This window comes from Loxodonta africana, chromosome 21 (assembly GCF_030014295.1).
Source record: "Loxodonta africana isolate mLoxAfr1 chromosome 21, mLoxAfr1.hap2, whole genome shotgun sequence".
Lineage (NCBI taxonomy): Eukaryota > Metazoa > Chordata > Mammalia > Proboscidea > Elephantidae > Loxodonta > Loxodonta africana.
In genome coordinates, this window is record NC_087362.1 from 69,521,133 (window position 1) to 69,625,574 (window position 104,442).

General features: G+C 39.6%; 1 protein-coding gene across 8 annotated transcripts; it reads right to left on the reverse strand.

Moving 5' to 3' along the window:
* Positions 1 to 14,326: 14,326 nt before the first annotated feature.
* On the reverse strand, positions 14,327 to 89,992 carry DPY19L3 (dpy-19 like C-mannosyltransferase 3). Of its 8 annotated transcripts, none has more exons than XM_064274108.1 (20): positions 87,215 to 87,328; positions 85,355 to 85,489; positions 82,314 to 82,447; positions 66,582 to 66,771; positions 62,100 to 62,190; positions 54,629 to 54,750; positions 53,883 to 54,028; positions 52,150 to 52,273; positions 51,472 to 51,606; positions 42,542 to 42,673; positions 40,702 to 40,803; positions 39,261 to 39,334; positions 38,927 to 39,085; positions 35,312 to 35,434; positions 34,811 to 34,922; positions 34,180 to 34,236; positions 29,917 to 29,999; positions 21,677 to 21,809; positions 17,490 to 17,648; positions 14,327 to 15,701 (listed from the first exon to the last, which is right to left on the reverse strand). In XM_064274108.1, exons 5-20 carry the CDS (start codon positions 62,125 to 62,127, stop codon positions 15,540 to 15,542), a joined length of 1,851 nt encoding a protein of 616 aa, XP_064130178.1. In that variant the 5' UTR covers positions 62,128 to 62,190; positions 66,582 to 66,771; positions 82,314 to 82,447; positions 85,355 to 85,489; positions 87,215 to 87,328; the 3' UTR covers positions 14,327 to 15,539. The 8 variants fall into 8 exon arrangements, 7 of the variants coding, with proteins under 7 accessions (XP_064130178.1, XP_023411427.1, XP_064130176.1 ...); XM_023555659.2 differs by having other exon boundaries at positions 66,557 to 66,771; XM_064274106.1 differs by lacking the exons at positions 66,582 to 66,771; positions 85,355 to 85,489 and adding an exon at positions 89,747 to 89,992 and having other exon boundaries at positions 87,215 to 87,353.
* Positions 89,993 to 104,442: the final 14,450 nt, after the last annotated feature.

Here is a 104,442-nt window from a genome sequence, read left to right on the forward strand (position 1 = left end):
TGTCTGCTGGCTTTTCATATATGCTCTGAATAATATTGAGGATTTTCCCTTCTATTCAAATCATCTTGAGGGTTTTCATCAAGAAAAGGTGTTGATCTTATCAAATGCTTTTCCTGCATCCTTAGAGATGATCATGTAGTTCTTTTCCTTTGTTTTATTGATATGGGGAGGAGGTGTCACACTCCAATCAGATCCCTATGGAGACCTGCCTTGTTGCTATCAGAGCCCCCTTGGTACACTCTTGGCTGTGAGTACAGTCTCCACTCAAGACGCCTGCTTCCTAACGCAGCTGCCTCAGTCAGCAGTCCTCAGAGCTGACCAGAAGCGGGGTCACTGCAAGGCTGCAACCCATGACACACCCCACACCAATCCTGCCTCATCAACATGTAGAGGTCGGGATCCACGACACATAAAATGGAGGACAACCACACAATACTGGGAATCATGGCCTAGCCAAGTTGACACAAATCCTGACCCTCACAGGTTCCATATACTTATTTGCATAGTTCCATCCAATCACTGTGTGTGAGTCACAAAAACCACGGCTGGAAGGGCCATATTAAGTAATTCATTGTACTGCAGTGTCCCATTTTCAATAATGGATAAAACAAATAGCCAGCATATCAACAAAGAAATAGAAGACTCGAACAACAACAAACCCACAGACCTAACATATATCTATCTGTAGAACACTCCATTCAACAGCAGCATTCTTCTCAAGTGTGTATGGAACATTCTCTAAGACAGACTATATGCTAGGCCTTAAAACAAACCTCATTAAGTTTAAACCCCTTGCTGTCGAGTCGATTTCAACTCATAGCAACCCTATAGGACAGTGTAGAACTGTCTCATAGGGTTTCCAAGGAGTGGGTGGTGGATTTGAACTGCTGACCTTTTAATTAGCAGCCAAGCTCTTAACCATTGTGCCACCAGGGCTCCATCAGTAAGTTTAGGAGGATTAAAATTATACAAAATGTGTTTTCTAACCAAAATGAAATGAAATTGGAAATTAACAGAATGAAATTTGGGATTTATAAATACTTATTTATAAATATTTGAAAATTGAGCAACATACTCCTAAATAATCTGTTGGTCAAAGAAGAAATCACAAAGGAAATTAGAAAATACTTTGAGATGAATGAAAATGAACACACAACATACTAACACATATGCTATACAGTGAAAATAGTGTTCAGTGGAAAACTTATAACTGTAAATGCATATATTAAAAAAAGAGAAAGACCTCAAATCAGTAACCTAAACTTCCAGTTTAAGACACTACAAAAACAAGAGCAAATTAAATCCAAAACAAGCAGAAGGAAGAGCAAAAATATATGAAATGGACAATAGGAAAACAATAAAGAAAATCAATGAAACCAAAGTTGGTTTTTAAAAAAAGATCAACAAAATTGACAAGCCTTTAGCTAAACTGATCAAGAAAAAGCCTAAAATTACTAAAACCAGGAATAAAAAAAGGAATATCACTACCAATTATGCAGAGATATAAAAGATTACCGTAAGTCAAGAAATTTGATAACTTAGATGAATTGGACAAATTCCTCAAAAGATGCAAATTACTGAAGCTGACACAAGAAGAAATAGAAAATCTGAATAGGCCTATAACAAGTATGGTGACCAAACCTATAATTTAAAAACTTCCCACTGAGAAAAGTCTTAAGTGCAAATAGCTTCACTGGTGAATTTTACCAAACATCCCAACAAGAATTAATACTAATCCTTCACAAACTCTTCCAAAAAATAGAAGCGCTGGGAACACTCATTCTGTGAGGTGAGGATTACTCTAATACCTAAACCAAAGACATCACAAGAAAACTATAGATCATATCACTTATGAATATAGATGCAAAAATTCTCAACAAAATACTAGCAAACCAAATCCAGCAGCATATAAAAAGACTTTATACCAGAATTTCAAGGCTGCCTATCTGGAAATTGATTAATGTAATAGACCATATTAATAAAATAAAGAACAAAAATCACATGATCATTTCAATAGACACAAAAAACATTTGACAAAATCTAACACTATTTCAGGTTAAAAATGCTCAGCATTCTAGGAATAGAAGAAAATTTCTCAACTTGATATAATGCCTTTATTAAAAACCCACAGCTAATATCATACATAAGGAGCCCTGGTGGTGCAGTGGTTAAGTGCCTGGCTGCTAACTGAAAGTTTGGCGGTTCAAACTCACCCAGTTGCTCTGTGTGAAAAAGACTTGGTGATCTGCTTTCGTAAAAATTACAGCCAATAGAACCCTATAGGGGCAGTTCTACTCTGACACATGGGGTCGCCATGAGTTGCAGAAAACTTGACAGCACCCAGCAACAATCATATCATACTTAATGGTGAAAGACTGAATGCTTTTCCCTTAAGATCAAGACCAAGGCAAGGATATTTGCTTTCGCTACTGTATTTAACATTGTCCTGGAGGTTTTAGCTTGGAAGATTAATGAAAAGAATTAAAAGGCATCCAGATTGGAAAGGAAGAAATAAAACTAATTTTTTTTTTTTTCCTTTTGAGATAGTTTTCTATATAACACAATCTTCTATATAAAAAATCCTAAGGAATTCACTAAAAAACAAACAGCAGCAACAACAAAAAGTACTAGAATAAATGAGTTCAGCAAGGTAGAAGGGTACAAGATCAATATACAAAAATAATTTATATTTCTATACACAAGCAATAAAGTTTCTGAAAGTGAAATTAGATTCTATTTACAATAGCACAAAAAGGATAAAATATATATATTTAAAATTATTGCTTTATAAATTGTCTTTTAAATCAGATAGAAGAAAAAGTTACTAACAAAAAATATGTTTATACTGTCTTTTATATTTACCTATGTAGTTACATTTACCAGCAGTCTTTATTTCTTCATGTGGATTTGAGTCATTGTCTAGTGTCTTTTCATTTCAGCCTGAAAAATTCCCTTTAGCATTTCTTGTAGGGCAGGTCTGCTAGTGATGTATTCTCTCAGTTTTTGTTTATCTGGTCTTAGTTTCTCCTTCATTTTTTGAAAGGTAGTTTTGCTGAGTATAAAATTCTTGTCTGACAGTCTTTTAGCACTTTGAATTCATTCTTTCAACTGCCTGTAGCTTTCACTGTTTTTTACTGGTTTTCCCTAATACATGACTAGTTGTTTTTCTCTGCTGTTTTCAACACTTTTTATCTTTCAAATTTTGACGGTGATGTGTCTATGTGTGGTTCTCTTTATATTTATCCTGCTTGGAATCTGTTGATATTGGATGTGTAGATTGACGTTTTTCATCAAGTTGGGAGCTTTCCACCATTATTTCTTAGAATATATTTTTTCTGCTCTGTTCTGTCTTTTCTTCTGCTACTCCAATTATGCTGTCATGGATTGAATTGTGTCCCCCAAAAACGTGTGCATCAATTTGGCTAGGCCATGATTCCCAGTATTGTATGATTGTCCACCATTTTGTCATTTGATGTGATTTTCCTATGTGTTGTAAATCCTGTCTCTATGATGTTAATGAGATGGGATTAGTGGCAGTTATGTTAATGAGGCAGGACTCAATCTACACGATTAGATTGTGTCTTAAACTGATCTCTTTTGAGATATAAAAGAGAGAAGCAAGCAGTGAGACAGAGGAACCTCACACCACCATGGACGCAGCAACAGGAGCATAGTGCATCCTTTGGACTCAGGGTCTCTGTGCTGAGAATCTCGTCAACTAGGGGAAGATTGGTGACAAAGACCTTCTTCCAGAGCTGATGGAGACAGAAAGCCTTCCCCTGGAGCTGGTGTCCTGAATTTGGACTTCTAGCCTCCTAGACTGTGAGAGAATAAATTTCTGTTTGTTAAAGCCATCCACTTGTGGCATTTTTGTTATAGCAGCACTAGATAACATATATGCATATGTCATTATTCCTGATGGTGTATTACAGGTTTCTGAGGCCCTGTTCATTTTTCTATATTTTTTTCTTCCTGCTCTTCTGATCACATAATCTCTATCAATCTATCTTCAGGTTCACTGATTCTTTTTTCTGCCAGTTCAAATCTACTGTTGAGCCCACCTTCATTTCAGCTATTGTACTTTCCAATCCCAAATTTTCCATTTGGTTTTTAAATATAATCTTTATCTTTTTTTTTTTTTTAATGAGACATTGTATCCATATCTTCTTTTAAGATGGTTTCCTTTAGTTTTTTTTAACATCTATTTTATAATGGTTGTTTTGAAGTGTTTGTTTATTAAATCTGACATCTAGGCCCTCTCACAGGAAGTTTCTGTTGCTTGTCCTTCTCTCTGCCCCTGGTCTAGGGGTCACAATTTCCTGTCTCATTTTTGTTGTTGTTGAAAATTGGACATTTTAGATCATCTTGATACTGATCTCCCCTGGGGTTGTTGTTTATTTCTTCAGTGACTGGCTGGACTATTTTAGTGAAGTCTATTTCCCTCCACAATGTGAAGCTTCTGATGTTGTTCTTAAAGGGACACAGAGGTTTTAGCAGGACTCTCTTTGACTGTTTCCCTGATAACACTGAATTGTTAGACTCCATCATTGTCAGCTGATTGCTCTACTGTTTTTAACAATATCCTGGGGCATAAAATTGCTCCACAGTCTGATTCTATTAAATTTGTGCCTCTTTGCAGGAGTAGTTTTTGAGGCCAGTACTTGAGGCTTGTTTTGATCACAGGAGGCCTTTCTTTAGCATCTCTTTCCCTGGTTTTCAGTGGTAAACTAGTTGGCCAAGGGTTTAGCTTGTTGCTCTCATTAAACTACCAGTCTCTGTCTAACTGCTTACCACAACAGTCTTCATTGTTTTTGAGAGGAGTCTTAGGTTTGAACTTTCCTACACTGTTTCAAATAAAGTCAGTTCCTTTGGGAAAAGCTTTAGAGCTGTTTTTTACGGCTGCCTTTCACCCTGGGCAAAATCTCTGAGCCATTACTGCAGACCCAAGGGTGGGAACAGTGGTCCACTTCTCAGTGATGCCTTGCTGTAGGAGCAGGGCATTAGGTGGGAGTGGTAGCCTCTGGTCTCCCTGACTCGCCTTTCCTGGTATAGAACCTCTGCCCTACAAGTAGGCTGGGGTGAGGGCATCAGGCCCTAGTATGCTAGAGTAGCATACTAGAATGCCTGAGGTAGAGTTTCTACCTTATAAAGGAGGCTGGATGTAAGAAGGGCATTCCCAACTTCTTGGCCATACTTCCCTAGAGTTTAGCTTCTGCAACGTATAGCTGGGAGCCTGTCCCTCCTGGAAAGTTACCATAGGCATTGACTGGGAGGTGGGAGAGAGGTACCCCTGTGTTTTTGGCTGCCCTTGCCTGGAGTGAAGTTTCTATCATGCTGAACTGAGGGGTGGGTGTTAAGGAACAGGGCAAAGAGGAACAGTTCTTGGGCACACCATTTATTAAGCACCTCAAATTTAACATGGCCAATTTATAACTATGTCAGTTAGGATAGGCTAGCTTCTGGTTCAGTAACAAACTACCCCCAAATCTCAATGGCTTTAAAACAAAATCTTATTTCTTACACTACACATTGAATGCAAGTTTGCAGACAGCTGTGTTCCACACCATCCTTATCCTAGAACCCAAGATGATGGAGCAGCAGCTATTATCTGGGAGAAAGAGAGCTCTTGAGGATTGGCATTAGTAGTTAGATGTTCTGACCTAGAAATGACACATCTTATTGCCCAGAAACAGTGACAAGGCCCCACCCAACCGAAAGGGGGGTGGCAAGAGGGAAGAACAGAAATATTTGTTGAGCAGCAATAATGACTACATACCAATTTTTTCCAGTTTTAGAAAAGGCACCCAGTTACCAAAGCCAAAAAAGAATCTACATGTTACCTTTGATCCCTCTTTCTCTTACTCCCAACATTTAATTTGCCAGCGAGTCCTATCAATCCTACTCCTCTTCCTTTTCTATCACTACCATTCTGTTCCCAAACACCATAACCTCTTACTTGCACTATTGAAATACCCATATAGCTGGTATCCCTGCTTCCAATCTTACTCCCTGCCCACTCAAGGCTAATTTCCACACAGCATCTATGGTAGGCTGAATAATGCTCCCACCCAGACCCAAGATGTCCCTTTCCTAATCTTTAGAACCTGTTACTATGTTATGTTACAGGACAAAAGAGTCTGCCAATGTGGTGAAGGTTACGTACCTCGAGATGGGAAGATTATCCTGTATTATCTGGTGCATCCAATCTAATCAATGCAATCAATTTAATCCCTTAAACGTGAAGAAAATTTACAGGCTGAAATCAAACTTTCAGCAGTGTAAGAAGGATTTGGCACCGTGTTGCTGGTTCTGAGATGTAGAAGGCTATGAGCAAGGACCCAAGAGAGGCCTCTTGTGAGCTAAGGGCGGTCCTAAAGTAACAACCAGCAAAGAAATGACAACCTTTGTTCTACAGCCTCATGGAACTGAATTCTGCCAATAATTCGAATGAGTCTGGAATTCTTTCCTAGATCCTCCAGAAAGGAACCTAGATTTCATCCTTGAGACTTTAAGCAGAAGAAATAGCTGAGACTTATATTTAAGCCTCTAAGTTTTGGTAATTTGATACGGCAGCAATAGAAAACTAATACACAGCATCTGTAGACATCTTCTCTGAAACATAAATTAGATCATCGCTGTTGTTGTTAGGTGTTGTCAATTTTCTACTTATACTGACCTCATGTGACAGAATAGAACTGCCCCATATGGTTTTCTTTGTTGTAATCTTTATGGAAGCAGATGGCCAGGCCTTTCTCCTGCAGAGCCACTGGATGGGTTCCAACCGCCAATATTTCAGTTAGCACCCAAGCTCCTCAAAATCTTCCAGCGTTTTTCTATCACATTTGGAATAAAATTCAGTCTCTTTACTGTGATCTGACTTCTGCATACTTCAACTAGTCTCTCCTTTTCCCATTTGTCTTATTTCTGATCCTCAGTCACATCAAGCTCCTTCTGGACTTTGGGCCTTTGTAATAACTGGTCCATCTGTCTGGGACCTTCTTCCCTTTTCTTATGGAAGGCTCCTTCTTGTCATTCAAATTTTAGTTTAGATGTCATCTCTTCAGAGACACCTTTTGAGCATTTAAATTCAAGTAGCCAACCAATCACACTTGATTAGCAGCTTTAAGCACTTGGCAGTTTCTTATTTGTTGTCTGTGTCTTCCAACTAGAATGTAAACTCAATGAGAATATAGAATGTGTCTGTCTTGTGCATCTAATGTGTTCCCAGTGCCTAAAGGTCTCAACTGAGACATTATATTAAAACTTCACCTGAAGGCCTAAAATACAACTAAGTGTGCTAATAAGTTCCCTTTATGGGTTAAGGGGGTTTGGGTTAGGTTTTCTGTAACATGCAACATGAAACTTCCTCATAGTACACCCTTTGTTCCCCCCTTAAGAGTTTTTGTAGCTCTATCTAAAGCATGTCATTGTAACCATTTTTATTCATGCAATGCTAGGATCTTATTTATTCATGTTTGTATACATAAGACCCTCCTTATCCTCAGGTTTTCTCCCAGCATCGAGTAGGTACTCAGTAAGTTTCCACTGAAAGAATCAGTGAGCTGAATGATGGCACCGGGAAGGTTATGTTTATAATGTTCATAAACCACCAAGCTCTTACAGATCAAAGACTGTGAAACATTTTCTTCTGTTAAATAAAAATGCTACCCACAAAGACAAAGCATAACAGTACAGTAAGTCCTCTAACAACTGTCTATAAAAGTATTCTCCTAGCCATACAGAGTAAATCTAGTGTAACATCAGGTGTTGCAGAGAAGTCATTAAGAGCAGTGACTGCTAAATGAGTACAACTTATGTAAATAATCTTAATAGCAATAATAAGAGATAATTGTTCACAGGTGTCATTTCCTGGGAAAAAACATCTACCTTTTCTTGCAAGAGAAAATGCTAATAGTTTCATTAAATTTATGATCCTTAATTAGCACGCTGCTGTTCTAATTACTGTGCTAGTCCTGAAATCACTTCTTTCACTCATAAGCAGATTCATACACAATCAGCTACTTCTACTTCTTTATGAATATCTGCATCTTGGCAAGGCTCTGCTATTTATCTTCAACAATGATGATGTCTCTTTCAAAAACATTCAATTAGTCTCTCAGTCTTTGTCTATGGCTCTTTCTCTCCCACATATATCAGACATCAGCACACCTCTCCTTGTAATACAAAGACGGATTACTAAGAAGTTGGTTTCCTCACAAACTGTTAATCTCCTAAATGCCTCAGGGTTTCTTTTAAGAAAGATATTTTCTACAGCAAAAATATTTCACGTAAAATTTCTGAGAACTTTTAGTATCTTCGTTCTCCATAATTTTCTCCTTGACATTCTAACATTGACAATGATGATGATGGTAACTTGCAGCTCCATTTATTGCATTTACCATGTGCTAGGTATTGGGCCTAGTGCTTTACATATATCGTTTAATCTATCCAACAACCCCATGGATAGATATTTACACCTCCACTTACAGAAGACGAAACCGAAGCTAAAAGTAGCTTGCCCAAAGCCATATAGGCCCATTCTTTTTCCTTGTGAGATTCTAGTTACAATAATAAAGTGAAAAGTTCTAAAATATCTCTTATTCTATTTTCCATCTTTTTCCCCTGTGTTTTAGTCTGGATATTTTCTTCCTATATGTCTTCCATTTGGCCAATTCTCTCTTCACCTGTGTCTAATTTGCTATTTAATCTATCATTGAAAACTTAATTTATTACATTTTTCAGTTCTTTGCCTAAATTCTCCATTTTGTCATTTAATTTCTTGACTATATGTATAATTACTTAAAAGTCTATGTGTTAAACTTCAATATCTGAATCTGTGGTTCTGTTTCTATGTCAATTTTGTTTCAGTCTTTTTATTATTCCTAGTTATTTTTCATTGGGTTCTAGATATTGTGTATAAAACATAGTAGAGATAATTTGAGGTCATGGATGAGGTTATCATTCTTCATGGCAGATTTACATTTGCTTCTGTCAGGCAGTTAGGATAACAGCCTCTACTCTCAGGGTAAGGTGTGGCCTTTCTGGGGTATCATTCAAATGCCTAGGGGTTTCACTATGGTCTCTCCACCCTGGTTGGGCCCTAATTCCAGAGTCTCCCTAGCATTATGGAACCTCTAAAATCTTTGTTCAGCTCTCACCAGAAGTTTCATGCTAAGCCACACGTGTACAGATTAGGGATTGGCCAAGGACCGAGGGGAAACTTTTACAGATTTTTTTTGGTTTTCTTTTCTGCAACTCCCTTCTCTTCACTGTCCTGCTCCTCTGACCCCTACCTACTCCCAGACATTTTAGCAGCCATGGAACTGCTATTCTCTTGGGCTTCATTTGCCTGTGCTAGAGTTTGGAAAAGATCCTAGAGAACCAGGGTGAAATTGGGGCTCACCTCATGTGCTTTCCTTCTCTAAAGACTGTAGCCCTGTGTGTTAGTTACTGTCAAATACTCAGTGATTACCAGATCCTAGTTTTCTTTTTAAACTATCTGTGGTAGGCAGAATTCTAAGTGGTCCCCAAGATTCTCACCATGTATTCTAGAATATGGTATCACTTCTATGATAGGTTATGCTATATGATAAAGATGAAGAGATTTTTCAGATATAATTAAGGGCCCAAGTCAGCTGATTTTGAATAATAAAAATGGAGATTATACTCAGTGGGACCGACTTAATCAGATGAAAACTCTTAAAAAGAGGAACTTAATCCTTCTTCAAGAGAGATGCTCTCCTGTTCCCTTTTAGAAACGAACAGTCACACTGTGAACACGCCTAAAGAGGTGGCCTCTAGGAGCCAAGGGCTTGGTTCTGCAATAAGTAACTGAATTCCGTCAACCTGAATGATCTTGGAAGAGTCCCAAACTCCAGATAAGAAAGTCACCTTGATTGAATTTTTGTGAGACTCACCAGAGGACCCAGCTAAGCTGTGCTTTTATTCCTGACACACAAAAACTGTGAATAATATATGTTGTTTTAGACTGCAAAGTTTGTTGGAATTTATTATTCTGCAGTAGAAAACTAATACACTGTGTTGAGTTTTAGTATTAAAATTGGGTAACTTCTAAACAAACTTGAGAGCTTTCCTTACTTTTCTATGGCCTAGAGTAGTTATTAATAACCTTGGAATTATAGCTTCTTTAAAAATTAGAAAGAACTTTGCTGTGTACCCCTCTGGTCCAAGTGCCATTTGAAACCTCTGAACCCCTTTCCAGAGTTTCTGTGGTTCTTCTCTATTCAAATTTTCAGCTTCTTTTTGGGGCAATTTTGATAATTTCCATTTTGTTAAGAAATCGCTCATTTCCTCTAGGTTTTCAATTTATTTTTGCCACAGAATTGCATACGATATTCTTGTATAATTCCTTCTCTCATTTCAGATTTTGCTATTGTATCTTCTTTCATGTTTCCAATCTTACACATTCTTGTTCTTTTTCTTAATTACATTTACCAGGTGTTTATCTATTTCATTATTCTTTTCAAAGAATCAGTTTTTGGATCCATTTATCCTTTCTACTATTTTTCTAATTGATTAATTTCAGTTTTTCCTTTTATCTTCTAGTTTTCTGGTTTATTTTGATGGTTCTTTTCTAATTTCTTTTTTGATTATGAAAAATTACAAACTAGTTAAATGATATCAACTCATAGTCAGTCTTGTTTCATCTGTATGCCTCCCAAAGTTATTGTGATACAAATCCTGGACATATAATTTTGTCTGTAAATATTTCAATATATATTCTAAAAGATACAAACTCTTTAAAAAACAGAACCACAATGCCCATATCACACCTAAAAATGATTATTTCATATCATCAGTGTTCAGAGCACTCTACTAGAGTTGGGGGACAAAGACAGAGACATATCTATCTTCCCAGCATCTCCCCTGCTGGAAGGGTGTAGCTTTCCAACGTTGAGTGTAACCCACAGTAAGAAATAAAAACATTTTATATTGCAATATGATACCTACATAAATAACTGAAACAAATGTTTCACAAAGCAATACTTATACTTAAGTGGGGCCTCTGTCCACTCACTCTCTCTTACACACACACACTCTATTTTCTTATTTCTTTGCTCTTCCTTTCCTTTTCTTTAAATGTTGACTGTAATCCACTAAGCTGATTTCACATTCCACTACACTTCCATTATTCACATTTTGAAAGACAATCCTATAAAGCAAACTTCTAAATACTAAATTAACTGAAAAGGTTTATGAAATGAGTTTCCAATACCTCCTCTGAAAGGAAGGACAGAGAATAAAGCATTTCATCTGCCAAGTACCTGGTGTCACGTGCAAAACCACTTACATGTTCAGTTCACTCATATCCTGAATCTCTCACTTAACTGTACTGTTTGTAATTCTCCTTTGCTAGAAAGCACTTATCAGTACAGAATAGTTGAGATCTTAATACCTGTTTCTTCTATGTGAAAGCATATCCCGTCTCTCCAACAATGTCTGTTTGGGATTTCAGCATCTGCTTTAAACAAATAATAGTCAAGTACATCTGTTATCTATATACTCTAACCAAAAACGTGGACTGCCACCCACCTTCCTGAACTACTAAAGATTAAGAATTTAATCAAAAAGTAGAAACCATTCCAAAGGTCAAAACAAAGAGCATTTATCTCCTCCAAGATAAATTCTGCTGATAACAGCCTTCTCTTTAGAAATCTAAATTACAACCTTGAGATTCAAGGGAAACAGGCAAGCAGCTATCAAAACAAATTGCTGTAAAAAAATAAACTCCTTCAAATCAACAAGCACAATTAAGGCCTCGCCACATCCATCTATGTGATTATTTTCTATTTGGTGCATGTTTAATGCACCTCAATAGGCTAGTTTCTTGGTTTTTGACCTTCAGAAAAATGAAAGATACTTCTCTTTTGTGATTTAAAAGAGCTTTATTTAGTATTTAATCTTCATACAATTCAGTACAACAAATTATAAAAGCTCTTTGTAAGATTTAACCCATAGGATGTTAAAAACAAAATCAATTACCACAAGTAAGCAAGCCACTCTCTCATCTTAAAAGCCTTCTTCCATGAACACAGAAGCACTCTCTCCTAGGCCAAAAGGTTGTCGTGTATAAAGCATTTGGGAGCATATCAAACAAGATATATGATCTGAGAACATTTTAATATCTTCATATGGGGTCATTATGAGTCGGAATTGACTCAATGGAACCCAATAGCAACAATAATTCCAAAGTTTCGATTAAATTTTAAAAATAGAATATTTCTATGTTAATTCTGGTAGATTTTGGCCAAAGATGAGTTACATTTTCTACAAATTGGACTAACTGTGAAATACAGCTGCAGGCCTGATTTAATACCTATATATATGCCCTTGCCACCTGGTAGCACCCCCCCAAAAACACAAACACACACCCAAAAAAACTTCAGTAGATTTCACAAAGGTCAGGAAAACCATCTTTCAGTGGACAATAAATGGCCTAGATAACACCTCATTATGTTCCTGGCTAATATATCTGAAATGAATCCTCGTTCTTTAAAAGCCTGTAGTAAAAGTGACTGGGACCTATCTAGTATAGTAGAATCTGTATTAGTCACTGTGATCAGTGTCAGCAGTTGGTCATTTAATGAAGTAAGTAGGTTCAAGTAAGGAATTAAAATATATAATTGTACATTCATTTGCAAATATTTTGATGTAAAGCCAAGTCTCTTCCTTTGCATAAGGGTCCGACAATTGTAGTTCTACTTCTTGCAAACGTCGAACCAATAACATGATTTGGGTACAATCCTATCAGTTTAGATTTTTAAAAAGTAGAATGAGTACTTAAGTAAACCTACGAAGCCCTCTAAGTTCAGAACTTTTCTTGATTTTTATTTCCTCAATATTTTATAATTTCTCCAACCACACCTAATTCAAAGCAATTTTATTAGCAAATAAATTGATATCAAATCTTACCACCGAAATAACTCTTTCTTTTCATGCCCACATTTCTAGGTTTATGCAAATATTAATTCAGTTCCGTGCTTGTAGTAAGTACAACTTGCACAGGGAAGTTTGGTATGGGCACACAACTCAATCAGGGAGTAAGAGCCTATGAGAAGAGCTGGAAGTGGCTCCCAGATGGGCTGGGGCTAGTAGTTTACAAGTGGGATGGAGAGGCCAGGTAATCTGGTGAGTCACATAAGTAGAGGCCAGTTAAGAGCACTTCTATTGGACTTAGAGGTTCTTCTGATGGCTAAATCTGAGGCAAAATCAAGTGGTTTTGCTATCGAGAGAAAACACAGCCATACCTTGAGGTTGTTACCAAATGCTAACACAGTCGCCAAGGTCTGTGTGGTGTGGAGCTGAAGCCACAAGTCTGTCTCTTGCTTTGGCTTGGCAGAGGGACTGGAAACCAGACCCAGGCCTCTGATGGTTCTTCTCTCTTCCTGTGTACTCCAAGGAAAAGGCCTTAAAGAGAATATGGATGAGCACTAAAAATGTCTAACATAATTTGCTAAGAGATATGGTCATCAGGGAAAAAAAAAAAAACTGGTACTGTACATGGTCACAGTGTCTTGGAAAGAGTGTATGGATTTTGTCTTGCAAGATTTTTTGGCCCTTTATATTTTTCACTAAAGACTGAACACTCAATGTTTTGGCAACAATGGCACCTAAGCTACAGGGAAAAAAAAATCACTGTATGCCACTGATGTAGTAATGATTAACATAAAAATTTAAGTACATTTTCATGTGTATTAATACTCCAAATACTTTCATGTGTATTAATACTCCAAATACCCAAAGTTCTTAGACTAACACATATAGGAATATTTAAATCAAATTTAAATATATATGAAAAGGTAACAAAGAATTTTAAAATGAAAACACACAGTCGGACATAATGTACCTTACATGTGCTTGGTTTCAAATAGAGCAAGGCACTCTCTGAAGGATGTACTGACCCATGCTGTCAGCTACAACAGGCATGCATCATTACTGGCTTAATTAAAGTTTCAGTACTGATTAAAATGCTTTATTACTGTATTCTCCTAAACCACAGTGGTCTCCAACCTTATTAAGGAATACAAGAAAGGTATAATTCAGGAGTTTCAGTTGTATAATTTAATAACCCAGCTACTGTCAATTTTTTATTTAAATAAGTTTTGATAAAAGTCAAATATCCTTGTGTTCAAAATGACAGTGTAGAAAAAATTTTTGAATGCTGCTTATTAAATAGTAACTGAATATAAAATTATTTGAGCATGAGATATGTCCATCTCAATGCATATGTTAATTTACTTCAATACAATTGCAAGGAGAAGCATTTAAATCATTTCCAACTGGCAAGAACAGAGGAGAAAGTGAATTTCATTAGCCATCTTGATTTAATTAAATGCACAGCATACTTTTATCAGCAACTTTTACATGTCCCCATCATTAGCAATTAATTATAAAAGCAATTATCAAAAAATTTTTGAGCAGGTACACATAATCCTCTTTCTTGCTGATAAGCTGTCATGACTTAGAGGCACTTGGTTACCTTTTTGTAAGGAAAAGAACAACACCAGCAGGACCTCACGGTAAGATTGGAGACACAAATCAAACCTGGTATGAAAATGCGGTCTGCTACAAATATCGTTATCAGCGAATTAGTTAAGACACGACATTTTAAAAATAGTCAGGCTTTCTGCAAGGTTCTAGGCTGTAAAAAATACAAAGGCTAAAAACACAAAATTTTACAAAATTTTGCAAACCCAGTAGATTTAAATGAGTAAGAAATAAAGCAAAACTCTCTTACTTGAAGGGGAGGTTAAATAGTATCCATAGGTTTTAAAATAAAAACACTAAGCAGTAACAAATTCTACTTGGCTACATATATTTCTGCCCCTTTAAGGACTTAAAATATGGAACTTGTAATACTTTTCTGTGTCCAGCATTAAAAAACACACAGACACATTTAATATGTGACACATATTACTGAAGTCTACGCACTACATTTCGGACACAGCTCGATCAAAAAATTTCAGATATGTACAAAGACCTAACATGATTTTTTTTTTCCAATGTTAAGAGCATGAAAACTGAAAACACTTCATAAAATTTTCAGGTAAAACAGGACAATAAAGAGCTTTTTAAAAAGCCACTGATTGGTCTTCACAAGTGGAATAAAATTCAATAATTATGCATCTCCTCAATTCAATTCAACCACTGCTGTCTTAAGACAATTGAAGATTAAACGTATTTCAAATCCTGAACAGGTTCTTGATTCCCAACATGATATGTGGCTGTTCAGGCTGCCATGGAACACAGACTGATCTCCCCAACAAAGTTCTAGGCCACTCTGGGAAAGCTGTGAACAGTTACACTAAACAACGTTGAACAGATAGAGACAAGATGACAAACACTTGAACTTGTGTAAGATACTTTCAGAGATAGTAATGCTTGTGTAAACATCTGTAGACCTTACTCAGATCACAGCTTTAAGGTGCAGGCTACCTAATTACATAGGAAACTATCAATTGGGCTTCATTATGATGGAATTTGTATCAAAAATAGAGGCTGAACAGACAACTGTGTTGTTACTTGTTTCTGGTTAGCTTGTAAACATGGAATGTTTTGTTCTGAAACACTCTAGTGAAATGTGCCATGTAAGGGGGTAGGTTTCTTTTTATCTCTTCACAGAAGCGAGGGTGGCCTGCAGGTTTCAAATCGGGCTCATTCTCTCCTGGGCCATCCATCACCTGAAACCAAAACAGATCCAAATACAGTTTGAAAAAAAATCATATTTATAAAAGAAGTAGGAATAGGTATTTGATTCCTTTAAGAAGGATGTATTGGTGAAATTAAATTATTTAAATTTCAATGGCTACTTGGAGATCACCTGGTACATCCCTTCTACCCTTAAGAAGCACAAGTTAAGGTTGAGAAGGAAAGTTCAGTGTCATACGATGATCACATCAATGGCAAAGCTAGATCTACAGCTCAGGTCTCTTTGTCCTTAGGCATGTACTACACTGTCCCTCTGATGGTAATGAAAAAAGAGAAGAGTTACTATGACCAGACAAAGTTCTTGAACTCATTAAATAGCCTAGTCAGAAAAAGCTATACACAAAGCCATTATCTTCCTTGGGTAAAAATCTGAATCTCACTATAGAAGAATGCAGATCAAAAGGGGTATAATGCAGAACAGAATTTCAAATTCTCATGGAATCCAGATTTTCTGGAGCCATGGAGACCGGATGAACCCCTAAAACTACTGCCCCAAGATAATCTTTAAACCGAAAATATCCCTGAGTCTTGTTAAAACCAACAATAGTAAAGAATGCCTGTCTTGAACATTATGCTCTTTTAAGATCCATCTATATGAGATTGAATTGACAACAGCAACTTGAAAGATCAGATAAAGAAGCAGTGAGTTTGTGTTAATGGTGGAGGAACAACTCAGAAAAGGAAGGTAAGAATGGCTGGACAACTTGAAGAATGTATAATAAATGTCACTGAATTGTACATGTAGAAACTTGAAATGGTATATGTTTTTGCTGTGTATATTCTCAACAACAAAAAATATCACAAATTATTTAAAAAAATCTGAATATCAAATTCTGTAGACTAGTTTTTTTCAGATTTAGGCTAAGTTTATCATTTTTGTCCCACTCATTTTACAAATATCTGTCCAATTTTCTACCAAATTGCGGCACTTGTACCCACTGCTGTCCAGCTGTTTCCGACTCATGGTGATCTCCTGTGTTACAGCATAGAACTGCTCCATAGGGTTTTCTTGGCTGTAATCTTTATGGAAGCAGACTGCCAAGCCTTTCTCCTGCGGTGCCACTGGGTGGGTTCTAACCACCAACCTTTAGGTTAGCAGTTAAGCGAAAACCTAGGGACCTTAGTTACAGCACACACACCCCTGAAAAGAGTGAACAGTTTCTGTTTGTTCTATTTGAGACCTGGCATAGCTCCAAGAATATTTTCCTCAGGAAGGAGAGGAACATCTAATCTAGGTACAAGCTTGGCCATAGAAAACCATCTGTGGATGTGTGCCATGGGGCAAAAGGGGCCACCCAATGAGAGGGCAGGGAGAGCAGCACCCATCTACCACCGCAGCTGGGAGAGGAGAGATGGAGCACTGCTGTCAGTCAGTCATGTACTGAGCCATGTGACGGGTTTTATTGAGAGGTGGTTTAAGGCTGAGTTTTTATTTCCTTGTTTTTTTTTTTAGCAGTGAAATTCTTACAAAACAGATTTTATGCAGTGCTCTGTGGCACCCAACAGTAAAGACAGTGCTGCTCTGTGTGATGCGGAGCTGGGGACCTAGAGTTCCTTTCCCACTGTCCCCTTGCCCAGCCCCTGTGGCTGCCACTCAAGTGCCAAGGTGAGGATTTCTACAGAACGCGGGCAAAAAACTAATACTTGACTCGTACTGTGACATATAAAACGATTTACAATACTTAGGGTACTTAGGACTCAAATTGGAATCCCACCTCTTCCAGGAAGTTCCCTCACACGGCCAGATTGGATATGCTTACGTGTCCGTTGGCGATGTCCAGCAGGTCCCGCAGCCGGCAGCCGCGGCGGTGCCTTCGTTCGTAGCAGATGCTGTCTTCCAGGATGACGTAGTCGGTGCCAAAGGACCTTAGCAAGGCATACACTTCCTCTGGAGACCGCTTTGCGTATATCTGATAGACCTTCAAAACGAGATGACAACAGAATACGGGCAAAATATCACTCAGCTGCCAGGGGGTCAGTGAAAAATGTCTAATGAAGTGACCTCCCAGAGGTGTTGACTCTGTGTGGCATGGTGTCCCCTCCCCACCCTCCCAGGCCAGTCATCAGCAGTCCTGCAGTGCGTGGGGGAAGTTTCCAAACGAACACTAATTACTGAGTCTTGGGAAGAGGGAAAGTGAGTCATGCTGAATACATACAGATTTAGACACCAAATGCATTTGGATTTAGACTGTATTATTTTGAGTTATGAACACATTCATTGGTAGGTGCCAATTCTAAGAATGTTTCACCAAAGTAAATAACACAGTATAGTAAATAAGACAGTCTCTACCTTGAAAACGGAACTTACAGATTAAAAAGAGCCCATCAGGGGTGATGGTTCAGTTTTAGGGGAACATGTAAGGAGGGGACTCAACTGCTGATGATACAAGTTGGGGAAAAGGGCCGTGACGGGAGTGCGTGGTCATAGGCTGGGCAGCACCATTGCTTTACTGCTGCTATGCTACATGCTGCTAGATCAGAATGAGATGTAACAGTCATCTTTACCTCTCAGCCTTGCCCGGAGCCGAAGCAACCGGCAGGAGCCAGAGCCAGCGCAACCTGCAGCAGCTGGAGCCAGAGCAACCTGCAGTAGCCGGAGCTGGAGCAAACGGCAGCAGCCGGAGCCAAAGTAACGTGCAGCAGCTGCAGCCAGAGTAACTTACAGTACCTGGAACCAGGGCAATGTGCAGTAGCCAGAGCTAGAGCAATGTGCAACAGCCAGAGCCAGAACAATGTGCAGCAGCTGGAGCCAGAGCAATGTGCAGCAACCAGAGCCGTAGCAACCGGCAGCAGCTGGAGCCAGGGTAACCTGTAGCACCCGGAGCCAGAGCAAAGTACAGCAGCCGGAGCCAGAGCAATGTGTAGCAGCCGGAGCCAGAGCAATGTGCAGCAGCCAGAGCCGTAGGAACTGGCAGCAACTGGAGCCAGGGTAACCTGCAGCACCCGGAGCCAGAGCAAACTACAGCAGCCAGAGCCAGAGCAATGTGCAGCAGCCGGAGCCGGAGCAACGTGCAGCCGCCGGAGCCAGAGCAACGTGCAGCAGCCGGAGCCAGCGCAACGTGCAGCAGCCGGAGCCGGAGCAACGTGCAGCAGCCGGAGCCGGAGCAACGTGCAGCAACCAGAGCCGTAGCAACCGGCAGCAGCTGGAGCCAGGGTAACCTGCAGCACCCGGAGCCAGACCAAAGTACAGCAGCCATAGCCACAGCAACGTGCAGCAGCCGGAGCCGGAGCAACGTGCAGCAGCCGGAGCCAGAGCAACGTGCAACAGCCAGAGCCGTAGCAACCAACAGCAGCTGGAGCCAGGGTAACCTGTAGCACCCAGAGCCAGACCAAAGTACAGCAGCCGGAGCCGGAGCAACGTGCAGCAGCCGGAGCCGGAGCAACGTGCAGCAGCCGGAGCCGGAGCAACGTGCAGCAGCCGGAGCCGGAGCAACCGGCAGCAGCCGGAGCCGGAGCAACCGGCAGCAGCCGGAGCCGGAGCAACCGGCAGCAGCCGGAGCCGGAGCAACCGGCAGCAGCCGGAGCCGGAGCAACCGGCAGCAGCCGGAGCCGGAGCAACCGGCAGCAGCCGGAGCCGGAGCAACCGGCAGCAGCCGGAGCCGGAGCAACCGGCAGCAGCCGGAGCCGGAGCAACCGGCAGCAGCCGGAGCCGGAGCAACCGGCAGCAGCCGGAGCCGGAGCAACCGGCAGCAGCCAGCAGCAGTTCAAGGGGAGGCACCACCTGCACATTCATCACTAGCTTCATACACCTTCAAGGAACTGACCCAGCCTGTGAGTGTGCTGTTCTAGGAGTTGTTGGAATTGGGAAACTTGGGGAGAAGAGAAGGAATCGTGAAGAGAAGTGTTGCTTCCTCTGTTGCCCAAAGCTTTCTAATGACAGGCTTCTGGCTTAAAAGACTGGGTGCTGAGGGCCAAGTACAGAGTGTCTGCACAGATGGATGAGATGGCAGGGAACTGAGCTGCTTCTAATGCTAAAAGGTGAGTCCATCATACAGCTCAGCCCCAGGCCTCAGGGGAAAGGCATTCCAAGGATTTGAAGGTCCCGAATAAAGAAGAGCCCTAGGACTTGCAGGATGTTAGTTTTTAGGGTATACAGCTTGGTTACCTGGACAGGGACCGGACCTCAGAAAGGGCGGAGCACAGGACTCCCTGAGCATCCTTCGTGCCTTTGCTACATCTCTCTTGTGTCTAAGCTGCACAGGCCACCTCCTGACTGAACCTCTTATTTGCTGAGTCAGGCACCCCTCGGTCCCCTAGTTAACCTGGGGCTATCTGGAACACTTGGGCCAATGGAAAATTTCCATTTAGCAGGAACCCTGGTGGCCCACTGGTTAAGAGCTCAGCTGCTAACCAAAAGGTTGGCAGTTCAAATCCACCACCTGCTCCTTGGAAACCTATGGGGCAGTTCTCTCTGTCCTATAGGGTTGTCATGAGTTGGAATCAACTCGATGGCAAGGGTAAGTTAAGACAATTTCTGACAAAAAACAGAAGATTTAGTATAAATCATTTGCTTAGGCTAGTCGAAATATCACCCCAAAATGAGACTTTTTAGTAGTCTTTTAACTACCAAGATTAAGTAGTAACCAATATAAAACATCAAAGAAGTCTGACACCACTGCTGACGACCGCTAGGGAAACAGGTGCTCTCCTGCACTGCTGACCTAAATTGCCAGTGCCTGTGCCCTCTATCCCAGCAATTCCATGCCTAGAAATTGGAAGTACAGATACGTATTTGTACTGTACAAATGGATGCATATACAAGTTTATTTGGAGTACTGTTTATAATTGCAAAATACAGGGAAACAACCTAAATGGTTAAATAAAACATGGTACAGCTACATAATATTATGCAGCTTTAAGGTAACAAGGAAGTTATAATATACTGATATGCAATGATTTCTAAAATATAAAAAGTACCCAAAAAGCATGATGTGGGCTGCTTTTTCTTGTGTAAAAGCAGTAAAAGAATAAGAGTGTGTGTGTACATACACATTTGTATGTGTGTAAAATACCTGTAGGAGGAGACACAAGAAACCGGTAACATTATCTGCCTCCTGGGAGGGCAACCAGTAGCTGGGACACAGGGGTGGGAGGGGGTCGTTTCACTATATTCCCTTTTGCATGTCCTCGGTTTTTAACTATGTGGCTGTATTACCTATTTAAGACAAATCAAAACCAAAACACCGTTAGAAATAACAAATGGGCCATAAAAAATGTGACTGGTATTTCTCTACTCCTTTCCTTCCCCTCTGCAATTCAAAGGCTTTCAGGCCTTGCTCTCAAACGCTATATTCTGTACATCCCAAGGTGTTTACCTTCTCAGTTACTCCCCTACCGAGATGAACGTGTGGCCTAACAGCATGCCTTTAACTGACGCAGGCAGGCCAAAGTCCAGGATGGCAAGACACAGAAGCCCTGTGCCCTGAAGTTTTCCTGATTTCCCCTTAAAACCCACAAGCTGTAGGTGCACAGCAGTAGCCCTGGTGGTGCAATGGTTAAGTGCTTGGCTGCAAACCGAAAGGTTGGCGGTCTGAACCCACCAGCTGCTCCTCAGGAGAAAGATGTGGCAGTCTGCTTCCGTAAAGATTGTTGTCGTTAGGTGCCATAGAGTCAGTTCCGACTCATAGCAACCCTTATGTACAAACACAATGCAACACTGCCTGGTCCTGCACCATCCTCACAAGAGTTGTTAAACTTGAGCCCATTCTTGCAGCCACTGTGTAAATCCATCTCGTTGAGGGTCTTCCTCTTTTTCACTGACCCTCTACTTTACCGAAGATGACAGTCTTGGAAAACCCATGGGGCAGTTCTGCTTTGTCCTGTAGGGTTGCTATGAGTTGAGATTCTACTCAAAGACAATGGGTTTGGTTTTTGGCTTTTACCAAACATAGGGAAGCCCACTGCTAGCCCACAAGCAGCGAGGAAAGCAGCAAGATGAGGTCCTTACAGCTTTGGTTCGCTCTCTTAGGCTTTTGTCTTCATAGTGCGGGTGGTTGGTTAAGGTCCTTCCTGTGCACAGCTTGACTCCAGCCAGCAACTGCATGCTTCCAGCAAACACAGCATTCCTTGGAGTGTTAGAGCTGAAAGATTTTAGAGCCTGAATTAACCCCACAGCTAAGATTTCCTCAAAGACAACAGAAAAGACAACATGATAATCTTTCAGAACCACCAGCTTTGTTAGAAAGTGTTGAGAGTTGGGAAAACAGGAGGCTGCTTGGGCCTCTGGTTTGCACTCCAAACATCTTAGGGAACTTTTCACACTTGTTCTTGACTGTTCACTACTACAACGGTTAAAAAGCTTCTAGCTTACTGTTTTGATGGCTTTGTTTTTACAATGAATTGTCTTAGGGAGCAGGCGGCTCCTGAGTCTAAGGCTTCTAGGCTAGCAATCCATAATCCTTTCCGCTGTTGCTCCAGAGTTGTGGATACTAACAAGAAGTCAAAAGACTGCCATTGCTTTTTGCTCTAAGCTTAACATGTTAAACTCAAAATGTAACAAATTATAAATCCAGAAGCTGCAACTGATTATGAGTTAATTAGGAGGGTTTTTGTTTAAAACAAAAGCAAAAAAGATCACAGATATTAGTATAAATTACTTTTAAGGAAAACAGAATTAACAAAAACAAAAGAACAGAAAGAAGATTCTGAAGTAGCAAGTATCTTATTAAACATGGGAATGTACAATATTTCTAACGTGGAAACACAAGTATTTTCCCTTTTAGTCCTGATTAAGGAAAACTATAGAATTTTTTTTTTTTATAGGCGTCTTAGGGAGGCCTGGTGGCACAGTGGTTAAAGTGCTCAGCTGCGAACCAAAAGGTCGGTGGCTCAAACCCACCAGCCGCTCTGTGGGAGAAAGATGTGGCAGTCTGTTTCTGTAAAGATCACTGCCTGGGAGACCCTATGGGGCAGTTCTACTCTGTCCTATAGGGTCGTTATGAGTCAGAATTGACTCGATGGCAGTGGTGTTAGGTTACAGGCATCTTAAAGAACACAGGGCACCCTAATGTTAAATGATGATCTCACTTTCCAATTACCACAAGCCACTCTCTGAATCCCTGTGGGGTGTGAGGAGCAATGAAGAAAAACCAACGAGAGATTCCCTGAACATGGGAAAGCATCTTTCCTTCTCCCCACTTTCCCCAGGAAAAAGAATTTTAGTAAATGATTTAATTCTCTTCCATTTTTGAAAACCTAGCCTGTCACTCGCAAACCAGTGATGTGTGTGTGTGTTTTATTAGGAAGAACACAACGTCTCTTCTGTGGATTCTCAAGGCAGCAATGAGACTTTACTGTAGAGCTCACTAGGAATACTGAAAGACACACTTACCCCTCTGGTGTTAAGGAAGAGGAGTCTGCTAGACTGAGTTAACATGGAGTTAGTTTTAAGGAGTCTAACTGAAATTAGTAAAGCTCAACATCCTTTGCAGAAACCTCTCTCGTAGGCGGTTCTCCATGTTTTCAGAGGGCAGGGCCTGAAACCTGCTCTGGTGCTGAAGTTCCCGAGAGAAGCTCCACCACATTTATGTATCTCACAAGTATGTTGCATTTATTACAATTCAATGTTAAGATTGCAGCATGAATGCCATCCAACTAAAGGCTTACAGTGTCTAAGAAGTGACCATTCAAGTTGTGACATTTACAAATAATTTACTTTTGAAAAACTTCCGATTTTCTTCCTAGCAGTAAGTAACATTCTCATTCACTCGCATTCCAGTAAGCTTTCTTAAGCGATGGAATGAATGACAGTGTGCACACCAGGAGTGATGCATATCTGCATTTTGGGTGAACTTGGGCCTGAGAGGTTGTTGTCGTTCTGACAACTGGACTCTTGCCACCAGTTCACTGGGAAACTGACATCTGTCCCACATGATCAGAGGAATATGAGGTTTTAAATAAAAACACGTGAAGGTATTTCGAGTTCTTTAGTGAAAGGTTTTACAGAAATTCCGTTTTATTCAATTAACACTTACTAAAATTAAACACTTATTCGGTGCCATATATGTTGTTCTACCTTCATTTATAGTGTATCAAAATTGCTAGAGAATAGAGATGGACAAATATGAATTAAACGTCATCGTTTTTCCAAACAAGTCGTCTCTCCTTTTGTAAACTCTCAAATGGCTTTAACCTTTGCATGACAGTAACTGTTACAGTAACGTCACCAATGCCAGCAAGTGGCTGTCTTTGGGGCCTATGAACTAAACAGATTTAGAGTGCAGGAAGAAAATTAGTCTGGTCCCCATGTCTGGCAGGGCATGAGGCTGAAGTGAGAGCTAACGGGGGTGAGCTATCCTGGTTGGTAGTCTTACTGCCTACATAGCGGGAAGCTGGTCTTTCTATAAAAAAAAAAAAAAAATTTTTTTTTTTTAAAGGACGAATCCAGTAGCTGAGCTTATAAAAAATCGTACTCATTAATATAGTAAGATTGTTTTCACATCATTGTTCTGAATATAAAACAGGAATCAGCACCAAGGAAATACACAGAGCTGTTTATACTATATGTTCTGTGATTATGATCCCTGTTAGGATGTGATATTTTTCTTAAGGGGAAAAGTGTACTTGGCAGAGATAGACGGCTGACCTTGCTATCTATTCATGGCTAAGGACCAAGGTTTCACCAGCTTCCTGGATTGTCATAATAATGCTTCAATGAATCACACGGTTCACAAAGGTTTAAATGTCAAAAGTTCTCAGCTTCTTAGTGGGGAGTTACAGTTACTCTTTATTCATTCAGCAAGTACTACTGAGGGCCTATTATGTGCTGGGCTGGCAAACATGGTGTGCCTGTCCTCAAGAAGCTGACAAGCTAACAGAGCCAGACTCAGCTCCCATTACAGGCAGACACTTCAAACAAACCAGTGGTCTATCACAGATCTGTTAGTATTTCCTGTAGACCTCTAGCTGTGCTGTAAACCAAACACAGCAGACATGAAACCTGCCTGTCTATGGAAAGTGTAGGAACACCTGAGTCACTCCATCCCCACCTACCCAGAGCTGGTGCAGCCCCCAAGGCAAAGAAGAGCCACCACCAGGAAGTATAAGGTGACATGCCACGTACCTGCTCGGGGGAGTTGAAAAAAAATGGAATAAAGTTCATTAAGTTGTAACATGTCTTTTTGGCCTTCTTAGCAAAGAGAGAGTTTAAAAAAGATGAAATCTGTTTAAACTGTTGGTGCCACATACTCTGGCTTGTTAACATATGTTCACTAAACTCCCTGGTTTTATTTTAAAGTGGCAAAATGCAAGTTGTCAAGTACCCTAATGCCTATAAAATAAATTAGAGACAACAACTCTTTGACGAGTACTGACTTCTGAGGACAGAGGAGATGAGGTTGATTCACTTTGTTCTGTTTGACTTAATTCACTTTGTTCCGTTTGCTAGCTCCACAGAAAACCTGGCGTATTTCACCTCCGTTGTAAGTATTTAATTTTATCCTTAAAGCAAATACCAAAGTGAGAGCAACAAGCTAAACAGGACAAAATGAAAAACACATATTTTCTAAACTTTCAATACCTATATTCCTGCTGTTTTCTAGTTCCTGTGGTAAAGCAGACAAAGGGAGGAGGGAGTCTTTGCCCTTTACTTGAGCTATGCGGTAGGAGAGAGAAGGCTGGGCGTTCTGCCTTCACAGACACTCTGCCTGGTGCAGTCTGTGGTCTGTATCTTACACAGCCAATGTGCTTTTAACCACTGACTGACACTTCTCTATTAGAGAAAAACAAAGCAATTTTTACAAATGTTTGAACAAATGATGTATAAAATGAAAGGATAATTTATTTTTATAGCTCTCTGCCAAGCTCCATAGCAGGCTGCCCAACCTGCAGACAATTTATTCTGTAAGAAATGTCACTAAATAATCACAAGGACTCACAGGTCAAATGGATTTACATTATATAATTTAAATGTCATTCCAGGAAGACCTGATGGCATTTTGAACAAATAACCTCATCTATTGTTGAAGCTCTAGGCTTCAACAAGTTAATCATTGTTGAGCAAATGGGTAAACTGAGCATTATAATGTAGTGTGTGAGCATTTGCTCTATCTGCACTTCAAAGATTTACAGAATATGCAAATACTACAAAATGATTCATTAAATATAAAAGAGATTTATAGGCATTTAAGGTCTGAACTTAACCTACATCATATTTAAAACATGCAGTAATTACTGCTGCTTTGATTAAATGTGAAGGAAATCTGGAACCTTTTTTTCAGTCCCATTGAGAAAATACTGTATGTAGGCTTCATCACTAGAAAGAGACTATTTCTGGTGAAATTCTCCTAAAGCCAAGTAGTTAAAATGGCACACCTCAAAACGTTCAAATCTACCAATCCATCTATCCTAATTCCACAACGTCAAAGAGAAATTTCAGGATCCCAAAATGAAACATTCAAGGACACAAAGGAATGAATGCAGTGGCATTCAGCCTTACTGAAATGAATGTGCTTTCTAATCATACATTACTAGAAAAAAACCAAACCCAGTGCCGTCGAGTTGATTCTGACTCATAGCGACCCTATAGGACAGAGTAGAACCGCCCCATAGAGTTTCCAAGGAGCGCCTGGCAGATTCGAACTGTGGACCCTTTGGTTAGCGGCTGTAGCACTTATCTGCTACACCACCAGAGTTTCCAATCATACATTAAACCTATAAAAATATGGCCTGGTGTTTGTTGAAACAGATACCAGAAGGTGAAAAAACCCAGGAAACACTATCAATAAAGAGAGGGAAATATGGATGTGTTTAAATCTGAGTGAAAACAAGGCACGAAACACACCTCAGCATAACATAGAAGGCGGGCAACCAGGTGAGCACATACAGCCCTGGGGTGTGGAAGGCAAAGGAGTGACCTGACCTCTGGGTCCATCACAGGAAAAGCAGCAGGGGCTGTCACACCTTGGGGACCTGATTTCAACAAAATGTCCTTGCAGGGTAATGAGAAATTTAATTCCTAAGTATTCTTGGTTTTACACTTCAACTTAAATCTCTCCTCCTCTAAGAAACTATAGACCATTTTCCATTATTAAAAATTAGAACTCTAAAGAAAATTCTTCCACTGAAGCCTCTGACATTTCAAAATTGAGCCTTTGGTAGAAATGAAGTCCCTAGGTAGTGCAAATGGTTAGTGCTCTTGGCTGCTAACTAAAAGGCTGGAAGCTGGAATTTACCCAGAGGTGCCTGGGAAGGCCTGGTGATCTACCTCTGAAAAATCAGTCACTCAAAACCCTGTGGAGCACCGTTCTAATCTGACACACACAGGGTTACCATGAGCTGGAACTGACTCAGCGGCAGCTGGTTTTGGGTTTTACAGTAAGAATGTGGAAGAAAAGAATGAAGGCAATAATACTGAGATGAGGCTCAACATTTACCCTACCAAAGAGGCAATTAGAATGGATTGCTACACAGTGTTTAAATGTTTCATGCAGTATCCTATATATACATAGTTGGTGCTCAGTAAACATTTGCTGAATTATATTAATAACTTCAGACATGAGATGACTTTATATATTAAGGCTTTAAAGGCTTTCACATACATCCAACCCCTTTAGTATGATCCCTTTCATAATAATAAATGTTATCCTAAAGTGATGTCCTTTATTTTCCCTTTAGGCTATAAAAGGGATGTTCTAGAGCTATCTCTTCTGTGAAAGATCTTTAGCCTCTTAAAAACAAAAGAAAGTAACTAACTCCTGCTTGAGGGGGTGGAATCTCTCAGTTTACCTCTGAGTAGAGAAGCCCTTAGGAAATACTTGGAAAGACCTCATCTCCAAAAGGAAGCTCAGCACCCCTGAGCACAACTGTGATGCCTACTGTGTGGTTTACTACCGCATCAACCACACGATGCAGAGACTGGAGATGACGGATGGTCTTCTTCTCAACACTTCACATAAGAATGACCCCAAAAGAAGGGTCACTTGCAGTGTCCCCTAGTGCTTCTGCAGGCCACGATTTCTCTAGACCCGACTCAGCAATGGCAGCTGTGCCCCTCCCGTCCTCCCCCCATAAATGCTGTCATGACCACACTGATGAAGGACAGACATCTGAGTGTTTCTGCTTAGACTGTCTGAGAACAAGCCTGGTGGCTGCTTTCAGATAATTTCAAACAGGCTTTCAGATATACCCCAGGTATCCTTAGACCACAGCCTTTCTCCAGTACATCTCATACCTACCAGTGTCATGGACCCAGCAGCAAAGTGATGGTTGAAGGTCCTATTTTATGTTTCAAAACCAGATGAAATCACTTGTGTTTGGAATCTAAGCCTACAGGCCAGAGCTGATTTAAATGTTGATTTAAACAAACATACTTTGTGTCTAAATAGACCCTGTTTTGGCATACATTCATTATCACTTAAGCTTATTTCACAAACATGCCTAGCAGCTATTTTTACAAAAATGATAATTTAGATCTGAAGAATTTTAAGGGAAACCAGGCAGGATTAGATCACAATGGAAACAATTTTTGTGAACAAATCCTTCAGTTGCTAACAATTAAAAAAAAAAAAAAAAAAGTCAAGGGAGTATGTCTACAAAGGCTTTGCCCAGGGCTGTCAGTGAAAGAACCTAAGGAAGGAAGAACACGTCCCCAGATGAAAGAAATCTGCAACAGACTGACACACTGTCTCCTTTACTCCTAGAATAATCTTACCTATAAGTTTTCAGAGTCAGAAATGTTACTTTGACTTTAAGGAATTTTCTGTGAAAAAAGGCATTAAAATAAAGGCACCACAAACAAATATATCCAGCCTCCAACAACCAAAGTCAACCTGGGGCTCTGTGAGGAGAAATTTTGACAGAATCTTTAAGAATTCCTGAAGGGGAGAATGTTGATTAGGCTAATCCAGGTAGGTCCCGAAGACCCACTATCTTTGGGGCACTACAACAGAGGGGGTGCCCTATAGCATTAATTTCAACGGAATAACTTTAAAAATAGAAAGTATCAGCCTCACCTTCAGATGCACAAGATGTAAATTTCCAGTTGACTACAGTTAATGCAAAAGTAATTAGCTTTTCTTTATATGAATAATCCTCTTTTCCTATCTACAATAAATACTGAAGGAATTATTTACTCTATAATTATCTGCCATGATTTAAAATTAAATAAATAAACAGACAAAGCACTGCTTAGCTCTCTCAGCCCTGGAGACAGGTGAAAAACTACACTCACTGCATCTAGTCAGACCCAGGCCGACATTGGGACCAAAGCCACATATATATTTTAGACATAAATCTCTATAAAATCTGTGTATTGCACTCAGGAGACCCAAGCTAGCAAGCATTTACCATCTCTTAATACACAAGCAGTGCTAAACTGTACTGGTTAGTAAACATTAGTCACGAGCAAGTGCCAATAGGGCTTACTAACATTCTAAGTGATGGAAGTAACACAGCCAATGCTTTCAGAGTATGCTTTGCGACATCTATTTCCATGTGAATAAGTATACTGCTGCTTTTTGTTTATAAAGTAGGGAAAGAGAGTATCACAGGGCACTGAAACGAGGCTGGGGTGGAAGAGCTTATTTTTGCGCGTGGGAGGTAGGTTTCATTAACAAAGCTTTGAAACACACGAATTTCATTCTGAGGCTGAAGGCTGAAGCAAAGTAACCAAGGGCAGGCAAAAACAAGCACCAGTAGAGGAAAAGCTCTAATTTCCGTATTTTAAATTTTCCTGGACGATAGGGTTGGCAATCATATTGCTTGGACAGTACAATTAGTTCAAATGAAATCTGAACTGAGCCATTATGTCTCCCATTAACAGTTGCTTACACTACAATTTTTAAATGATTGACAAGGAAAACTTTCAAATGTCAGAATAGAGACTGAATGGTAGTAAAGTGAAAGAAAATGATAAAGATAAAAGTGGCAGAAAAATAGTATAAAACTTGAAGTTTTAACAAAGACGAAAACTAAAATTTTGTTTCCATTTCTGTTGGTGGTTTGAAATTTATCCCCCTAGTCTGTTCTTCTCTCCAAACAGTATCTTCCCTTCTTGCTGAAACTGTGGTTGGAAGAGAATATTTCTTGAATGGATAGAAATTACTTCCAAATACAGACTTTTAAAGAAAAACATATTAGGAATGAATGTTTCTTCACAAGGAAATTCAGAAGGAAAAAAAAAAAAATGAGGTCTGTAGTGACTCTTAAAAAGCACTTAAAATTTTAAAAGGTTAAAAAAAGTCTCCTTACATAATCCAGTTCATCAGCTCCACCGTATCTGGATCATAGAATTCTCTCAGCTCGGAGAGTTCATCCATCATTCCTGGCCAGAACTGAAATTCAGAACAAAACAAAAGCAAAAATCCACCCCATGCCCACAACTATCACTAAGATTAAACGAAAAAAGGAGAGACTGCATATGATTTATTATCTACAATGGTATTGTTAACATTTCCACAAAGATGTGTGGGAGATAACACCATTTTATAGCTGCAAAAACACTTCCAAATAAAGAATTCCATTTTCTCCCCACAATAACCTGTTGAGGCAGATGATGCAGCAGGCATCATGGTCACTGCTATTTATTTTTCATTCTACAAACGAGGAAATGGTGGCTCACAGAGGTAACCTGACTTGTCCAGATCACAAAGTGGCAGACTTGGAACCTAACTCCAAATCCAGCCCCCTTTTCGCTGTGTAACACGGTGATCATATTTTCTCAACTAGAAATTCAGTTCAAATCTAGACAGATAGTTCGATGTATACTGATTACAGGCACAGCGGGAGGGAAGGATATTTGAAAGTAGGACTCTGCAGGAAAATCAGGTACATTTGAAAGTTATATCTATACCACTGGGAAACCCTGGTGCCGTAGTGGTTAAGTGCTCCTGCTGTTAACCAAGAGGTCGGCAGTTCAAATCTGCCAGGCGCTCCTTGGAAACCCTATGGGGCAGTTCTACTCTGTCCTATAGGGTCGCTTATGTGTCGGAATCAACTCAACGGCACTGGGTTTGGTTTTGGTTATCTACACCACTGGCGTCTGTTGGGTAGCTTGAGTTACATAAGGTTATGCAGATAAAATGTGAAAGTACACTCTGAATTCACCATCTGCCTAATATAACTATGTATGTTTAATCCAACAATTCAGTCATAATTGTTTTATCAACTGAAAAGACTCGATCATCTATATACCTCCTCAGGTTAACTGCAGAATTCACTCCATATGTTGGCATACTATACCAGAAGACCACTGATAATGTATTTATGTTTCAGTGATGTTGAAAAGATGATAAGTTTTATTTAAGAACCACTAACCAGAACCAAGAATTGACTCAATGGCAAAACTAACAACTAGAACCAAGGTAGCACTTGACTGACCAATGGCTGTGCTTTAGACCTATCACTTTCTTACTCTGTCTTCTCATTTTTGGTCATTTTTACTGCCCTTTCACATCTTGTCTCCTGGGTGAGTGAACAAAGAAAACTGCTGGAAATGGGAAACCAGATGTCAACACATCTGGTTCCAGTTTTCAGAAGAGATGTAGTAAAAACTATTGATTAGATGATACTCTTGTAATATTTCAGCTACCCGTTATTAATTCTGATAATCAACAGAATATCTGATTTTAATGGTATGTTCTAAATCTTTTGGTATAAAACATATTTTGAAATCTGTGACCTCAATGGCTATTAGATATTTTTCTAGTGTGAAAGCTGCTAGAATTAATTCTGAAAATGTAAAAATCTAGTAACATTCTCATAGTAAACTCCTTAATGTGAAAGTCAGTGTTAAATTAACTAAAGACTGTTTTTAAACTATCAGCCATAGCTTACATGAGATTTCAGCAACCTAAATAGGTTATTGAAAACTAGAGTAGTAATTTTATTAAAACTCTTGACTTCAATGTGGAGGCTAGTACATGTTTTTCCCTTTTAAATAGGATTATCCAAAAGAAAGATATAGCAAAATGGGTACTGTGTTCAAGCAATTCTGAGACAGACATTAAAATTGCTATGTAAAACTCCAATCAGGCTTTGAAAGACACGAATTCACATTACTTACAGAAAAATCAATAGTTGAAAAACAGATTCGGATTCACAGTAACCCTATTATACAGATAAATGGGGCCCTGGTGGCACAGTGTTTCAGGTTTAAAGCTGCTGACCGGAAGGCTGGCAATTTGAACCCACCAGCTACTCAGCAGGAGAAAGATGTGACAGTCTGCTACCATAAAGATTACAGCCTTGGAAACTGTATGGGGCAGTTCTACTCTGTCCTATAGAGTCGTTATGAGTTGGAATTGTATCAACAACAATGGGTTTAAAATATATATATATACATATAAAATATTTTCTCTGTAATTTCATATTTTACAAATTTTGAGAAACTGGATCATCGGAACTATTTTATATAAGGAAAGATGGACGTGTCAGGATTCCTTCTTAAGTCCTGTACTGAAAGAGACCTGCCCAACAGTTTTTTGGAGGATTCTTTAGAGTACTAACTCTCTTTTTCAGGGGAAATCAACAAAGATTTCTTGGCAATAATGGCTTTTTCAGTGCTATCATTGGTTTTTACACAACAGTGGTTCTCACTGCAGGGGGTGGGAGGGGTGACCCCCATCCCCCAGGGGATGTTTTGGAGCCTTTTTTGGTTGTCACATGGGAAGGGGGATGCTATCTAGTAGCTCTACAGAGATGCTAGGGATGCTGCTAAACATCCTACAATGCACAGCACAGTCCACTACAACAAAGCATTACCCGCCCAAATGTCAACAGTCATTGCTGAGAAACCCTGCTCTATAGTTGGTATTTCTCAAGCTTGACAGTGGTATCAGCATCACTTGGAGAACTGGCTAAAATGTACATTTGTGGACCTCACTCCCAGAGTTCTTGGTTCAGTGGGTCTGGAGGGGGCCCCAAGAATCTCAATTTCTAACAAGTTCCAGGTGGTTGGTACTGCTGGTCTGGGGAACACACTCTGAAAACCAATTGCTCTCTAGCATAGTTTATTTCTCCTATAATAAGCTTCCTTATTTTTATCAAGAACAAGAGACCTCAAATACCTTTAAAAAAAAACAGCAAAATTTTAAATTAATTGTTGAGATATAAAACAGCTTAGCCTACACATACAAAGACATTGGGAAAGATAGTGACAGTTTGCCTACATTTTTAGTGGTGAAACAAGAACCTTGCAAAGCTGCATCTCTCTTGTGAGGAGAGTGTTTTACCACAGGATCAATGTGTAAAGGTAAATTCATCTGATTCATTATTAAACATATACTCTAATTCCTTAATTGTTACTTTCCAGATGTTCTGAATAACTTACTTCTTTACATTAAAAAAAAAAAAAAATTAGAGTAATAAAATTTGCAGAGGCAGGGGCCAGAAATGTATTTCTAGGAGTTAGCACAGCATTCTGCCCGTAACAGTAAATGTTTCTGACAAATTGGAACGAGAAAGAACATAATTTTTAAAAATACACACACAAAAAAAATTACCATAGAATCATCCAAAATAGTGATTACCAACCTTTTTTTTTTTTTTTCCCTTAGCCTAAAACCTCTGATTGAAATAAAATCTTACATGAAAACATATGCAAATTAAAACCAAAAGCTGGAGCTGCTATGGTTGATCCTCTCTGTGGGTGACTTGCCCTCGACCCTCAAGATCTCCCAAACCAGGGGCTCTACATGGTAGAGTTTGAAATCTATTATTCTAACTACAAAAAAAAAAAATTGAAAAAGAATCTGAACTTAAAAAACATGTAAGATTTTTTAAAAAGAGAGGGCTAGAGCTCAGTTTGATAAAATAATCTGTGCTACCTTCCCAGGTGGAAAATTCAAGCCTCTGAATCTTGATGATGTGACAAGAGTCACCAAGTGGTCAACCTGATCCATGACTCACTTTTATATTCTCAGACTTGAACCACGGTTAACATTGTTTCAGAAATTAGTCAACTGAGAATAGGAAGAATTTCATATTTCCTATTGAAACCAAAGAACAGATAAAAGGCTAATCTTAGACTGTACTTATTCATAAGTGCCCAGCTCTGCTGCAAAGACGATTTTAACCATTTAATAAAATACGCACATTAAAGTAAGATTTAAAAATCATTTTTAAAAAAACATTTAAAAATCACTTACATTTAATCTCTTAAAAATCAGGCAACAGGGGAAAATACATCTTCTTTCTTCACCTCAAAATAGGTTTGAAAACATCTTTATTTTCAAAGTTTAAGAATATTAAGATTTACATACCAGAACTAATTTAGAACAGCTAAATCCTAGTAGTTTTTGCTATAATTTTTTTACTTGTTAAGAGGTATTTGAGAAATATCAGTTTTCCTGTAATGCCAATTGCTATGGGAAGCTAAGGAGACATTTATACCTCCACGAACCTACTATAATCTCCATAGCTACTCTGCTTGCCAAGTCACACACAAAGACATTGAGCCAAAGCATATATTCAGTTGAATGGATTAACGACAAGAATGAGGAAAGTCAGTCTTACCTTATGGCAAAGATACATCAGTATTAATATCGGTACTGAATATCGAATTACACGTATCTACACATGAGAGAGACACTATTTAGATTACAAGTATTTTGAATACTTTTGCATTATGGCTTTGTTTTGTAAACATATGGTTGTTTTCTTTTTAAGCAATAGAAATGTCATTTAATAAAGCCTGAGTCTCCAATACACAAAACAACTAGGTCAATGAAAGGGTTCCAATCATTTACAAGATATTTATAGCTTCTACCATATTGCCACCTAGTGAGTTTATAGGGCAGAACAACTCAAAATTGCATTTGTAGGCTATTAATCATTACCATACTCTTATTAATGATTATTTTTAGGAAAATACATTAGCATAATAACAGTGATAACTCTGGGTAATAGAATTATTGGGTGATTTTTAATTTTCTTTTTTGTGCTTTTTAGTATAGTCAAATGAACACAGCTGACTTAAGACCTGAGAAAAAATGATACATTTAAAATAGAATTCTTTATAAAATCATAATGTATCAATTACCTATTTCAGCTCCAAACCTGAGTGTCCATTTTATCAGACTGAGGTAGAGGCAACTACTGAAAAACAATGAACTGGTGTGAAATGGAAAACAAGGACAACACTGACCCTCTTTGGGCTGTAAAGATGGACCAACTTCAGAAGTAACTCCCATATTTCAGGGCTGCACAAGCCAAATGATGCAAACACACACATGTGTGATGTCCACAGGTATTTCATTCTGTAAGAGCAGAAATATGCAAAAATCAGCAAGTACCGGCTGTGTGTAAGCGTGGAGTCTCAGACCACTGTAAAGGCAGCGTTACAGTCCGTGACAGTAGAATCTTACTGACATATGCAGAACCCATCTGCTGAAGAGCCAGCTATTGGTTTCAGTGTCCTTTGTGAACTATCACATAAGTAAGCTATAGGGGACTGCTTCTGATTAAGAAAAAATGGGTCAAAGATAATATTTCATACTGGGAAAAGACATTAGTAAGCAAAAGCAATTTTAAGGGAATAATATTCATTAATGAAGATGACTGTCAGCTTCCAAATTATATTTCTAAATTATGTCAAGTAAAGAATGGCTGAGTAAAAAAATCGAACAAATAGACAAGACAAAAATACCTCATTGTACTCAATGCCAAGAATCCAAACAGAATAGTATGTATTAGGTTGTAGGCAGTTTCTGGTTTCAGCTCAATTGTGCATTTTCCCATTTTACCCATGGATTGTTGATCTGTTGAATCACTAAATAAAATAGCAAACACACCAAATTAAGCTGGGTATGTAACTTTAGATAAATCTTTTTAAAAGAATATACAAGAAACTTCTGCTTTCATACATTTTTAAAAATGTATTACTTTCCTAAGATGAAATAAACAAACACTGATCAATTTTGAATTTATGAGGCTAAAAGTACCATAATATAAATGCATTAATAATCAGAACGAGAATTTCACAGATTTCATTTTAAGTAAAAATTTAAAGTACTTCAATTCTTTATAAGAGGAAAAAATCATCAAAACTAGGAGATCTCTAGAGATGTTTTACAAATCATTACTAGTATTTTCCAAGTTTTCACAAATAAGTAAAAGCAAAATGTATCCATAAACTTGACACTCAGCCCTTGTATGAATCAATAACTATATTTTTAACCTACAAATATGTATGTCTAACAAAAAAAGACTTTTATCAAATATCAAACCAACAACCAATCCCACTGCAGCTGAGTCAATTCCGATTCATAGCAACCAGCAATCCTATAAGACAGAGCAGAACTGCCTCATAGTGTTTCCAAGGCAGTAATCTTTATGGAAGCAGACTTCCTCACGTGGAGTGTCTGCTGGGTTCAAACCACAGACATATTGGTTAGCAACCAAGTGTTTAACCACTGTGCAACCAGGGCTCCTTTTATCAAATATAGCTTTATCAAAATTATTACACCCAATAAAATTAGCAATAATTCCGTAACATTATCTAACATTCAGTTAATATTCTATTTTCCCTGTTTACTGCAATTGTTTTTTTTTCAGGTAGTTTCTTTGATTCAGGATCCAAAGCCTGCACACTGGATTTCATTGATAAACCAAAATACCAAACCCACTGCCGTCGAGTTGATTCCAACTCATAGTGACCCTATAGGACAGAGCAGAACTGCCCCATAGGGTTTTCAAGGAGCACCTGGTGGATTCGAACTGCTGACCATTCAGTTAGCAGCGAAGCTCTTAATCACTGTGCCACCAAGGCTCCCTTTCATTGATATGTCTTTTTAAATATCTTTGAATGTATAATAGTATCTCTCCATTTTTTTTTTTTAAGGCCATATATTTGCTGAAGAAAATGTATCATTTGTCCTTAACTCTCTGCACCTCTGGGTTTAACTGTCTCCCTGTAATGGCGTTTCACACATCTCTACATTCCCATGTTTCCTATAAACCTGTAATCAGACCTAGAGGTTGACTAAACTCAAGTGCTTTTTTTGGCAAGGATGTGTGCTGTGTGGGGATATGGCGTACTTTGAATTGTGTAACACTGGGAAGCAGTCTGGTTGTCTCCACTTGAGTGATGTTAACCATGCGTGGGTTCAGATGTTACACAATTTGTTGTTGAGGGAAAAAGAAAACAGCAGTAGTGCCACTAGCTTCAGATAAAAGCAATACTTTCTAAAGGCCCTACTGATCCTTCATATAACCCAATAGGCTTGGATAGGTACCGTGCTTCTGTGTGTAACTAGAGAACATTTATTTCCAAAAATCTTCTTCCCACCATCCTAGATTCTTAAGAAAATTAAAATGATGCTATAAGGCAGTTTTCACCATTGATAGTAATCTTTTACTTAATATGTTACATATTACACCCAAGCCCTGGCTTCTCTATTGATACTGAGAGGCTACTCCAGACAAACGAACGGCATGTGCTCTCATCTTCTGGTGATAGCTGGGAGAATTCTGCAAGTCCCTCCCACCTCTCCACCAAGTTGAAAGGCTCTCATTAATCCCTTGAGTACAGAACACAAGGCCTCTTTCAGTTGTATCCTTCGTGCTAATGCAGATATGTTGTACAAACGTAATAGTGTCACCCTTCCTAGTACAAAAAAGGTAGAAATACTTTAAATACTTGGCATTGATAAAATATCCTCCAAATTACTTAAAAGTAAATTCATATTACCAAACCAAAAAAAAAAAAAAAAGAAAAAACCCACTGCGGTTGACTTGGTTGCGACTCATAGTGACCCTGTAGGACAGAGTAGAACTGCCTCATAGGGTTTCCAAGGCTGTAATCCTTACAGAAGTAGACTGCCACATCTTTGGCCCAAGGAGCAGCTTGTGGGTTCGAAACGGTGACCTTTCAATTAGTAGCCTAGGGCTTAACCACTGCGCCACAGGGCTCCTTTAATTCATAGGACGACACTGTAATTCTTAAATTAATTAATGTAGTGCTTTTTCTCTAATAAAAGTCCTAATGTCCCTACCTGGTAGATGAGGATGCTCTAAACTCTGTTTCTATAATCATATGCCAATCAGCTTGCAGAGACGGCTCACAGATTCACACTGCACATGGCAGACACTTCACAGAGATGCTGCGGGCCCACTCAACCTCCTGATCTGTATGCAGTCTAGTGTCCTATTGACACCTGGTGTGTCTGGAAGAATATTAAATCACACTGTCTAGAATAATTGCCATCTATTTTCATAGGGCTAAATTTTATCTTGGGCTAGGTATAAAAAGAACACTTCTGAAAGATACTAAAACTAGTTTATAGTCAATGAAATACTTTCACGGTTCAATGTTGCTTCATTCTTAAATAACCATAAAACACCTCAACAGATCTGGCCTCATTCTAATGACTTTTTCTCATCATGACTCTCTCGTGGCTGTGAATCACAGTTCACTAGCACCTTAATTGGCAAGGTAACTATATAGAAAAAGGCCTTCCTTGTGAGCTTCATTAAGTTTTCATAAATGACAGTAGCTTCAACTTCTTACACTGAAGTTTCTTTCCATTTAACATGGATAGTAATGCAAAAACCTCCATCAGTTTGAGAGGAAGGTAGTCTGACAAGTTTTTTAAAAGCCTTAATATTCTTTCAATAGATTAGTAGAGATGCTAAGTTTTTTAAAAAGGGCAATTATTACTTATTACTTAAGACTTTTAGTAGATGCTAATAATTATGGTCCACTCCAACTTTATGAGCCCTGAGACAAGATGCAACAAAATTAATGAACAGTAGTTAACTCTTCATATTTCATGAGAAATTTAAAAAAAAAGGGGGAGGAGGGTAATTACAGAAAGAGGCAGATACACATACGAAACTAATAATGAAACAAAATAGAGACTTAAGAGTCAATAATAATGACAGCTAACATCTACAAAATATTCTAGATACTTTATGTTTTTTCGACTTATTTCTCACAAAACCCTGTAAATATTCTTAGTATTACTTGAACAGATAAGGAAGTGGAAATACTGAAAGGTTCCATAAGTGGCTCAAAGATCCTATCGTTCCCATGTGTACACAGCCAGGACTTAAAGCCAGGTCAGCCTGGATTCGTATCCACTACTCTTCACACAGACATCCGAGAGCAGAGTCTTCTGGAAACTGAAAATGTTCCTCCTATGAGCTGAACAATACTGCCCTGTTCTGTGTCTGATATTTTGATTTTCAACTTAGTAGTTTTTCTGCCACACAGAACAAATTTATTAGAAAAAGAGCGTTAGATGTCTGAAATATACCATACCTGAGATTATGAAAGGCAACCGCTATAGCTGCAATCACTGTGATGGACAGAACAAATACATAAGCATAAAAAAGCAGAGTACCAGAAAGCCTTTCAAATGTATTAAAAGGCAGGAGACCAAAAGCTTCTTCACACAGATACAGATTTGCATCAAAATCTCTAGGGAACAAATGGAAAGCAAAGTATTAAATTCAATCCAAGGCAAGTAAACTACATTATATTTTTCCTCAAAAAGAGCCTGCAATTAAGTTGAGGGTACAATGATGGCTCAAGTTTTAAAGTCCTTGCTGATTTAATGTAAAACAGCAAACACAGATTGTCGATTCAGACATACCTTGTTGCTCCAAACCCAAATTTTGCCTTCAGGAATTTAAATATGTGTTCATCTGACTTCAGGTTTAAAATTTTCTATTGGGGAGGGAGAAAACAAGAATTGTTATTAGTGCCTTAGTATGGCTTCCTGATAATTTCCAATTGGGAAAAAAAAAAAAAAATTAATAAATGTTCATGATAGTTCATGAAACTGGGGATGTCTTAAGCAGGAACTTTCAAATTTCCTTCTCCCTCTCCTCCCTCCCCTTTTTTTCAAACAGAATCCTCTTTTCACACAAACTTCTGTGTGTAAGTTCAATACGTAAAACAGATTTATAAATACACTGTCTGGTTTTGGGGTGAGGGAGAAGGCTGAGGCACAGGAAGTATGATCTTCTTCACCAGAGAGCAACAGCATGATGATCTGAAACTCCAGACTTTGTACCAGGTACGTAATAGCCACAGAGCCTGTTGGCTCTGACGTTTGTGGCTGCAGATGTAAGTGATGTGAGACTCATTCACCCAAAGACAACTCAAGACACAGCAGTGATCCTCAAGGGGGGGAATGGAAAAATGCTGGTGTCCATCATTAGTGATTATAATTTTAATTCACATAATTTTATTTTAATCTATGGCTTAGAAAAATCCATACGGCATAAATGGGAGAAGAAGCTGAACTGGAAGAAAAATGAAGATACAAAAAATAAGCCAGAACTGAGGTTAGTACACAAAATGTATTCATTACAGTACCATTATTATTATCATTAGTATTAGGGTTTCCAAGGAGCGTCTGGTGAATTCAAACTGCCGACATTTTGGTTAGCAGCTGATCTTAACCCTTAATCAGGGCTTCGTTTTGCTGTACAAGATCGTTAATTTTAGGTTTTAATGTTGGAGAATATCGACCAGAAGTCAGTTCTACTGTTCTTTCTAGCCAAGACGATACAGTATGGCCAGTTTATTCACTCAACCCAATAAGAATCATGTTTATCTTTTTTTTTTTTTAAGTACCATAGTGTAGAAAATTCTCTCTCAAAATCAGATTTTAAATTTAGAGAAATACTTATTTAATGGTTTTAAAGTTGAGTTTTTTAAAAGTTTAACAACTCAAAAGGTAAGTTCAATGCAGACCATGTTAAAGAGGAGTGAAAAGAAATCAATGACTAAAATCAAGAAAATAATCCCTGTCACTGAAACAAAGCTAAAACTGAGCTTTTCTTTAAAGTAAAAGTAACTCTTCAGTAATGCTGATACACTTCGTAAAGCAAGAACTAAATACATGAAATTGAAAGTTTAAAGAATTCCCTCCATATCACTGAATAATTTGTGTAGATATTATTAAACAGGAACCTAATTTTCTCTGTAAACTTTCACCTTAAACACAATAAAACATTAATAAAAAAATTCTCTCCAACGGCATGAGTAAATTAAGAAATATATTAAATGGCATTTTATTAACCTACCTTAATAATGTTGTTGAGAAAAAGTGTCAAACATAAAACCAAGAATAAATGTAATAAAAGTTTCCCAAGCCTATTAAAGAAGCTTCCAGTTTTCAGATTTTTCTAGAAATTAAAAGAGTTGAATTTTAATTCTTAAATTTTAACATAACTTCATAAACACTTAAGATGAGTTTACTTAAGGATTAAAACACTGAATCATGCAACATATATGTGCAAATTTATGTGTAATATATTTTTTTATATAACCTACTAATCTTCATGACTCACTCAGTGGAGCTGTGGAAGAAAGACCCGGTGACTAGCTTTTGTAAAGATTAAAAAAACAAAAAACTAAACCTGTTGCCATCAAGTTGATTCCAACTCATGGCAGCCCTATGTGTTATAGAGTAGAACTGCTCCACAGGGTTTTCTTGGCTGTAATCTTTATGGTAACAGATCACCAGGCCTTTCTTCCGTGGTGCCATTGGGTAGGTTTGAACCACCAACCTTTAGGTTGTAAACTGCTTGCACCACTCAGGGACCTTCCATAAAGATTACAGCCAAGAAAATCCTATGGAGCAGTTCTACTCTTGAACACATGGTATCGTCATGAGTCGGAACTGACTCGATGGCAATCGGTGGGTTAATCTTCTTGATATTACACCGTCTTAATATTTGCAATAGTAAACAGGTACCTTAACGATGAGATCCGTTAGATGAGAAACTATGTCCTAGTCATTTTTTTTTTCCTTATAAATTCACAGCCAGAGTATGGGGTCTATACTTGGAAGGTGCTTGGGATATGTTTACTCAACAAATCTTTACGTAACTTATCCATTAATTCATTTATCATAGACATAGCTGTAATGCAATTAAATGAAAAAGCTAACAACACAAAAAAAGTAAACTTTGCTCTTTGACATATAATAGTCTTCTCACAATTCTTAATGTTAGAGATTGTCAAATATAATTAGTATCTGAAGAGTTTAAATATGCACAACACTTAATTATAACTGAAGTTAAAAGGATAAACTATTGTATTTAGACAGTCAACTCATTATTTTTGTGGCAGTTTTCCCATAGCATCTCTTACTCATAAGACAAACAGGAAAAGGGATTTATTTTTCCAAAAGCAGAGAATAAAATGATTTCTTGATATAGAAATAGTCATAGGATGAGAAAAAAAAACAGCTTTGTCACAATATTAAGGAAAAACAATGACTCATAAACCTCATGTAAATTTAAGAAACTTTAATTATATGATAATTTCAAAAGATCAGGTCAGTGCTTCAAATACGATTTTATTATACTAGGGGGTATCCCCTTATTTGTAAAGGAATTTATTTAAATCCTCAAAAGTTTCTCAAAACAGTTAATTTTACCTCACTTAAAAATTACTAACATGGTATGAAAGGAGAACAGAGAGAGTGGTGACCACGTCAAGCCACCAAGTGTCTGCCAGGCTGAAAGATTGTGGGGAATACATTCCCACAAGTAACAAATTCTTCCGATTCTTGAGTTCACACACACGCACACACACACACACAAACACAAATTAGTTTAAAAATTTTTTCTTTTATTTCAATTTTAAATCAATGGCATTTAACTAAGCATCTCTGGCTAATCCCTTAATGAATTAAGCTTTCAATTCTCTTAAAAAAAAAAAAAAGGAATTGCGCACAACCCCAGGAAGATTCAAAACAGAAACATTACACCATGCACGTCACTAAAAGGCAAGTTAATACCACCAGTGCTTTTTAGGGGGAATTTCCTCCTAAATTTTTCTCCACATGCTCTACAAAATAAGGTTCAACCAACCGATTTTCCAAGAAAGTTTAATTAAGGTCAGAAAAAGTCCTACCTGAAGTTTTCTTGCAATTAATACTGAAAGATTAAAGCTTATAAGCAATGATCCAAGAATCATGGAATTGAAAAACTGAAGAACGCAGACCAGGAATAAACTTGTTATCTGTATGCCGTACAGCCATGTCACCTGCAAGGATCAAAGATTAGCTGGTCAAGCAGATTTTATCAAGCGACAACCATGTGCTGACATTTTGGTCACTGACTGGATACGTCTCAGGTTACACATGATGCAAAATACACGATCTAACGCAAGAAACCAAATCATATACGTTCCAGTTGTTTCCTTACGTTTTAATACCAGAATAGTTTCAATTTGATAATGACAGTAATTAAAGGGAAAACCAACAGGGATAATACAAAATGCAGGAAGCAAACCGCGGTGTAAATGGAGTCTCAGAATCGGCAAACGCAGCTTGTAATCTTTGGTTCTCTCCTAAATTCCTGTACAATTACTATCTAAAGCCAATAATCAGTACTATTTGTATTCTGTTATTTCCTAATTTTCCACACTATATGCTTCAGGGCTGTATCATATATTGTTTCCTTTTATATGTATGTGGGCCTGATCCACCTGACTAGACCGTAAGGTCTTCCTGCAAGGCCGTTTGCTCTTTCACCTCATAGGTTTGTAGCAGACAGCAGAGTGTATGGTCAAGAATATGGGCCATACAGTCAAAAGCCCTGCAATGTGGTCCTGATTCTGCCATGTACCAGCTGTGGGACCTCGGTGTGCTGGAGCTGGTTCATTTTTCAACTGGAGGTGATTATGCCTTCCTCACAGAGTTGCTGTAAGGGTCTGGTGTAAAAACAGAATGTGCTCCAGTATGAAAATGCCTGGGCAGAATAAGCACTCATTAAAGACAACTTAGGTAATAAAAATTGTTGACAGTCTGACATTGAAAGAAACAAAACCAAATTGAATATAAAAATAAAAGTCTCAAAGAAAAAAGACAGTCCTTAATAAAGAGTTGATACTTTCTGCTAGTTTTCCTCTTCTCTTTCAAATCAGCCAATTCTATACTCACCTTGGCATATAAAAGATAACAGTTTTATTCAGCAGAATATCAGATTTTCCCATGATTTTATTTTCTTGATCTCAAAGGAAACAAACTACATTGAGCATTTAAAGTGAGGCCAGCAACAGTTCGGTGCTACTGTTTGGTGTTAATGGAAATGCAGGGAAACAAACTCATAGTTCTTATGGTTATAAAGACAATGTATCTTACTGTAGAAGATTCAGAAAATTCTGAAAACATAAGAAACAGTAATCAATAGAAAGGTGGGCTCTAAACTTAAAACTGAACACCACTGCCTACAGAAATATTACTGATTTGATTCTGACTCACAGCACCCCTAAAGGACAGAGTAGAACTGCCCCATAGGGTTTCCAAGGAGCGTCTGGTGGATTTGAACTGCTGACTTTTTAGTTAGCAGCCGTACCTCTTAACCACTATGCCATCAGGGTTTCTGATTTAATAACGGTGTACAATATTTCATATAACACTTTACTTATTTCACATTATACTGTATAATTTTCTCACATCATCGCCTAGTCTGTGAAAACTTAAACAACTACATACATCCCAGAGTCCCTGGGTGATACAAATGGTGAATGTGCTTGCTCGGCTGCAAAGGTTGGAGGTCTGAGCTCACCCAGAGGCACGTGGGAAGAGAGGTCACTGAAAACCCCACAGAGCAGAGTTTTACTCTGTAACACACGAGGTCGTCATGAGTCACAACTGACTCAAAGGCAGCTGATGGCTGGTACCTACATCCCACCACATGGACGTGCCACAAATTTTAAACACAACATTTAAAAGAATGTTGTAAACATTCTTTTAAAAACATCCTCAGGTCATTTTATCTGATTACTTCCTTATCTTGTTAATTGCTGTATCCTTGGCACTTGAAGCACGGCACACTAGAGCATAGTGGTCACTCAACAAATACTGAAGAAATGAATGAATGCACTTCCTTATACATGTATCTGTGTGTGTGTGTATACGTATCCACACACACATATATCTATTCATACATATATACATATTCTGAAAGCCTCTTATCGCATACATAATTTACAAATACTTCCTCCTATTCTGTAGATTGTCTTTTCTAAGAGTTTTATGGTTTTACCTCTTATATTTAGGTCTACAATCCATTATGAGTTTATTTTTATGTATGGTGTGAGGAAGGGGTCCAACTTTATTCTTTTGCACATGGATATTCAGTTGTCCCAGGCCCATGTGTTGAAAAGGCTGTTCTTTCTCTTTAATTGTCATGGCATTCTTGTTGAAAATCGACTGGCCACAAGTGTTGGGGTTTACTTCTGGACTCTCCATTCTATTCCATTGACCTGTATGTCTATCCTTATGCCAGTACCACATGGTCTTGACTATTGTAGGTTTACAGTAAGTTTTAAAATCAGGAAGTATGACTTTTCTGTATCCTTCTTTTTCAAGGTTATTCTGGCTACTTTGGGTCCCTTGAGTTTCCATGTGAATTTTAGGATCAGCTTGGCATTTTCTGCAAAAAAATCCACCTGAGATTCTGAAATAAATTGCATTGAATGTGTAGATATATTTGGGATGTATTACCATCTTAACAGTAAGTCTTCTGATCCACAAATATGGGATACTTTTCATTATTTTAGGTTTTCTTTCAGCAAAGTTTTATAGTTTTCAGAGTACAAGTTTTGTACTTCTTTTGTTAGATTTACACCTACATATTTTATCCTTTTTGATGCTTTTCATTTTAAGAAGTGTTTGTATCCTCTGTCCTCTTTTGTTCGGTTGTGAATGTTTCTCTCATTGATTTGCAGAAAATCTTTAAGGATAACAACTCCTTCTTAAACAATTTTTTTCACATAAATGTTTTTGCCTTTATTTAGGCTGCAGTGTTTTTTGATACTGGCAGTTCTTTTTATATCAAGTGGACGTGTTTTACTACTAGAAAAAGTACAGCTTATGTGACAAGTTCGCATAGTTTTAAAATGTAATGATTTCGTAGGTTCAAGTGAAAACACTGCTGGTGAGCAGCCAAAAATGTGTAACCAAGCAGTATCGTATACTGGAAAGCCCTGGATTGTCAGTGGTATACCTGATGTTTCTTCTCAGGGGCTATTAGTATAGTTTAGAAGCAAGGCAGCAATAATACATATTCTTTCTGTGTGAAAATTAGAATCCTCTTCAATGGGTCATGCTATTGATCTTCATCATCATTCATACTTACTGTAGGGAATGTTTATTTAGCATTTACAAAATACCTGGCACTGCTCTTAGTGAATCACATGTATTAACTCATCCAAACCCAGGCAGTTTGGCTTTAGACTCTGTGTCTTCACTAGGTACACTGACTAGAACATAAGCAGTGCCTTTGGTATCCAAGTCTGTTAAGGTTCAAAAGTTTTTAGGTTCCAAGGTGTCCATGGAGTCTTGCTAGATGCTACTCAGTTTTATTACCTTTTTAAAGAACTAAATTTTTATTTCACAGAGTCTCTTTATTGGTTTTTTTCAATTTCATTTGGTTTTGCTCTTAACTTTATTATTTTTTTCCTCTGCTTCCTTTAGGTTTACTTTGCTCTTCTTTTTCTAGTGTCTTAGAGTGGGAGCTTAAACAATTATTTCAGACTTACTGTCTTTTCTAATGTAAACATAGTGCTTAAATTCCCTTCAGCAATTCTTTAACCACATCTCACAAATTCTGATATGGTGTATTTTTATTTTCACTGAATTCAATGCTCCTTAAAGTTTCCTCTTTGATCCATGGCTTATTTAGAAGTGTCTTGTTTTTTGTTTAGTTCCTAAAAGTTGGAGGTTTTCCTATTATCTTTCTGTTACTGATTTCTAGTTTGAATCCACTGTGGTCAGAGAATACATTCTGACGTCAATTCTTCTAAATTTGTTAAGAAAACAGCGTGCCTTCCGTTGGGTGGAGAGTTCTATAAATGTCGATTAGGTCCTGTTGACTGATGGTGCTGCTGAGTTCTATATCCTTGCTGATTTTCTGTTTGGTTGCTCTATCAAGGTTGACAGACGGATGCTGAAGTCAACAATTGTGGATTTGTCTATTTCTCCTTTCAATTCTGTCAGTTTTTGCTTCACGTATTTTGCAGTTCTACTGTTTGGTGCTTACACATTTAGGATTGCTATCCTTACACAGTTAGGTCCTTCTTCTTGGGAGACTGACCCTTTCAGTGTTATACAATGTCCCTGGTAATTTTCTTTGCTCTAATGTACACTTCATCTGATATTAATACAGCTATTCCTGCACGGCATCTCTTTTTCCATCCCCTTCGTTCCAACCTGCCTAGACTGTTATATCTGAAGTAAGTTTCTTGTGTTATTGTTAGGTGTTGTTGAGTCGATTTCTCTCTCTGTCTTTAGTTTTCAGAAGTTTGACTATGATGTGTCTTGGTGTGAATTTATTTGTGTATATCCTGTTTAAGGTTAGCTCAGCTTCTTGAATCTGTATGTTTATGCTGTCTTGCCAAATTTGGGAAAATCTCAGCTATAATTTCTTTGAATATTTTTTTCAGCTCCACAGTACTCATCTTCTCCTTCTGTGACTTCAATGACATGAATGTGAAGAGTTTTTGTTATACTCCCACAGGTCCTTGAAAGCTCTGCTCATTTTTTCCCCCAGTTGATTTTCTCCTGTTGTTCAGATTAGGTACTTTCTATTGTTCTACCTTCAGGTTGTCTGGTTCTCTTCCCTGGCTTCTCTATTCTGCTGCTGAGTCTATGCAGTGAATTTTAAATTTTGGTTATTGAAATTTATCACTTCTAAAATTTCCATTTGGTTTTTCATATCTTCCATTTCTTTGATGAGAATTTGTGTATTTTCATTTGTTTTCAAGCCTGTCTGTAATTGCTTGATGAAGCTTTTTTTTAATGATGGCTGTTTTACATTCTGAGTCAGATAATTCAATTCTGTATATCTCCATGTTGGCACCTGCTGGTGTCTTCTCATTCGAGAAGATTTTCCTGGTTCTTTGTACAACGAGTGATTTTCAGGTACACGCTGTTCATTCTGAGTACCATCTATGAGATCTGGATCAGTCCTCTGTGTCAGGAAGTCTCCTTTGATACTATGCCAGTGGGGGAAGAAGAGTACTGCTTCACTGTTTCCAGATGGGAGTGGAGGTCTCAGCTCCTCATGTGCCTTCCGTTAATACCCCAGGATGGGGTGGGAGGGATACCTTTCACTGCTGGGTGATGGTTCACATTCTTTACTAAGTCCCCACTGACTCCACCTTGGCTGGGAAGGGGAGATACATCTAGTTACTGCTCCTCATGTGGCCTTCAATAACACCACGGGGTGGGGCTGGGGGTTGTCACCCCTAAGTGGTGGTGAAAGCCCCCATTTCCCTTCTGGCATCTTCTAACACCGTCTTGGCAGGGAAGGGAACGGGTGTCGTATTACTACTGGATGGGGATGGAGAGCCAGGCTCCCCATGGCCTTCACTGACACCTCTGGACAAAGTCCTGGCTCCCCACTAGACTTCTTCTGAAACTACCCTGGCAGGAAGTGAGGACCACCTTGTTACAGCTAGGTGAAACTGGAAGTCTAGGCTCCCCACTCCGTCTTTACTGATGGAGGTGGGAGTGGAGCTGCAGTTTTTTCTGTGGTATGTGGTTGGAGTAGCGTAGCTAATGTCTCAACAGTCATCTGTCTTGCTAGGCTTCTTCTTTTCTGGTCCTTTGGCTAGAGACAGCGAGCTTTTCTTGGGGCTTTTTTTTCTGAGCCCACTGGTGTTTCTGAGTTGCTGGCTTCTCTAGCCCCTAGTCTTGGATATATGAGGCATAAAACCCAGGGAACTCACTGTTTTTCCTCAAGTCTTGAGGCCCCTAGGCAATTTGCTTTATTACCTCCACTTTCCAAATCCTGGTATGCTTGTTTTATATATACTGTCCAGGGTTTTTAGCTGTACTCAAGAGGAATGGAAACCCTGGCAGCGTAGCGGTTAAGAGCTCTGGCTGTTAACCAAAAGGTCAGCAATTCAAATTCACCAGGTGCTCCTTGGAAACCCTGTGGGGCAGTTCTACTCTGACCTATAGGGTCGCTAAGAGTCAGAATTGATTCGATGGCAGTGGGCTTGGGCTTGGCAGGAATAGGAAGAAGTGTGTCTACTCCGTCTTGTCTGCAAGCATGTGTAATACTTTCAAAGGATCTCTTAGGCATGTATCATTATTGTGTCTTGTTGTTTCTATAATGAATTACTAAAACTTTATTATCTTCATATTTTCAGCCTTTAATGAATCAAAAAGTGTATGCCTAATAATACCGTTTGCTATTCTCCTTTATATTTAAAAACCCCTGTAACATTTCTGACTGGAAACTTGGGCTTTTGTTGGAAAGAGATTTTCCATCATCCACGAAAAGAAGGTGATACGTATCAAAGATTCTGCTTCTTTTTTTTTATCACATTGTGCCGTGAATTTGGGTTTTTTTTTCTATAGTAATTATTCCAACTCTTTTTCATTTGACGTGATTAGAAATCAGTGACTCTAATATATAAAGAAATGAAGGCTCAGAGAAGTTAAATGACTTGGCAAAGTTTTAAAAGCTAGTTATTTTCAGAGCTGATCCTGGCAACATGCTTTTACAATTCAAGATCCCTTCATTTTAACACTGTTCCTTCTTAAATTCTGACACTTAGAACTACTTCTAACAACAACACAGTTTCAAACATAAACGTTTAACGAAGTTCAGAATTGAATATAAAATAAATTAGCTGTATTATTCTTTAATTTTGTGTGTGTATGTCAAAACAGCACCTTTTTTCTTTTTTCTAATTTTAAAAGAGATACAAGTTCTTTAATTTTGTGTGTGTATGTCAAAACAGCACCTTTTTTCTTTTTTCTAATTTTAAAAGAGATACAAGTTCATTGCAGGAAAAAAAAAAAGATCTGAAGAACAAAAAGAATATACAGAACATCAACCGTGCAGCTGACTGTTAACACTGTGATGGCTGTCTTTCCAGGACCTTTTCTCACTTTCTCTGTAGATACTTTACTTTAAAAAAAGAAGGTGAGGTAGAGACTAATGGTTACGTTATGCTTCCTTACATAAATAGGCCGTAATTTTTTTTACCAATACCCTATTGCTATTGATTGAGGTTGTCTCCAGCTTTTTTCTTATTATAATACAACTAGTTATTATTTCCTTAGTATAAACTTCCAGGAGTGCAATTGCTGGTAAGAGGAAATCCACATTTTAGGCTTTTGATATCTGCTGTAAAAGTATACTACAGAAAGACTGTAACAATTTAACTGTTACCAGCAGTGTGTGAATGCCCACTGCTTCACACCTATCCAAACACTAAGTATTACATATTTTTTAACTTGGCCAATTTTTCTACTTGCTTTCATTACTGTATTTTACCTTCTCAGTCTGTCCTGTTTACACTCCACCCAAATCCTACTCTCTTCTTTTGTGGTCCAGCTCAGGTTTCCCATTTCTGTGAAATCTTCCTAGCCTACAAAGAAATTCTTTTCTTCTAGACTTACTAGCACTATCATTACTACAATTTGAAATCTAACACTTCTCTAGTTGTTCTGTTTTTCTATTATCTTTATTTCCCAAGCTAGATGGTAAGCTCCCTGTGGATATGGGCAATGTCTTACATCAGTAAGTTCTGTGGTGCCTATTCTATTATGGTAGCTTAGCAGACAGCCAGTGTGTATTTGTTGGTTGACTTGAATGTTTCCTAATCCAGACCCATTTAATTTCCAAAGTTTATAGCACCTTTTTTGACATGGAATAAATGAGTTCTATTCTTCAGTATTGGGCTATAGTGCTGCCTTAGATCTGGAAAAAATTTGTTGTTGTTGTTATCTACTGTCAAGGCAGCCCCTGACTCATGGAGACTCCACACACAATGTGTGCCATCCCCCGATCAGTTGCAGATTGAACCATTCTGATCCACGGAGTTATCACTGGCTGATCTTCCGAAATAGACTGACAAGCCTTTCTTCCTACTCTTAGTCTGGAAGCCCTGATGTTCAGCATTATAGCAACACGTAAGCCTCTACTGACAGACAGATAATGGCTGCATGTGGTACACTGGCTGGGAATCAAGGCCACATCTCCTGCATAGATGGCAAGAATTATACCACTGAAACACCAATGCCCCACAATTTTTTTATTAAAACCCAAGCCAGCGCCGTCGAGTCGATTCCGACTCATAGTGACCCTACAGGACAGAGTAGAACTGCCCCGTAGAGTTTCCGAGGAGCGCCTGGTAGACTCGAACTGCCGACCTCTTGGTTAGCAGCCACAGCACTTAACCACTACGCCACCAGGGTTTCCAATTTTTTTATTACACCTGGAAAATACTTAGAATAGCTACTTTAGAATAGTAACTATGAGCAAATTAAAGAGCGTACAGACATCAAAATACGTCTGTGATGTGTAAAAATCATGCTATTAAATGGTAGCAGCACAGACTGGTAGACTGATTGTGGGCCTCTTTCTAACTGACTTATTTCATCTGTGACCTTTGACCAGTCCAAGGGAATCGCATCCCATATTGGCTAAATGGTTTTATGAAAATTTTATAAAGTACAACATAAAAATTATCATATTCCCTTTGAGTTCCTTGAAATATAAGCCAATACACAGTAAGAAATTTTAAAATGCCTATCTTCCATTTGCAAGTTTACGTCATCTCTACAGACAACTGACCTAGGCATATGTGTCCCAAATAACTCCATCTTTTTAAATAAAAATAAACAGAATAGACATTAAGAGTGTCAAACTAGGCTACATACATCACTCAGCTTCAACTGATCACAGCACATATATACTAGAGCCAAGAAGCAGCTTCAACTTTATTATTAAGCACGTGCATATTCTGAGCTCATTCTATGGCATAAAACCCTAAACAATGGAAAACCTCAGCTGAGAGAGGAAAGCAAGGCTTACCTTCACTGCTGGTAGCATGTCTAAGGAGTCCAGCACGAACAGTACTAATGCCTGCAGCAGCATCATAAATTGATTAAACTGCCATGTCAGACTAAAGAGAAAAGTTGATACAAAAACGGCAAGAAGTGTCAGCCTCTGTAAAAAGAAAAATTTGTATAATTTACGCACCTCTTGTAATAAAAAGTCTTCCAGACAGGTTTTCTCAAGAGCAGCCAATATCTCTATAAACCAAATAGAAAAACCATAAATGATTGCTCTGAAAGCCCTTTCATTTGTTACTTCAGCTCTAAATATCCTGAAGTGACACGCTGCATATAAATATTCACATACGGTATGTGTATTCCACACTATTATGGAGGCGATAATGCACCGAATCATATCTCAAGAGCAATGGCTTAAAAATTCTGACAGTTTTGCACAAAATGTGTGTGGGGTTTGCTACAACTATTTAAGGGTGGATTATGTGGAGTACATTTTTAACATTGAACAGGAAAACATTTTCTTTGCGAAGTAGGAAAAAGCTCAGAAAAAGAAAACCTCCATTAACTCCAGTTAAACAATTGGTTGTGGAGTGAGAACTATTCACAGCCTCGGACACCGCAGGCACATCACAGTTCCTGAAGCTTCTTACACAAAATTGTGAAATTTAAAAATATATACGGTATCACACAAACTTACTTCAGAAAGAGGCTGTAAATTTGGTCTCAGGAAATACGTAATCGCTGCTATCTGAACTGCGAAGAAGGGCAGTGCCCAGTTCTCCCTCAGTGGAATGGTAAACTCAACTCTTGTGGTATCTATTCTGCACAAAAAGAAAACACAATTGGCCAAAGTGATAACTTTTACAATAATTTCCTCAGAAAGTGCTAACAATGAAAAATAAATTACATTAAGTCCAAACTTAGAGTCTGCTCACTGGCTTTTAATAATACTGATTGTCATTGTCATCCTGGTTCCTGCAACATACACTTGACATTGAGCAAATGTACGTAACTTATCTAGGGCTATGCTAAGTGGTACATTTGGGCTTCAAACCCCTGTCAGTGACTGCGACACACAGACTGCGTGAACGTATCACACCACACTGCCTCTCACTTCTCTTTCTCTCTAACTTTACCGGTGCCAACAGGCGATGCTTTACATTCTCCGTCTTTGTACTTCTTTAGTGCTTTACACTTGGGTCTTCAATTTGTTCCTGGCAATAATTTTTTAAAAAACTGCGTCTCTAGAATGTGAATCCCCAGAGCGCAAGCATAGATCAGTTTTCAACTGTGTACACCCAGCACCAAGAGCCATCATTATAATAGCAGACATTCAACAAATGCATCTTACTTACTCCTAGTAGCAAGAATCAATTTGACTTTCATTGACGCTTAGCGGAGTAATTTAAGATGTTAGAGAGAAATGTTATAAGGCGGGATACCACAGTGGTCCCATACCCTGAGTTTGAATTCTGACCAAGACGCAGCTATGACCTTAAATAGATTACTTAGCCTTTTAAACCTCAATTTCCTCATCTCTAAAATGAGATAATAACAGTACTTACTTTATAGGGTTGTTAAAAGAATACATACAAAACATTTGCAAAGTGCTTTGTATATAGTAAGAGCCCAACAAGGTTATAATAAAAAGTAATTTGCTTAGGATTACAAAATAAAAATCAGTGTTTGAACTACTGTTTAAGTTGTAAGACCCTTCCTTACTGAATATGGGCGTTGCTACTGTAGGTCAGGCAACAATGTAAAAGAAGTTTAAAAAATGCTATTTCGTAAGACTCCTTTTTTTTTTTTTTTTTCAGTATTGAGAAACTAATAATAGATATTAATTAGCTAATGGAAGAACTTCCTTGCATTTGTATGGTGCTTTATGATTTGCTAATTGTGAGCCGGAAACCCTGGTGGCATAGTGGTTAAGAGCTATGGCTGCTAACCAAAAGGTTGGCAGTTCGAATCCATCAGGTGCTCCTTGGGAACTCTATGGGGTAGTTCTACCCTGTCCTATAGGGTCGTTATGAGTCAGAACTGACTCGACGGCAATGGCTTTGGTTTTTTTGGTTTAATTGTGAACCTAACACAACCGTATTAAGCTTGATGGTGAAGATATTATTGAACTTCTTTAAAAGATATGTGGCTGGAGAAATATTGATTACACAGAAGATGGGTAATTGAATTGGATTATTACAGATGATTGTCTTGATTTGCAATTCAACATTCTATTCCTTAGCTGGAAATATAAATAAGCAGGACTTTCTGACTTACTAAAAAGGAAAAATAAACACGGACAGGTACCAGAGAGAGAAAGCTCCGTCCCAAACAAATGTGGCAGAACAAGTTTCTCTGAATTAGAAATGAAGTGACTTCACTTCTACTTACATTTTAGAAAGGGGGAGAGGCATATTACTTCCAACTCACCTATTTGTGACATACCAGAAAGCTGCTAATAGTCCTGATAGCCATGTACCACTAAGGAGCCAGCTGGTTACATAAAGAGCTGTGACATAGATCGCCTGGAGCCCAAATAAGGTGTAAATATAAAAATAAACTGGCTCTAAATATTTCTGTAAAAGGGAACAAAAAAAATGTTAGAGAAGCCCTAATTCTTCTCATCACCATTTAAAAAGTATGATATAGAGAATTCAATATCCAGAGGCTGGCTGTTAACTCCAAGCAATCAGCCTGTATCACCCCTCTCCATCCACAAGTGTGCTAGCAGTCTCTCCTCCCATTACCGAGAGCAGGAGGAGGAGGGAAGTCCTTGACGGTTCTGGCTTCATTCTCTACTCTAGACACGTTTTATACCTAATTTGGTCTAACTTTCCTCATTTGCATGAGAAGCAGTCATTGTGATTGGCTAATTTTCCAAAAACTGTTTATCTCAGAGATAAATGAGGAGTAATTACAAGTTTTCAAATGAAAATATCTGTCAACTTCTAAACACATATGAGATAAGCCAGGAAGCATTTATATGTGAAAAGTATCTCATAAAATATAAAAAAAAGTAAAGTTCACAATATACATGTAGAAAATTAGGATATTGCTGATTTTATACCCAGTCAGTTGAAGATGTGAAGAACATATGTAAACCTTTCAATTTAAAATGGCAGATTTTGACTTTCATTTGACAAAAATTCAGTTTGATGTCACAAAATACAACATACCTGTACGGGTAGAACTTTGTATAAAATACTGAGAAAAACTTCCTGGTAAATATTCATTCGTTCAAGGAGGTTAATTGTCCTCATAGATTCAGTTTTGTTGTCATATATTAAGCCATGTAAACCTGAGATTGATATTTGAAAAATGAGGAAAGCATATTTACAATTTTAATTACAATCATTCATTCATTCAAAATTATTCAGTTTCTTCAGTATGCACCAGAGACTGTGCTTGGCACTGGCAACGTAATAGCAAAAACCAGAGTCCTACCCTCATAAAGAAGGAGCCCTGGTGGCGCAGTGGTTAAAAATGTTCGGCTGCCAACCAAAAGGTTAGTGGTTTGAACCCACCAGCTACTCCGAGGGAGAAAGATGTCAAGCCTGCTTCCACAAAGATTACAGCCTTGGAAACTCTATGGCGGCAGTTCTACTTTGTCCTATAGGGTTGCTATTGAGTCATAACTGATGGGGAATGGGTTTGGTTTGATTTAATAGTAAAAGCCTTGAAGAGACTGTCAGTAGAATTATGGACGTCAAAGACAATTTTGGTGAGGGCTCAGAAGGAAGTGAGGAGAGTTATGGAGAAAGTCTCTATCGTCTTAGAGAACACATATGCTAGAAATGTGGACATTAACTGTTCTTCTGGTGAGGCTTTAAAATAAAATGATGAATACATGATTGGACAATGGAAGAAGGGTGATGCTTTTTATGCAGGGGCAAAGAACTTGTCTGAATTATGTTCAAATGTTTGGTAGAAGGCAGAATTTGTAAGTGATAAACTTGGATATTTCACTGAGATTTCTAAGCAAGATCTTAAAGGGGCCCCACAGCTTTTCCTTGCCACTTATAGTAAAATGCAATAAGAAAGAGATGGACTTAAAAATCAACTGTACTACATGAAAACAAAACTTAAAGATCTGGAAAATTCTGTTGCACAAACTAAGGACATGTGTCCCAGAATTTTCACCAAGGATGTGGCTACACAACTGTGATGGCTAGGGTTGTGCGTCAGCTTGGTTGGGCTATGATTCTCAGTGTTTGGCAGTCATGTAGTGATGTAGTTTGGCAGTTATATAATGACGTAATTTGGCAGTTTTTAATGATATAGTTATCCTCCATTTTGTGATAAAATATAATCACTTCCATGATGTGATCTGATGTAAATCAGCCAATCATTTGTAAGGGGAGTTTCTTTAGGGGTGTGGCCTGCACCAAATATATATATATGGAAGTTCTGGCAAAGCTCACTGGCTTTTGCTCGCTCTGGATCCCGCATCTAGCTTGGCATCATCTGACCGCCTGTTCTAGGGACTTGAGTCAGCGGCCTGCCTGCCTATCTTGGGATCTGTCAGCCTCTGAAGGCTGTGAGCCAGCAGCCTGCTGTATTTCCTGCCCATCTTGTATTCACCAGCCTCCGCAGCCTGTAAGCCAGCAGCCTGCCACCTGACCTGCCGATTCTTGGGTTCATCAGCCCATGCAGCTGTGAGAATCAGACGAGGCTTTCAGCCTGACACCTGACCCATGGACTTGGGGTTTGCCAGCCTCTACTACCTTGTGGGCCATTTCTTTGAGATAAATCTCTCTCTGTATATGTATATACGTGTGCTTCACAGGTTTTGCTTCTCTGGAGAACCCAGCCTGAGACTACAATCTTTTGTTAGAGCAATTAAGCCTGTGACTAATGAATCTAACAAACTACCACAGCATAAAACTCATCAGCTTAGACAGAAGGGGATAGAAAGAAGGAAAGAAAAGAGCACTGTCTGCCTCTTGGAATTCTACAGGCAGGAAACACGCCAAAGGAGGTATATCTGTTGTCCTCCAAGAAAAGAAAAGGACCATCCCTGGAGTGGCTCAGAGACAGACGAACTGTTGGAAGGAGGACAAGAAGCAGGGCTGCATTGGTTTCAAAGGGTGGAGTTACGGCCTCCTAGGTTTAAAAGAGTCAGATCTTCACCAGCTTGACTCTGGAGTGTGGGGCTGCCATTCACCAGTGCCAGAGGGATGGAGCCATTGCCCAAAACCCTGGCGAGCAAAGCTGCAGTCCCAGTGGGCATGGAAAGCAGAGCTGAAGCTCAGGGCCAAGAGACCTCCACCCAGAATCCAGAGGGTGTGTGCGGCCAACACCCTGAGTCTGGAGGGCAGAGCCATTGCCCAGATAGTCCTAAAGAACAGAGGATTGTTTTAAAGCTTTGAGAGCTAATGTAAACTGTTCTGCTGGGTTTTGGACTTACATGGTGCCCATTATTCCCTTTTTCCTTTACTTTCTGGCACTTGTAATGGGAAGTCCACCTTGTGTTTGCTCCACTGTTGTACTTTGCGAACAGTCACTTGCATTCTAGATTTCGCAGCTTCACAGATGAAGAGGACTTTTGCCCCAGGATGGAATATGCCTAAAGTCTCATCTATATTTGACTTAGATGATTCAGAAGATGAGGTTTTGGATTTGGAGTTGATGTAAGACTTTTGGGATGATGTGATGGGGTGAATGCGTTTTGCATGTGGCAAGACCATGAATTTTTGGAGGCCGAAGGATGGAATGTTATGGATTGAATTGTGTCCTTCAAAAATATGTGTTGTAAATCCTAACCTCTATGCCTGTGGTTGTAATTCCAGTTGGGAATGGGATGTCTATGTTATGTTAATGAGGCAGGATTAGTGTAGGTTGTATCTTGAGTTAATCTCTTTTGAGATATAAAAGAGATTAAATAAACAAGCAGAGCAGAGATGGGGGAAGACTGATGCCAAACCACATGGAAATCTCCAAGGAACCAGGAAACAAGCTTAAGAGACAAGGACCTTCGTCCAGAGGCGACAGAGAGAAAAAGCCTTCCCCTACAGCTAGCGCTCTGAATTCAGACTTCTAGTCTCCTAAACCGTGAGAAAATAAATTTCTGTTTGTTAAAGCCATCTACTTGTGGTATTTCTGTTATAGCAGCACTAGAGAATCAAGACAATGGGTAAATTATAACTTTTGTGACTGCAATGAAAAAAGTAAGAGTTCCTTCTATAGAAATTTGGGTAAGGAACTTTACATCCCCCATTGCTGTCCTGCCATGAGATCTGAAATACCTCTTTTGGGAGAGTATACACCAGCTTTCCACACCCCCCAAGATGAGTTTACCCATTTGACTCACTCTGGCCAATGCATGTGAGTAGATGTGACATATGCCACATCTGAGCAGAGGCCTTAAGAGACAATGGATGTTTCCACCAGCTCTCTTGCTGTTTCCCTCTGCTACGAGGACAGCATGTTCCAAATAAGGGCTGGAATGAGAAGACATGTGGGACAGAGCAGAGCTGCTGCTGGTCCATAGCAGACATGCAATGAGAAAGAGAAATACACCCGTTAAAGGAATCCACCGCTATTTCCATGTGATTTGCTACTGTAACCAAGCTGATTAAACAGTACAAGGTATGAATGGACGGTTCACAGAAGAAAACATGCCAACAGTCCTTACGCATGTGAACAAATGCTCAACCTCACTCCTACCAAGAGAAGCACAAATTAAAACCACACTAATGGTGACTGCACAAAATGGTTAATGTAACTGATAACATGGAATTAAATATCTGAAAAATGTTGAACTGGCAAATGTGTCATATATATACACACATTTACAACAAGTAAAAAAAAAAAAAAACTACACTGAGACATCGTTTCTCACCACCAGCTTGGGAAGGTCAGGAAGTTGGAACAATACACTCTGTTAACGAGGCTGTAAGGAAGCACTCTCAGAGACTGCAGCTGGGAGAGGAATCTGGTAATAACCAGCAAACCTACATGGCATTTACCCTCTCATCCGGTAACGCATGTCCAGGAATCGATCCCAACAGTAGACTGGCAAAAGTACAAAATGAGGTAGCACCATTCACACAGCACCATTTACAACAGTAAGAGATTAGAAACGACCCAAATGTTCATCAACAGGCTGATAAACTATGGTTACCCACACAAAGGCGTATAGGAGCATTATGCAGTTGCAAAAAAGGAATAAGAAATATTTTCATATCCTACTATAGAGTGATCCCTAAGATTTTTTAAGTGAAAAAATGCAAAATATAGAACTATGTATACACTAACCAGCTTTTTATGTAAGAAAGGGGGAATAATAACACATAAAGTATTTGTTAATATTAAAAATATTAACCGTGGAAGAATAAATCGAAAACTAATAAAAATGGTCACTTAAATGGTAAGGAAGGAAACATGGGTAAGGGATAGAAGTCAACTTCCCCAAATGCTCTCTGTTTTATAGTTTTGACTTTGGAACCATGCAGATTTTTCTTTATAAGTATACAATAAATTAAGTAAAAAAATTTTTAAACCAATTCCTAAAAACCAAACAGAAAATAAAACAAATAAACCTACTGACTCAGTCACAGAGAGAACTGTGTGACTTGAAAAGAGTAATGTGAGTGTCCATCTCTAGTGGGTTATACCCTAAGGTACAGAAAAGAACTCCAAAGACAGCCTAAACTGTTTTCAGGTAATCACATTGTTAGTTGCAATATTAGTATTGTTACTTTGAAACTATTATATATACAACCAAAAAACCAAACTAGTTGCCACCAAGTTGATTCTGACTCATAGAAACCCTACAGGACAGGGTAGAGCTGCCCCATTGGATTTCCAAGGAGTGGCTGGTGGATTTGAACTGCCAACCTTTTGGTTAGCAGCCGTAGCTCTTAAGTGCTGCACCACCAGGGCTCTATTAGTAGGAAACAAGTAAATGATAATGTTAATGTCAGTAGGAACCAAAATTTTCAGCTAAAGAAAAAAGATACAAATATAAAATAAAAAAGGTAAAAATCCTGTATCCTAACTTTAAACTGAAAACAGCTATATTCATAATGTATTTTCTCTTTGGAAAAACAACCAACAAGCATTTCCTTGGTGTCATCACTAAAAGGGCCTGGGAACAAGGAACCTCCCAGTAGAGCAAAGTGTTCTTAGTATGCAGATTGTTCCTGAGTGGTACAAACCGTAATGAACTCAGCTGCCAACCAAAAGACTGGAAGTTAAGTCCACTCAGAGGTGCTCTGGAAGAAAGGCTTGGAGAGCTACTTTCGAAAAATCAGCCACTGAAAACCTTATGGAGCACAGTTCTACTGTGACACACGTGGGCTCACCATGAGTCCGAGTCAACTCCACAGCAACTGGTTTTTTAAAACTTTTTAGTACCCAGACTATGGTCTCTACGTAGCCACTAAACAGAATTAGGGATCCTTGGAGAAATGGCTGATTCTAGGCGAGGGGTGAGAAATAGACAAAATGGGTCTGAAACATCTTATCATGCCGGAAACCTAGGAAATTTTCAAAGACCACTGGGTTAGTGTTAAAAAAGAGCTGCCAATCTGAAGGCGGTTCCACTGGCCAAAGATAGAACAATTTGAATATAAAAAGGATGAATGAACGCAAACGACTTAAACACACTAAATATGTTAAAAATCCATGAGTCCGTGATGATACCTAACAATCAAAACTCTTCTTTAAGGGGTACTAGAGAAGCAATGGAAACCCCAGTGGTGTAGTGGTTAAGAGTTACGGCTGCTAACCAAGAGGTCAGCAGTTGGAATCCACCAGGTGCTCCCTGGAAACTCTATGGGGCAATTCTACTCTGTCCTATAGGGTCACTATGAGTTGGAATTGACTTGAAAGCAATGGGTTTCCTTTTTGTTTAGAGAGGCAATTCATCCTGAATACAATAAAGGGAAGGAGCCACTATTTACTCTGCCTTTCCTTTATGAACTGAACCTCTGGGTTACCAAAGAGTTGATGAGAAAAGTTTTTTTTGGAAGGAATTCCACCTAGTGATGATGGAAGGAAAGCTGGAATTAGAATAATACCATTTGGTAATCCTTATGGAGACGATAGCTCTAGACTATTGGAGAACACAACAGTGGACTGATTGATCGTAACCCAAAAAGAGAATCACCCCCCTAGTTGAGACCTACTGCTTTAGAGTATGCCAGAGAAAACTGGTAAATATTAAAAAAATATTTAGGGAGGGGAAATTAACACTGATTCTGCCTTTCTTGTATAAACTGTACCTCATGGTTACCAAATAATTGATGAGAAAAAGGTTTTCTACATAATAGAATTCTAGCTGATAAATATAAGAGGGGTGATAGAATTAGGATATCACTGTTTTGTATTCCTATTTAAATAACGGTGCCCTGCTGACACCGTGGTTAAGGACTCAGACTGCTAACCAAAAGATCTGCAGTTCAAATCCACCAGTCGTTCCTTGGAAAGCCTATGGGGCAGCTCTACTCTGTTGTACAGGGTTGCTCTGAATCAGAATTGACCCGACGGCAACGGGTTTGGTTTTAATGGGTATAGACAACAATCATCAACAATTAAGTGAAAGGCTGATGAGTAATTAGCCTTATTATGGATGAATCAGGCTACCGGCAGGAACTGATTACTTTTTTGAGTCCTTCCCTAAGTGGTGCAAACTGTTAACACACTTGGCTGCTAACTCAAAGGCCGGAGGTTTGAGTTCATCCAGAGGTGCCTGTAAAGAAAGTCTCGGGGTCTATTTCAGAAGAACCTACCATTGATAACCCTATGCAGCATAGTTCTACTCTGACACACATGGGATCGCCATGAGTCAGAAGCGACTCGAAGGCAGCTGGTAATGTGATATAGTCTGAAGAAAAAAACAAAAAAAACCCCAAACCTGTTGCTATCGAGTCGATTCCAACTCATAGCAACCCTCTGAGACAGAGTAGAATTGCCCCATAGGATTTCCAAGGAGTGCTTAGTGGATTTGACCTGCCGGCCTTTTAGTTAACAGCCGTAGCTCTTAACCACTATGCCACCAGGGTTTCCGTGTATAGTCTAAGACATGTAAAATGCCACCACGGCTTCTTGACAAAAATAAATACATAAATATGTCTGAATCCAAGCAAAGCCTGGAAAGGGGTGATTCTGCCACGTGTGCCCACATTAAGCCTATCAAGGATACGTCCAGCAGGAGATCCTTCTGGGGGCCTCTACCAGATGGAGTACCGGTAAAGAATATAGCCTCTAAACCACTTAGGAAAAGTGCAAACGTAGGAATAATGGCAACTAGCAAAATAAAGGAATGAAGGGGGGTTTGGGGACAAGAGAGATCATTTGTATCACCCAAATGATCCCTGTTCTCAGATGATGCTCCCTTTGTCTGCAAAGACGGCTTCTAAAACGCCCATGAGAAAAACCAGCAACAAAGCCAAGACATCTCAGTCAAACAGATGATTTTTGGGACAGAGCAGAGCTCGGAGGCAAGGAAAGGAAAGTTACCCAAAGTATTATAGAACTTCTAGAGCAAAACATTTTCATGGACCAATCAGATGTTCACAAGGAAAAACTACCCAAGTTCAAAAAAAAAAAATTATACAAGTTTTGTAAGCAATTTAAATGTTTTGATTGCAATAGTGAAAAGAACATAATAGGCCCCCAAATGAAACTATTAGTTGTAATTACCTTGCTCGAGGGTTGGAGCCTGCAGCATTTGCTTGTAATAGGAGTAATACAGTCCACATTCCGTCCTGAATGAGATTTCTCGTTCCACTTCCTGAAATACAGTCAAGTGTTGTTTAAATATCTATTGTCACTGTAGAAATAAGATTCAGAAACAACAACTTAGAAAATAAAAGTCTCTGAAAATACAGTTACAAGAAATCTTGCCAAACAAGAATAGAAGGTTGATAATTGTTGAAGCCTGGTGACAGGTTAAAAACAAAAACCCCTTGCCATCGAGTCAATTCCGACTCATAGAGACTCTATAGGACAGAGTAGAACTGTCCCATAGGGTTTCCAGGGCTGTAATCTTTACAGAAGCAGACTGCCACATCTTTCTCCCGTGGAGCAGCTGGTGGGCTCAAACCTTTGACCTTTCAGTTAGCAGCCACGCATCATGGCCATTGCACAACCAAGGCTCGTGGAGGTTTATTATACTATTCTCTCTACTGTCAAAAAGAAAAATAACAGACGTCTTACTTTGATTTTAAGGCTTTTTTTTCTCACCCACGACACCAAATACTAACCATAAAAAAGCCTGACCCAAACTGCAAATGCACTGAGTGTCCCCCTGCACCCCACCAAAAAGCTGCTCTACAGCAGCCTAAATTTGTCTTTTCCTGATAGAAAAGGGTAGTCAACAAAACCATTAGCGTGATTAAACAAAAAAGACTGTTGTTGTTAGGTGTCATCAAGCGGGTTCCAACTCATAGCAACCCTATGTAATACAGACCAAAACACTGCCTGGTCCTGCACCATCTTCGCAATCATTGCTGTTTGAACTCATCGTTGTAGCCACCGTATCAATCCATCTCATCGAGGGTCTTCATCTTTTTCACTGACCCTCTACTTTAACAAGCATGATGTCCTTTTCAGGGACTGGTCCCTCCTGCTAACATGTTGAAAGTACCTGAGATGAAGTCTCATCATCATCACTTCTTAAGGAGCATTCTGGCTGTACTTCTTCCAAGACAGATTTGTTCGTTCTTCTGGCAGTGCATGGTATATATTCAATATTCTAGGCTTTCTTAAATTTAAATTTCAAAAGGTCTCATGGCTGCAGGTGGGTAAACCAAAACCAAACCAAATCTGTTGCTGCTGAGTTGGTTCCAAATCATAGCAACCCTATAGAGGGCCACATTTGTTTAGCAGCCAGGCCAGAGACCACCTTTGTGGCCTGATATCAGTTGATCTCAGTAAACGGGGAGGGCAGGGTTCAATCAATCATGTTCAGATTAGCCAATGGCTGATCTTCTATTATTTCCCTCCTCGTCTCTTTATAAGCCTCATTGTAACTAGCCTACTTCAAGCCATTTGCTTTTTTTTAGAATCAGAATGGTGTCCCTATATTTAGATAAAATAACTGCTCAGAATAAACGGTAAGTTCCAATTTCTTTGAGTTTTGACTATTTTTAACACTACTTTTAGATGTTTAAAATGTTCTATAATTCATTAAAAAATTAAAACAACTAGTTCCATTTAAATGTTTCAGAGTTAGTGTTTTTCTTTTATTTCATACAAATAAAAACTAAACTTCAGAAAAATCATTCCCATATAATAATACTGAGAAACATGATAGAGACAGTCTAAAAAACTTCCCAAATTAGAAGAACTATAATTGTGTTAGACACCAGCCTAAAGGCTAACAATATTTTATGAGACCAATGTTTTGTCTGTTTATTGAGAATATAAGGTATTCTTAGTGAAATGAAGAAGACTCTTTGCATATGAATTTGACTTAGACAAGTATATCCTCGGTGGAAAGATATTCATGTAGGTAAACAAATACATGGATTATTAAACTACTTTTTAGAAAAACTGTCAATCTCAGAGGAACTGAAAATTGAAAGTAGTATCTGTTAGTCAGTTTGATTGTAAAATGCTTTTATTAAATTTAAATTTTAACTCAATATAAAATATGGAGGCAGCTGCTAATGAAGATTGGGAAGATTTTCTGGACCAATCCTATTGAAAGCCTTAGATCCTGTATTTCATATACATGCAACAGAATAAATGAACAAAAAGTTACAGTTTGTATCTACAGATTCTTTTATCTCAGTGTTCAAAAACCAGGTCCTAGAATCTGCAACATACTGCCCTAAAATGTAATTCCATCAGTGTTATATTGTATTACGGCAGTCCCGCCTATCACAAACCCAACCTTATGGGGGAAGATGATAAACAGAGAGCATCTCACTTCCCAGCTCATGAACTGCTTTTGGCACCTCTTTGTTTCCCCCATCTCCAACTATTTTTCAAAGAGTAATAAACATTTCATTAAAAAACAAAAACAAACTCTCATGCTGTTTAATCTTAGACTTGGCAATTATTTAATGTATTTCTCTTAACCTTTAAATATGTAAGAGAAAAAGGGCACTGTCAATCGATTCATGACTAAATTACTGAAGAAACAGTCTCTTAACTAACAATGTAAACATCAAATTATTGACCCCCAAACCAAACTATTATGTTTTATCCTTGTTAACAAACTCTCTTCAGAAAAACGAGAAGGGCAGCAAACCTTCTTATATGTATTGAACGTCTTTTCACAGAAAATAAATTAATCCTGGGGAACCAAGCAAGAAAAAAGGCCCCAAATAAGATTCTGGAAATTACTCTCATTAGCCCACCTGCTTTAGAAAAAGGACAATATAGAATGGTGTGAGTTTTCTAGTTTTTACAATTGCTACTAGTATTGTATCTTCATAGCAGAAGCAACTCTTCTTAGCAGTCATGTTAATCCACTCATTTTCAATCTTTGAGAAAAACCGTTCTGTTGCTTTTGACAACATAAAACCAGATTGGAATTACTCATCTCTAGAATTTCACACCCCTAGTAGGTCAAGTAACTGTAGAGTCTACGAACTGAAGATAACTGGGTGAATGTTAGCTGCTGCTCATGCAAATAAGAAAGAAAAAAAACATTCAGTTTCATTATGTTTCTTTTCTTCTCTCTTGCTATCTTCAAGTATTCAAGGTACTAAGTGTAGCATATTGAGTGGGACATCTTAACATAAAATCTACATCCCCAAACCAAACTAGAGGGTCAAATCAGTCATCCACATGTATGAGCTTCATTTCCAATACGGTTCTAAAAATAAAACTGACTTTACAAAGATGTGGGTAAAAAACAAAGACATTGTTCTAAGTACTAAAAGTGGAAAGGCTTTTGTGGCCCACTCCTCTCTTTAATACACCCAGAATGTATAAAGAACAGAGGGGGGGCCTAATTAGTAAAAATGCATTCAAACATGATTAATTGGTAATCTTGGCTCCAGCTGCATAGAACCAAATGCTATACTTTATTAGACAGACACGTGCAAGTTTTACATCTGCTTCATGCTAAGGGAACATCTGCTTGACTCATTCAAACACTTTTCCAGCTTTACAGCAATTTATACTTTGCCTGGTAGATCACGCCAAGGAAAATATACACCAATAGAAGTTGCCCTCTAAAGAACGCAAACCAAATATTCCATATTTAAATCTGCACAGGTTGTACAAGGAAAGCAAGGCATGTTGAGAGAATGCAAACGACCTCTCTGAAGATGACACAAAAAGGTGGAAAGACAAAAGAATTGCATTTTTAAAGAACAGTACAGCTAAAACCATTCAACAATGGCAGTTTAATAGTAACTTAACGACTAAAAGAAAAAAAAAAATGTTCACAATCATTTGCACCCCTACAGGCATTTTTTTTTTTTTTTTACAGGCATTAAGGCAAGTGCTGGCAGTGCACAAACAAAAGGTAACAAGCCCTTCTAAGCAAATGACTCCAAATTGGGAAAGGAAACATACTAGTTTTTTAAAACCTCATGTAAATAGCCTTTGTTTATAAAAACTGCTCCCCAAAATAATTAGGCTGCTGGTAGCGGCGAGGCCATTGACAGATTAACTTTATAAATGTAATCTGTTTCAGAATGAGTTAACAAATCATCTCACCAAGAAACAGCAGCTCATGATAAAGACAGCTGTTCTGAAAGTTCTGTCCCGGGAATCATGCCCTCAGCAAACATATTTACTGCACATACACGGTTTATTGTCTGGTTTAATTCATGTCCATCTGTTAGAGGGGAATGATTCCTGCCCTAGAGTTGATTAGAGCCTTGCCACATGACAGTTGCTCAGTAGAGAGTATGCGAGTAGGTTGGACTACCGCTGAGGTGGCACTATGTCCAGGGGCCTGCACAGAAGCAATTGTGGCTCCAGGTTCTACTGTCGTTGCTGTTTTGTGGATTAGCCCTAATCGAATTACATTTACTGTAAAGGATCCATGCTTTGCAGAAGTATTCAATGTGAAGACATGCAAATTATGCAATATGAAATAAATAAGAAAACAACACCAGAAAATGTCAGCACAAAGAGACCGAAAAAAATGACCGACTTGAATGCTTTTACCCAAACAGGAATTATCCTTTTACCTAAACAAGAATTGTCCTTTCTCACCAGTGAACATGGAAACCCTCATGGTGTAGTGGTTAAGAGCGACAGCTGCTAACCAAACGGTCTGCAGTTCAAATCCACCAGGCCCTCCTTGGAAACTCTATGGGATAGTTCTGCTCTGTCCTATAGGGCCACTATGCATCGGAATTGACTTGACAGCAACTGGTTTGGTTTGCCACTGAACATACGTTTGCTGGGAAAACAAAAAGGTATAAAAATTTAGTCCTGGATCTTCCCAAATTCATGTTTCAATGAGAAAGAAAAACAATGCATTTTTTAAAAAGAAAATGACAAGTCAAGGCAATGGAGGCATAGAAAGGAAGGGATGCCTTAACTATCCTGGATCCTGCAGTCCTAATTTATCTTGCCTTCCTCCAATCTATCTTCCTTATTCATTCATTCAACACTTTTGAGCACCAACAAGTGATAAGTATTCTTCTAGGTGCTGCGGGATACAGCAAGGGGAAAAAACAGACAAAAATCCCTGCCTTCCTGGAATTTATAATCTAGAATAGAGGGGAAAGAGAACAGGTAAGTAAAATTCACAGTATTTCAGACAATTGTCACTGCTATGGAAAATAGTAAGGCAGGGAACGGGGCAGGAGCGGACTGGGGGAAGTGTTGCTTTTTTTTTTTTTTTTTAATTTTTATTGTGCTTTAAGTGAAAGTTAGCGTTGTGGTTTTAAGAGTGGGCAAGGTAGGCTCCACTGATGAAGTGACAACTGAACAGAGACCTGAAGGGACGTGGCAGTGAGCCTTGTGGAGGTCTCAGGGAAAAGTCTGGGCAGACGGAACGACACACCGAAGTCCTGAAGAACAGTGAGGAAGGAGTGCGGCCTGAGTGGGAGGAAGAAGGAAGGGACAGTTAACAAGGTCAGAGAGGCAGCGGGTGCAAGCAGGGTCACCTAGGCCTGGTGGGTGATCACAAGGACTTCAGGCTTGTACTCAGAGGTAGAAGGGGACAGGGGAACGGGAATTGGGAGTTTGGTTTTAGACATGCTAAGTTTAAATGTAAGGATTCTGAGCAGAGACAGAAGCTGATTTACATTTTTAAAAGGTCACGCTGGCTGCTGTGTTCAGAATAGGCTACTGGGGGCAAGGGGGGGAAGCAGGGAAACCAATGGGTAGGGGGCTGCTGCAACAATGCAGGTAAAGGTAACGGTGGAGGTAGTAGAGGTGACCAGGTTCTAGATATGCTGTAAAAGTAAAGCTGATAGGGTTTGCTGAGGAATGCAGTGTAGGGTCCCAGAGAACTGGGGTTCTTCAAAGTTTCTGGCCTGAGCCCCTGAAGGATGAAGTTGTCATTTATAGAGATGGAGAAGATTTAAGGGGAAACACCTAAAGGCAGGGAAGGTCATGTGTTTGAGTCTGAACCTACCAACTGGGTATTCAGGGAGCCCTTTTGGTGTAGTGGTTAAAGCACTTGGTTAACCACTCCATGGGAGAAGGATGTGGCAGTCTGCTTCGGTAAAGATTTACAGCCTTGGAAACTCTATGGGGGCAGTTCTACTCTGTCCTACAGGGTTACTACGAGTCGGAATTGACTCGATGGCAGTGGATTTTTTTTTGATATTCAAATGAAGTTGGCCAAGTAGGCAGCTGGATATACAAGTCTGGAGTTTGGGGAGAGGTTTGAGCAGGAGACATGGATGTGGGAGTCATCAGCATATAAAAACCAAAACCCACTGCTGATTCTGACTCATAGTGACCCTACAGGATAGAGCAGAGCTGCCCCACAGAGTTTCCAAGGAGTGGCTGGTGGATTCGAGCTGCCAATCTTTTGGTTAACAGCTGTAGCTCTTAACCACTATGCCACCAGGGTTTCCCATCAGCATATAGATGGTATTTAAAACTATGAACAAGATTGTTCTTGGAAATGAGTGTGAACAAAATCCTACCAAATATGCAATTCCAAAAGAAAGCATGTAAATTTTGTGAATTACATTACATTCTGATGCAATAACTGGATTTTAAAGCTGACCAAACACATTATATTGGCATGATAGAACTGATTTTTACCCCATTTGATGTTCGGTTTTTGAGTAAGCATTAAGTTTCTGTGAAAATTTGTAACTTAGTGTCATGGATTGAATTATGTCCCTCCAAAATATGTCAATTTGGTTAGGCCATGATTCCCAGTATTGGGTGGTTGTCCTCCAACTGTGATTGCAATTTTATGTTAAAGAGGATTACGATGGAATTGTAATACCCTTACCCAGGCCACACTCCTGATCCCATGTAAAGGGAGCTTCTCTGGGGTGTGGCCTATATCACCTTTTATCTCTGAAGAGATAAAAAGGAAAAGAAAGTGAGCAGAGAGACAGGGTGACCTCATACCACCAAGAAAGCAGTGCCAAGATCAGAGCGTGTCCTTTGGACCCAGAGTCCCTGAGCAGAGGTCCTGTTGTGCTTGGGGTTGCCACGAGTCAGGGGCCAGCCAACAACAAGAAGGATGGAAGAAAGAGCAAAATAGAGAGAATGAGTGCTAGAGCAATGTGCTTCAGTAGAAGACGGGATTGAATCTCACACAAGTGATAAGAAAGGTCAGTGATATGGACATAGACTTCAGGCAGATAGGTGTTTCCTTTCTACTTTCTCAGGGAAACAGGAAATAATGTCATCAGCCAAGGGTGAGGATTAGGGAAGTTATGAAGGTTTGAGGGAAGAAAAGGTCACAACGGAAGTAGAGCTGGAGGGTACATGGATGAAGGAAGTGTAGCAGGCAGCACTGAAAGGGTATGTTTGCAGTCTTCTTTCTCTATTAACTTCAAGTTGACAAATTTTAAAATAGTTGGTTTCTATATATTTAATTTCATACCCTGTTATCTTCTGAATTTTCCTATTGCTTGTAGTAATTTTTCAGATTACTCTCTTGGGATTTCCAGGTATATAATCACGCCAGCTGCAAATAATTTTACCTCCTCCTTTCCAATTTTTATACTTTTCACTTTTTCTCATGTTTAATTGTGTTGCTGGTACCTCCAAAGCAATGTTAAATAACAGTAGTAACGATGGGTAGCTCTGGCTTGGGGTTTTGCTTCTAGTGCTGGGCTGTCCAATTGGTAGCCTCTAGCTACATGTGCTTAATAAAATTTAATTACAACTAAAAATTTAGTTTCTCAGGTTCTGAGCATATTTGGCTAGTGGCTATCATACTGGATGGAGAATACAGCACAGGTAAAGAACTTAACATCATCACAGAAAATTCTATTGGATAGTACTGCTCTACGTTTCCCTATTGCGTAGGGCCTTAGCATTTGGGCTGAGATGTACGCATGCTGTATTGAAAAAAAAAGTATGCATCTATTCTTTTTTGTTTGTTTTTAATAGCTTTACTGAGATAGGATTCTCATACCATACAATTTGCCCATTTAAAGTGTATAATTCAATCCATACTTTTAGTATATCCAGAGTTGCGCAGGCATCCCTACAATCAATTTTAGAACATTTTCATCACCCCCAAAAAGAAACCTCACATCGCTTAGCCATCACACTGCAAGTCCCCTGTTCCTCTCAGCCCTTTGTTGTTAGGTGCCATCGAGTCAGCTCTGACTTATGGCAACCTTACATATAATAGAAAGAAATGCTGCCCAGTCCTGCACCGTCTTCACAATCTTTGGTATTTGAGTCCATTGTTGCGGCTATTGTCCAGTGTCTTCCAACCTAGAAGGCTCGTCTTCCATCACTCTATCAGACAATATTCCATGTGATCCATATGGTTGTCATTGGCAAACTCTCACAAGTAGATCACCAGGTCTCAGTCTGGAAGACCGACTGAAACTTGTCCACCACGGGTGATCCTATTAATATTTGAAATACCAGAGGCATAGCTTCCAGCATCATAGTAACACGCAAGCCACCACAAACTGACAGACAAGTGATGGCCCTCAGCCCTAGGCAATCGCTAATCAACTTTCTTTTTAGACTGGCCTATTCTGGACATTTCATATAAATGAAACCATATCATCTGTGGTCCTTTGTGACTGGCTGGTTTCCTTTAGCTTGTTTTCAATGTTCATCCATGTTGAAGCATGTATCAGTAATTAATTTCCTTTTATTGCTGAATAATCTTCTATTTTTTATATATATATATATACACACACACACCATATTTTATTTGTCCATTTATCAGTTGATGGGTATTTGAGCTTTTCTACTTTTTGGCTATTATGAATAATGTTGCTATGAACATTTGTGTATAAGTTTGTGTGTGAACATGTTTTCACTTCTCTTGGGTATATGAATAATGTTGCTATGAACATTTGTGTATAAGTTTGTGTGAACACGTTTTCACTTCTCTTGGGTATACACCTAAGGGTAAAATACAAGGTCATATGGTAACTCTATGTTTAACTGAGGAATTGCTAGACTGTTTACCAAATCAGCTCTGCGTGCGTGTGTGTGCGTGTGTGTGGGGGGGCGGGTAGTGGTGGTTGGGTGGTAGGAGTGTTCCAACTTCCCCATATCCTGGCCAGCACTTGTTATTGGAGAAATATCTGTTGAGATCCTTTGCCCAGTTCTTAAATTGGGTTGTTCTTTTATTACTGAATTGTAATTGAGTTCTTTATACAGTCTAGATACACGTTCCTTATTAGATATACGATTTGCCAAAATATTCTCCCATCCCATGGGCCTTTCTACTTTCTTGATGGTATACTTTCAAGCATGAAAGTTTTATATTTTGATGAAATCCAATTACTTATTTTTTCCTTTGGTAACTTCAGATTTTGGCATTATAGCTGAGAAGGCTTTACCTAATCCAACGTCAAGAACATCCACTCCTATGTTTTCTCTAAAAGTTTTAGCTTTAGCTCTTACATCGAGGCGTAGGATCTATTTTGAGTTAATTTTTACGTATAGTGTGAGGAAGGGATTCAACTTCATTCTTCTGTACGTGGCTATCCAGTTGTCCCAGGCCCAGGTGTTGAAAAGACTGTTTTTTCTCTTTAATTGTCATGGTACCCTTTTTGAAAATTAATTGATCATAAACATAAGGATTTATTCTTGGACTCTCAATTCTATTCCATTGACCTATATGTCCACCCTTATGCCAGTACCACTCCATCTTGATTATTGTAGCTTTGCAGTAAATTTTGAAATCAGGAAGTACGAGCTTTCCAACTTTGCTCCTTTGTCAAGACTGCTTTGCTTATTATGGGTCCCTTGAGTTTCCATGTGATAGGGTCAGCTTGTCAATTTCTGCAAAAAATCCAGCTGGGATTCTGATACTGATCGCACTGAATCTGCAGATCAACTTGGGTAGGCTGTCATCTTAACAATATAAAGTTTCCCCATTCACGAACATGATACAAATTTTAAACATTTTATTAAATTTATTCCTAAGTATTGTATTCTTTTTGCTGCTACTGTAGATGAATAGCTTTCCTAATTTCATTTTTGGTTTGTTCACTTCTACTGTATAGACATACAATGGATTTCTAGAAATTGATCTTATATCCTGCAACCTTGTTGAACTGGTTTATTAGTTCTAGTAGTTTTTTTTAGTGTTGGTTAGGATTTTCTATATACAAGATCATATCATCTACAAATACAAACAGTTCTACTTCTTCTCCAATTTGGATACCTTTTATTTAATTTTCTTGCCTGATGGCCCTGGCTAGAACATCCAGTACGTTGTTGAATACAAGTGGTGCGAGTGGACATTGTTTTCTTGTTCCTGATCTTAGGGAGTAAGCTTTCAGTCTTTCACCATTATGTATGATGGGTTGTTGCTAGATGCCCTTTATTCAGTTAAGGAAGCTCCCTTCCATTGCTAGTCTGTTGAGTATTTTTATCATGAAGGGATACAGAATTTTATCAAATGCTTTTTCTGTGAGTATTCAGATGGTCACATGTTTTTTATTCTTTATTGATATGGTGAACTCATCTGGCCTATTCTTACCGTTGAGTTTTTTTAAAAAAAATGATGTAGAATTTTATCACTTTTGCATCTTTTTTAGATGACAGCTTTATTGAGATATAACTGATATGCCATACAATTCACCCACTAAAAATATACAATTCAGAAGTTTTCAATATATTCAGTTATACAACCATCACCAAAATCAATTAAAAATTATTTTCTTGCATCTTTTGAAGTACTAACATGGTAAACAAGTATATTAATATATTTCTTGGCAATCTTCCTGGCATTCCTGTCATAAAAAGTATGTGTTCATGGTGTGTCATACTTTTAATATGCTACTGGATGTTCTTTACTAGTATCAGTAAAATAAAAAAATTAAAAATCCTCAATACTAACATATTTCTATACTTCTTCCAGTATTTCCTGTGGTTTTGTTTTAACTTTGGGCTCAATCTTTCCAAGTAACTTTGTTCTGGGAATATCTTATGCATATAGCATGGGACTTGGGTTTTTTTTGTTTTTGTTTTTGTGATCCAGAGTTTTTACTTTCATAGGCAAGTAGAGCCCATTTGTATTATTTACATAAAAATGTTTGGATATATTTGAATTAATACATTTTGTGTCATACTTTTTATTGCTTTTTAGAACAAATCTTTCATTATACGATCTGTGTCTGCTTTTGTGTTTTGTGTACATATGTTTTCTTTTAATTTGGGAGGTTTACAGTTTTGTTCTAGGGGTTACTTTTATAACTTCATAGGATAACTTAATTCTTTACTTCTATGGATGGTATTTATTGACATCCTATAATGAGTAATGCCAATCTTAAGAAGTTTATATTTCTTCCCTAGCCAATTTTATTTGATAGTATTTTTCTTGAGTTTTCTAGTATTAGTAAATACTAGAAAATATATATATTAACATATATACTAGTTAGACTTGGTTTCAAATAAAACTTTTTGATCTCTAGCTATAAAAGCTAATCTATCTCTTCTTTCTCTAATTGTGTTATTATGTTATTATCACATTGTTAAAGTTTGTAGCATTTACATTTTGTTCTGTTACTACGTATTTAGTCTAAACCTGACAGTTAAATAAATTTGAACCTTAGTGCTGGTCTTCCTGCAATTGCTTTTCCATTTCTTTCTTTGCTGGATGAAGTTTTTTCTTTACCAATTTCTTCAGGTATTCTTTAAAAATATACTTCCTAGGATCACTATGAGTCGGAATCGACTCCATGGCAACGGGTTTTTAAAGGATCAAAGAAGTTTGAATGGTACTTTCATACATGATAGAATGATTGGGTTACAGTATATAAAAAATTTTCTTTCTCTTGAATACTTTGTAGACCTCATTCATGGTCTTCCAGCATTAAATGTTAGTATGGAAAAGTCAGAAGCCAGATTGACCTTTGCTTCCTCTCATAGGTAATTTCATCTCTTGCCTAGATGTTCAAGGTTTCCTTATTTTTAAGTCCACCAACTTCACAAAGCTATATCCTGTTATTGATTTTTCTAGGTCAGTTTTTCCTGAGACCCACTGTGCCCCTTCAATTTGTAGAGTCAAGTCTTACTTCCAGAAATCTTTTAAGTGTTTTTTTTTTTTCTTTCCCTGCTTCATTGTTTTGGTTCCCTTGTTTTGGGATACAAATGATGTGTATGTTTGTGGTTCTTTGTTCTCCTCAGCTATCACTTTCTAATACTTTATTAATTTCATTTCATTTAATCAATTCTGTCCAACATTTTCCTTTCTGTACTTTCTGAAAATTCTGTTCTCTTGGGTGTTGTTTCCAATATGGTCATAATCTCTACTATGGTTGTATCTTTTAATTCTATTTCTTGCCTAAATTCTGACAGTTCATGTTTCATTTTTCTTTTGTTATCTACCTATATTTTCCTGAAGGATTATACCTTCTTATGTCACTGCTTTGAATTCATCTTTCACATCAAGTGCTTTATTATGTTTGTTTGTTTTTTAAATCATGGTGACATGTTTGGCCACAAGTTTCATGTCTCTGCTGCAAAATTTTTCTGTAGATTGTTCTTCATGTGCCACTTGGTTCCTGTTTTTCTCTTCCCTTTTTTCTGGAAGCATCATTGCACAGATCCTGTGCTAGTTGTTTTTTTGATCGTCAGTCGTTTTTGAATGTGGCAAGTTCTTATTCAGCCAGCTATTTGTGGGAAGTTCACATAGGAGAGAGGCCAGGGCCATAACTCAGGCTAGCAAATCTCCCTTATGATAGAAGGTCATTTACAAGAATGAGTTCTTTAGTCTCTTCCTTATTTTAGTGAGTGGAGACTGGCAGCCTCAAAGCTCTTCAGAATGCAAGTTTTCTCTCTTTATCCCTGCCCTCTTAAATTCCCCTTCCTACAAATATGGCTTATCTCTGTGATTACTTCTTTCAGGCTGCCTAACTCACTTTTTCTTTATACCAAAGTGTGTACAGAAAAGCTTTTGCTATTAGTCCACATACCCATTCCCATGGCTGTAGAAGTCCTGGTGGAGCAGTGGTTAAAGTGATCCATGGCTAACCCAAAGGTTGGTGGTTTGAATCCACCAGCCGCTCCTCAGGAGAAAGATGTGACAGTCTGCTTGTGTAGAGATTTACAGCCTTGGGAACCCTATGTGGTCGTTATGAGTCAGAATCAACTCCATGGCAGTGGCTCTGGTATCTTTTTGGTTTCGGTTGGTTTGATCTCTCAGGATATGCCAGAACTTTGAAGAGCCATGCTTTGCCAGCTTTATCTGAAATCAGCTTTCAAAGTCCTTGCTTTCTACGTTCCTTTAAATTTAATAGGATTTGGCAGTGCTTCTCTTACATTATAGTTTCAGATTACAAATCTCTCTTAGTTTCATCAAAGGTGAAATCTGACTATTATCGACATTTTCTGAATTGCTCTGAGGTAATTTCAAGACAAAGTGAATCTAATAGCTTTACACTACCACTTTAAAATGAGAAATTAAGTAGGCAGTTTTGGAGTTTAAGTACAAAATTAGAGACAAGTGAGTACTCAACAACTGGAGATTAGGGAAATAGTGAAATAACTAAGAATAAAAAACTCCAAAAATATTAAATTATATATAATCACAATTATTTACATAATAGTTGTGAACGTTCTGTGAAAATATTTAACCATATATGGAAAAGGCAAATGATGTGACATCAGATGGAAACCCTGGTGGTACAGTGGTTAAGACCTATGGCTGCTAATCAGAAGGCTGGCAATTTGAATCCACCAGGCACTCCTTGGAAACCGTACGGGGCAGTTCTGCTCTGTCCTAGAGGGTCGCTGTAAGTCAGAATCGACTCAACAGCAATGGGTTTGGTGACATCAGATAAAGCAGATTATAAAAAAACTACCTATACTGAAGTCACAAATAATTAAAATATATATGCATAAAGGGGAAACCCTGGTGGCGTAGTGGTTAAGTGCTACAGCTGCTAACCAAAGGGTCAGCAGTTCAAATCCGCCAGGCGCTCCTTGGAAACTCTATGGGGCAGTTCAACTCTGTCCTATAGGGTCGCTATGAGACGGCACTGGGGGTATGCATAAAGGATGAAGAATGGAAGAGAAAAATGAAACCAGTTTTCCGTTAAGGGTAATAAATACTGAGTAATTTTGCTTAAACATTTTCATTATTGTCACTACGTAGTTTGTGCAATAAAAATACACACTCAAGAAATAAAAAGACTTAAGATGACAGTCTCTGGGTGGCATGAATGGCCAACACTCAACTGGTAACCAAAAGGTTGGCAGTTTGAACCCACCTACTGGCACCGAGAAGGAAACAGGCTTGGTGATCTACTCCCGTAAAGGTTACATCTAAGAAAACCCTACAGAGCAGTTCTACTCTGTAACACATGGGATCTCCTAAGTCACAAACTAACAACAAAAACAAAATCAACAAAAAAGAATGAAGCTGATACAGCTTTTGACTACAGAATCGACTAGACACAAATCATTAAGAATGCAATGATCTGGCTCCCCACTTGCCAATGCTGACTACATCCTACCCCTGACTGCAACTTCCTGAAGTTACATCCTTCTGCTCTAGTTCCAACCCCAATCTTTTATACCAGCCAGTAGCCTCCCCTCCTCCCCTGCCTATACTACTTTCCTCATCCCCAGAGGTTGATTTCTACCATCCAAAACCAAAAAACCAAACCCATTACTGTCCAGTTGATTCTGACTCATAGTGACCCTACAGGACAAAGTAGAACTGCTCCATAGGATTTCCAAGGAGTGGCTGGTAGATTCAAACTGTTGACCTTTTGGTTAGCAGCCACAGCACACCATAGCTCTTAACCACTGCGCCACCAGGTACCCAATTGATTCCACTACAGAGAGACCATTATTGACTTAGCACATAAGGGTAGCACACCAAGGAAAAGCACGGGCTTTGCCCTGTTTGTTTTGTTTATAATCAAGGGCAGCAAAAAAGCATGTTGGATTTAAAGGACAATTTAGAGGTAGTGTGTAGGCTTTGGAGACAGATTCAATAAAATATGTGTAAAATGCACCCAGAACAATGCCAAGTACATAGCAGACAGTCAATAAAGAGTATTTTTAAGAATCTCTAATACTTTCCCCTTCCTAGCAAGGGAAATATAACACAATGGTTAAGATAGTATAAAAAGAACTTTTTAATTTATAAAATATGCTTAGAAAAGATACTACATACAGATTTTCTATAACCATTTAATGCCTTTAACTTTGATGTTGCTACTTCAGGGTTCTCACTTTTCAAATCTACCATACAAAATGAACAATTAAAGATCATTTTGAATGCATAAACCCAATGTATGGCTTGTTATTTTAGAAGACTTTTACTCTCTGAATAATTACAATTAATTCAAAGATTCAAAAGATATATTTTCATCAAAAACTAGCCTAGCAATTTTGATAAGGATGTTACAGTGTAACTCACAAATACCCCAGGTAAAGAGAGTTACCCTTCTCAAATATTCCTATAATTCTTCCAATCTGAAATGGTGTAAATTAGAGGAGTAAATTTATGAAGGCATATAAACTCTGAAAACGAGCTTTTCCTTTGGCTAAGTAAGGTTTTTGATTGGAAATTTTCAATTTTTTTTATTCACAGAAACTATACATGTATTTTAAAGCTAATTAAAATTCAAATGAATAGAAACAAAATAAAATTTAAAATTTTATTTTCAAGTGCTCGATAGCCACATGTGGCTCGTGGCTGCTGTACTAGACAGTGAAGACCTAGAGGCTTCCTTCGCTGCACAGAGTTCTACTGGACAGCACCAGCCTGGATAACCCGAGCAGAAAAATGCGCCAAATGCCTCCACACAGGTAATCCAGACTTGGGAAACGGCTACTGCACCAGAGGTTTCCTCTTTTGTGAAAAAGGCGGAAAAAAGTCTATGTTATGAGTTATCACTTGAATAAAGAAAAAGAAAAAAATCAGTAAGACTGAGTGTAATTGCAAATTTCAGGGGGCAGGGGTGGTGGGCGGAGAGAAACTTGTTAGAGGATATGCGTGTTTCGTCATTTCTCACAGATGGTATCTGAGGCACAGACAGAAACTGGCCTAGGCTTTTTCTCTTCTCACTCAACACGCTCCTGAAACAATCTCACCCACACATCTACAAGGTGGTAACATGAAAACGTCCATTTTCAACACAGATGGAACTCCTGCCTTCAGATCCATAAATCTAGCTTCCTTTACTCCATATTTCTACTTGGACTGCTTCGAAAGTGACTCACTCAACACTTCAACTCATCGTTTCCTGCCTTGCTGCCCAGATCTGCTCCTTCCATCCTGTTTGTTGTCATAGCAAATGGCATGTCCACCCATCCATCTGCTAATGGGAGAAAGCACTGAAGATTCTTCACTCTCAACTGCCTTCCACACAATGAATCAATATGTCCTTTCAAGTCCACCTCCTAAAACCCTCTGACTGACTGCTTCTCTCCAGTTCTGTCCAGCCTACGGAGCGCTATATGATCTGGCCTTTTCCTTTTGTACCACCTCCTCATGGCTCACAAAACTCTGGCCACATATGCTTTCTCTCTGTTACTCAACCTGCCAAGTTTATTCCTACCTCACCACCGTTTCATTTGCTGTTCCCTCTTCTCAGAGTGTTCTCACAGATCTTGGCTGGTTCCTTCTTATGGAAACAGGCTGCTCAGCCATATTGAAAACCCCAATCAACACCCCTTCCCCCCTCTTTGTCTTGCTAACCACAAGCTTGTTTTGAGCAGGAAGTCGCAGCAAGTAGTGGCCCTAGTTACACCTTGAAGCATGCACAGATTGAAATCACATCCTTCAACTGACCCCCCGCCCCCAAATACAGGCATGGGAGGGCTAAAGGCAGAAAATTCCGGGCACCAACCCCCTGACACCATTAGAAACAAAAAGCTCCCCAGCCCCCTTAGTCAGCAAGCACGTGGCCTTAAGGTCACTAGACCCCAAGCGCTCCTTGTACGCGCAGACAACAAACTTGCCACTTTCTGTTTCCGTTGCAATCAGTGTCCGTCTTATTTCAACTGGCTAATAAGACAGGACAAGAACTCGAGTGGCGTTCCGTTACATTACCATTTAAGTCTAATTTATATCTCTTGCCCTCAAAGTGGCCTGCCTTAACTCCCAATTTCAAGTAGCCTTCTGGTAACGATCTCATTACCCTGTTTGTTGTTCACCATAAAGAAGTATTTATTATTTCCAGTTAGTTTCTCCTCATGAGAATTAAGTTCATATCACATTCAGTGTTCTATTCCCAGGGCTTAGAACAGTGCCTGGCACATAGCAGGTATTCAGTGAATGATGATCAAATAAATAAACACGGCTCCACTGCTACTACCCAAATTTAGGCCACTAAATTATATTATCCCATCAGTTTCCTCTGACTTCAGTTTTGTCCTCCTTAAACCCATTTTTCACACTGTAGCCTGAGCCATCTTTCTAAAACACCAATATGATGACACTGCTATATTATTAAAATAGGGCTCACTATTATGTTCTGAGAAAGTTCTATCAGTCACAGAGGACAGGGTCCTTCATGATCTGGCCTGTTTACCATTCCCACTATAGTCTCTTGCCCTGTCTAGCCTCCAGCCATTACAAACTATTGCCAACACTTTAAATACTCCAGGCTGCCTTACTTCTTGAACTTCCTGTACATTTCCCTTCTCCTACAACTTACCTGGTCTTCTTCAGGTCTCCTTTATCACTGCTTCCTCTAGAAAACCTTCCTTGATCTTCCAAGATTAGGTTAGGCTGTCCTTCCTGTGTACTCCCGTAATACTCTCTATCTGGACCCTTATCACAGTGTTGATTCTGAATGTCCTACCTACTTGCCTATGTCCTCCTCAAGAGTGTTGGATCCTTGAGGCGGGACCTTAATATATTTGGTGGTATTGCTGCTACTGAACACGGTGCTTCTGGCATACTACAGGTACTTAATATGTATTTACTGAATTAATTTATTATGTCGGAAAAGATGTTGGAAGATTCAGAAGCCTTTATTACTCCTTCCATGGTTCCTGCAGCATTTAATTCAACATTATCCACAGAACAGGTTCTCAATATATACCAAGTAAAAATATAATGATTCCCTTAACCTGGCGAGCTTTGCACTTTTTTGAGAAAAACTGATATTGAGGGAAATATCAAGAATGCTAAGGTGTTTTTTTTTTTTTTTTTTAAATGATAAGCATATTTAAGGATACTAACAAAGCCATTTGCAATTTTTAAATTAAAAAGCTAGACTTATAGTTCATAATTAAGTTATGCAATCTCTTTCAGAATGATGACTAACTATCCAGTTACTAACATTTAATTTCTGCTTTATGCCTGTAGGGATACTTCCTTTATTCAGGATATTTGTCTTAATAGATCAACACTACATTGCTTAATTCTAGGGAACCTGTTTGTAACTACTCCATTTTAAAGAGATATAAACCCAATCCCATTGCTGCCGAGTCAGGTCTGACTCAAAGCGACCCTATAGGACAGGGTAGAACTGCCCCATAGAGTTTCCAAGGAGTGCCCGGTGGATTTGAACTGCTGACCTTTTGGCTAGTAGCTGTAGCACTTAACCACTACACCATCAGGATTTCCTTAAAGAGATACAGGTGAGTAAAAATTTACCAACTGTCACTGAAATGTAAGAACCATTATTCTTTGGTACCATGATAATTTGCATATACAGAGAGAGAAACAGATCTAGTCATCCCTATAAAGTAACACTTAAAAAAAAACAACAAACCAGTTGCCATCAGGTTGAGTCTGACTCATGGCGATCCCATGTATGTTAAAGTAGAACTGCGCTCCATAGTGTTTTCAATGGCTGATTTTTCAGCAGTAGATGGCCAGGCCTTTCTTCCAAGGCACCTCTGGGTGGACCTGAACCTCCAACCCTTCAGTTAGCAGTGAGTGTGTTACCATTTGTACAAACTGGGGGCTCCATAAAGTAATACTACCAATTTTTAAAATAAACATACCCGAAGTTAGTCATATAAGTTAAACTTGTTGTTCAAAGTTGTCTCCTTTGGAGACTCATTCCAATAATGGGATCAAAGTTCAAAATATTTTGGAAAACTCTCATCGTGAACTGCCTTTAGATACTGCTACAATTCTTTTGAGTATTCTTATAGATGATAAACATTCGGTCTTTGAAGGTGAATTTTACATTTGCAAGCAATGACGTCAAGAAGCCTCGGCTAGTAAATAAGGGCAAACATCATGACGTTTTGGATCAGAAACAAGGCATAACACTGGCAATGTACAAGTTTCCTTGTTTAGCTGATCTACTAGTTCTGAAAACAACGCCAAGAGGGATTCCAGAAATGTTAGAGAAAGAGACAGAGAAACAGATCAATAGACAGAAGGGAGAAAGAAGGAAAACAAGGAAACTGGTGTAAGAAGTCATGAGCCCTTTTGAGAATCTGATGAAAATTATGGCTCCTTTCCCAGAAAAAAGCACGCAAGCGTGTGGGCAAGCACACCCACAAAGCTGTTCGCATATAACATTAGAAAGTTACGGACACCTCGAGGCTCATCTATGGAGCCAGGTTAAAACACCGCAGTTTAGAGCAGTGGCTTTTGATTTTTTTTTAATGCAACCCACAGTAAAACATAGGTTGTATACCGTGACTCAGTCTGTACAAACACATTGTTGTTGTTGTGTGCTGAGCTGATTGTGGCTCATAGCGACCCTACAGGACAGAGTAGAACTGCCTCATTGGGTTTACTAGGGTCCCTGGTAGTTAAGTGCTTGGCTGCTAATCAAAATATTGGCAGTTCAAACTCACCAGCAGCTCCATAGGAGAAAGATTTGGCAGTCTGCTTCAGTAAAGATTTACAGCCTTGGAAACCCTACTGGGCAGTTCAATTCTGTCCTACGGGGTCACTATCAGTCAGAATCGACCAGAAGACAACAGGTTTTGGTTTTAAACTTTATTAGAGCAGATCACCAGGCGTTTTCTCTCACAGAGCTACTGGTGGGTTTGAACCACCCACATTTTGGTTAGCAGGCAAGCGCTTAATCATTGTGCCACCAGGGCTCATTTCACAAAACATTCTCGATTCTACTATGAGTGATACATTGTCTTATTTTCTCTTCTATTTCACTTCATTAAGAAACAATGTCAACCTGTGTCCTACTGCACCAATTTCACAATCCACAGTTTGGAAAATACCGTGGATTAGAGTAACTGCTGCATAACTGGAGTAAGTTAATGAAAGAGAAGGCTTGCTTGATTACAAAAATTCTGATATGTTATTTTATAATAACACTAATTCTTTATGGCAAAATGACACTGTCTTCGTTCATCGACATGGCTAACTCCTGGAGGCAGTGGTAAGTAAATCATACGATGGTCACAGAAACCCCATACCTTAATATTAGAAAACCATAAATCATTTTCATGTAAAGTGGCAAGGTAGACAGATGTAAGCAGTCCACTGCAGAGGGCAATGGTTCCACCAACTGCAAACCAGAGAATCTTCCATAATCTTCTATCGGTACAACCTTTTAGAAAAATGGAACAGATAAGGAACCAAGTCAGTGAAGAATTTAGAATTCAGTAATTCTACTTCAAACTATCAGGAATGCTAAGTTCCAGTTCTCTGTCATTAGCAAAGCTTTCTCTTTCCCCAACACACAGGGGCTCCTTTTCTTTGATTTCACAAATCTTTTTTATTACTTTTATTAGTTTTTACCCCACTGTATCTAACTGTTCACTTGTCCATTTTGCCAACCAGAAAGTGAGCTTTTTGAGAAATACTGTATATTATTCATCTTTAATACTCAGCATCTATATCTAGCATAGTTAAACAATTAGAATTTAACGATGAAGTTTGTGAGATGGAGGAATAAATGAATTACATGTGTAGGTTGCAAATAGTCTTTTAGATCCTCTATTTACAATTTGGAGTTTATTCATAAAAGCTACTGAACAACTTGATTACTTAAAAAAAAAACAAAAACAAAAACCCATAGCAAAAATCCATCATGACTTAAGTTAAGGGAGACATAAAGTAGGAAAAATATTTATAGCACATAAAATAAAGCTTAACTATCCTTGACATAGGATGAATATTTTCAGGACAGTAACGAATGATGACTATTCCAGCAGGCAATGCACAAAAGAAAAAATGGCCAATATAAGATAGACAGAAAAAAATGTTCAAATTCATTAGTGATAAGGAAATGCCAAATTCAAAAACGCTTGCAGCGGCACACTGACAGGGCCAGAAATTCCAGTCCAGTTCTGAAGAGGATAGGAAATAGGGAACATCATTGCTGATGTCAGATGGATCTTGGTTACAAGCAGAGAACACCAGAAAAGATGTTTATCTGTTTTTACTGACTATGCAAAGGCATTCGGCTGTATGGCTCATAACAAATTATGGACATTGCAAAGAATGGGGATTCCAGAAAAACTGTGCTCTCGCGGAACTTCTACATAGACCAACGGGCAGTTGTGGGAATAGAACAAGAAGATACTGCGTGGTTTAAGATCAGGAAACGTGTGTGTCAGGATTGTATGCTTTCACTATACTTATTCAATATGTATGCTGAGCAAATAATCTCAGAAGCTGGAGTACATGAAGGAGAATGTGGCATCAGGATTGCAGCAAGACTCATTAACAATCTGCAATATACAGATGACGCAACCCTGCTCGCTGGAAGTGCAGAATACCTGCAGCACTTACTGATGAAGATCAAAGACCACAGCCTTAAATATGGATTACATACTGATTCAACATAAAGAAAACAAAAACCCTCACAACTGTACCAATAAGCAATATCATGACAAAAGGAGAAAATAAATTGAAATTGTCAAGGATTTCATTTTACTTGGATCCACAATCGACGCCCATGAAAGCAGCAGTCAGGAAATCAAATGATGTATTGCATTGGGCAAATCTGCTGCAAAAGACCTCTTTAAAGTGTTAAAAAGCAAAGATATCACTTTGAGGACTAAGGTATGCCCGACTCAAGTCATGGTATTTTCAATCCCCTCATATGCATGTACTGGAACCATGGTGACACAGTGGTTAAGAGCCAAAAGGTCAGCAGTTTGAATCCACCAGCTAGCTGCTCCGTCGAAACCTATGAGGCAGTTCTACTTTGTCCTATAGGGTTGCTATGAGTCAGAATCAGCTGAAGGGCTATGGGTTTTTTTCATATGCATGTGAAAGCCGGACAATGAATAATGAAGACTGAAGAAGAACTGATGCATACGAACTATGGTGTTGGTGAAGAATACTGAATATACTATGGACTGCCAGAAGAACATGGAGCCCTGGTGGTGCAGTGGTTAAAGTGTTTGACTGCTAACTGAAAGGTGGTGGTTCAAAACCAAACAGCAGCTCTGGGATAGAAAGATGTGGCAGTCTGCTTCCACAGAGATTTACAGCCTTGGAAGCCCTATGGGGTTGCTATGAGTCAGAATTAACTCGGTGGCAGTGGGTTTTTATTTTTGTTTTTTTGGCCAGAAGAACAAACAAATACATCCTGGAAGAAATACAGCCAGAATGCGCCTTAGAAGTGAGGATGGCGAGACTTTGTCTTACATTTTTCAGGCATGTTATCAGGAGGGAACAGTCCCTGGAGAAGAATACCATGCTTGGTAAAGCAGAGGGTCAGTGAAAAAGAGGAAAACCCTCGACAAGATAGACTGACACAGCGTCTACAACAATGGGCTTAGCCACAGCAACGACTGTGAGGATGGCTCAGGACTGGACATTGTTTTGTTCTGTTGTACATAGGATCACTATGAGTAGGAATCGACTCGTTGGCACCTAACAGCAACGACAAGGAAATGCAAATGAAAACAATGAGGTATAATTCTAAAAATCTTGGCCAATTTGATAGCTTAAAATGCTAATACTCTGTTTTGGCAATGGTATAAAAAATGAACAGCTTCCAAATGCTGCTGGTAGAATAGTAAACTGGTACTGCTCTGGAAGGCAACGTGGTAATAGGGAGTAAAAGCCAACAAAATGAGCATACCACAGGACCAATAATTCCAAATCTAGGCATATACCCCAAGGAAATAATTAAAGTTTTAAACAACATTTGGCTACAAGGATATTTATCAGAGTGCTGTATGTGTTAGTAAAAGGTTAGAAAACTATCTAAATACTGAAAAAGGAGTTAGTTAAATCACTTATGCTACAGCCACATAATGGTTTACTATGCAGTCACTGCCACCACTCATCTGTCAGTTTGATGTACTGTGGTGGCTTACGTGCTGCCGTGTAGCCAGAAGCTATGCCACTGGTGTTTCAAACACCAGCAGGGTAACCCTGCTGGACAGGTTTCAGTGGAGCTTCCAGAGGACAGATTAGGAAGAAAGGCCTGGCAATCCACTTCTGAAAACAAGTGACTGAAAACCTATAGATTACAACCCAACATTGTCCAACTCACTTGCTTTATGTCATCAGAAGGAATCAATTGCTAGAGGAGGACAACATGTTTGATGAAGCAGAGGGCCAGTGAGGGTGAGGAAGACTCTCAGTGATATGGACTGGTACAGTAGCCGCAACAATGGACTGGAACATGCTGGTGATCAAGCGGTTAACACATGAGGGCAATGTTTCATTCTGTTGTACATAAGGCCACCATGAGTTGGAGTCAACTCGATGGCAGCTACTTCTCTATGCAGTCACTGACAATGTTTACCACTTATATGAAATACCTAGAATTAGCAAATGTATAGAGACCAAAGTTTATTAGTGGTTCCCAAGAGTGGGAGAGAGGGAAAAAATGGGAGTCATTGCCTGGGGGGCTGAGTTTTTGTTAAGCGTGATAGAAAAATGTAGAACAGGAAACTGGTGACGGCTGCATAATGTGATAAACCTAATTAATGTCACTGAATTGTGCATGCAAAAAATGTTGAATTGGCAAATGTTTTGTTATATATGTTTGTACCACAAAAAAAAAAAAAAAAATTTACTGACTTATGACATGTTCATTTTATGAGAGAAAAATAGGAAGTTACAAAACAGCACGTAGGATCCCAATTTTGTAAAACTACATATGAATGTCTGCGGGTATACACGTAAAGAGGGCAAACAGCATGCAGATGGAGAAATGATGGGTGGGTTACAGGAGTTCTTTTTCCTTTCCTCCGCTTTCAGTTTTTCTGAAATGGATAAATACTGCTTTGGCCAATCCCCAGAGTCATGTTTTACTTAAAAACAAACTTGAATTTGCCTTGTATAAGCTCTTCAAGAAGTACTCTCTATTGCCCAAAATGCATTATTGCTAACAGCTGAGTTGGACGGCATGACACCCCCACTACCCTCCCCCCCGCACCCATTCAGGTACTATTATTTAACTCTTTCCCCCAAATTACTAAGTTTGGCTGGTAAGAATTAACATGGCTGCAATTAATGTAAATTCTATCAGATATCCAAAATGGCCAAACCCCAAAACCAAACCCACTGCCATAGAGTTGATTCCAACTCATTGTGCCCCTATAGGACCGAGTAGAACAGCCCCCAAAGGGTTTCCAAGGCTGTAATCTTTGTGGCAGCAGATTGCCACATCCTTCTCCTGGGACATGGCTAGTGGGTTCGAATCTCCAACCTCTTGGTTAGCAGCCAAGCACTTTAACTACCATCCCACCAGGGCTCCTTCTAAAATGGTCAATGGACATAAAATTTTTCAGGATTACTCTTAAAATACTGACTAGGCTTACTTAAGAAGGCAACTCAGGAGGCAAGAAGTTGGCAATTAATGCCATTTGATGTCTATCTTAGCAAGTTTTCAGTATTATAGAAACAATTTACCAATTCTGACTACTTTTCTCACGAAAACAAAGCAAAGAAGAAAATTTCAGGAATTTGACCTAAAACTAGTAAGAAAAAAAAATGACTGATCTTTGACTAATGAAATGAAAAACTCCCCCAAGGTAAAGCTGCCTCATATGAACAGTGTATATATGCCAGAAAAATGAGAAATAGATTAAAATCTGAATAGTGGGGAAAGGCATCAATGTAGAGTCAACAGGTCAGACGGCCATAACAATAAATAAGCTCAAGACCAGACAACTGAGAAACAAGGGGTTCTAATCAAAGCTTTCATCTTTTATCTGACCATAACTGTCAAACCAAAATAATTGAATTACTTTCAAATAAATTATAAAAACCAAAACAACAAGGTACTAGAACAAAGTTTTCTCAAGTGTTAGGTTCACTGAATTTTTTATCCTATTGGCCAACGATGGTTAAATGTGCAGAAATAAAAGCAATCCCAAACACGGCTTGAGTTTAAATCACATACCAGATGGCAATTTATTTTCCAACTTCACATTTTCTTCTTGTGCTGGATAACCCTCAGGAATTTCTGTGGCTTTTATTCCTTTTCTCTGCCGGATGGACATCATGTCAAAGACTTACATGCATTGTTCTTCCAAGCACTCCTACAAGCAACACAGAAATAAACGGTCCATCTGTATGTCAGCACCCTCACTCCCCAGCACGCCTCTGTGCTCATCTGTGCTGGACTTCATTTGTGCTGTTTGCCTTTGTTTAGCACGCCCTCCCATTTTCTCATCCAAATCTTAGCCGGCCTTTAAAGCTAAACTTAAGACACAACACAAACGTTTAGCACAAACATAAGCAAAAAAAAAAAAAACCAAACCCCTTGCCGTTGAGTCAATTCGTAGCAACCCTACAGGACAGAGCAGAGCTGCCCTTTAGGGTTTCAAAGGGGCGGCTGGTGGACTTGAACTGCTGACCTTTGGGTTAGCAGCTGTAGCTTTCAACCACTGTACTACCAGGGCTCTGTTTATGAGACAGGCACCTGCTACGCGGCAGGCACTACCAGGAGTTAGACGCCCTGGCGGTGCAGTGGTTAAGAGCTCTGCTGGCTAGTCAAAAGGTCAGCGATTTGAATCCACCAAGCGTTCCTCGGAAACCCTATGGGGCAGTTCTACTCTGTCCTGTAGAGTTGCTGAGTCGGAATCGACTCGACGGCAATCGGTTTGGTTTTGGGTACCAACCAAAAACCCACTGCTGTCGAGTCGATTCCTTTGGGTGCCAGGAGTCAGGAATACAGGTAGCAACAGGGACAAGCCCCCGCCCTTCTTCCAGTCAGCTTTCTTTCTCTGGATGCTGTACTTCCTGTGCATCTTCTTCCTCTCGGAGCCACAGCAGTTCCTGGGCCATTTGTCACATAATTTACACAGTTTTATGGAACGGCCACAGTTCTACAGACCACACAGTAGTACTTTTCGGTATTTTGTATCACCCATAGAAATGCTGTGTGGGAGGTATTCGACAGCATATTTTTTGGTAGCCCGATTTTGAAGAACTTAAATATTACTTTGTCTCAGGTATCTAAATTTTAATAATTGTGTTCTTTTAAAACAATTCACACTGAGAGCCTCAGGATTATGCCTCAGCGCTGAGGACAGCGGGGGTGTGCCATGCAGGCAGCTGCTATCCCAGGAGGAGCAGTGGGAGTAACCACAGGGAGCAGGAGCCTGGTTTGGAAGCAGCAAGTGGGAGGTGGGGGAGTGGTGGCACTGAGCTGGCTGGGTACAATCCCCCAGAACATCTTGCTTCACTTCACTGAATAACGAGCAGTGTCCTGCCAATTACTTATTAAATACAGGCCAGTAGCCTGACACATTGTTTGGACGGCTTATTAATTACTAAAGGTAGACACTGTGGCTCTATAGAAACAAATAAACCAACACTATACAATTCATTCATACAAAAAATGTGGGAAGGGGAACAGACTTCAGTACAAGGTGCTATGCCTTCAAGCACTGAAAATGGAGAATCTGGAGCAATGAGGGAAAAAAGGGGTGTTAGCAAAGTGGTACTGGCAGAGATGAGTTTATCTCCCAGATCACCTATTTCTAGATACATGCATGCTCTTCAGGGTCGCTAAGGGTCGGAATCGATTCGATGGCAACGGTTTTTTTTTTCTAACGGGGACAGTTTTAAAAACTCACACTTACAAACACGCTTATCGTATAAGACAGAAAATCAACACATGCTTAAGCGCCTATTATGTGCCACGCAATGATAATCCCATATACTGGGAAACAAAAGTTCCTCTCTCAAAAGAAAAGGAATGCCACCTCAAGTGTTTGGAAAGAATTATAAAAGCAAACCTTACGTTAATAGGAATGATTACTTGATCACTACACAGACCGTCTCCTCGGCACCGCCAAAACCCCAAAATAACGCGTTGCCATCGAGTCGATTCCAGCTGATAGCGACCCTATAGGACAGAGCAGAACTGCCCCATAGGGTTTCCAAAGAGCCCGTGGTGGATTCGAACTGCCGACCTTTGGGTTAGCAGCCGAGCTCTTAACCACTGCGCCACCAGGGACCCTCGGCGCTGCAGGGCACTTGATTTGGGTTACCTGCGCCCCACACCTACGGCACCTGGTACCCTCATGGGGTACCGGGGCTGGCGGACGCCGGGGCTGAGGCCCTCGCTCCAGGTCACTCAGCGTCAGGCCCTCCCCCGCCCCCGCGGCCACCTCGGGGGAAGTCGCCCGAGAACGCGGCGCCGCCAAGTCTGCAAACTTGCTCACGAGCTCCAGCCCCGAACCGCCTTCGCCGCCGACGTCCGTGCGCTCCGTCCCACAGCGGACGCCCGGAGTCCGGTGCCGCGCCGCTCCCACCGCACCGGCGGCGGGCGGCCGGGGCTTTCTGTCGTCGTCGCGGATCCCGCGGAAACCACCAGGCAGGACGCGGAAGGGGCCCGCCCGCCCGGACGCTGGGGACCCCGCCGCGGAGCCCTCGCGCCCGCGCGGCCACTCACGCCGCCCGCGGCCCGCCGCCCGTCACAGACCTGTGGCCGCTCAGCCGTCAGCACGCGCGGCTCCGGGGCGGAGAAGGCGGCTGGCCGGGCGAGGAGGCCGAGAGGGTCGCGGGAGGCGGGACCGAACTCGCCTCCCTCCCCGCGCCGCACCACAGCCTGCAACGTGCCGCGGGAAAAGGAGGACGAGGCACCTGCGGTGCTTTGTGCAACACCGTGGAAACGGGGGGCTGGAAGGCATCGGTAGCCCCGGTAAAGGGGCGCGCCAGAGAGGCAGGGCCGCTGCGGCCGCGTCCATAGGTCTCGGGAGCTGTCCGTCAACTCGAGACCCCGCCCCCTCCGCGGACGCCCCTCCCCGTCTCGTGTGGCGCCGGCCGGAAGGAAGTGGCGTACTTCCGGTCGTCGAGTCCTGCCCTGTTCCGCCTGGTGTCCCGGCCGCTCGGAGGATAACGACCAGCGTCCTGGCTCCTGTCACAGTCCCCGAGACTCGGACGCCTCCTTCGCCCACGCAGACTCCCGTCATCTCCAGGCTAGAGCGAGAGGTGGGGTTCGGGGAGGAGCTGCCCGGCTGCTCCAATGAAGGGTTGCCTCAGGTCGGACGGCGGGGAGGCTTGGTCCCATTGAGGCCCCGAGGGCTTGAGAAGTGTGCGGGCCTAGGAACCACTGAAGGTCTGGGGCCGCGGCGTGGTCTGTTTTTTGTTTTTTTAAACAACTCTTCCTGCTCGTCCCCTCTTGTACCCCGGTGCTGGTAGTGGAGAAGAGTTCGGGAGGCGCACCCTCGACGGGAACCGTCTGGGCCTCTCTGATATTGCCCAGCTTCCGGGGCGCCCCTTCCCTGGTACCTGACAACCCACCCCCTGCCTCATTTCATTGCTGCTGGTCTGGGCTTGGATGTCATTTACTGACAGCAGGTGAGAGGGCCCTAATATGTACCCACAGAGATACTTTCCGGTCTCTTAAAGACTTCTCTTTAGTGTTGGAGGGAGGGGCGCTATTTTCTTCTTAAACAAACAAAAAAAAGAAAGTACAAAACCAAATCCGTTGCCGTCGAGTCGATTCCGACTCACAGCGACCCTAGAGTATAGAGTAGAACTGTCCCATGGGGTTTCCAAGGAGCAGCTGGTGGATTCGAACTGTCGACGTTTTGGTTAGCAGCCATAGCTCTCAACCACTGCACCCCAGGGCTCCATTTTCTCCTTAGGGTTTTCTTAAAGCATGGTCACATATGCTACTCTGTCTCCAAACTAGATTGTAAGCCTGTTTTGAAGGCAGGGATTGTGCTTTATAGCTGCATATTTTAATTCATCACACTGAAACACAGTAGATAAAATCTTTTACTTCTTAGCAGACACTCAGGCTAAATGTTAACTGATTCGTGGTAAGGAACCACCTTCCTGGTTCTCCACCTGTGCAAATACTAACTAGTTCCAATTTGAATTACTTCATCCAGGAAGCCTTTTCCAGACACCTCAGCTGGATGTTCTTCTTTGTGTGTTGCTTTTAATAACAAGTGCATATTTCCTGAAAATAGATTGGGGTATCTTTTGGTGGCTTTAATAGGAGCCAGTGACACCTGTTTTTTCATGTGGTATTTGTCATTTTTCAGCATGGTCGTTGATGTCTTATCCTTTTCATATCATGGTCTTAAGAGCACAGACTGTATATTAATCTTTTTTAATGTTAAGATGCCTTATGTGAAATTTATTTGAGTGTTTAATAAATACGTGTATGAATTGATTCTTAAGTAGGATTTTTCCCTTTTATAGGGGGTTTTCTTTAACGAATTGTCTCTCTGGGGAAAAATGTCGTGAAAAACGCATCCCTTGAGTAACCAAAATCTGTTGCCCTTGAGTCGATTCTGACTCATAGTGACCCTGTAGAACATTAGGAGTTCACCTCACAGGGTTTCCAAGGAGCGTTCGAACTTTTTGGTTAGCAGCCTCAACGTTTAACCACTGTGCCACTAGGGTGCCCCCTTGAGTAAAGGACATAATATTCATCAGCAGCTGCTTATTTTGCTTTAATATTATGAAACTGCTTTACTAAGTAATAAAATGCTTTCATACTTATAAGAAATAGGCACCCACTGCTGAGAGTTTAAGTCTTGGGAATGATTAAGCCAATTAGAATGCATCTTAAGTTCTGCTACGCAAACGGGGTGGGGAATGTGGGGGGTGGGGGTGGAACTGATGGATAATGAAGAGTAGGTCAGTCCCTCTACTTCTGCCCATATGAGCAAGGAGTCAAGGAGGGGCCAAAAAAGAATGAGTTCTGGTCATGGACTGTGACTGCAGTGGCATAAAGTAATGCTTGTTTGCATGATTTGAGACCCAGGTGGACTGGCTGACTGCTGGGGCCAGCAGTAGTCAAGCTGCGGACCTCTACAAGAGTACACTCAGAGTGTGATCTGGGGACCTGTGTCATTACTATTATGGTCACCTGGGAACTTGTTAGACATGCGAGTTATTACTTTTTTTTACCCTAGATCACTATTTTGTGACAACTAACAACCACCAGCACCCCAGACCTACTGAATCAGAATCTGTAGGGATGGGGGCCCAGAAATCTGTTTTAAGAAGTTCTCCAGGTGATTCTGATGCTTGCTAAAGTGAGAAACAGAGCTGAATCTTGTACTAAAAGGTGTCTGCGGACTAGCAGCATTGGCCTTGGCTCGGACCTCTTAGAAATGCAGAATCTCAGGCCTTACCGAAGACCTGCTGAGCCAGAATCTGCATTTTAATAAAATTGGCAAGTGAAATGTATGTACATCACATTTTGAGAAGTACTACGCCAGAAATCATAACACTATTCATCACGTCCTTCCCTTAAAAGCATCTTCCCTTGGCTTTTTCCTATCTCATGTGCAGTGTTTATTCAGTTTTAAATTGCTTAGAAGCCCCAGTAGCCTAAATTGGCATCCTTAAATTGCCTGGTTAATCGTATGAACACTCTTGGTCATTCCTATTTCTGTGACAATGAACTCCCCTGGTGTTCCTCCTACCTGCCTTTCTGGCATTCCTTTTCAGTCTCCTTGGCAACCTCCTCTTCTTAAAAATCAGTGATTTTCTGGCCCATAGGTCCAATTTGCACTGATAGCTTGATTGATGACTCTATTTATGTTTTTATATCCATGCATATCTTCTGCCTATTGAATGTTTCCACGTGTTCAGGCACCTCAAACATGTTAAAAATTAAACTTCCTCTAATCCCCAAACCTACTCTTCATCTGGCGTGCTCCATTTACCTAATTGCTCAAGTCAAAAGCCTGGATTCCTCCCTGTTGTGTGATTCGCATGTTCAGTCAGTCATCGAGTCCTGTTGCAGTTGCCTCCTAAATATCTCAGAACTTTCTCACCTTTCTCCATCTCATGTTTCACCACCCTAATCCAAGTTACTATCATTTCTTGTCTGGATCATTTCAGTAGCCAAACTGATTAACTGCTCTCCCTGTCCTCGTCTACTCAACTCATCCTCCGTGTGATAACCAGTGATCTTACTAAAATATAAATCCTTTGGTGGCTTCATTCTAAAAATCAAACTCCTTAACATGGCTTGCAAGAACTGCTCTGTTGACCTTTCCAGCCTCATCTATTCATACCAATTTTCTTTTAGATTCTTACCTCAAGACTTAACAACTATTCAGCCTTTAGATCTCAGCCTAAATAATTCTTGCTGCCTGGTATTCACACTCTTTCACTGAACCGTGGGTGTTCTGTGTGACCAGTAGAATACTGTGGAAGTGACAGTATGGAACTTAGGAGATTAGGTTATAAAAGACATTCCAGTTTTAGCATTAGTCTCCCTGGGATTGCTCGCTTAGGGGGAAGCCACCATGTTGTAAGGACACTGAATCAGCTTGTGAGAAGCTCGTGTCAGGGAGGGGGAAGGTCCTCTCACCATCAACCAGTGCCACCTTGCCATCCATGTAGGTGAGCTGCGCTGGAAGTAGGTCCATCTGCTCCAGACCAGTCTTCGGATGACTGTAACCTCATGAGAGATCCTGAGCCAGAACTGCCTGTCTAAGCCATTCGCTAATATCTGATGCATAGAAACTGTGAAGGTAATAAATGTTTATTGTTGTTTTAAGTTGAAGCTGAAGAAAAAAACATGTCCATGAGAGCCAAAATATGACCTTGAGTATATCCCACTTGAGTTTGGAGACCATCTCAAGAATAGATTTGACACATTGAACAGTAATGACTGAGGACCAGACGAGTTGTGGAGTGACATCAAAGACATCATACATGAAGAAAGCAAAAGGTTATTAAAAAGACAGGAAAGAAAGAAAAGACCAGAATGGATGTCAGAAGAGACTGTGAAACTTGCTTTTGAACGTAGACTGGCTAAAGCAAATGGAAGAAATCATCGACGAAGTAAAAGAGCTGAACAGAAGATTTCAAAGGCCAGCTCGAGAAGACGAAAGTATTACAATGACATGTGCAAAGACCTGGAGTTAGAAAATCAAAAGGGAAGAACATGCTCAGCATTTCTCAAGCTGAAAGAACTGAAGAAAAAATTCAAGCATCAAGTTGCAGTATTGAAGGATTCTATGGACAAAATATTAAATGATGCATAAGTATCAAAAGAAGATGGAAAGAATACATAGAGTCAGTGTACCAAAAAGAATCGGTCGATGTTCAACCATTTCAGGAGGTAGCATATGACCAAGAACCAATGGTATTGAAAGAAAAAGTTTAAGCTGCTCTGAAGGCACTGGTGAAAAACAAGGCCCCAGGAATTGATGCAATATGAACTGATAGGTTTCAAAAAATGGATACAGCACTGGAAGTGTTCACTTGTCTATTCCAAGAAATTTGAAAGACCTGGACAAGTGACTGGAAGAGATCCATATTTGTGCCCATTCCAAAGAAAGATGATCCAGCAGAATGCAGAAATTACCAAAGAGTATCATTAATATCACACGCAAGTAAATTTGCTGAATTCAAAAATGGTTTGCAGTAGATTATTGACAGGGAACTGACAGAAAGTCAGAGTTGGATTCAGAAGAGGATGTGGAATGAGAGAGATCGTTGCCGATGTCAGATGGATCTCGGCTGCAAGCAGGGAACATCAGAAATATGTTTACCTATGTTTTATTGATTGTGCAAAAGCATTGGACTGTGTGGATAAAAACAAATTTTTGGGAAGAATAGGAATTCCAGAACACTTAGTTGTGCTCATGCAGAACCTGTGCATAGACCAAGTGGCAGTTGTTTGAACAGAACAAGGGGATACTGCAAGGTTTAAAATCAGGAAAGGTGTTCGTCAGGGTTGTATTCTTTCACCATACTTATTTGATCTGTATACTGGACAAATAATCAGAGAAACTGGAGTATATGAAGAAGAACATGACATCAGGGTTGGAGGAAGACTGATTAACAACCTGCAATAGACAGATGACACAACCGTGCTTCCTGAAACCAAGAAGACTTGAAGCACTTACTGATGAAGATCGAAGACTGCAGCCTTCAGTATGGATTACACCTCAGCATAAAAAAATCATCACAGCTGGACCAATAAGGAACATCATGATAAACAGAGAAAAGATGGAAATTGTCAAGGATTTCATTTTACTTGGGTCCACAATCAACACCCATGGAAACAGCAGTCAAGAAATTAAACGATGCGCTGCGTTGGGCACATCTGCTGCAAAAGACTTCTTTAAAGTGTCAAAAAGAAAGATATCACTTTGATGACCAAGGTGTGCCTGAACCAAGCTTTGGAATTTTCACTTGCCTTATATGCATGTGAAAGCTGGAGGATGAATAAGGGAAGACCGAGGAAGAATTGATGGGATTTGAATTATGGTGTTGGTGAAGAATGTTGAATATGCCATGGACTGCTAGAAGAATGAACAAGCCTGTCTTGGAAGAAGTACAGCCAGAGTGCTCCTTGAAAACGAGGATGGCGAGACTCATCTCATGTACTTTGGACATGTTTTTAGGAGGGACCAGTCCCTGGAGAAGGACATCATGCTTGGTGGAGGGTCATCGAAAAAGAGGAACACCTTCAACGAGATGGATTGACACAGTGGTTGCAGCAGTGGTCTCAAGCATAACAACGGTTGTGAAGATGGCACAAAACCAGGCAGGGTTTTGTTCTGCTGTACAGAGTCGCTATGAGTCGGAACCAACTTGATGGCTCCTGACAACAAAGTAGTTTTAAGCTAGTGTTAAATTTTGAGGTAATTTTATTCTACAGTAGATAACTAATACAATAATAGTTTTACTGTATGATGTATCAAAATTTAACTATTCCCCTCAAAATTGGACATTTATGTTGTTTCTAGTTCTATGCTGTCACAAGCAATGCCACAGAGAACATCTTTTACTTGTATAATTCTTTAAAATGTATTCCTAGAGATAAAATTCCTAGAACTCATATTCTAAATTGTGGCAAATATTGGCAAAGTACATTTCAAAAAAGGTTAAAAAATTGTATTACTTTACGCTTTCACCAAAGTGTATCGCTCTGATTATTTCTCCATGTCCTTGCCAATGGTGAATATTTTTAATCCTTGCCAATCATAAGTGACAAATGGTGCATTTCTTTAATTACTAATGAAATGGAGAGAATTAAATCACAGGCTTATTGGCTGTTAATTCTTTTTCTTTGCATCGGGTTCTCCGGTCTTTTTACCATTTTCTCTGTTCATAGACAGATGACACAGCCTTGATAGGAGGAATATGGTAATAGGTTATTAGCACTAACGTTTTGTCATATATGTTGCAGGTATATTCTCATTACTGTGCATCCTATATGGTGTCTTCTGTGATGCAGGATTTTACCATTTTATATTGTCAAATCTATCATGTTTCTTTTATACCTTCTGGGTTTTTCTGTCATGCTTAGAAAAGCCTTCCCCATCCCGAGATTGTAAAATATTTTTTTCATACTTCTAGTATTTAAAATATCAGATCTTTTAAGTATTGGGTGGGATAGAAATAAGACACTTTTTTTTTTCGAATTATATAGTCATTTACCATCATCCTTACCCTGAACTGAACTACTACCTGTATCACACACTGAATTGCAATATGTATATGGCCTGTTTGTGTAAACAAGTTTCACATGCTTTGATGTTTAGGAAAGCAATTGCCCCTTAATTATACTTCTGTAAACACGTTTCTTAGTTATTTCTGCACATTTGGGTTCCAAGAAAGAAACTATGAATTTTTTTTTGTACTGGAATTGTATAAAATGTATAGAAGTGGCTGGGAGAAGTGCGGTGTTTACAACTCTGAGCATTCCCTTACAGGAACATATATTTAGTTAAGGACATGTTGGCCCACTCTGTATATTTTTCCAGCAGTACTTTTATCCTATTTATATTTCTCCATCTTGTTCACAAGGGGAGCTGACTTTTGAGGTGTCTTGATGTCTTGTTAAAAGTCAGAACAGTGGTCTCCAAACTTTTGATCTCATACCTTTATCAAAAAAAATTTCTTGTTCTCCCTTTCGCTCCACCTCCTTCTCTCTGCATGTATTTAAAGTTAGTTAGCTAAAACCAAAAAACCAAATACGTTGCCGTTGAGTCAATTTTGGCTAATAGCAACCCTATAGAACAAAGTAGAACTGCCCCGTAGGGTTTTCTAGGCTGAAATCTTTACAGGAGCAGATTGCCAGGTATTTTCTCCTGTGGAGCATCTCGGTGGGTTTGAACCAGCTACCTTTTGGGTAGCAGCCAAGTGCTTAACCATTGTGCCGTCAGGGCTCCTTTTTCCGTACTAACGGATACCAAAACATACTGTTTGGTTTGGGACTTTTTTATGTAGGAAAAAGGACTTCTAGCTGGAAATGTGTATGTTTCTAACACTGTTGAATTCCAGCATTTTGGCAAGCCTTAAACTCTGTCTGATCTTGGGCTGGATTGTCACTAACACTTACCAAGCGCTCCCCTAAACCTGCCTGAGTCTTCCAGTGGATCATGATGAACTAGCCGGAAGGACTCCTTATGCGTCAGAGGAGTTCACAGGCCTGCAGCTCCAAACCTGAGAGCTGACAGGACTCAAACTACCTCCGCAGCTGAGTGAATGCTTGTACTTTGAATTAGTGATCTCACATGATGGAGGTGACAGGTAACAGCCACTTCCTGGAAGGTTTTAATCACAACCCTTAACTTCTTTGAGTTCCCAGGATACCAGGAAGGAGGCTTGAAGTACTGTTCTCCCCCTGCAGCTATCGTCAGCCGGCTTATTTATGTAAGAGCATGCATTTTCGGTGGCAATATCATCCCCACCGGACGGAAGACTGGTTCTTGGGGCTTGAAAAAATCTAACTCCTGACGTATAAAGCATAGGTATACATATAGTGCATAAACATACATAGTATACCTGTGGTAGTAAATTTTCTTGGGGGGAGGGGGTGTTAATAGGAAAGAATACCTAAAAAAGCTCCTTCCCAAAAACCCAAACCAGCTGCCGTTGAATCGGCTCCGACTGCTGGCGTCCCTGTGTGCAGAGCAGAACTGCTCCGTAGGGTTTTCCAGCCGCGACCTTTCAAAAGCAGACTGCCAGGCCTTTCTTTGAGGTGCCTCTGGGTGGGTTCAACCCACCAGCCTTCAGTAAGTAGTTGAGTACTTAACTGTCTGCACCACACAGGGACCCAGAAAGCCTCCTAAGGGGGTTTACAATGAAAAAAAGTTGAAAAACATGATACAGAAAAGGTTTTGCTTATTGGATTCTTGGTAGAATGCTGGAGGTATATTTTTCCCTCCAATACTGAAACCTGCAAAAGCTGGAACCTGTGTAAGATGGAAGCCTGTCTGAGAAGGAAAACATAAATATTTTCCACTGATAGTGATCAAAAAGTGGTAAGCTTGCAAGACCAGGAAAAACAAGGCAGTCCCATCGAGTTCCAGCTGTCACAGGTTTCACTGTGTAAAAATTGAGGGGCGGACTACAGATAATAGCTGAGGACTCAGTACTAATTAAGATAGAAGTTAGGCTGCTGAAACCTCAAAAAACAGTGGCTTCACCAAGATGTTTATTTCTCTTTCATGTAATAGTCCAGCACTGATAGCAGCTCCGCAGTGACAAGGACCCAGGGTCCCTATGGTCAGGGTGTCACACTTGCAGGCAGTGATGGCTCATCACCACATTCACATACCAGCCAGCAGGAAAGAGAAAGAAGAGAAGCGGGTGGAACTGTGCTTAATTTTAAGGGTACAACCCAGAAATTTCATGTGTCACTTCTACTCACATCCCATTGGCCATAATTTGAATGCATGGCCTCACCTACAAAGGAAGCTGGAAAGTGAAGAATTGAGCTGTCCAGCTATGTGTCCAGCTAAAAATTCTGTCACCGGAAGAGAAGAATGGATGTAGGGGAACAGGTGGTGGTGTCTGCCACAACTCACGTGAAAAGTACTTTCTTTTGAGGGTTAAGGTTAAGTGTGTTGTTTCATGCACATTATTTTTCTTGTTTCTTTGATGATCACAAACTCCCTAAGTTTAGGCTTTTACCAGTTATTTAATGAAGAAGTTAGTGTGAGGGGATGGCTGACTACAAAGATGCGGAACCCGAATAACTCATAGAGTAAAAGGGTCCAGAATCAATCAATCTGATTGTCTGATCTGATGCAGATTCCCTAGTTTAAGTTTTTTTCCTACTTCAAGGAAGAATATAGATGTCTTTTGAAAAAACTGGAATGTAAATTTTATTGAATAGGTTTTACCAGAAGAGTAGTCTCAGGGGTATTTAGAAACTCAGTTAGTAGTTGTTAAGTGTTAGAGAAAATCAATTCAAAGGTGTTATGTAAATGCAAATGACTGTGTAGGCACAATTTAGCAATTTCTTGAATTTTGAAAACAAAGCCTCAGGGTATTTAATACAAGGTGTAGCTAGAATTTGACTCCAGCACTTCTACTCACAGTATTACTATTTAAAGTTTATTTTTGTGTGTTTTAGATGAAGGTTTACAGTGCAAATTAGTTTTTCATTCAAAAATTTTATACACAAATTTTGTGACTTTGGTTGCAACCCCTGCAGTGTGTCAGCACTCTTCTCCTTTCCCTTTCCACCCTGGGTTTTCAGTATCCATTCATCCAGTTTTCCTGTCCCTTGACCGAACTAAGAAAACACATTCCTCACATGTGCTATTGTTTGTTTTACAGGACTGTCTAATCTGGCTGAAAGCTGGACTTCAGGAGTGGCTTCAGTTCTGAGTTAGCAAGATGTCCAGGGGCCATAGTTTCAGGGGTTCATCCATCTCTGTCAGACTACTAAGTCTGGTCTTTGTGAATTTGAATATTGTTCATTTTTCTCTTATTCTGCCCAGGACCCTCTATTGTGATCCCTATCAGAGAGGTCAGTGGTGATAGGCCGGCACCTTCTAATTCTTCTGGGTTCAGGCTGGTGGAGGCTGTGGTTCATATGCTCCATTAATCCTTTGGACTAATATTTTTTGTTGTTGTTGATTTTCTTCATTCTCCTTTGCTCCAAACGTGTTGGGACCAACAGATGTATTACAGATGGCTGTTCACAAGCTTTTAGGACCTGAGAGACTACTCTGCAGAGTAGGTTATAGAACATTTTCTTTATGAGCTATGTTATGTCAGTTGACCTAGATTCCCGCAAGACCATAGTCCCCAGCCCTCAGCCCGAGTAACACAAGGTGTTTGGATGTATCTAGGCAGCTTCTGTGACTTTGCCTTGGTCAAGTTGTGCTGACTTTGACTTCCTCTATGTTGTGTGTTGTCTTTCCCTCCACCAAAGTTAACACTTGTCTACTATCTAAAAAAAAAAACAAACCCAGTACCGTCGAGTCGATTCTGACTCACAGTGTCTACTATCTGGTTAGTGATTTTCCCTCCCCACCCCTCGCTTCCCTCGTAACCATCAAAGGTTGTTTTTTCCTGTGTGTAAACCTTTTCTTGGGTTTTTATAATAGTGGTCTCATTTAATATTTGCCCTTTTGTGGTTGACTTATTTCACTCAGCATAATGCTTTCCAAGTTCAGCCATGTTATGTTTCACGGATTCACTATTGTTCTTTATCATTGCATAATATTCCATTGTGTGTATGTACCATAATTTATCCATTTGAGACTAGCTAAAAAATAGAAAGGCCCTGAACTGAAAGCTGCACCAGTGAAAGATTTTACAAAACAACGATAAATAGCATACTGTGGTTAAAATGGAAACCCTGGTGGCATAGTGGTTTAGAGCTATGGCTACTAACCAAAAGGTCGGCAGTTCAGATCCACCAGGCGCTCCTTGGAAACCCTATGGGGCAGCCCTACTCTGTCCTGTAGTGTCGCTATGAGTCGGAATCGACCTGACGGCAACGGGTTTGGTTTGGTTTGGTTTACTGGTTAAGATTAAGAAACACTCCACCCCATTTCCTTTTATTCTTCCTGCTTACGGTTGTTTTTCAGGCAAACTGGCTAGAACCAGATTTAGCACATGTGCTATGAAACAGTGACCTAAGGTGAGCCTGGCTGCTGTGTTTTCGGTATATGCCACCATTTTCTTGGGAACACCCAGATGTCCAGTGAACACAAGGAGCCACCTTGAGAGAACATGGGCTGCCATCTTGAGCCGCTAGTTGTGCGTGCAGCCTACATGCCCATCCCATATCCCTTTTGAATATGTATGCCATTTCCCAGAAATTTAATATGTATAACTTCACCTTTCCTGCATAGCATAAAACCTCCTCCAGCCCTTTGTTCAGAGAGGCAGTGCTTCCAGAATGATCTGTCTCCTTGATTGCTGTGAGCAATAAACTATGCCTTGTTTTCAATCGGCATGGCTCTTGTTCTTAAGGCGGTGAACATACCGTGTTCCCGTAACACATTCATCTGTTCATGGGCACTTAGGCTGTTTCCATCTTTTTGCTATTGTGTAATAGTGCTGCAGTGAACATGGGTGTGCATGTGTCTACTCATGTGATGGCTCCTATTTCCCTAGGATATATTCCTAGGAGTGGGATTGCTACATCATACGGTATTTATAACTTTTTTTTTTAATGATTTTTAAGTGAACGTTTACAAATCAAGTCAGTCTGACACATATAAGCTTATATACACCTTACTCCATACTCCCACTTACTCTCCCCCCTAATGAGTCAGCCCGCTCCCTCCTTCCAGTCTCTCCTTTTGTGATAATTTTGCCAGTTTCTAACCCTCTCTACCCTCCTATCTCCCCTCCAGACAGGAGATGCCAACACAGTCTCAAGTGTCCACCTGGTACAAGTAGCTCACTCTTCATCAGCATCTCTCTCCAACCCATTGTCCAGTCCCTTCCATGTCTGATGAGTTGTCTTCGGGAATGGTTCCTGTCCTGGGCCAACAGAAGGTTTGGGGACCATGACCACCGGGATTCCTCTAGTCTCAGTCAGACCATTAAGTCTGGTCTTTTTATGAGAATTTGGGGTCTGCATCCCACTAATCTCCTGCTCCCTCAGGGGTTCTCTGTTGTGCTCCCTGTCAGGGCAGTCACTGGTTGTGGCCGGGCACCATCTAATTCTTCTGGTCTCAGGATGATGTAAGTCTCTGGTTCATGTGGCTCTTTCTGTCTCTTGGGCTCATAGTTATCCTGTGACCTTGGTGTTCTTCATTCTCCTTTGGTCCAGGTGGGTTGAGACCAATTGATGCATCTTAGATGGCTGCTTGTTAGCATTTAGGACCCCAGACACCACATTTCAAAGTGGGATGCAGAATGTTTTCATAATAGAATTATTTTGCCAATTGACTTAGAAGTCCTGTTAAGCCATAGTCCCCAAACTCCCGCCCTTGCTCCACTGACCTTTGAAGCATTCAGTTTATCCCGGACACTCCTTTGCTTTTGGTCCAGTCCAGTTGAGCTGACCTTCCCTGTATTGAGTATTGTCCTTCCCTTCACCTAAGGTAGTTCTTATCTACTAACTAATCAGTAAATAACCCTCACCCACCTTCCCTCCCTCCCCCGCTCGTAACCACAAAAGTATGTGTTCTTCTCAGGTTTACTGTTTCTCAAGATCTTATAATAATGGTCTTATACAATATTTGTCCTTTTGCCTCTGACTAATTTCACTCAGCGTAATGCCTTCCAGGTTCCTCCATGTTATGAAATGTTTCACAGATTCGTCACTGTTCTTTATCGATGCGTAGTATTCCATTGTGTGAATGTACCATAATTTATTTAACCATTCATCTATTGATGGACACCTTGGTTGCTTCCAGCTTTTTACTATTGTAAACAGAGATGCAATAAACATGGGTGTGCATATATCTGTTCGTGTAAAGGCTCTTGTTTCTCTGGGGTATATTCTGAGGAATGGGATTTCTGGGTTGTATGGTTCTATTTCTAACTTTTTAAGAAAACATCAGATAGATTTCCAAAGTGGTTGTACCGTTTTACATTCCCACCAGCAGTGTAGAAGTGTTCTAATCTCTCCGCAGCCTCTCCAACATTTATTATTTTGTGTTTTTTGGATTAATGCCAGCCTTGTTGGAGTGAGATGGAATCTCATCGTAGTTTTAATTTGCATTTCTCTAATGGCTAACGATCGAGAGCATTTTCTCGTGTATCTGTTAGCTGCCTGGATATCTTCTTTAGTGAAGTGCGTGTTCATATCCTTTGCCCACTTCTTGATTGGGTTGTTTGTCTTTTTGTGGTTGAGTTTTAACAGAATCATATAGATTTTAGAGATCAGGCGCTGGTCAGAGATGTCATAGCTGAAAATTCTTTCCCAGTCTGTAGGTGGTCTTTTTACTCTTTTGGTGAAGTCTTTAGATGAGCATAGGTGTTTGATTTTTAGGAGCTCCCAGTTATCTGGTTTCTCTTTGTCATTTTTAGTAATGTTTTGTATTCTGTTTATGCCTTGTATTAGGGCTCGTAATGTTGTCCCTATTTTTTCTTCCATGATCTTTATCGTTTTAGTCTTTATGTTTAGGTCTTTGATCCACTTGGAGTTAGTTTTTGTGCATGGTGTGAGGTATGGGTCCTGTTTCATTTTTTTGCAAATGGATATCCAGTTATGCCAGCACCATTTGTTAAAAAGACTATCTTTTCCCCAATTAACTGACACTGGGCCTTTGTCAAATATCAGCTGCTCATATGTGGATGGATTTATATCTGGGTTCTCAGTTCTGTTCCACTGGTCTATGTGTCTATTGTTGTACCAGTACCAGGCTGTTTTGACTACTGTGGCTGTATAATGTGTTCTAAAATAAGGTAGAGTGAGGCCTCCCACTTTCTTCTTCTTTTTCAGTAATGCTTTACTTATCCAGGGCTTCTTTCCCTTCCATATGAAGTTGGTGATTTGTTTCTCCATCACATTAAAAAATGTCTTTGGAATTTGGATTGGAAGTGCATTGTATGTATAGATGGCTTTTGGTAGAATAGACATTTTTACTATGTTTAGTCTTCCTATCCATGAGCAAGGTATGCTTTTCCACTTATGTAGGTCCTTTTTAGTTTCTTGTAGTAGTACTTTGTAGATTTATTCCTAAGTATTTTATCTTCTTGGGGGCTACTGTGAATGGTATTGATTTGGTGATTTCCTCTTCACTGTTCTTTTTGTTGATGTAGAGGAATCCAAGTGATTTTTGTATGTTTATCTTATAACCTGAGACTCTGCCAAACTTTTCTATTCGTTTCAGTAGTTTTCTGGAGGGTTCCTTAGGGTTTTCTGTGTATAAAATCATGTCATCTGCAAATAGAGATAATTTTACTTCCTCCTTGCCAATCTGGATGCCCTTTATTTCTTTGTCTAGGCTAATTGCTCTAGCTAGGACCTCTAGCACA

Excerpts from the sequence above, each read along its gene's own strand:
- DPY19L3 (XM_064274106.1), bottom strand. The coding sequence starts at position 87,317 with ATGATGTCCATCCGGCAGAGAAAAGGAATAAAAGCCACAGAAATTCCT. Across the intron at positions 39,335-40,701 it reads TTCTCAACAACATTATTAAG|AAAATTTTAAACCTGAAGTC; the intron begins GTAGGTTAATAA and ends CCTCCCCAATAG. Across the intron at positions 35,435-38,926 it reads GTTGCCTTTCATAATCTCAG|TGATTCAACAGATCAACAAT; the intron begins GTATGGTATATT and ends TATTTTATTTAG.